This window comes from Pogona vitticeps, chromosome 3, assembly GCF_051106095.1.
Source record: "Pogona vitticeps strain Pit_001003342236 chromosome 3, PviZW2.1, whole genome shotgun sequence".
NCBI classification, from domain to species: Eukaryota; Metazoa; Chordata; class Lepidosauria; order Squamata; family Agamidae; genus Pogona; species Pogona vitticeps.
Window position 1 is genome coordinate 33,087,250 of NC_135785.1, and position 118,309 is coordinate 33,205,558.

Consider the following 118,309-nt stretch of genomic DNA (forward strand, 5'->3'; position numbering starts at 1 on the left):
CTTCCCCAACTTTTCTGTCTTTTGCTATCATGTCCTCTTTCACTTCTCTGGGGAGATGTTATGTAACAGGGGGCATTAGAAATGAGGGTGCCTCTTAGCCATTCTCACAGCATATGGACTACCCAGAGAGTTACTGAATCTCACCTAGTAGTAAGACTGGCCCTATAAACATGTTCTTTGAATTTACCTAACAGAAAAAAATTAGTACCCAATTACCAAAACTGACATGTTTTACAGCCAACATGCCCTGTCTGTAGTACAGTGGACCCTCTACTTACAGAATTAATCCGTATTGGAACGGTGGCTGCAAGTCGAAGTCTGTAGGTCGAATCTCCATTGACCTACAATGCATTGAAAACCGATTAATACCATAACTGGCAGTTTGTTCCATTTTGGTTTTTTTTCTGGTCTGTAAGTCGATTCTCCAGCTGCAAGCTGAATCTAAATTTTGCGGCCAGAGAAGTCTGTAAGTCGAGCCGTCTGTAAGTCGAGGGTCCACTGTAATAGTGAAATCCTTTCTTTCCCAACTTTCAAATTTTCCCAACTCTTTTAAACAGTATAAACAAAGGTTTCTGAAAGTAATTAAGTATAAGGAAATTGAAACATTCCATCTTCCACAGTTAAGACTTTAAACACACACCTAGTGTATTTCAACAGAGGGGGAAAACTGGATCTACAGCAATTTCTGAAAAATATTTCAATGATACAGGTCCAATCCAATTCAGGTTAAACAAAGTATATCCTGCTCAAAGCAGTAAAACTTGAAAGTACTTGACTTTTTGGTAGCAGCCTTATATAGAGACTTCAGAGCAGGGCTGATGGGATGGTAGCTCAGAATCTACTGGTATCATCTGAAGTTAATTCACACTGCTTTCATTTAAGCTCCTAATTTAGATTTTTGCTGAGACTTCTAAGGATTCTGCTGAGTCCAAAAGCAGGAAGGAGCATCTTCAAATCGCACATCTACAAACTAAAAGACTGTATGTGAAATGCACTGGGCAGGGGGTTGGTACCCATCCTCTATCCTATAATACAAATCAGTCTCTCCTATTCTTCTCAAAAATGAGTCTAAAGAGTTAGGCAACCCTCTGACACTGGGAGATGATGTAGTCCAAAGGGAAGCTGTGTGTATGGAAGGATCTTCTCTTTGTACACAAAGTTATCTTGATCATGGCCTGTACGTGAAAATGCAATTAAGCAGCAGGTTAGGCAGATGTTGGATTTTTTTCCCTTCTTGTATGTGTTTCCAGTAGCCTTTAACGGATACATTTTCAATTATATATATATTTACAGAATTTATATATTTATATGTTTATAAATATATATACAATCACAGAAACAAAAAACCTGAAAATTTCAGAGATGAAAAGGTTTAATAGTTGAAGAACTCAAGAAAACATATTAAAAGATTGGTAAATTCAACTGCACATCTTTCCAATGGAATATTGTGGCTAAGTTTTCAAGTATATAATCTTAAAGAAACGAACAACCTGAACATTTCAGAAGTCAAAAACTTTTATATTTCAAGAACTCAAGCATACATTTTTAAAGATCAGTATATTCAACTGAACTTTAAAAGCAAAAAGTAAAAAATCAATACGTTGTCAATTGCTTTTTATTTGTACTAAATATTTCAGTCTTGAGAAACAGTGAGATTTAAAGCTAGAACTGCTTTGAATATTAGGTAACTCTTAGCTTCTACGGCTCCCCAAATTCCAAAGTAAACCTAGGGTCCTTACCCTAAATGTTTTGCTATATTCTTCTGTACTGTGCACACATATTCCTCATGGAACAATCCTTAAGCCTGATTGGACAGGGCAGTAAACATTAAGGTTTCAAATGCAAGTCCATAGAAATCTGTAGGTCTAAATAAATACAAGGGATTTTGCAAACTGATGGCTCCCTTCTTTCATAGGGAAAATATGCCATTTGTTGTATAACTTTCCAAACAAGTTCAACAGAAGAACAGTGACTGATTTTATTTGCCTATTCTTTGAACCACCCAGTCCTGTTGGCAGAGAGGGCAACGGTTGTTCTGTTTCACCCACAGTGACATGCAGCAATTGTGGAAGGAATGATTACACTCTCCCCAGACCACTGAAAGAAAAAGAAAAGTACACTTGAGAGTGTCATTTGAAAACAGTTGACGAGAGAGAAGTAATTACTGTCTATGACTCTTCAGTACAGCACTCCTATCTATGAATCTTCACTACTGCTGTAAAAAAGACTTGTGAGAATTTTATAAACAACTCTAGCAATTATCCAAGTCAAAATGGCATTATGATCCAAGTATCAAAAACCCATTCATTCATAATTTTTAAATCAACAATTAACCCCATTGCATGCAGAATCTCAATCATGTCCTACCCTTACGATTTCCTCTTAGGAGCTGGACAATACACAGGTCCATGTTAAATTAAAAATTGTTAATGAATTCCATAGGAAGATGTTGACTCAGTATCTCTTGTAATTTTTAGTGAAATACACTTAATATGTTTTGGCAATTGATTTGGATTTGTTTGCACATAACGCTAAACCATAGTTTAACATAACATGCACAGCTTCAGTAATCTTTAGAACTCCTTACTTCTTTTTCCACACAGCTGGGAGAAAGAATTAACCTCTTAATTCTGCTTTCTCTTATTCTGAATAATAATTCATAGTTTGTACAGAATAGTAAACCATGATTTGAGAAAGTGAATGATGATATATTTCTCCTCCCAGCTTTATGGGGAGGAGAGGGACGCGTTGTAATCCAAGATTTGATTAATTTCTTTGTTGTTTAGTTGTTAAGTCGTGTCCGACTCTTCATGACCCCATGGACTAGAGCATACCAGGCCCCCTGTCTTCCACTGCCTCCCAGAGTTGGGTCAAATTCACGTTCGTGACACTGTCCAACCATCTTGTCCTCTGTCGCCCCCTTCTCCTCTTGCCTTCACACTTTGCCAACATCAGGTCTTTTCCAGGGAGTTTTCTCTCCTCATGAGATGGCCAAAGTACTGGAGCCTTAACTTCAGGATCTGTCCTTCCAGTGAGCACTCAGGGCTGATTTCCTCCTTGCAGTCGGGGGAGGGGGCTCTCAAGAGTCTCCTCCAGCACCACAATTCAAAAGCATCAATTCTTTTGCAGTCAGCCTTCTTTATGGTCCAGCTCTCACTTCCATGCATCGCTACTGGAAAAACCATAGCTTTGACTATGCGGACTTTTGTCGGCAATGTGATGTCTCTGCTTTTTAAGATGCTGTCATGGTTTGTTATTGCTTTCCTCCCAAGAAGCAGGCGTCTTTTAATTTTGTGGCTGCTCTCACCATCTGCAGTGATCATGGAGGTCAAGAAGGTAAAATCTGTCCCTGCCTCCATCTCTTCCCCTTCTATTTGCCAGGAGGTGATAGGACCAGTGGCCATGATCTTAGTTTTTTGGGTTTTTTTGTGTTTTTGTTTTTATGTTGAGCTTCAGACCATTTTTGGTGCTTTCCTCTTTCACTTAATTCCTCCTCACTTTCTGCCACCAGAGTGGTATCATCTGCATATCTGAGGTTGTTGATATTTCTTCTGGCAATCTTAATTCCGGTTTAGGATTCATCCAGTCAATTTCTTTACATAATTCTAAATCATAATATAGTAGTATATATGACTGCTGCCAAAATCATGAAGGACTAACTGCAGATTTCCATGATTTTAAGCACATAGTATCAATTTCAGTACTTTTCACCTACAATATTTCCAAAGAATCCCAAATGGTTTCAATATATCTACATATCATGTAATATAGCAAAAGTTATGCCCTCCTTCTAAACAATGGCTGAAATTCTGTTACTTTGGTAGGAGCATGATAATGTCACTGGAAGAACATGATTTTCAGTAATTAAAAACTTCCTATTTTTGTTATATGGCTTCTCCATCTCCTATGCAATCCCTTTCATTGTCTGGAAGCCACAGAAGGGCAGGATGGAAGTAATAAGTCTATTATCAAAAATCTCTCCTACTGATAGGGTCATTCAAAGACAGATTTGAACCCACTGGGCTTATTCTAGTTGCAACTTACTACACTAAGCAAGAGGATTTGAGCCAATTTATATTTTTTACATTAGTGAAGCTAATGAAAATAACTGATACATGAATGTAAGAGATATTCATCTGAATCTTTTAAAAGCTCCCTATTAAGAGAAAGCATTTAGTGAATGAAATCAAAACATACCAACACAATCTTCTTGTTTGTTTTCAGCTTGACATCTAAGACAGGCATCTAGATGTAAAGAAGATCAAAACTAAATATGATTATCTGGATGAAGTGCTAATAACTGACTTTTCAACATACCTACAATCACAGAAAAACATTTGCAGAACATATATAGTCAGTTAGTCATTCAGAACCTTTATCCTAATTTATCCCAATACACAATTCTCCACTTATTCAGGCACATTTATACTACAACCGCTTGGTTCTTTCAGTGTAAGTCTTATAATGAAGGGGGGGGCATCCTAGCAGGATATGTCAAGAGAGGATGATTATAATGCAGTCAAACCTGACTTGATACATTACAACTGAGGAAACAGCAGTTCCTACATTATATTAGGCACAGTGGCAGCACAGAGGATTTGTGACTAAGGAAATAATCAGTCATGCACAATGCAGGACAAAAGCTTTAAGATTCATACAGATAAGAAGCAGCTGTTTTTTTTCCTGTGTCTCCAGAAGGATTGTAGATAATAACTCTGTCTATAGGAACACGTAATGCTCCAGCAGTAAATTAACTCACAGTGGAGGAATTCCTGCAATTGTGCTAGCACTGTTCCAGGAATGACAGAGTACTGGAAGAAATACATGTATCTTTGCTACACAAATCACATCTTACAAGGAAGCAATTTGACTGTCTAAATTGACCTTAAAGTAGTATTTCTCAGCCTTGCCCTCTTGATGCTTGTGTTTCCACTACCTGGAAATCATAACAAACATGACTAACAGCCAGGGACTCTCACTGTTGGAGTAAAAGAAATCTGGAGGCAGAGAACCACTGCCTTAAAAGAAATTACAAAGCAATTTTGAGTTCTAGGGTTATGACTAGTAGATGTGAAATACTGTATGTCACAAATGCCCTAATTTCAACTGTCCCAAATAGAGTAGATACACTGATTCAATAGGAAACGACTGCTGGTACCAATGCACTGGATCTGTGTGTGTGTGTGTGTGTGTGTGTACATGCGTCTGTCTGTCTGTCTGTCACCAGAGCTGCAGTTCAGGTCTGCATTGCACTTAAGTTATAATCTCTGATATGTAAAGGCTTGATATAGATTGGCAGTGGTATACTGTAGATCCTACAGATGGAAGGTCTGTGTTCAGTAAATAATTGGTTCTGGCACTGCTCACTGCTGTTTTCCATCTCATTTCAGCGGGCAGACGTCTTTTAACTGTCTTTTAATTGTTGTAAGCTGCCTTTGGTCCTTTTTTTAAGAAGAAAGGCGAGATAAAAACAATTTTAAAAATATAAACGTAAGAGGAGAAGGGGACGACAGAGGACAAGAAACATACATCAAAGTATCTGTTTTTCAGGCAGAAGGTCCCCAGTTAAAACCGTGACATCTTTGGGTAGGGTTAAGAAGCATTTCTGCTTGAAATCCTAGGAAATCACTATCACTCAGTGAACACTAAGAGGCTAATTCAATAAAAGGCAACTTTCCACATTCCCGACCACCCTCGATTTTGTGAAGGGAAATAAAATCAGGGTGTCAGTGGGAAAAGGGCTGAACCTGTCACCCGAAAACAAAGGCGGGCGCTACCTAATCATTTCACTGGTCTAATGAAGGTGAATTTCAACGGTCTAATAAAGGTAGCGCCGGCTACAGGGCTTTTAAAAAAAAACACGACACCAGTATCCAGCTGGTGAAAAAACAGCTCCTTTTAAGGCCCCCGAGAAGCGGGCCAAGGGCACGTTCTCCTCCCCCGCAAGGCGGAGAAAAGCACCCCCGCCTCCGAAAAATCCGTGGCCAGGCAACGGCGGCGACGACAGAGACACTCGAGGGATGATGATGCCCGGAAGAGAGGCGAGGCGGCCCATTTTCGTGCGGCCCAACCCCGCCCCGGGCGAAGAAGGGGAGGGAGCGGGAAGGCCGGCCGGCCGGCCGCGGCCTTTGTTCCCGGCCCGACCGCGCGTCGCGGCTCCCGCTTACCCATGACCTGCACCCGGCAGATGGCGCAGGTGTCGCACTCGACGTCCCAGCTCCACATGGCCACGGCGTTCCACTTCTTCAGCGAGAACATCTTGTCGACGCCGCCCGTCTTCGAGCCGGAGGAGCCCGCGGGAGACGCGGAGACGCCCGCCTCCTCTCCGTCCTCCACGTCGGCCATGGCTGGGGGCGGGAGGAGGAGGAGGAGGCGACCGCGGGCCTACCGCTCCGCCTGGCTCCCTCCTTCCCCAAGCCGCGGGCGGCGACGAAGTGGAACGCCGGCTCCACCCAGCGGCAGGCCGAGGCATGGAGCGAGGAAGCCGAGGCCTACTTCCAGGGGACTGTCTCCGTGGAGGAGCGAAGCCCGCCGGTGGGGGCGGGCAAAGGAACCTTCTGTTTCAAATGGTAGCTCGACGGGTGTTAAAGGCCTGCAGTAGAGCTGCAAGGGGCTTCACGGACCGGGGCTGCAGTTCAGGTCTGCATTGCACTTAAGTTATAATCCCTGATATGTACGGGCTTGATATAGATTGGCAATGGTATACTGTAGATCCTACACAGATGGAAGGTCCGTGTTCAGTAAGTAATTGGTTCTGGCACTGCTCACTGCTGTTTTCCATCTCACTTCAGCGGGTAGATACCAAGTTTTTAGAAAAATAAGTAGATCTTGCAAACCCTCTGAGGTAGTCCACATAGAGTCTCAGGGCGAAGTCTAGAGTAGATAGGATAGCTGAGGGATGATGAAGTGGACATTAGGCCAGACGAGTCTGTGCTGAAGCCCCTGCCCTTCTCCTCCCCTCTTCCACCTTCTTGCTGTACTGTATTCTGTTTTTTCCTCCTTGGCTAATCTCAGCCAGCACAGCAGTTGTACTATCAGATATGAAATCAACCTGCAAGTGTGGGGCTGGCCCAAGGTTAGTTATATCGTGGAAAGGAGAATCTGCCCATTACAAACCCACTATCAACCGGTGCATCTTTGATTTGAACTGCACTGTTAAAGACTTAACAAGTTTTATATAAGATAACTCTCCTCCCAAAGTCACAGACACTTCTGCATCATGTCTCCAAGATGTGCCTTTAGTGTTCCTGTTAACTTACATAATCAATGCCCAAGTTTCCTAAAAAAATAAACAGTCTATGGTTCCTACACAGAATTACTTTTCTGATATGACTGCCTTGTAGTAACAGTTCAAGAGACTTGCTGCACATTTAGCAATAGGGAAAATAGCAAAACCACTTGGGCATTCACTTTTCTTCCCTTTCTTTCCTAACACAAGCATACCCAGCATTTGATACTTGCATTTTTCTTCCCCTGAGAGGAAAGAACACATAGTTAATGTTCCCTTTCCTATTTACATGTAACCGATTGGAAATTAAGAGTCTCCCTTGTAAATGTCTTCTTTATAGACAGTAATACATGTCAATAGTGCACTATCTTCAGAAGGAATGAGAGCAACCCTAAAAAATCCACTTCTGAAGAAACACAGATTCTGTTACTTTGCTTGCAAAACGAACATTAAAACTCATGAGGTTATATCAATTTTGCAATAAACAAACTAATAAAACATGTAACAGATAGACCATACAACTTAAAAAGTATAGAAGAAAGCCACTACAAGTATTAAATGGCAATGCAGCATGTTTATTTTTTTGGCAGAGTTGCATAACTTTAGTTCAATAAATAAAGCTTGTAAGAGCTGTTACAATTGCATCTGTTCATATTTTTAAATTTTCCTGAGGAGAAATTTTGAGAAGATTTTGTATAGACTTTACAAAAGTTAGAACGTGTAAAGAACTGTTGAAGTATATCAAAGGCCTTGAATGTAATAGTATCTTCAGAAAGCTTATACAAATTTCATGATCACTTGGTTTTCTGTAAAATAAAAGAAACCAAATTAAACAGACTTCAGTAAGAAACTACCTAGTCAAACTAATGCATACTAATTGAGTACAGAACAATAAAACACTAGTTTTATAAGAAGAGGAATTTGAAGAAATGGATGCTACATAAATTTTGCTGAGCTGAAAACCCTAACAGATTGGTTAAACAAAAGCTAAATTGATAAGTCAATATATTTTGTTGTATTCAGAAGATACAAACAATGCTGAATTAATGCTACAGATGGATTTTTTGAGCTTGCAGACCTCAGGTCAGAAGCTGGCGTTGCAAGTGCAGTGTTCCACATACAGTGGACCCTCTACTTACGGAATTAATCCGTATTGAAACGGTGGCTGCAGGTCGAAAAGTCTGTAGGTCGAGTCTCCATTGACCTACAATGCATTGAAAACCAATTAATCCCGTAACCGGCCGTTTTTGTTCAATTTTTGTTCCATTTTGTTTTTGTTTTTTTCCTCTGGTCTGTAGGTCGATTCTCCGGCTGCAAGTCGAACCTAAATTTTGCAGCCAGAGAAGTCTGTAACTCGAAAAGTCTGTAAGTCCAGCCGTCTATAAGTCGAGGGTCCACTGTATATGGTCATTAACACCACATATAATCTATTCACAGGAGGACACTTGTCCTGTGTATCTCCAACTCCTGGGTTTAAGTTTTCAGGATGGATATATATATTTTTAAAGTACCAGTTTCTTGGGTTGTGCTATCTCCATAATTTTACCATAGCCATAAAAATATTTTTTTTAATTTTCATTTATAATTAACTCAATGATTAAGACAACAGTTTACCCCTGGTTTTAAATAAAATGCACTCCCAATGTATTGTTTTATTGTTGCAAAAAACCTAAAAATCAAACATTTCTTGCCTTCTTTCTCTTTTTGATTCGACTGGTTTTTGAGCAACTCCTGAAAATTTTCTCAAAGGTTACTGATGAAATCTGGGGAGTTATTTTAATTTTTAAGCGTGGCAGTCCTTCTGCAGAGACAAAATCATTAATTACATTGCTTTCCTACTAATATAGGTAGATAAAATGTTCTATGTCTTAACAATTTCCCAGATATGTTCCTTAAGACAGACAGACAAATAAATAAATAAATAAATAAATAAATAAATAAATAAATAAATAAATAAATAAATAAATAAATAAATAAAGGACTTGTTTATACAGCTTTATTGATTGATTGTCCTTTTGATTGGCAGATTGATTATCCTTTGGATTGGCAAAGCTCAGTTTTGCTCAGGAAACCTAAAAGACATCTAGACATTAAATAGGCTACCATTGCATCACATAATTAACTGTTTTAAACCTGTTTTACTTGGAACTTTACTGATTACAGGGATCAGTGTATGGTTAAACTAAAATGGGTTCCAGATGGGCTAGGTACGGCCAGAGGAGGGATCACAGTACCACCCTGTTTCTCCATTATATTCTGTGCTGCTTGCTGCCAGGTAAGCCTGCACAGGAATGAAATCTTCACAGATATATAAGAAGGCATATTTAAACTATTCATCAGAATCGTCACACCTTTCTTTCGGTCCTGAAGAGCTTCCAGTATCTTGATTGCACACTGTTCACCTATGGCATTGCCATTAATATCAGCTTCCACAAGATGGTGAGAATTCTTGATCAGACTATGAAAAATCATTAGTACTTATAATTACTGCATATAAGATCTTTCTATTATTAAAATGTGTTTTAATACAATTAAATGTTTTTAATTGTTAGGCATGAGAGATTCCAAACAGCTATACAACAGGTTGCATGTATGTAAACATACCCTCCCTCCCTTTTTAGTACTGTATTTTAAATAGATATTAAGTCAACGCAAGTAAAAGAATGAAATGGTAAAATTAATTGCACTTCATCAGGTGGCAGGTGCAAGATTCTGGTTCTTAATCTTCTTCTATAGTAAGAAACAGGCACCCAGAAAATGGAAAAAAAATAACAGCAGGGAGAAATTTCAGGCAAAATCCAAAGAAACAAAACAAAACAAAACAAAAAAGAGGCAAAATCATGTGGCAATTTAAAGACTAACTGTTATATTTTAATGTCAGCTGTCATGGACACATCCACTTTGTCAAACATTTTTGTCTGGTGTACTAGTCCTTTTTGGAGTTTTTTTAAAAAAATGTTACCATAGGAAGGATTCAAGGATGTATGTATCCCTAAGTACATTTCATTGGTTCGAGATCTAATTTTTGTGGAATATTTCAGCTGTTCCACAAAATGCAGAACTTATAATTAAGTAAGATTTTAAAATGTGGGCTTTGGAAAGATGATTCCTAAATAGTTTACTACAGTAATAAATAACCCTCTGAATAAATCTGTGTAGTTCTGGCTGATACATTTAACTACCGTATTTTTCCATTTATAAGACCATCACCCCATTTTTCTCCCCTTCATGGATTGGTGCCTTGTCGTGGCAAAGGGGCTTGAATAATTCAGAGAAGCTGTGGGCTATGCCGTGCAGGGACACCCAAGATGGACAGGTCATAGTGGAGAGTTCTGACTAAACACAATCCACCTGGAGCAGGAACTGGCAAACCACTCCAGTATATTTGCGAAGGCTTTCACGGCCGGGATCTAATGGTTGTTGTGGGTTTTTTGGGCTCTTTGGCCATATTCTGAAGGTTGTTCTTCCTAACGTTTTGCCAGTCTCTGTGGCCAGCATCTTCAGAGGGCAGAGTGCTGTCATCTGAAGATGCCGGCCACAGAGACTGGTGAAACATTAGGAAGAACAACCTTCAGAAGACGGCCAAAGAGCCTGAAAAACCCACAACAACCACTCCAGTATCTTTGCCAGGAAAACTCCATGGGCAGAAACAAAAGGCTAAACGATATGATGCTGGAAGATGAGCCCCTCACGTCGGAAGGTGTCCAAACATGCTACTGAGGAAGAGGGGAGGACAAGGACAAGTGGCTCCAGAACTAATGAAGGACGTTCAGCTGCGGACGTGCCTGGAAGTGAAAGGAAAGTCCGATGCTGCAAATAAAAATACTGCATAGGGACCTGGAATGTAAGATCTATGAACCTTGGTAAGCTGGATGTGGTCAAACAAGAGATGGCAAGAATAAACATTGACATCCTGGGCGTCAGTGAACTAAAATGGATGGAAAAGGGCAAATTCAATTCAGATAATTATCATATCTACTATTGTTGGTAAGAATCCTGTAGAAGAGCCTTCCTAGCAATTACTGTTCAAGATGGCGACCTGGTAGTAGGATGTACTGTATCTGTTGCTCTCCTCTGCCAGTTTGGCTTTTTCTCTTTTCACTTCTCATTCTTTCTAATTTTTTACCTTTATTCTTTTGGATTCGCTTTAACATTATTGTACTTCAGTTCTAGTTATACTGGATTTTAAGTTAGTTTTTGGTTTGAACCCCTCTTGTGTTTCTCTTTTTCGTTTTTTCTTCTTTCTTTTGTGTTTTGTGTTCTGCTTTCGGGTTTTTCACTCCCTCCCTGACCCCTCCCACTTGCCTGGGCTTTGCCTGCTGAAGATAGAAGTCCTTGAACAGACTCAACGTCTTTGCAGCCTGCCTGCTTTGGTCTCGAGGAATGGCGGATGGTCTCCCTGCTCCTGAGTATGGGCATTTTCCCACGGTAGTGAGATACAGCTTGTGCCGCGGAAGTTTGGTTTGTAGCTTGGGAATGTGATAACTCTGGTGGTGATTCGAACATTGACCACCGTGGAACTTCCTGGTGATGCGCTGTAACTGAGGGGAGCTGTGGTTGCTAAGGACACCGAGACAATGCTGCTGGTGGCTGGCCCCGTTGTGAGGGTATTGTGCTTGCCCGGGGTGACTTTTTTCCTCTTGCAGCCATCATCCCTGGGGGTGTGATTGTCGGCGTTCTCTCACAGACGACCCTGGTTTCAGCTGCTGTTACTCCTGCTTCTGTTCCCTGGCTCTCCTGGCCAATAGTCAAATGAACCTGGTCCATCGCCATTAAGAACCTCTTAATGAGGGTGAAAGAGGAGACCACCAAAAATGGTCTGAAGCTCAACGTAAAAAAGAACTAAGATCATGGCCACTGGTCCCATCACCTCCTGGCAAATAGAAGGGGAAGAGATGCAGGCAGTGACAGATTTTACCTTTTTGGGCTCCATGATCACTGCAGATGGTGACAGCAGCCACAAAATTAAAAGTTGCCTGCTTCTTAGGAGGAAAGCGATGACAAACCTAGACAACATCTTAAAAAGCAGGGACATCACCTTGCCAACAAAGGTCTGCATAGTCAAAGCTGTGGTTTTTCCAGTAGCGATGCATGGAAGTGAGAGCTGGACCATAAAGAAGGCTGACCGCCGAAGAATTGATGCTTTTGAATTGTGGTGCTGGAGGAAACTCTTGAGAGTCCCCCGGACTGCAAGGAGAACAAACCTATCCATTTAGAAGGAAATCAACCCTGAGTACTCACTGCAAGGACAGATCCAATACTTTGGCCCTCTCATGAGAAGAGAAAACTCACTGGAAAATACCCTGATGTTAGGAAAGTGTGAAGGCAAGAGGAGAAGGGGACGGCAGAAGATGAGATGGTTGGACAGTGTCATTGAAGCGACCAACATGAATTTGACCCAACTCTGGGAGGCAGTGGAAGACAGGAGGGCCTGGTGTACTCTGGTCTATGGGGTCACAGAGAGTAGGCCATGACTTAACAACTAAACAACAACAACGCCCAGTTTTCTAATCCAAAGATTAAGAAAGCTTAGGTTTGACGATTCAGCGTCTGGGCTCAGAATGCTGAGATGTTAAAGTCCCTGTTGAATCTGAGCCTACAGGCTCCACATCCAATGAAGTGTGTTCCGATTGGTTTGGTCAGCATCTGCTGATGCCGGTTCCATAAGGGTCATGATTAGAGGAAGCTAAGTCTCCTGACTGTAGGAAGGTAGGCCTCCTGATTGGAGGCAGCTAGACCTCATGATTGAAGGAAGCTCGCTTACAGAGGCAAAGTACGGGCCATTTTGTTCTCTCTGTGTTCTCGGTTTACTTATGTTCATAGTGTAATGATCAATTTTTAGTGTAATGATTTCAGGAAAAGTAGCGTCATGTACCCGGAAAAAAACGATAATTATGTGTCTCGTTCTGGAACCCTACTTACTCTATACTGTATAGGTTTTTAAAATTTAAAGTCATATATGCCCATTCAGATATTGCACTGCAGCTCCCAGAATTCCTAGCCAGAATAGATAGTGGTCACAATGGAGCTGCAGTCCAACCGCATCTGGAGGGTCATGTGTTCTACACACCAATGCAAAGAATAGCAAGAATGGGGGCATGAATTGGTCTGGATTGACCAATACTGAAGTTCCTTTCAGCAAACAGTCCCAACAGACTTATCTCAAAAATTTATCTCTGTGTCAGAATGAGAACTCTCTTGGCAAAGCCGTATTTGAGAAGCTGCTGAATACGGGTGGGGGATAATTATTCTTGTTCCTAATTTGAATAGTGGAGCATTCCACTGTGTCACAGATGACAAAAGTAGTACTGTAGTACCTTTAAGTTGTCTTACCAGGTCAAAAGCAGAATGAACTTCCACAGGTTCTTCTCTCCTTGGTTAAACTTTCCATCTATAGCATTATCAGACAAATGCAGTTTTGCTAACCATGGGCCTGGGTCAGGTTTCTTACTTCTTTTTTTAAAGCCTGCAAGTGGTATTGGCACATAAGGATTATTTCTGACACCATTAAAATAGGCAGTTTAGATGGCCAGATGTTTGATGGCCAATGCAACAGGTGATCTTCCTGTTGCACTGAGAAATGCCACAGTGTTATATGAAAGGCATTAAAACTTGCCTTCATATAGGGGAATTCTTTCTGTGAATTGGTCTACTTCCTTTATCACATATTCTTCAGTGGATGCCGTCCAGATGCTGGAGCATTGCCTGGTGGCAGTACTGGAATGGACCAGGGCTAACAGGCTCAAATTGAACCCGGACAAAACAGAGAATTTGCTCCTGGGGGTGTGTGTCCCTAGGCTGGATGGTACTCCCCTCCAGTTTAGGGACCAAGTGCGTAATTTGGATGTTCTTCTGGATATGGCTCTTTCTTGGGAGTCCCAGATTGCAGCCATGTCCTGACCAGCTTTTACCCAGCTTAGGTCCTACCTAAACGAGGACTCCCTCAGGATTTTGGTGCAGGCCCTGGTCATCTCCCAGACTGACTACTGCAGTGCCCTCTATTGAACCTGATATGGAGACTTCAGTAGGTCTAGAATGCGGCAGCCAGACTGGTGGTTGGTGCAAGTAAATTTGACTACATCACTCCAGTTCTGGTCACCTCCACTGGTTGCCTTTAACATCCCAGCTCAAGTTCAAGGTTCTGACACTCACATACAAAGCCCTCCATGGTTTGGGTCCATGTTACTCATCCCAGTTGAAGCTCCTCTGGGTGGCCATCTTGAAGAAGGCCCATAAATCCTCTACAAGAGGTAGGGCCTTCTTTGTGGTGGCTCCACCTTTATGGAACCAGTTTCTCGAAGAGCTCCGCCTAGCCTCCTCCCTGTGGACTTGTAGGAAACAATTAAAGACATTGCTTTTCAAGAGGGCTTTCCACACCGACCCCAGCTGACTGCCTTCCCCCCTTTTTTTCTTTCCCCTCCTCTTATTTCCTCCCCTCTTTTTCTCCATCCACTCTGGGATTAGTCGGTGCCATCTGTTGTTTTTTTTAAGGGTTATTGCTATTGGTTTTAAAACTTCTATTTTATTTTTTATATTTTATGAGTTGTGACCCGCCCAGAGTAGTGCTGTGACACTAATGGGAGCGAGATACAAACTGAATAAATAACTAAATTAATATTTCTGTCTAGTTCTCCTACAACTGAGTCCAACACAATATATGTTTAATCAGCACTTAATTGGTGGAACTCTTCATGTAGCAAACAATCGTTGTATGTATACCTTCTACACAGCTATTTTAATTTGTGTGAATGGTGTGTTTGAGTCAGGGCTGTACCACTTCAGACTCTAGTGACAGGGTGGACTAAGGTTAAGATGTGTGATCTGCCCAAGATTATCTAGTCACCAAAGCAACTGGAGCTCATGTGATTTAGTACAGTCACATACAGAATTGTCTCCACAGAACTAGCTTATCGGGGAAAAGCTTTGAAACTTTGACCGATATGAGCCTCTCCCCTTCTTCAGTCCAAAGTAATACAGCCCAAACTTATACAGTATTCTTGTAGAGCTCTCCACACACTGTTGGTAATAATACAGCATTCAGGAAAACAATGGCAGACATGGTGTTTGTATATCAGCTATATATGACCCTAACTAATCCTGCCTTTGGATAGTTTAACTGTACCTTTTCTTTTCTTTTTCTTTCCATTGCTTTCCATTTCAGTAGAACTATTTCTTTTGGAATTGGTTACCAAACTGACAGCTTTTGAATGAATAGTCGTGGCTTTGTTTACTGTTGAAAATGAAAATGAAAGATTGCATAAATATTATATATATTTGCTCCTAGATGACTCCTGCACCAGAGAGCCTGGGCTGCATGATTTCCACCATTCAATAATCTCATACATTACTTTCAATTTAATCTGATTATTTAATCCATTAATTTAAATTAGTGAATAAGCAAAGGCAGTCTTACCATCTAGATTCTCGTGAGCAGTATCGTTGCTGTATGCCAAAGCATTTGCCTTCTTTTCTTGTCCAAGCTTTTCTGCATACTCTGCTATTGGTTTGAGGAGTTCAATGGCACCCAGACATTGCAAGTGGTTACCATTAAGGAACAGGTTACTGTGACAGACAGTTTTTAAAATATTTCACAGAGACTGGTTAAACAAAAGCTAAACTGATACCATGTTTCCCCGAAAATAAGGCAGGGTCTTATATTAATTTTTGCTCCAAAAAACTCATTAGGGCTTATTTTCAGAGGATGTTTTATTTTAGTCATTTTATCATCTGGTTGCTGCACAATGGTGGAGGGCGGGGTTTCACTTAACTGGGGTTTATTTTTGGAGTAGGGCTTATGTTACGAGCATCCTGAAAAATCATACTAGGGCTTATTTTCAGGTTAGGTCTTATTTTCAGGGAAACAGAGTATGTCAAGATATTTTGCTGTATTCAGAACATACAAACAATGCTGAATTAATGCTACACAAGCATTTTTATGAGCTTGCAGACCTTAGGCCAAAAGCTGGGTTGCATATGCAGAGTTCCAGATGGGTGGTCATCAATACCACAAAAAATCTATCTAAAGAAGGACACTTGTCCTGTGCTTTGGCTTCCCTATGGGGAGAAAGGCAGTATTAACATAATTTAAATAAATAAATATTCCCCACCCCTTCAATTCAACTTTTAGGACTGGATTTTTTTAAAAAAGTGTGCACAATATCTATTTCATGGGCTGCATTATTTCCATAGCCATTCAAAAAATTTTTATTTATTGTTTTCATTTATAATTATACCTATCTAACATACATATCTAAATTGTAATGCACATACTTAACACTGTTTTTAAAGTAATGCAGTGCATATTTGCTGTTCTACTATATCAGCTGGCTTTGATTTGTTTCCAGCAGTGACAAGGAAGTGGAGATTGATTGATTGATTGATTGATTGATTGATTGATTGATTGATTGATTGATTGATTGATTGATTGATTGATTGATTGATTGACTGACTGACTGACTGACTGACTGACTGACTGACTGATTTAACTGCCCATGTGGCCAAATGCCACACAGTGATTTAAAACAGAGTGGACCCTTGGTCCAGATAGGCAGGATAAAAATCAAATAAATAAATAAATAATAAACATGGTGTGTGTCTGGAACAATAAGTCAACATAAGATATAATTAACTACATGACTAAAATGTCAAAATAAAAGTACCATATTGCTAAAAACATTATAAATAAACATTTTAAGTGATGGCAATCAGTTACATTACTGCCCAGTAGTTTCTCTGGGTTCCATTGATAATCAGTTTGAAAGGCCAGCCAGAAGGGGGCAGGTGGATAGCAGGCCGTGGTTGGTTCCAAAGCCAAGGAGTGATTGCCAAGAAGGTCTGGTTCCTTGTTTTGTCCCGCTTGGCCTCTCGGAGTCAGCATCCTCAGCTGTCCTGTCTGGGATGAATGGGTACGATGGGTAGATCTAGTTGGGAGTAGGCATTCTGCCAGGTATTGAGGTCCCAAACTGTTTAGGGCTTTGTAGGTTAAAACCATTGCCTTGAAGCTGGCATGGAAATGGACTGGTAACCAGTGTAAGGCAGCAAGGATTGGGAATATATGTTGGTATTTATTAGCTCCACTGACTAACCGAGCCACCATATTCTGGACTTGCTGGAGTTTCCGTATAAGTCTCATGAGTAGTCCCATGTAGAGAGCATTACAGTAGTCTATTCTTAAGACTACCAGTGTATGGACCAACATGGTGAGGGACCCGGTGTCAAGGTATGGGCACAACTGTGTGATTCACTTGAGATGGAAATAGGCAGCCCAGACTTCTTATTCCCTCCACATGGCCACACCAGATGTGGTAAGACTGATGTGTTTGCTGCTGCTAATTCATACAATGGTCCACTACTACCATCTGTGTATTGGTCACTTGATGTTGTGTATCAATATAGCATTATTATCACTACCTAAAATGACAACAGCAAAACTTACCAAATGGCAGTTTGTGTAACAAGTCTGGCTAGTGTTGTCCCACTTTCAGGTCCTAAATCACAGTAGCACAAACTCAGAGTTAAAAGCTTCCTGTTGCCCTCTAATCCAGAAGTAAGCCTATTGATACCATCATCTCCACATCTGTAAAAAGTTAATACATTAGGCAGGATTAAAATACAGTAAGGATGTACAGTATATTGTGATTCAAAACCATACAATTATCCAGATAGTACTGCGGAATCTTAAATTCAGCTGAGCCAATTTATGCCACCCTGGAAAGAATTAAAATTAGATAATTAGCTAATCAAGTTTAACAATGATGCTTAATCTGCTACTATAAATATGTAGTAATGCTGTCACCACCATTACTTTATATTTATATATAGGCAGGTGGAAGATGGGTGACCTCTGAAAGACAAAGACCTGGACTGACATGAAATGTATGTATTTTTTTCCATATCTAACTTATATGCAGCCACAACACAGGATTAGAACAGGAGGCTGCTAAGCTCATTTGTCTATCTCTAAAAAAAATTAGACTAAATGCCATTTTGGTCCCAACTAGTAGTGTCAAAAGAAAAAGAAAAGCTTTGATGAGTGACTTATAAAACTATCAACACTGTTAATAATAGACTAAAAGCAAAAGTAGGAAGTGACAGAAGCAGAGTCAGAATCCTAAAATCAATAGTAAAGATCATGCTGAGACAGAGAGGCCCACCCTACTAATTACTCAGCTGCACTATACAGGCTTTCCTGGTTTGAGTAAGCTCCAGGAGGGCCAAAAGTGATGGAGAAAATCTTCCTGATTCAGTCACTTTGACTATACAGTACTCCAGGGAGTTATCAAAAAATCCACAAGGTTAAACAGTTTGGTTCTCATGTCAGCCCTGCAAGATAGGAATATGCAAAGTATTTGGTATACCAAATATATACCAGCTGTGACTCAATACTGGCTGTTACTCATTATATTTAGAAGTATTTTTAATTACTAACTGTATTATTTCCTACACAAAAATAATTATATGAACATATATTCATTATTACTAGTGACTTCCAAACCCTTATGTATGCATACATTCTTGAAGAAAAATGTGGAAAGAAAACAGATACAAGTTCTTGCTGGGATGGATGTGGTCCCTTTATATCCTCTAATCCTCAGCCAATTGTGATCAGAGGTGAAATTCTGAGTCAGGAAGAAGGTAGGCCTCCAAAAAATATTAGGCACCCAATGCATTTTATCAAATTGTAGCCCCTCATAGGAGATGAGTCATAAATTCCCAGACCAAGAAGTAAGCCAAAGAAACATATCCAAAATATGTTTTTAGAGTCTGCTCAGTTCTCTTTTTTTGTGAGTATGTATTATGTATGCCAGGGGTGGGCAATTAATTTCTATAGGGGGAGGCCACATGAAAAATCTGAACTGCGTTCGGGGGCCAAACCAACTTTACTTAAAAATAAAATGAAACAGTGATGTTATGATTGTTTTTATTTTAAACTTGTTAATCTTCACAAATACTAAAGAGGTTTTTTGCAGTATGTTAAAGATAAGCAATTGATCAACTTTGGACAAAAAGCTATAAATGGTTTTGATGTTCAAAACTGTCCACAGGACGGACAGGTATGTGGCCCACAGGCCGCAGTTTGCCCAGGTCTGATGTATGCAATGATATTTGGATTAAAACACAATGTTTTCACATACAGGGTTTTTCTTAAATGTCTAATTTTATCTGTTAACACAGGTTAACGATTAAGTGCCAGCAATTTATTGTGAGGGGAAGAAAGCTCTCTGCAGCTGTTAGAACTTTGGTTGGAACTAGCATGCTCTTTTTCTCTTTTTGGCTGGTGGAGTTTTTGCTATGAGGCAGGATACCTTTATGTTGCACTCTTACAATAGCACATGAACCTTTGGGCCACAGCTATAGACGTTTATATACATGTAAAATTACTTCCTTTGGTCCTGTTGTCAAGGGATTCAGGCAAGATTGTAAAGTGTTATGACTGATACAATGCTTCCCTTCACACATCTTTTGGTGGGTATAATACATAATGATATTCTTAAATGTGACTTTCAAACATTGTATTTCTTGCACTGGATTCTAAAATTTTAGCTGGTTGCATTCCTATGTGAACTTGGATGTAGCATGGAAACAAAGTGGTAAGGAAGCAATGGAAAATATTTTTATGATCATGCTCCTAGAATATTTTTCCATTACAGCTCACATTTCTTTAGTCCTACTTATTGAAGGATCAAAAAATATGTTCATTCTTACTTTGAATAATCCAATACAAGAGAATTCAGATTGCTGTAAGGCAAAGCTACTCCAAGTCTGTCCGTGCTCCAGAGATCTAACACTTGATGAGTTATTTCTAATTTTGAAAATGGATAGATAGTACGTCCATCTAGCTCAAGTAAGATTGCCTAAAGAAATGGATAAAAAGAAGAGAAACCTAGATTTAGCAGGGAGATTAACATGTCTGAAATTAACTGTTCCTGCTTGTTAATTTGACTACACAAAAAGCAACACATTTCATATATCCAGAGACCAAAAGAGCAGGAAAAATAAATATCCCCCAAAATATTATTTTCTCTTAATACAAAGAAATCCCATCTTACTCTTTTCCATTTTTTAAAATATTAATACACAATCTGCAGTATAATATACAAACAGGAAAACAACTAAAAAGAAAAAAAATTAGTTTTTGCTTTGCATCCTAATCAGCCAGTGCCTTCCAGTCAACTCTTTGAGTGAAAAAGCAATCCATGAACTCCCAGTTCAAAAGAATACAGTAGTTCACACATTGCAAAATTCCTGCAGTTCTCTATGGAAGGCAAGTGCAGTCTCAAAGATTTGATAGAAGGAGTGATCTTGCTGTTCAGAGACATGTATGTTTACCTGGATCTGGTGCTCACCATGGAAACCCAGGTAGCATCAGTGGTCCACACCGCCTATTTCCATTTTTGGCGGGTTGCCCAGCTGCAATCTTTATGTCCCTATCTTGATGTTGGTCCGTGCACTTGTAGTCTCAAGATTAGACTACTATAATGCGCTCTTTGTGGGGCTACCTTTGAGATGATGCGGAAGCTTCAAATGGTTCAGAACACAGCGGCCAGACTTCTCACTGGAGTGAGAAAACATCAGCGTATCTCCCCCACTCTGGCTACCGTGCATTGGCTGCCCATTCATTTCCACATTGATTTCAAAGTATTAATGATGACATATAAAGCCCTTAACGGTTTAGGCCCTCAATATATAATAGGATGCCTTCTCCCACCTAGATCTACCTGAATAACTCATTCTAGCCAGGATGGGCGGCTGATGGCCTAATGCCGAGTGAGGTCCGGAGAGAAATAACAAGAAACCGGGCCTTCTTGGCAGTGGCCCCTCGCCTCTAGAATTGTGTGCGTTCAGAAATTTGTCTGGCTCCCTCGCTGGGTGCTTTTAAGAGCAAACTTAAGACTTGGCTCCTTAGGCAGGCCTTCCCTCCCATAATCACCTAATCTATTTCTTGCCATCTTGGATTATATTAATATTGTTGTTTTATTTTATATTGTTATTATTTTATGGATTATTGTTAGGCACCCAGAGTAGACTTTGGTCTAGATGGGCAGGGTATTAAGTAGATTGATTGATTGATTGATCGATAGATAGATAAATAATATATCACATGCGAGGTGGTAAATGTGCCTAAAGGTTTTGTACCACATTGGTGATTGATGGATTGGTCCTATCTGCATACAGCATCTATTTTTCACTCCAGTCTACCTGCACTTTTTCTAAGGAAGTCCTGAAGACAAAAATGGCTTTGGTTTCTCTGAGATCCAGACACTGGATTCATGTTGGTTTGCTTCTTCATGTGTCCTTTAATTTACCTGCTATTGGTTCCAAAACTGTTGGTTCCAAAACTACTGATGAATGAACACTCCTTGGTTTTATTCAAGGGAGATTCAGATGGAATAAGTTATTTTCCAGTACCAGCTTTCACAAGTGTAATTAGTCCTGCAACATATAGTTTCCAGAGTATATGTCATTCATATCAGGAGCTCAGATACACTGGAAAACTCAGTTTCCCATTACTTCTGATAGCTGGGATGTTGCTATCCCAATCTTCAAGGAACGAAGGGTAGAGAAAAGCTTTGCAGGGATACAGTTCTAAAGTTATTGGTAGGTTTTGAAACCATGAAATCATGGTTTCAAGCTTCAGGGCATTTGCTATGCCAGTTATTGCTCAAGCTGTCCTTTCCTCTTATTTATCTACACAGATTTATATCTCACATTTCTTTGTGAGAGTTACTTTGGTGTTTGCTACTTGAATGTCACTGGGATAAAATAAAGTGTAAAGTTAGAATATCTTTGGCCTAGAAAGAAGTGCTGTATGTTGCATCAAATGCTAGCGATCTATTTTAACTACTGTACTATGTATCACATTCACATGGTGATTGTTCTACATTCAACTGACTTCATAAACTTACAAGATTTGCGATATCTTGAGGACTTGTCTTAATTCCCTGAACACACAGTTCTTTTCCCAACTGATATCGTTCATCTCGAATTGTCCTTAGTAAAGGCGTAAGGGAAACTGGATGCAGGTTTCCTGATAAGGTTTCCACATTGGTAAGCAAAAACTAAGGAATAAGAACACATAAAACATAGTAACAAGTACAGCTATACTGTCAAAACACTCCCCATGTGCCATTAATATAAAGTCCACCCAAAGAGTTGGGATTTACTCTTGTTATTCATGTTCATCATGGGCTTAGGCCAAGCAACAAAGTAATAAGAATACACACAAATATATTTTATAATCAAAAAGTCAAGTAGCTGGCTGAATAGTTCTGGAGTAAGGTATCCAGCTGCAGGTCCGTAGGTTGGGAGTTTGATTCTCCATTATGCATTCCAGAAGAAGAGCCAGCCTGTGTCACCTTGGGCAAGCTGCACAGTCCCAGAGCACCAGCAGAATAAGAAAATGGCAAATCCCTTCTCACAAATCTCTGGAAATAGTCTTAATTCCCCAGACACACAGATTTCCAGAAATCTCTGAAAATACGTAGTTATCTGGAAATAATTCCTGAAACACACAGATTTTCAGAAATCTCTGGAAATAGTCTTAATTGCCCAGACACACAGATAGTACGTCCATCTACTATCAAAATAAACTTGATGATACATTATTATTTTGATATTTTAAAAAAATCAAATTACCAACTAACAAACTTAATTCCCTTCAAGCTAGGGAATCTCACAACTATGTACATAATATACCATATATAGAACAGATGCACATTAACTGTCATCGAATCAGTGTGGGTTTGGTGCTTCTTCACTTCATCATCATCATCATAATTACAAAAACTGGGGTGGGGAACATGTACCCTGCAACTTGCATGTAGCTGCACTTGGTCTTGTGGCTTCTGCAGACCCTAGCACTACCTCCCCCCCCCCCATTTTAAAAAGGGAAATTGAGCTGAGAAAGCCTCCAGGAAGATCATCTCTTTTAAAAAGAAGCAACACCTGAGCACCTTGTTTTGACTGCTCCACTCACGCATTTCAGAAAACAAGCAGACCACCTTGTCAAGCGGCACACCTTTGGCTTCAAGGCTGGGGCTACCCATAGCAAGTCCTGGGAGTGGGAAGTTAGTCCACAAAACCTGCCTGCTCTGATATAAATGTACACCCTGGCTTTCCACTATAAAGAGTGCTGAGGCCGACTAAAAGTAAAATGAAAGATAAATTGGAAAATGTTAATGAAAATATAAAAACAACTCAGTGAAAGAGTCATCAGTCAAATTAAGAAATAAAGAGTCTGCATTGTTAAGCAAGTCAGCCTAAAAACCAAACATTTGTTTTGGTAAAAACTACATTTGCCAGGTGTAGGAAAAACCCCAAAGATAAAGCTAGTCTGGCCTTCCTTGGCATAATGAAGGAATTGTCAGAACAGCAAATCTCAAGTTAATATGGATTTTTTGGCAAGAGGCACAATATACAGTACACTATATCAAGAAAACAACACCACACTATTCCAAACTAGAGAAAAGTCAGTAAAGTTAGTAATCAGATATTTATTTATTTATTAAATAAATTTATGGGCCACCTTTGTCTAAATGGTACAGATAGACCCATGCTGCCCGTCTCCCAAGACAGTATGGTAGACCCCTGCTGCCCCCTACAGAATTTATTGAGGGTCAAATCACATATTAAGAGGAAAGCATATTTCTTCCTGTTATAATGTTATTCTTTTGGCACGCAAATCTTTCAGTGCCAACATGCAAGCAAAGACAGTGCCTCTATCAAACTGGTTAATTACAAAACCGAAGCAAAATAATTTGTCCAAAGTGAACTGAGGCAAGTGCATGTTAGAATAACCAGATAGTCTTTTCCTCTTAAGGGCACACTGCTTTTTGTTATGGAATCAGTGTCTTATCTAGTGAGACCCTTCAAAATAGTTACAGTTCGGATGCAGCCTTCTTACTAGTCTATCTTTATTCCCAAATTACAGGCAAAAAGATGGGTTACTTACCTGTAACCATGGTTCTTCAAGTGGTCCTCTCGGAACATTCTCGAGCTTTAAGAGAAAGGTAACAAAGTTTAAGGCTGCCTATACTGTGCATTCTCCGCCTGCCCTAGCCTCAGTTCCATTTATCCGCCACAGGTACCTGAGCATGAGCTAGATACAACCAGTGACAGATAAGAGAGGAGGTCGGGCGGGATTGTGTAAATTCACAGATGACCACTTGAAGAACCATGGTTACAGGTAAGTAACCCGTCTTTCTTCATTGTGGTCTTCTGTGAATGCACACAAAAGGGTGATTAGCACACTTACTCACCGGATGGTGGGCTGTCACTGGAGGACAGACGGCAACACCGCTCTCCCGAAACTTGTCTCCTTCTTGGCCCTCAGGTCTAGTTTAATGAGTGATGAAGGTGGAGACATTAGAGCAAGTGGCAGTCCTGCAGATATCAGGCACATCAACGCCACGTAGTAGGGCAGTAGAAGAAGCTATGGCTCTGGTGGAATGAGCCCGAAGTCCTTCAGGTGGAGTCCTACGCTGAAGCTCATAAGCAAGCAAAATTGTGGAGACAAGCCATCTGGAGAGCGTTGAAGACGATGCTGGGAGACCCTTCTTTTTCCCAATGCAAAGGAAAAGTCTATTTGATGACCTAAAGTCTTTGGTTCTAGAAACATAGAAGGCCAGAGCCCTCCTAACATCCAACATGTGGAGCATGCGCTCAGTGTCATTTATAGGTTCAGAGAACAGAGTGGAAAGCAGCAAAGGCTGGTTGAGGTGAAAATCCGAAACAACTTTTGGGATAAAAGAGACATCGGGGTGCAACAGCACCTTATCTTTAAAAAGCTGTAGAAAAGGTTGATCGGAACGAAGGGCAGCAAGTTAACTCGCTCGTCTGGCAGAAGTGATGGCCACAAGAAATAACGACTTCAAAGACAACATCTTAAGGTCACACGTAGCCATAGGCTCAAAAGGAGGATGCAACACTAACTGAAGAGACCACTTCGGAACCGGTGGTCGAACTGGAGGCCTCAGATTAGTAGGTAAGAAAGGCTTTAACTGTAGGATGGGAGAACAGGCAGGATGAAGGTGAGTCCTTAGGCTGGAAGGAGATAATCGCAGCTTGGTAAACTTTAGTAGTGGAAAGAGACAACTTGAAATCAAACAGGTAACGCAAGTACTGTAACAAAGTAGAAAGAGATACAGGGGATAGTACAAGACCCCTGGCTTCGGTAAATTTTAGGAAACTTTTCCATTTATAACTGTACAGTAGTGAAGTAGATGGCTTTATGGCCCAGTCTAAGACTTCCTTGATCTCGGGGTGGAACACTCTGCCTGCATCCTGTGTCAAAAGATCGGGTAATGTTGGCAGTCTCTTGAACTCTGAGGACATCTTCAACAAAGTTGGAAACCATACTTGCCGAGGCCAGTATGGTGCTATGAAGATCGCCCCCACAGGTGAGTAATGAAGCGTCACTAGAGATCTCTGTATTAAAGGGAGAGGAGGAAACATGTAGAGGAGTCCTTGATTCCACGGAATCATGAATGCATCCCCTAAGAAGTCCTTGCCTAGGCCGGCTCTGGATGCATACTTGGTGCACTTCGTATTGCGATGAGAGGCGAAGATGTCTACAGTTGGGGTCCCCCATAGGTGGCAGAACTCGTGGAACACCTTGATGTTCAGTTCCCACTCGTGTGTTTGACATGTGAGACGACTCAGCTGGTCTGCCAACATATTCTCTGTCGTGGACACATGTATCGCTACAGGAAAGACATGGTGCTGGTAGCACCACTCCCAAAGGTGAATCGCAAGGTAGAGAAGTGATCCTGAGCAAGTCCCCCCTTGTTTGTTGATATAGTACATGGTTGTGGTGTTGTCTGTCACTAATTGAACACCACGACCCTGCACCATGGGAAGGAAAGCTCTGAAGGCTTTGATGACCACTTTGATCTCCAGATGGTTTATGTGGAGGTTTCGTTCTTTTGCAGACCAGAGAGCATGAACCTTGTGCTGTCCGCAGTGTGCTCCCCATCCTGTCAGACTGGCGTCCATTGTCACTTGCACGGTGAGCCAAAGGGGTCAAAATGGTCTGCTTATCTGCAAGTGTGGGGGATAATTCCACCACTGGAGTTGTGTTGCAAGCTCTGGAGTTACACGAAGGCGTTTCCTTTGGCTGTCTCTCATGGGATTGAAGAGTGCCAGGAACCATGACTGCAGGGACCACAGCTTGAGATGCGCATGGGCCAAAGCTGGAGTGGTTGAGGCCATAAGGCCTAACAGGTGTTGAACATGTTTCGCTCTCACACGGGCCCTTGGCCAAAACCTCTTGAGAGCCTTGCGAATTTTCAGAATCCGATCTTTGGGCAGAAAAATCCGCCCTCTGGTAGCATCTAGCCGTACTCCGATGTAATGCACTACCTTGGAAGGTTTGTGATGTGACTTTTTCATGTTGATGGTGAGGCCTAATTTTGGAAGCAACCGCAGAATGAATTTTATGTCTTTCAGAGCCTTGGACGGGGAGACTACCAACCAATCGTCTATGTAAGAGTAGACGTGGATGCTGTTGAGGCGTAGGTATGACCTTTGTGAATGTCCTGGGAGCTGTTGAAAGTCCGAAAGGCAAAGCCAGGAATTGATAAATGGTTCCCTGGAAGATGAACTGCAGGTACTTGCAATGATCTGGATGGATGGTCACATGGAAGTATGCATCCTTCAGATCCACCACCACAAACCAATTGTTTCTCTTTAACAGGGGCATGATGGATTCCAAGGTCACCATCCAGAAGCGCCTTGGATGTAGGTAAGTGCTTAGGATTCTTAAGTCGAGGATAGGTCTTATTCCTCCATCTCTCTTTGGCATGGCGAAGTACCAGGAGTAGAATCCATTTCTTAGATCTGTGATTGGGACAGGTTGAATGGCGTCCTTTTCTAGAAGAGATAGAACCTCCTCTTCTAGAGCTGGGTCGAAAGATGTATGAGTTACGTACCCTAAGGGAGGAAATTCTATAAATTCCAGTCGGTAGCTGAATTGGATGATTTTTAATGCCCATGAGTCGTTTGTGATGGTAGTCCAGTTTGCCAGAAATGGTTGAAGTTGTGTGATGATGTGATTTCCTTTTATATCTGTGACAGAGTCAAAGATACTGTTTGGATTTTTTGGCAGGTGGCTTATAGGATTGCCTATGCTGAGACTGCTGAGGACGATAGCTGGGAGCGGAGGAAGAAGCTTGAGAAGATCTTTGCTGAGATAGGTTCTTATATGGTCTGTATTGCTGTGAAGATTGCTGATATTGTGAATAAGACTTTCTCCACTGAAATTTATTATATCTAGGCTGAGGTTGGATCGAGTAGGATTTTGCAGTCTTTTTTGCCTTATGTAGTTCCTCCAAATGATTATCAGTTTTGTCATTGAATAGTCCGGTGGCATCAAAGGCAAGATTTTCCACTTTGGTTTTGACATCCTCCAGGATGTTGGCAGATCTCAGCCAAACATGCCTTCGCAGAGTGGTTGCAGACACGAGAACTCTGGCAGTGGTTTCTGCTGCATGCCGAGTCGACAACCTTTGATGCTTCGATACGGTTTGTGCTTCTTCATAAGAATTTAAGAAACCTTGTCTTACATCTTCTGGGATCATTTTGAGACCAGGTAAAATTTTGCACCAGAATTGTTTCTGGTATGCTCCCAAAGCAGTTTGATAGTTTATGATCCTCAGGGGGAAAGAAATTAAAGAGTAATTTTTTCTTCCAATAATCTCCAACTTTTTACCCTCCTTGTTTGTGGGGGTAACATGTGGTTTTCCAGTGGGCTTAGTGCAACTGGTTTCTACGATGAGCGAGTTCGGTATAGGGTGCTTAAGAAGAAATTTCGTGACATTACCGTGGACACGATACAGGTTCTCAGTGCGGCGAGAAATAGAGGGAGAAGTAGAAGGTTGCTTCCAAAACTCTTTAATAATATCCATTATAACCGGTACAAAGGTAAGGCTTGGAGGTGGAGACCTCTCCTGGTTGATGTCCCCAAAAATAAGGTCTTCAGCAGGAGGTGTAACTTTAATGCCCATGCTAGGCGTGACAACATTTGCGAATATGAAGAAAAGTCCTCTGAAGGGGAGGAAGCATGGGGGTCCCCGGTATCAGAAGGCACCACGTCACCCTCAGGAAGATCCCCTTGACAGGGCTGAGCTGGAAGGTCAGGATCAGAGTCCGAGGAATGATTAGAAGAAACTTCATCAGGGTCAGAGGAAAAGACATCTCTGTTCCTTTTACGTGACCTGCGTTTGATGTCGTGCCTGTCCTTCAATGCCGAAGACTGAGTCTGTTGAGAAGTCGAGGGGATATTCAAGTCAGGAGGCACAAGCACTGGTGAAGCCTTAGGAACCTCGAGATCGACCTGTCGGTGTTGACAATGATCACGGGGTCGAGGAGAATCTGAAGAAGATGACACATAAATGTATTTAACTTTCCTGTGTTTTCGACCTCGATCAGTCGAGGTTGAGGAGGAATTGGAGGAGCTCGAATCTCGTCAACATCGATGGTGTTTCTGTGATCGAACTCTTCCCGAGTAATCAGAGGTGGAGGAATGGGCTCGACGTCGATGTTTTGATCGACGTCGAGTGGAAGAATGGTGCTTTCTTTTTGAAGAGCACTTCTTACGAGGGGATCTTGACCTTGAGGGCGCTGAGGAGATCGGAAGAGCCGAAGACCCCTGCCCATGAGAAAATAGGCTATGTGGGGCAGAAGTCAAGCCTGCGGTGGCTCCTTCAAGCTGACTCAGCGTCGGAGAAGAGACTCCCTCCGGGATAACTGGCTCAGATTGTCGAGGAGGCAGAGACTCCTCCAATACAGGCGATGGTAATGATTCGGATATAGGAGAAAGTGGAATGGAAGGCTCCTTAGGTTTAACCAAAGCCTTTGCTTTTGTTCGCTTTGCAGGTTTGAGAGCTGGAGCAGCAGAAGCATTCGACATTGTAGCAGATTTTTTAGAGGAAAGGACTTCTTTGCGGCTTTGCCAGTCTTAGAAGCAGCCGGTTGAGGGGAAGCTGCAGATTCGGAACGAGGAGTAGCTGATGGAGAGGCAAGTTCCATGTCCGAGGGCTTGGTGAAAGACAGTGTAGATTCCCACAGATGGTATTTTAGACGTTGTTGCCTGGCTTTCAAAGCCGCCTTGGTAAAGACTTTACAGTGCTTGCAGGATTTTGCCTTTAAAAGGTGGGCTTCTCTCAGGCAAAAAAGGCAACGATCATGCCCGTCTTGGTGGGGAATCTTCCAAGAACAAACCACACAATGGTTGAAAGTCCTGAGGGGGACATAAAAGCTAAGAAAAGTCTTACAGGGAGCCGTTTGCGAGGCGGGGAAAAAGGCGGGAAATCCGAAGCAGCCAAGTTTGAGGGGAAACACTAAAGCAGATTCCGTGAAAAGAGAGGTCCACATCAAGGGATATGACAGTTCTCGTAGTCAGTACAGTCCGGTCCAAAAACACGAAAAAATTCTCAAAAAAAAAATTAGTTTGAAAACAGAGCTCGAAGCGAAAGGTTCCAAGTCGCTAGGCGGAAAAATGGAACTGAGGTTAGGGCAGGCGGAGCATGCGCGGTATAGGCAGCCTTAAACTTTGTTACTTTTCTCTTAAAGCTCGAGAATGTTCCGAGAGGACCAATGCTGGCACTGGGTTAACCCTTTTGTGTGCATTCACAGAAGACCACGATGAAGAACTATTCTTTTTCATTCATTACCTTAGTGATTAATGTCTCATTTGATATACATTTCTGTAAACCTTGTTTTATAGTTGGACTGATACAAGTTTGGGAGAGCATACAATGCTTTTCATATGTCTGCAGGAACTTTTCAAGAATGTAGAGATCTGAATTGGATTTTGATTTTGGTTTTCCTTTTAGTTTTGGCATAACGTTTTTCCCTTAAAGCTTTTGTTTCTCACAGAAGGCTGAATCTGAAAAGTAAAAAAATGAAAGATAATTAAACCTATTGTTTAGAAAGTTTGTTGCAGCTATCATCTTGGAGGATCAGTAGCAGCTGAATAGTTGACAGGACCAATATGCAAAAACTATGGACACCATATGAATCTTGTAAGCTTTCCTGGAATATAAAGTCTGCTCTAACGTCAATTAAGTTTCTGTACTAAAATTAGAGATAAGTAGAGTGCAAGAAAAGCAAAGTAGAAAAATAATCTCAATGTTAGATCCTTATCTTTCTAATCCATCTAGAATGGTAATTTGTCCTCTTTTTCAAGGAACAGCCTCTGTATAAAGTAGGGGTGTTTAAAGTCTCCGGGCTTCATGCAACCTTCAGAGACCCACTTGTGTTTCCCAGCATCCCTGATCCTTCCATCCCCCCATTAAACTCAAAATTAGCTGCCATCATCACCACCATCATCATAATTAAAAAGTCTCCTTTTAGGGTCATGGGGGACATTTTATTTATTTATTTATTTAACTTATATGCTACCCACACTACCCAAAGGTGTCTGGGCGGCTTACAACAATTAAAATACAATAAAAATATAAAAATTAAAATACAATTAAAATATATACAGTGGTGCCTTGCATAACGGGCGCCCCATTTAACGACGAATCCGCATAGCAACGATGTTTTTGCGATCGCATAACGATGTTTTCTATGGGGGGAAATCCCTTTTTTCGATGATCGGTAAGCTGTTTCAATGCATTCCTATGGGCTTTTTAAATCCACATAGCAACGAATCCGTATAGCGACAATTTTTGCTGCACTGATTATCGTCGCTATGCGGGGCACCACTGTACTCTAAAAATTGCCATCAGGACCCACAGCTGATATTATTTCAATTAAAAGCCTTTTGGAACAGGAAGGTTTTGACCTGATGCTGAAATATCATCAGCATCAGTACCAGACAAATCTCAATTGGGATGGCATTCCATAGTCTGGGGGCAGCTGCCAAAAAGGCCCTTTGTCTACAAGCCATCCCTCTTACTTCCTTGAGGGATGGCTCTTTCAAAAGGGCCCCCTGGCTAGATCTTAACTGCAGGGTAGGATTCATATGGAAGGAGACAGTCCTTCAGGTATCCAGGGCCCAAGCCGTTTAGGGCTTTATATATCAAAACAAGTACTTTGAATTGGGCCCGGGCAGCAACTGGTAACCAATGTAATTTAAACAGAATTGGCTTGATGTGTTACCTAGTGGCCCCACCACTCACCAGCAATGCAGCTCGATTGTGGACCAGTTGCAGTCTCTGGACCATCTTCAAAGGCAGCCCCATATAGAGCGCTTTGCAATAATCTATACGAGATGTTACCAGTGGGTGTATAACTGTCATGAGACTCCGCTTGTCCAGGTAGGGCTGCAGCTGGTACAGTTTCCGCAGTTGAAGGAAAGCACCCCTGGCCACCAAGTCCACCTGGGCTTCCACAGTTAGACTGGGGTTCAGGAGCACCCCCAGGCTGCGGGCCCTGTCCCTTAGGGGAAGTGTAGCCCCATTCAGGGCAGGGAAATAGCCCTCCAGCCTGTCTGGCGAAGCACCCACTAACAGCACTTCCGACTTGTCTGGATTGAGATTCAATTTATTAACCCTCATCCTGTCCATTATCAGGTCCAGACACAGGTTCAGCACAGAAACTGCCTCACCTAGATTGGTGGAAAACAAGATGTAGAGCTGAGTATCATCAGCATATTGCTGACTCCTCAGCCCAAACCTCCTGATGACCTCTCCCAGCAGTTTCATGTAGATGTTAAACAGCATGGGGGGCAGTATCGAGCCCTGAGGAACCTTATGACATAAACACCATGGGACAAAGCAACTGTCCCCCAGCACCACCCCAGCCAGGAAGGAGCAAAACCACCGTAAACCAGTGCCCCCAACTCCCAACCCAGCCAGCCTATCCAAAAGGACACCATGGTTGATGGTGCTGAAAGCCGCTGAGAGGTCCAGGAGTATCAACAGGGTCACACTCCCCCTGTCTCTCTCCCAGCAAAGGTCACCGTACAGGGCAACCAAGGCTGTCTCCGTACCAAAATCCAGCCTGAAACCTGATTGAAATGGATCCTGAAAATCTGTTTCATCCAGGAGCGCCTGGAGTTGCCCGGCCACAACCCGCTCCAACATTTTGCCCAAGTAAGGGAGGTTTGCCACTGGTCGGTAGTTAACCACCAGTCTTGGGTCCAGGTTAGGCTTTTTTAGGAGTGGCTGAATTACTGCCTCTTTCAAGGGGGGACCACTCCCTCTCTCAAAGTGGCTTTCACGGCTTCTGGACCCAGGTATGAACCCCCCTGGCAGATCTTCCAATTAGCCAAGATGGGCAAGGGTCGAGTGGCGTGGTGGTAGAATAGACAGATCCAAGCACCCTGTCCACATCCTCAGGTCTCAACAATTGAAACTCATCCATTAATACTTGACCTAAGCACGGCACACTGGACACATCCTCTGATTCTGCAGTAACAGTGGAGTCCAACCCCCTGCGAATCTGAGCGATTTCCCCCTCAAAATGAACAGCAAACATCACAGTGAGCTGATGAGCAGTCTGGGACCTTCACCGGATTTCCCGGTTGAAGAAGACCCCGGACCACCTGAAACAGCTCTGCTGGATGACATTCTGAGGAAGCAATACAGCTGGAGACATATACAGTATTGCCGTTTCACCCGCCGTATTGCCACGAAATATGCCCAATAATGGGCTCTAAGTCGTGTTTGATTGGACTCCCAGCGGGATTTCCTCCACCTGCGCTCCAGCTGTCTCCCTTCTCGCTTCATTGCCTGTACTTCAGAAGTATACCAAGGAACTGTCTGGGCTCTGTGTACAGGGAGAGGGCACTTAGGTGAAATCGTGTCAACTGCCTGGTTTTCATCTGTTTGGAACACCCTAGTACCCTACTCATCAAAAAGTCATCAAAATGTAAGAAAATATTGGGATAGTCAGTGTGGAATTGAGGCCTATCAAGATCTAGGGGTGGATATGAATGACACTCTGAAGGCAAAATAGCCCAATTGTACTGCTGCTCCCCAGCAAATGGTATGAATCAGCAGCATAGGTTCCATATAGCCACTTCCCTTAAGGACATTTCTAATTTATCTACACACCTTTGTACATTCGCACAAACATTTCCTCAGAGCCATAACTAGAATGAGGCAGCACAGGCTTTGCCCTGGGATACCAAATTTAGACAATGCACTCCTTCCCAACTTGGCCGGATCTAGTGCCATATGAAAATACAAGGTAGACCAGATCTCCAGAGCAGATGAGAATTTCAGCAGGCTGTTTAGGAATGCAGACAACAGATAGTTAATAGACCAGGCCTTGCTGAGACAGTGGAGAGCAGGTCTACAGTGGGGTCTTGACTTGAGAACTTAATCCATATCGGAAGGCGGTTCTCAAGTCAAAAAGTTCTCAGGTCAAATCTGCATTTCCCATAGGAATGCATTGAAAACCATTTGATCCGTATCTGCTCTTTTCTGTCCATAGAAACTAATGGGAAGCTGCTATTCTGCCTTCGACCACTAGAGGGGGATATTTTGTTTCTTTTTTTCTTAGGTCAAGAAAGGTTCAGGGAAGGCAGGGAAAATACAGTCCAGGCAGTACAGTACCAGGCAGTCCGAAGACTGTCTCCCAATCCACTCTCTAAACGCTGGGAGGAGTGAGGAAGCAGACAGGCACCCTTTTCACTGGCCAACAGTTAACTGAAAGTTCACATTTTGCACTTTCCCTGCCTCCCACGTGGTTTTTTTTCAGTTCTTAACTCAAATCTAAGTATGTAAGTCAATTCAATATTTTCCTATGAGAGTGGTTCTTAAGTCAAAATGTTCTTAACTCGAGCCGTTCTTAAGTCAAGACCCCACTGTATCTGAGTCTTGACCTGGATAGTGGCAGCAGCAGCAGCAGCCTCCGGATGGCAACTAGTCTACATGGATCATGACTAGACCAAGCCTTCTCTGCTGGAGGGCCTATTTACCTGAAGCTTAGGAGACGAGGCGTCTGGCCCAGACAACAGGAGGTGGATGCATCTAGGCAGATGGCTGGACTGTGTGTAGACTAGGCCTTCCTTGTCAGAGGTCTGCTGGAGTTCAGAGGACAGGGCCTCTGGGCTAGGCAGCATATTAATATATGGAATGCTAAATAATATTTGTTGATGTGCATGTATTGTTTTTGTGGCTTCATAGTGCTGCTAATAGAATGATGCTCAGTGTTGTAATTACATGTTATTTCACAATGTGAACTAGGAAGTTGATCAGGGGCACATTTTATGCTGTTTGCCATGGGTGTTGGAAGTGCTAGTTATGGGTCTTCATTTCCTCTTTACCTGAGTCATATTATAAAAAGGAAATTGAAGCACTGCTACCTGTGGAACATCATAGTTCCCATCAACTACACATCCAAGAGATCAACTGCACACAAGAATTCTACGAACATGTAATAATTTGGAGACTACAGAATAATAAAACATATCCTCTGTTGCAGCTGAATGCACCCCTTGTATATGGATATTATTGCATACTCTGTGTTCTCAACTAGAATATACTTTTCAAAGAATGTTCAAAAAGGTGAAGAAAAAGCACCTCTCCAGCATTTCAGTCTCCAGCTGGAATTATTAGTGCCACATGCCAAGGAAGGGCAGATAGATTTATTCTGTGCCATCAGCACTGGTTCTTATACCAATATCAGTTAACCAGGTTGGAAGCAGAGTTTACCCAAGCATATCTTATAATTGTGACTTACAAAGTGCCACAGAATTATACTAAAGACTTTTAACAACTATGGTTGGTGCAAATACCCCCTATTTAGTACAACATAAATGATCAATAGAATGCAATCTCTAAGAAGTCTTGTGTTGGCTGAAAAACTACCTCCCAACTCTTGAACTTCATGCTAATAACAACCAGGAATGTTTAAATATTTTCAGTAGGCAAGATAGTTAACAAGGCATCACTGGCTAGAGTGCTTGCCCACCATGCGAGACTCAACTCTTACTGGGATACAAACATCCTTACCTCCCTTCAGACCCTCTCTCTCATCTGAGACTTATGAAGATGGCTGTTAGTCTCCACGTCACACACTCTCATTGTGGGTGATGTTACCTCCCAGAGCCTCAACTCTTATCAAAGGACTGTGAAACACCATTGTTCTGAGAATTACCAAAAGAGAGATGTCTCACCCATGTTTTTCCAAAGGGGTAGCTCCCTTTCAGATTAACCCATTTCTGGTATCCAGTTGCCAGAGGCTACCATAGTTATACCTTATATACTGAAAATCATGGAGCAAACTGGTTGTAATTTCTGCATACATCTCATAGTCTGTGTGCCAGTCAACACTGGCTGATAACAGAAGACCACATACCTTAGCTCAGTTTGCCAAACTGGAGAAAACAGCACTACTTGTCTGCTTTGCTTAATTCAATGTAAAATCTGCACCTTAATGTATCATAAAATTGTCTGGTGCAGTACTAAGATAGTTTGTCCTAATTCACAGAAGGCTTAAGTGCTCCTCCTCTCAGCCTCTGGAATTTCTTACTGAACTTCTGTTCTTCATACAAATGGAGTGTGTTCTGGTCACTTAGCAACCATGTAATAGGACTGATAGTTTTTTTTTAAAGTGACAGGAACCACATCTTTCATAATACATGTTAACATCTAAATAATTCAAGAAGAAATCAACCATACACTGTAAAGGAAAGGACAAATTTGATACTGTATGTTTAATATGAAAAATAATCCAAGGTTTTTGTACTTCACTGAAGACCACACATTAAATTCATGGTTGAGTTATCTCTTCTCTCTTTTACTTGGATGTCAGACTAGAATATTATCATGGCGGGAGACACTCTTTAGCAGTTTTAGACTTGCATGCAAACCACCATCCCTCTTGGGTACTCCTGGTTTGTTGTTGTTGTTTAGTCGTGTCCGACTCTTCTTGACCCCATGGACCAGAGCACGCCAGGCCCTCCTGTCTTCCACTGCCTCCAGGAGTTGGGTCAAATTCATGTTGGTAGCTTCCATGACACTGTCCAACCATCTCGACCTCTGTTGTCCCCTTCTCCTCTTGCCCTCACACTTTCCCAACATCAGGGTCTTTTCCAGGGAGTTTTCTCTTCTCATGAGATGGCCAAAAGTATTGGAGCCTCAGCTTCAGGATCTGTCCTTCCAGTGAGCACTCAGGGTTGATTTCCTTTAGAATGGATAGGTTTGTTCTCCTTGCAGTCCAGGGGACTCTCAAGAGTCTCCTCCAGCACCACAATTCAAAAGCATCAATTCTTTGGCGGTCAGCCTTCTTTATGGTCCAGCTTTATGGTACTTCTGGTACCTTCATTTTATCAGCATGTTTTTCTAATACAGTCGCTAGTTCTTCCTTGAGAGTATTTGATGGTTTGTTGACTGGGACATGCCCTGTAGGAAGAAGTTTGTCAAATTCTGTGTGTAACCATGGGTTTATACAGTTAAAACCCACAAATTGAAGGCTATGGGGTGTCAGGGTTTTATATATGCGCCAGCATTGTGTTGTAAGTCTTTGAAAAAGTTGTAATTGCAGAAGTAATTGAACAGTATTGTTGGTCTCGGTATAAATTGAGTAGAAGATGCTGTTTAGTTTTTTTTAAATCAGATTTCTTTAACAATGTTAACTGTGTTTATTGTTATTAATCTGTGGATTATAACTATTGTATTGTAGAGTGTTCAGAACTCTTAGATCTGTCAGATGATTTATTTCTTTGATATTGATAACTCCTTTGCCAATATGGTCTGCACTGCTGTCTTTTATCCAACTCCATCCTTTTCACTGTTGTTTTAATTTTATGGTGATCTTTAATTTTATAATGATCAAAATCTTGTGGCTAAATAACCATACTGGCATGGTCTGCATAGACTGACATCTAATGGATAATTGGTGTAGATACACACATTAGTCGCTTACAAGTAAAGTAGTGACAATAAAGATGAGGTGCCTCTCAATTTCACAGAAAATTTTAACAGAAAAGACAAAAAGGGTTGCATCGAATTTATAAACAGATCTAGCAGTTATTCCTGGTGGACTTACAGGTCAGCTACAGCCACTATATATCTCAACCAACAAGCCATTTAAAGTCCTGATGAGAGAAGAATGGAATAGATGGATTTAAAAAGCAGTAACTTGACACTGACAGGAAGAGTGAAAAAACCAACCATTACTGAGGTTAGCAATTTGGTTCTAAACTCATGGTATGGCATCAAAAAAGAGGTGATTGTGAACTCCTTCAAGAAATGTGAAATCAGCAATGCCATGGACAGAACAGAGAATGATCTCATATACGTAGGCAGTGACTCAGAAGACAGCAGTGATGTAATAAAAGTTGAAATAACTGGTATGTTTGAAACTACTAATAGACATGAAGAAGAAAGCAGTGGTGCAAATAGAGACAGAATGAAGTGATTTGCTCAGCTAAGGGTGATGCATAATATAGTTGTTCTTGTTGTTTAGTCATTAAATCGTGTCCGACTCTTTGTGACCCCATGGACCAGAGCATGCCAGGCCCTCCTGTCTTCCACTGCCTCCCGGAGTTTGGTGAAATTCATGGTAGCTTCGATGACACTGTCCAACCATCTCATCCTCTGTCGTCCTCTTCTCCTCTTGCCCTCACAGTACTGGCTTGTAAATGTTGCCTAATTACTAAATAAAAGTGTTTCTTTCTAATGTTTAAAATATTGATATCTGAATTTTTGGGTTAGAAAATTGGGGGGTATCTTATACATAGGGGTGTCTTATACATGGAAAAATATGGTATATTCCTGGTTTGGAATTAAGAATGGCTTTTCATTGTCTCATTGGACCTTAATAAAGTTGGCAGAATTGTCATTTTGTTAATTCTGGAATGGGTCAATGACAAACCTCACAATGTGTTGACCTTGTCTGGCCCTCTTTCTTTGTTGCTCTCCAAGAAGACCTGGGTGTAAGAATGCAATAGTTAATGAGATCTAGCCTCTGTACTCAGGGCATAGTTTAATAGGTATCCAGACCATGCTGGGATTAAGGACAAATTAGTTGACCTACATACAAGCAGGCTTTTCTGCATCTATTAATATCTCTTTACCTGTATCTCAAAGGCAAGTAAAGTCATGAGGAAATTATGTGTACATACCAAGTCCAATGAACATCTAGGGGTACTATAGTTTTTCTATTTTGTTCCAAATTAACAGATTCAAAAATATTCAATCTCTATGGTCAAGCTTGACGCATTTATTTCAGATGATTTCTTATGGCTCTACTGCTTGGAGCAATCATTTTGCCACTGGTTGTATGAATATAGATCTTTGTGGGGTGCAGACTAGATCATTTTATCTGGGATTATGTTTGGTACTTTCAGCACAAACAACATTTTTTGTATGTTTTGAGTAGTAAGAAGCTTGTAGCTGAAAATTTGGGATATATTCTTTTCAACTGAGCCTTGTGGAATCCAGTGTTCTATGGTTTGTAGCATTTTTTTTTGCAGGACTGTGATGTAATCGGTCAATTGTGATATTGAGGGGTTTTGTTTGTCTGTTTATTCCTTCTAATATTGTTTTGCCAAATCATCATCATCAGATGATGATGTAGAATTTTGTATAGATAGATTATTGTTATGTTAATTATTGCTATTTCTTTAAATCAAAAAGCTTAATCAAAAGGGAGATATGTACACCGTATGCCAATTGCGGACGAGTAGTCCAGATAGGTGGGGTATAAATCAAATAAATGAATGAATGAATGAATGAATGAATTGCATTTTCAGCCACTTTGGAGAGGTGAATCACAATGAAATTGATCAGATTTTTAGCATCTATTGTATAAATAAACTGTACATATTTTTAAAGTATTTTAAAATGATGAAACTCCATGTTAACATTGACTGCCATGTTCAGATTTCAAGTACTTCTACTGAACTTCAGTATTTCTCTTATGAAATTAAACTTTAAACAAAATACTTCTTCCTAACAAATTAAAAATAAGAGAAGTTACTTACCTGTAGCTCTGGTTCTTTGAGTGGCCCTCTGTGAATTCACATTAATGAGTTAAGTCTGTGCATGCACAGAAGCCTCAGAATATTTTACAGCTGAAAAGATCACTAGGACTGCCCCCCCCCACACCCACGTGATCTGCCCGTCCTAGCGATTAGATTGTGAAGACGATTCCGAGGAGTTTGAAGAATAGTCAACTCGGCAGCATTTAGATGGCTTAGAAATTTTTTGTAATACTAGCAAAGTGTCTGCCTTTCTTTTTTGATGCTTCGGTACAGAAGGTGTACTGGAGGATGAAGCCTTGCTATCAGAGCCAGCAACATTGGCCTATTCTTGCAGTGGGTTGATCACGGTCCTGCGGAGAAGTTGAAGCCTTCAGAGGTTTGGACGCAGTCTTGGACGAAACCTTTTCTTTGGATGCCCTCGGTACAGAGTGCTTTGCCCTTTTTTTCTTCTTTGGTACATGGTCTGAAGACTTTGATGTAGAAGGACACTTAGTCAGTATGGAAGGAGTCATGGTGTTGGTATCGGAAGTGTCGGTACTGTCTGATGATACAGATGAATCAGACGGGTATCCTTATGGGCACTGCAGCCATGGGTCACAATATGGATTCATTTCAAATTGCCAGTACTGACGATGGTGGCGATACAGAACCATGTGCGGGTAATAAAACATAGAAAGCTCGAACTTTTTAGCATGTTTGTGTCGATGTTTCTGAGCCTTCGAAATCTTTGATACCTGAAGCCCCAACTCATGCGGAGGCTTGCCAGAGGTGGTATCATGCCAGCAAGTACAGGGGCTTTGGTGTTTAGTCTTGCCTTTTTTCTTAATGCCTTTCCACCATCAATCTGGATTCATTTTCAGAAACTGAGCCAGCCAACAAATTGGGGCTCAAGCCACCAACAGACTGTATCATTGTAATGCCAGGAGGTGAACCTGCTTATGAGGGTGACTCCACAAGAAGCAGAGAAGGTGCTTGCCCCGTAATAGAAGGCAGAGAGTCCTCGTCGGTATCAGTCCGTAATGGTGAAGCCCATACCGTAAGTTTTGATTTGGTGGACTGTGTTGATGCAGAAGATTTAGTTTTGGTCTGTTTAACATGATCTTTCAGTGACTTAACTGGTGAACCAGACGCGGGAAGTACCGGTGAAGCAGTGGGCACGGTAGGTGCTTGAGAGACCTGGGAAGTCTCCGTTTTGCCCCGGGGAAGGAAATGACTTCCCAGAGGAAGGACCACAGCCTCTGGTCATGAGTCTAATTGCTTGCTTTGTAAAGTTTTTACAATAGTGACAGGCAGATGGTAAATGCCCTTCTCCCAAGCAAAATAAACAGTACTTATGGCAGTCTGAGTTTTCTAATTAATGGCACTTATGTAGCTAAAATGCTATCTTCCATAAACAAGGGGGAAGGAATAGCAGCTTAGGCTTGCATTTTCAGGAAAAAACTCCTGAAAGGGGTTGGGGACAGACACCAGCAGAAACAAGCTAATAGGAACTGAAGGTATTTGTTACCATTAAATGCACCACCTGTTGGCTGGGGAAGGAAAGACAGAAAACTAGAGAGGTGTTTCCTGGAAGAAAACATGGCTACCTGACACCTTGAACACTCAGTTTGTTTAAAATAACTTGTTCATACACTTTATTTAAAACATTTTAACCCACCTTCCTCCTTGAAAGGACCCAGGGCGGTTCTTTAACGTCAAAATGCCTGCCTCACCCATATAACTATAAATACTGTTGTTGAAATTGGCCTGGAAATATAGTTTCATTAGAATCAAAGCAACTATGAGTCATGAACCATTAGTCGCTGTTTGTAAGACACATACAAGAGCTTAACAAATATTTTAATGTTTATTGTACCTATTGACAAAGTGGCACAAAAACCGCAGCAAAATTATAGTTGCCTAGCTGCTCAGAGTGTCATTGAAAGTTACTTCACCCATTACAATTTTTAAATCTATATTTAACCATATGAATGCAAGAAACATGTTTGTAAACACACAGTCACACTTGTCAGAGAGCTACATTTAGCTGTGACTCCCTATACAAGGAATGGTCTGTAGAAAACAAGGATTCAGCTTCACACAGTACCTGAAACAACCCTGTCCTAGCAGAAACACAGGTGAATTGTAACGGTTATGATACAGAACTGGTATATCAACCTGAATATTCTTGCTGTTTCAAATGTGGCTTAGTAAAATGTTGGAAGAGCACTGAGAAATACAATGTTCTTACAGGAAAAAACATGGACATTCTAGCCCTTCATTTACTTTACAAAACTGAACACTCAACATGTACATGCTCTACAAAACAGTATCCATATTGGTCCAATTGCAGCTATGACATTCTTCTGCTGCTTTAAGTTAAGGGGGAAAGACAAATAAGGCTATGGGATGATGTTTAAATCCAGGCCCTTGTGAACACATTGCTTGAGGAGTTCAGCTGCAATTTTTGCTCTGGGGTGCCTTTTCTACTGAAAGATGCTCCCTGCATGATTTAGAATCTCAACAGTCCGTTATTCCAAAGTCTGTGGTGAGCTCATGGCCTTATCTTTTCAATGTAGGCATTACAGGTAAAGTATAAACAGCTGGGATGAACATCACAAATATGGGGATGATGCTAAAATTGTTAAAGGTACGTATAAAATATGGAGCAGTCCAGGCATATGAAAGCTGTCAGCCATTCTGCATTGTCAAGTAGGGACACTAAATGTATTCAAAGACTTGGGAATGATTGTCTTTGTTTTTTTGAATATGCCAGTTAAACATTTAAAATTTTGTAAGTCAGGCAATGGCAATAAAGGTGTCTTGACAGAAAACATTTGATGCTGGATAAGACTTCCATCAATGCTAGTCATCTTGTCCAGTACTATTCTACTACATGGAAAAGTACGTTTTCTGATATGGATAATCATTCTGATACTTTTGATTCACCTACATATTATGCAGTCCAGCTGGATCCCACATATAATATGAACTTTATATCTACAAGTTGCACTTCAATTGCAATTATTTAGACTTATTAATAACTTAAGTGTTCTTATTACACAGGTTGCAGCATTCAATCTCTTATTAATTCATTTGGATATCTAGTTACGTTCTACACAAAGCCACTGCACACCATGAACTTTAGTTCCCCTTCCCTAACATGCTTTATGACATCAAAACTAGTCAGTGAGGAGGCAATTTAAAAAAAGCCTCACTGGATGCACGATTTATTGCTTAAAGCTCTGGGAGCTGACTGTTTACTCCTGTTGCACACTATTATGGTTGATATAATATTTCAAGCAGCCTGTATTTTTAAATATCCTTATTTCAAATTTCTATCAAACGATACAACTTTATCTACAATTGTGAAAATAACATTTAAAAGATATGCTGAAAAAGTAAATTATAAGGGCAAAGTACATATACTCTGGTTGTGACTTCTGTGGAAATACATCCATTTTCATAGTGCTCCACAAATTGCTCCCAAGATGAGGCTTTTTAGTACCACATCCAAAAATACTGACTGAATGAAGCTTATCCTTTTCTTCTCCCAAGTGATAAGAAGTTTCTGTTCATTATGTACAGATACTTTTATCAGCCTATGCCAAGAAAAATAGCAACAAGGCAAGATTAACAGTTTCTAAAGGCAAAGCTGAGACCAAAACTTTACCTCGCAAGTAAAAAAAAACTAGATATAAAAATGTTCACAAAAGCATTTTTAAGCCACAATACTGATCATTAAACTGATCATAACATTTAGATACTACAAAGTATCTGGAATTATAATCTGGGGCTATCCAGATATCTAAAGTGCTTGGAGTGATTTCCAAAACCATCTCATTGCAATTGGATTTGACACGTCCAGTGTGTATCTCCTATCATTTGCCATATTTTTTTACTTGTTGATAGGTAGATATTACCTGATGCTCCACCAAATTATTTCCTGAACAGCATGAAATTGTACTACTAAAAGTCCTGACTACTAAAGAAAATGCTAGTAACTGATTATTTAAGAAGACAAAATACAGACAAGTGGTCCCATGTTGCTTCTTTCACTACCTGCTCCAACTGTAAACAAAGTGTAGAGTCCCTGGCTTGTCCTGCTTCAGTAACATCACTTAAATAATACATCACTAATTGTCAATGCAGATTTAAAAAGTACCACCTTTTCTTTACAAAATAGCTACTGTAGATTAAAAAATGACAATATACAAAGTGGCTGTGCACTGAAAGTAAAGCTTCAAATTCTTTTGTCACCTTTTGGGATTATTTTCACCAAGATTTATTGTCCATAGAATATATACTAATGATTCTTCAAATGAAAACGATGATTATCTTGGCAGACACAAAATTCCACCAGTGGTGAGGGTTATCTTCATCCCTTGGAAAGCTTATTCCTTTTTCCTTAAAGCTCTAGAAAATTAGTTGCATCTTCTGGAACTTTTAGGTTTTTAAAGCAATACACAAAATGATTTCTGTACTCCCAGAAGAAACCAAATTCCTTGGCTGGTCTTTTCCCTATTAAATATTAAATAGATTGATTGTGAATACAACTAATTTCCAGGCAATGTACATTCTTAAATACTCTGGGTCCACAAAAAACCAGAGTAAAAATGACTCCAGTTTCTTCAGAAACAATCTATGTTGCAAATTAGGACATTTTCCCAATAATTGGATTTTCTCTGAAAAAAAGAGAGAGAGATCCAGTTATTATACATTGTTTGATAGCAACGGTGATTTTGGAAAAATATTTGCTTTTTTAAACTTACAACAGTAGTACTTCCTGATTATAATGGTTTTCAGAATGTCTTCCTGCATTACTGTTATAACCTTAACCATATATCACCTGATCAATGTAAGTTCATAGTACTGGTAATCAAGGTTCCTTAAAATAAGTTATACAGTGCTGCCTCACTTAGCGATGTTAATCCGTTCCAGAAAAAACATCGCTAAGTGATTTAATCGCTAAGCGATTTTAAAAAGCCCATAGGAACGTATTAAAACGCATTTAATACATTCCTATGGGCTAAAACCTTACCTTAAAGCGAAATTCCTCCATAGCGGTGGCCATTTTGGGTGCCTCTACAGCGAGGCAAAACAGCGGCGGCCATTTTGGAACAGCTGATCAGTTGTTTTAAAAAGTTCACTTTGCCACGATCGCTTCCCCGCGATCATCGCAAAGCAAATTTTAGCCATAGAGGACATCGCTAAGCGATCACTCCAGCGATGGCCAAAAGTCCATCGCAAAGCGATTTCATCGCTCAATGGAGTGATCACTAAGCAAGGCACCACTGTACTTAGAAGTAGCTGGGTAAGAGTGGTAATTTTGTTTCCCTGAAGTAATGAACATGCTTGTTACTGATCAACAAATTTGCTACAGCAGTGTCTCCCATCAAAATTTAATATGTTTAACAATTATACCAGCTCACCTAGCCTAACAACCAAATGTTGTAGATGTACAGTAATACTTATTTCATATGTCAAACCTATACCAAGTGGAAATTTGGTACATGGTGTAACCTGTGCTAATACATAATGCAATGTGTTCCAAGAGCTGGAGGAAGTATGAACAGCCGACTTAATACAATCATCTATGTTAATTATTCAGGTGTATGAAAGTAACTTGTTTAATTCAAATAATTTTCACAAACACACTCACTTGCATTTTCTAATATGACAGAAGTCTGTGGCTGGCACTTTAGACCAAACTACGTAAATCACCTGCAGACCAGATTACACTGACATGCATTCTTAATGTGTTGGGAAACATACTTTGAGATATTTGATTTTAGATTATGTATCCTTCATTCTCGAGAGACTATGGTAACATGCCCTGTATGAAGACTTGGAACAGCGTCTAGTGTGGCTGAGAAGGCCAATTCGAGAGTGACAATCCTTTCCACACTGAAGACAAATGCAATCTGTCCCTTGTCCAGCTCCCTGATTTTGCTGCTTTTGTGACTGCCTCTTTGCCTCAGCCTGCTGGACAAGGGTCTCTTCAATTTGGGAGAGGCCGCTGAACGTTCAGATGTGAGGGTTTCCCATCTGTTGAGGTCCATTCCTAAGACGTTCAGAACCGACTTTGAGAGACACATCTGCAATACTTACTCACTGCCATATTTAGCATTAGATGACCTTTTCTTCTGGTATCTGTCATGATGTTCATTCAACTGTTCTACAACAGATATTATTTGCTGAAGAGTTTGAAAAGTGGCTACTGAGTCCTCAATTTTGAAATTGGAATAATCATCTGGTTCCTTCCGTGGACCTTGATAAACTGCTATACTTCCACAAGCCTCTGAAAATATGTAGCATAGTATGAGGGAATAGAGCATTGGTTACTTAATGTAAAAATCCTTTTTGACATGCAAGAAATTAATGCTCAGTATACAGGAAGAGATGACATGGTAACTTATCTTTACTGTATATTGAGACCACTAGCTGCATCTACCAGTTCCTTCCACAATAAAGCTAGTAAGAGTGAAGAGAGGAGGCTAGACAAGTAAAATTGGGTAGCTCTTCCCACCCAAAGGCACAATAGACTCTTGTGGTATGGCACTGCCTGATGACTACTAGAATACCTTCTTGCTGGAACTTTATTTTCCTGGGCCCAGGATCAGTCTCTTAAGAAGCTGAATGTGAAACAAATCAAGCTTCCATTTGATGTGCTGGGTCATAATTAAAAAAGGATTATTCCACTTATTGTATGAGATGTATTGCTTCTTCATGCAGAAAATAGACCTCCCAGCTCCACTACCTGGCGGTTTACAAGATCTCAGCAAATGCTAACTACTTAGATTTTGTGTGATGTGGAACAGGATGAGACAGGTTGTAGCAGCTCTAATTTATGCTGCAGTTGACTTCAGCAAAGAAGATACCCACTGTGGCACCTACCCTTTCTAATGCAATATTCCAGTGTAAGAGTCTCACAGCCATAGTGAGGAATACCTGGCAATGAGGGGACCTCAGAAGGACTTCTCCATGCAGGCTGTCCAATTGTATCCATCACATGAAGATTACACAGATGTTGAAAGGAGTTGGACTAGACAGTGACATTTGACAGCAACACCCCATTGATACTGGAGAAGAAACTATTCTAGGGGGCAGGAATGTAACCTTCCTTATGAATGAGCATGCAGTTAAGAAACAGTTAGCTTCAGAAAGCAAATCAAAAGCATAAGGTCTGCCGACCTCATACTTTGAAGTTCTGTAATACAGTGGTGCTTCGCTTGACGACGTTAATCCGTTCCAGTGAAATCGCTATAGAACGAAATCGTCGTCAAGCAAAAGTAAAAAGCCCATTGAAACGCATTGAAAACCACTCAATGCGTTCCAATGGGCGAAATACCTCAGCGTCCAGTGAAGATCCTCCATAGGGCGGCCATTTTCTGGTGCCTGTAATGTGAGGAATTCATCCTAAGCACAGCAGGGAGCCATTTTGAAACCCGACGATCAGCTGTTTTCTGATCGTCGTAAAGCAAAAAACTTTCCCAAAGCAAGGAACTGGTCGTTGGGAAGTGAAAAAGGCCCTTTGAAACATTGTTTTGCGATCGCAATAGTGATTTCAAAAACATTGTGAAGCGATTTCGTCATTAAACGGGGTAATCATTATGCAGGACACCACTGTATCTAGAATCAACTTTCATATTCTCTTCCACGAAAAAGTGGTTAGCTCTTTGTTAATATCTGTACAGGTCCCTACGTGAATGATCTTCCTGGTAGAATAGAGGTGCCTTTTCTTGGCATTTACTAGAAAACTGTGTGCTGCTCAGCATGAAAAGCTGTCAGAGTATAAAATTTACAGGCCTGAGCAGAACAAATGTCCTAATGAGCAGCCATGATTTTCAGGTGTATCAAAATGCTGAGTCATTGTGACTCAGGAGGGCTGGCTCAAAGATGATGCAACATCTGTGCTGATTGGACACAGCCAGATGCATAAGTGTATATATGTGCAGAGAAGATGCATTCTTGCTCTTCTGATCAATTCATGGTGTCATGCTGTCACTCTGTATACTTGTAAATATCCTGTAAATATACGTCTGGTGGTGGAAGAAGCTGATCGTGTCTGTGTGAGTCATTTTGCCACAAGGACCTTGAAGTTACTCTGCTGAAACTTTTCTGCGTATTCTGCACTAACAAAAGCAACCTGAAGATCCCTCCAGATCTTGGAGGGAAATGAAGAATGGAACTAGTCAAAATAAACTGTATCTCAGGATTGGACAGCATCTGAGGATCTAGAGGTTGTTTTTGTTCTCCATTCACCCTTTGATCCTCCCCCACACTGGCTGCCTAAATGTCATCACATACCCCAAAAATCTCTGTGAGCACAATATATTGGTGTGTTTTTTTTTAATTTACTGCCTTTAAAGCTCAGAATGAGTTCAGATTTACAAAGAAGATTTTGAAAAATGAAATGGGCTTTTCCAGCTATGTCATAACAAGAGAAAGAACAAGGAATGTATTGTACAGCTCTCCTACACTGAAAGGATGGAGAAATGCTCCAGAAAACAGAAAATGCAAGACTGTTGAAGATCTACTTTCCCTTTGTTTTTTCCCTAAAGGAAAACAATGCTCAGTAGAGTATAGAAGGAAAGCAAAAGTCCGTTGTCTAAAATAGGCAAAGAGATAGTAAAGTGATATCCAGCTACTTTAAATGAATTCAAGCCTCATGGGCCAGGTAAAGTGCATATCAGTGTATTAAAGGAACTTGCAGATGTGATATCAGAAGTGCAGTCTACAATCTTAATGAATTCCTAGAGAACAGGAGAGGTTCCTAAAGACGAAGTAGACAAATGTCACCACCTTCAAAAAGAAGAAACAAAATCAGAGCAATTGAAATGGTCAGCTTGACACTGAAACTAGAAAGGATCTTAATTAGATCACTAAAGTAAGGTAAGACTGTGGCTATTTAGAAAAGAATCTGGCAATTTCCAAGACCCAGGATGGTTCAAACCAAACTCTTATCTGTCCCCCTCCCCCCACAATGGAGCAATAAACTTGGTAGATGAAGAGAATGCTGTAGATATAGTATATTTTGATTTTAGTAAGGCTTATGACAAGAGTACCTGATTAGATTTTACTAATGTAACATTGAAAGAAGTTGTGTCTACAATGTATTAGGCTCAGAAAAAAGAGCTATAGCTTCACACTGTTTCAACTTAGGAGGACTGTATTCTCCTACCTGAAAAATGCTCCACAAAGGCTCTTGATACCATGTGGTGCAGGGGAGCTAATAAGGTTTGGAAAGACAGATCGGCTTTTACAAGCTTTATTATGTGCACTTGTGTCTGGCTCAAACTCACATTTTAAAATAAAGTGATTACAGGAAAGTGATATAAGTTTCCATTACATGATCCTCCCAAAATCACCCTATCTTGTTATTTACAACAAGCAAGTGCTACTTGAATAAACAGGTATTCTAATACCTTCCATCTTCTGCAGCTTTGGCATATTGACAGCAAAAAGTGAGTAGATCCTCTCTGTTTCTCGATCCCCATCAATCTCTATTTGAATGTCAGCAGGTACACCCCTGCAATTAAAATTTATAAATTGTAGATATCTAGTTAGGATGCCTTTTCTTCTGTATACCATTATTTGTTTACAAATAAAATAGCACTAATCCCCTCAAATGACAATCAAGTTTTTCCCTTCCTCTCACGCTGCAATTCTACTGCTGACAGAGAAATGTACAGTGTGATAGTATGTGGAGACATGATTAGCTGAAGTGCATGTTAGCAAAGACTATGCAGGGAGGTGGAAATCTGCCATTCCCACATGGTAATCCAAGACCAAATCATACCATCATTCTATGGTAATCAGTGCTAATAGGTATTTATAAGAACACAGTTCAAGAGATAATGATTTTATATATAAATGGAACTGACAAGTGGACCATATGAACTCACACCATTCTGATATGGGACACCATTAGACATTGGTGTGTCCATGAATATCATACATAGTGAAACAAGTGAAATATAACCTTACTTCTATTTCTTTCTCTATGTGTGTGTGTATTTGTACACCTTTCCTTAAAGAAGTTACTTACGCAGTACATGGAGTACAGCCCACTGAATTCTCTGATGAGGCTTTACAGCAAAGCCAGTTCCCATTCAAAAAAGCAGAAGGATGATAAACATTCAGTCGTTTTTGATTACATCTGCTGACTCTACAGAGAGCTTCTATCCACTCACTAGCCTCCACACAGTTATTTGCTTGCACATAGAGTGGCTTTTCAACATGTATCACTTGAAACATCTGAAAAAAAAATCACTCAGTAACCAATGAAATTCATTTAGAAGACATTAAACTATAAGAGCACATGATTTTCTTCACTGGCTGTGGCATTCAACAATTTAAAGAATTTTCTATCACGAACAATAACATATTGATCTGATGAACTGCTCTAGTCAATATCTAGCTACAAAGTTACCGTATTTTTTGCACCATAAGACGCACTTTTTCCCCACAAAACAGGGGGGTGGAAAGTCTGTGTGTCTTATGGAGCGAAGAAAACAGGTTATATTTTCCTGTTTTCCTCTCCTAAAAAATTGGTGCGTCTTATGGAAAGGTGCGTCTTATGGAGCGAAAAATACGGTAGTTACTTGTCACTTTATCCTTGTCTACACTGCCTTTTATCTTAGGCTAGAAAACACCTACTCAGTATAGTCAACCATGCATTATTCTGCCATTTAAAGCAGAACTATTTTACAAGAAGCATTACACCACCATTCTTCACTGAAAATCATTACACACACCCCCAAAGGTGAGGCATGAAAAAACTGATCTCCCATGTGAATTAATGTATTTTTCTGATGCTTTTTTCCATTATCTTAGGGCACATGTGTCAAACTCAAGGCCCGCAAGCTGAATCCTGCTACTGTGCAGCATATAATATGCAGGCACTTACTCAGTCCCCATAATGCTTCGCAAGGATGCTAGGAATCCACCCAGCGGGACTTCTAATCCCAGCATTCCAAGCAGCAAATAGTCAGAAAGTGCAGCTGCTTGGGTGGCGTACAGCACCATGAGAAATGTAGTCCTTGTTATTGCCCACTCCAATTCTTATGGCTCCCAGTGAGGACCATTTGATGGTGTTGCCCAGCAGTGGCCATGTCTGCCTCCTCTCCCGCATCGGCTATGAGGAGCCAGGTGATAACAAGGGCCGAAGGCTGTGGCAAGCATGAGGGAAAGGTGGAAGACTTCTGTGCATAATTAACAAAACAAACATGGGTGGGGCCGTGGAGTGGGCCTCAACGGGTATTATTAAAACTCACTTTTCAATAAATTGTACAATAGTAGTACACTTGAATATCTGCTTGCCATTATTTCTAGACTTTGATCTTAGACTTTTACTTTCAGAGCTAATTATTACTTACGTTATTACTAAAGCCAGTAATAATCGAATGAAGAGGATTATATTTAATATGATAAAGAGAAAATACCATATTTTTCTGTATATAACACGATACATATGTCTAAAACTTTTAAATTAAAAATTGAGAGTTGTTTTATACATGGAGGTAAGGAGAGGGAAGGGAATAAAAATGCTTTGATCCCTGCTTTCCCCTTCCACTTTCTTTGGAAGAAAGTGGAGGGGGAAAGCAGGAATCATCAAAGTGCTTTGATCCCTCCTTCCCCCTCCACTTTCTAAACCCTGCTTAGATTTCTTAATTTTGGGTTGGAAAATTGGGGGGGGTCTTATACATGGGGGTGCCTTATAAATGGAAAAATACAGTACATTTATCTAGTCTTACAGATACAACCAGCCCTTTGAGGGCAACCATAATGCAAATGTGGCCCAATGTGAAATTGATTATGACACCTCTATCTTAGGGTATACTATCTCATCTAAAGCCACAAGGGTTTTTACACTAGCCAGACTTAATGCATTACCTTCTAAGCTTCTGGAGGGAAGATTCCGAACTTTGCCTCCATCAGATTGTATCTGCCATTTTAATAGTAACAAAGTTGAAACAGTTGGACATGTTCTTTTATATTGTACTTGCTATTGGAATTTACGTATGGACCTTTTACTTCCTATTATCTGTAAATCTCCTGGGAGATCAGAGGAGTATTATGTATAGTTGCTACTCTCTGACAATACCCCTTATATTACAAGAGAAGTGGCCAAACTCTTGCGCTGCAGTGATAGTTATTTGTGACCAGATATTTGGGTTGCAATCTAAAACGCAATATAATGCTTTTATAACATAACACTGGCCGAGGTTTCACCTATTTTAAAGATATAGAGTCAGTTTAGCTGATTATGATACTATGAATTTGAAAGAAGGGGTTGATTTATCATGTTTTTAATGGAAGAATGTGTAATTCTGCTTAGTTTTATAAAATTGCAATTGCATGTTCTGGTCTTGCTGGTCTTCAACCATAATAAAGTTATCCATCCATCCATTATCTGGCGGGCAGTGAATTCAGAGAGATCCCTTCTGAACGAAGTACCAGCTGAACATTTCAAATATCATTAGCTAAGAAACCAGAATCTACACACCATTACCCGGAATCATAACAAAAAGCTCACTCTGTACATTAGAGTATATATGGAAAGCTTTCTATATGGAACAGAAGTATGCTTAGCTCAAATCATGTAACAAGGAATTTTAGAAAGATTAATTTTATCCCATACTTATGGAAATGTCCTCCTCATGAAACGTTCCCAAAACAGCCAAGCATCTTTTTAGTATATACAGCCAGTCTTTCATGTGACATTTCCTTGCTGGAATTAAAGCTTCTTTTTAGTTTTTTTTAAATAATTTTTGGAATTGTACAACTCTTTATGCTTGGCCACTAGAAGCCCATAAAAATAAAGCTGTAATAGTCACTTACATTCTTCTTGTTAAATGCACTCTCATCAAGTTTTTCCACAGCAAGGATGTTTCTGATGGGAATGGTATAGATAGGTTCTTTATCTGCATAAATAAAAGTAAATGAATTGGTATAAATGGGGTAAAGATAGTAGAGATCAGTATGCAGGAGACAACTCCTTCATAAAATATACCTTTCATCATACAGAAGTGAATTTATAATTCCCACAGTGTCTTTTTTCATTTCTCAGGAAGTTATGGGAAAATGTAATAAAATATATATACTTGCCTGCTCTTTAACAGTTAATTCACATATATATTAGGACAGCCTCTTCTACTGGGAAAGTAGGAAGCAGATTTGCAAACAAAATACTATTTTAAAGTTGACCCTGTTTTATGAAACTGTCAAAATATGAAAAAGTACTTTTAATTTTTGTTGTTTTAATTAAACATGAATAGGACTATGGTCTACTAAACCTCAGATATGCAGATGATACCACTCTGACGGCAGAAAGAGAGGAGGAATTAAAGAACCTCTTAATGAGGGTGAAAGAGGAAAGCACCAAAAATGGTCTGAAGCTCAATATCAAAAAAACTAAGATCACAGACACTGGTCCCATCACCTCCTGGCAAATAGAAGGGGAAGAGATGGAGGCAGTGATAGATTTTCTTTCTTGAGCTCCATGGTCACTGCAGATGGTGACAGCAGCCATGAAATTAAAAGACACCTGCTACTTGGGTGGAAAGTGATGACGACAAACCATGACAGCATCTTAAATGCAGGGACATCACTTTGCTGACAAAGGTCCGCATAGTCACAACTATGTTTTTTCCAGTAGTGATGTATGGAAGTGAGAGCTGGACTATAAAGAAGGCTGACCGCCGAAGAATTGATGCTTTTGAATTGTGGTGCTGGAGGAGACTTGAGAGCCCCCTGGACTGTAACAAATCTATCCATTCTGAAGGAAATCAACCCTGAGTGCATACTGGAAGGACAGATCCTGAAGCTGAGGCTCCAATACATTTGGCCATCTAATGAGAAGAGAAGACTCCCTGGAAAAGACCCTGATGTTGGGAAAGTGTGAAGGCAAGAGGAGAAGGGGACGACAGAGGACAAGATGGTTGGACAGTGTCATGGAACATGAATTTGACCCAACTCTGGAATGCATTGAAAACCCTGTAATCCATAGCGGGCCCAAGAAAAAAACACCCCCCACACAAAAAAATTGAAAATAAATAGACCTTACCTATCCAAAGCCTTCCAGGGGTCCCCCGCCACCGCCACCACCCGAGGCCTCCCCCACCACTGCTGCAGGCCTCTCGGAAGTCCCTTGCGGCCGCCATTGCTGCTGCCTGAGGGCTTCCCTGCCGTTGCTGGAGGCCTCTTGGAGGGCCCCCGCCCCCACCAACACAGGCTTTCCCAGGGTGGACCAGGCCTACCAGGGGAGGGCTTCCCCCGATAGGCCTGGTCTACTGCCTGGGAAAGCCTGGTAGACATCTCAGAGGTCCCGCTGCCGCCAATTGTGCTTCGGAGGCACAATCAGTGGTTAGGGGGACCTCCGGATGCCTTCCACGGCTTCTCCGCCACCATGGGAGGCATCTCGGAGGTCCCTCCCACTGCTGATTGTGCCTCCAAAGCATGATTGGCCGCGGGGGGGACCTCCAAGATGCCTCCCATGGCAGCGGAGTAGCCCCAGAAGCACGATTGGTGGCCTACGGACTGGAAGACAGAGGCGGGGAAAGTGCCAAATTTGAATTTGGCGCTTTCCCCGCTTCCCCCTTCTGGTCCGTAGGTCGATTCTCTGGCCGTAGGTCAATGGGAAATTTTGCGGCCGGAGACATCCGTAGGTAAAAAATTTCGTAAGTGGAGCCCTGTGTAAGTCGAGGGTCCACTGTACTACTAAACTCATATAATTAATTAAATATTAGTACACTTTGCATACAGGCATTACTGAGTACAATCAAGTACTAAAGTCACAAAGAAGCACCACTGGTACCTTGTTGCTTATGGTAAGTCAGTTCTCTACTTGTAAGGCAGAACCAACGCTTCTTGAAATTCTTTTTCCCAATGCGAGTTCTTCCTTGTGCTCTTTTGTACATTTCCCTGTAAAAAGATGAATATTATATACACATACTTTATAATTTATTTGTTCAATTTAAACCCTGCCTTTCTCCCATGAAGGGACTCTGTCAGAACCTGATACCTGACTCAGGGAGATAAGAAACTTCACAACTCAAGTATTCCTTATGCTGAATTAATGAATTCAGCTCCTGATTTTGAGCTGAATCATTTATGTTCAGAACAGAATATGAAGTATCCAAGCTTAAGAGGTTAAAATTTACAAGAAAGCAAAGAACAACATCCAGGAATATTAACTAAAAACTTGTGTAGCTGGGGATGCTACATTTAAAAAGTACCCCTGACTCATAGTTTTACCATTCCTTATTGTAAGATGAGACCATAGGATGCACAGCTATCAAACTGATTTAATTTCTAACATTTTCTCTACAATGTTTCATTCTCAATACAAACTGTTCATACAGTTCTGGATCAATAATTTGGAAAGGAAAAAGCAGAACTGTTACCAGTCTTTAGGTTTGGAGTTTTCTCATTTCATGTACTTTGCAATAAAATGATTAACAGTTGTGACAATCGTCACAACTCTTAATGAGTTGTGAGAGGCGGAGCCAGCAGCTACATGAGGTTTGGTGGGAGAAGGAGGAGTCAGAGATAAGGGCTGGTTAGTCAGAGAGAGAGGGAACAAATACTGAGAGAGATAAAGCTTGTCAAGAAAATAGGTAGAAAAGGTGGTATATAGCAAGAGAAAAGATGTACTGAGAGAGCTGTTAATGATTTGCTTGTGTATAATGTGTATGTGAAGGACTTCTGTTATTATTCAATCTGCTTCACTTCAATAAATAAGTTCTGTTTGTGTTCACAAGACAAGTGTCCTGAAAAATGTCATTTATATTGTGGATTGAGGTAATCCACTGGTGGCAGCGAGAGGAAAACGCGACGTGAGCCTTTGTGACAGAAGGACAAGCAAGGGTCACAAGGTTGAACGCCACAAGAGGCAAGTAATGCCACTAAGCAAGCCTCTTCTTCCACTGGATAGAAAAAGGCAATATGTGTACAATAGTAATGTCTGACATCCATCGTTCTAACTGAGACGCAGGTGAAGAGAAGAATGTAGGTAAAATAATTGGTTGATTTAGGTGAAAAAGAGAAACCACCTTAGGTAGGAAGGCAAGGTCAGTGTGACATTGTCAGGGTGAAATTGGAGGAAAAGTGGATCAAAACGAAGACCCAAGAGTAGAGTTCACTAGCTCTATGAGCTGATGTGACTGAGACAAGGAAGGTAAAGGTAAAGGTTCCCCTTGACAATTTTTGTCCAGTCGTGTTCGACTCTAGGGGGCGGTGCTCATCCCCGTTTCCAAGCCATAGAGCCAACGTTTTTGTCCGAAGACAATCTTCCGTGGTCACACGGCCAGTGTGACTTAGACACAGAATGCTGTTACCTTCCCACCGAGGTGGTCCCTATTTATCTACTTGCATTTCTATGCTTTCGAACGGCTAGGTTGGCGGGAGCTGGGACAAGCGACGGGCCCTCACTCCGTCACGAGGATTCGATCTTACGATTGCTTGGTCTTCTGACCCTGTAGAACAGGCTTCTGCCCTTTATCCTGCAGCGCCACCATGCCCCGACAAGACAAGGAAAGCAATATTTAAAGTCAGTAGTTTTTCTGATAACATAGCCAAGGCCTCAGAGGCATCAGATGGTTGAGCACAAGCTGCGGTGACCATTGAGGAGTCAGAGACCTGTATACCGGGTGTACAGTATGTTCTTTATTTATTTATTTATTTATTCAATTTATATGCCGCCCAAACTACCCAGAGGTCTCTGGGCGGCTTACAATAATTAAAATTCAATACAGCAAAAGATAAAATAATTAAAATACAATTAAAATACAATTAAAATTGCCATCAGACCCACAGCTAATATTATTTCAATTAAAAGCCTTCTGGAACAGGAAGGTTTTGACCTGGCGCCGAAATGTCATCAGTGTCGGCGCCAGACGAATCTCAGTCGGGAGGGCATTCCATAGTCTGGGGGCAGCTGCCGAAAAGGCCCTTTGTCTACAAGCCGTCCCTCTTACCTCCTTAAGGGACGGCTCTTTCAAAAGGGCCCCCTGGCTAGATCTTAACTGCCGGGTAGGTTCATATGGAAGGAGGCGGTCCTTCAGGTATCCAGGGCCCAAGCCGTTTAGGGCTTTATATGTCAAAACAAGCACTTTGAATTGGGCCCGGGCAGCAACTGGTAGCCAATGTAACTTATACAGAATCGGCTTGATATGTTCCGTGGCAGCTGCACCACTCACCAACCGCGCAGCTCGATTCTGGACCAGTTGCAATCGCCGGACCGTCTTCAAAGGCAGCCCCACGTAAAGCGCATTGCAGTAATCTATGCGGGATGTTACCAGTGCATGTGTGACTGTCATGAGACTCCGCTCGTCCAGGTAGGGCCGTAGCTGGTATAATTTCCGCAGCTGAAGGAAGGCGCCCTGGCCACCGAGTCCACCTGGGCTTCCAGTGTTAGACTGGGGTCCAGGAGCACCCCCAAGCTGCGGACCCTGTCCCTTAGGGGGAGTGTAACCCCATTAAGGGCGGGGAAATGGCCCTCCAGCCTGTCCGGTGAAGCACCCACTAACAGCACTTCCGTCTTGTCTGGATTGAGTTTCAATTTATTAACCCTCATCCAGTCCATTATCAGGTCCAGACACGAGTTCAGCACAGAAACTGCCTCACCTGGATTGGTGGAAAACGAGAGGTAGAGCTGAGTATTGTCAGCATATTGCTGACTCCTCAGCCCAAACCTCCTGATGACCTCTCCCAGCAGTTTCATGTAGATGTTGAACAGCATGGGGGACAGTATTGAGCCCTGAGGAACCCCATGACATAACTGCCATGGGGCAGAGCAACTGTCCCCCAGCACCACCCTCTGGACACGGTCAGCCAGGAAGGAGCGGAACCACTGTAAAACAGTGCCCCCAACTCCCAACCCAGCCAGCCTATCCAGAAGGACACCATGGTCGATGGTGTTGAAAGCCGCTGAGAGGTCCAGGAGTATCAACAGGGTCACACTCCCCCTGTCTCTCTCCCGGCAAAGGTCATCGTACAGGGCGACCAAGGCAGTCTCTGTACCAAAACCCGGCCTGAAATGGATCCAGAAAATCCGTTTCATCCAGCAGCGCCTGGAGTTGCCCGGCCACAACCCGCTCCAACACCTTGCCCAAATAAGGGAGGTTCGCCACTGGTCGGTAGTTGACCACCAGCCTTGGGTCCAGGTTAGGCTTTTTAAGGAGTGGTCGAATTACCGCCTCTTTCAAGGCGGTAGGGACCACTCCCTCTCTCAGAGAGGCATTCACGGCCTCCTGGACCCAGGTGCGAACCCCCCTGGCTGATCTTCCAATTAGCCAGGATGGGCAAGGGTCGAGCGGAGTAGTGGTAGAACGGACAGATCCAAGCACCCTGTCCACATCATCAGGTCTCAACAATTGAAACTCATCCATTAATACTGGACCTAAGCACGGCGCACTGGACACATCCTCTGATTCTGCAGTAACTGTGGAGTCCAACCCACTGCGAATCTGAGCGATTTTTCCCTCAAAATGTATGGCAAACTCATCACAGCCAGCTGATGAGCGGTCCGGGACCTCCACCGGATTTCCCGGTTGAAGAAGATCCCGGACCACCCAAAACAGCTCTGCTGGACGACATTCTGAGGAAGTAATACGGCTGGAGAAATATTGCCGTTTCGCCAGCCGTATTGCCACGAAATAGGCCCGATAATGGGCTCTAAGTCGTGTTCGATCGGACTCCCAGCGGGATTTCCTCCACCTGCGCTCCAGCCGTCTCCCCTCTCGCTTCATCGCCCGCAGTTCAGAAGTATACCAAGGAGCTGTCTGGGCTCGGCGAGCAGGGAGAGGACGCTTAGGCGCAATCGTGTCAACCGCCCGGGTCATCTCCCTATTCCATAGGGTGTCCTGAGCTTCGACAGGAGCGCCGACCATATCAGACGGATAATCCCCCAGATCATTCAGGAATCCATCTGGATCCATTAGTCTCCGAGGGCGGATCATCTTAATAGATCCCCCACCCTTGCAGAGGGAAGAAGACGCTAATAGACTGAACTTGACCAGGAAGTGGTCTGACCATGACAATGGGGTCACGACCAGCCCCTTCACATCCAAACCACCATCTTCCAGTCCCGTTGAGAAAACCAGGTCCAAGGTGTGGCCCTTCTCATGCGTCGGACCGATGACACATTGAGACAGCCCCATGGTTGTCATGGTGGCCATGAAGTCCTGAGCCGCCCCAGTCAAGGCAGCCTCGGCATGGATGTTGAAGTCCCCCAGCACCAACAGCCTGGGAGTCCTCAACATCAGGTCCGAGACTACCTCTGTCAGCTCAGGCAGGGAGACTGTTGGTACGCAGCAGGGTGGGCGGTACACCAACAGAATCCCTAACCTGTCTCGCGAGCCCAACACACAATACAGGCCCTCGAGACCGCCTCTCAAAGGGACAGGAAGCCTGGTCAAGGAGATAGAACTCCTATAGACTATAGCAACTCCCCCTCCCCGACCCTCCGAGTGACCCTGGTGCTGGACTGAGTACCCAGGTGGACATAGCTGGGAGAGGGGAACACCACCCTCCTCTCCCACCCAGGTCTCAGTAATGCACGCCAGGTCAGACCCCTCATCCAGAATTACGTCATGGATGAGGGCAGTTTTATTTTGTATTGACCTGGCGTTCATCAACAGCACCGTGTGGCTCGAGGGTTTGCTGATATGGTCGCCTGATACCATCTGGTTGGGGGTAGAACTAGAAGAGGGGATAGATGTAAGATATCTAACCTCTCTTCTCCTACGCGGGCATGTCCTACCCCCACCGCCATTCCTTCCCCTACCCAGCACCACCTCAATGGCTGCCCCCTCCAACACCCTCCCCCCTTCCTGTTCCATTAGATCCACTGTGGGTCTCTTCTTCATTGATGGCAATTAATAACAATTTAAAAACATTTAAAACATATATAAAATAAAACTTTTCTAAAGCCCCTTCTCTCCCTCCCAGCCATGTAGCTCATGTTGAGAGGGGGATGAGGCAGCCGGGAGCAGCAGGGCCGGATCCTGCAGGCACAGGGGAAGGTTGAGCCAGCTCCCTTGAGAAAGAGCTGGCATCCAACAGGGGCCCGACCACAGTTCCACTGCCTCTCACCCAGTGGGCTGTGGCCGGCAGATGGTCTCTTGTTCCCTCTGTCAGCAGGCACGCTCGACCGGTCAGGTCCCAAAGGAAGCTCCGGTTAAAACCTTTCTCTCCCCCTGGGCCAGGTGGCCGGTGTTGGTAGGGGATGAGGCAGCCGGGAGCAGCAGGGCCGGATCCCAGTGGGCTGTGGCCGGCAGATGGTCTCTTGTTCCCTCTGTCAGCAGGCACGCTCGACCGGTCAGGTCCCAAAGGAAGCTCCGGTTAAAACCTTTCTCTCCCCCTGGGCCAGGTGGCCGGTGTTGGTAGGGGATGAGGCAGCCGGGAGCAGCAGGGCCGGATCCTGCAGGCACAGGGGAAGGTTGAGCCAGCTCCCTTGAGAAAGAGCTGGCATCCAACAGGGGCCCGACCACAGTTCCACTGCCTCTCACCCAGTGGGCTTTGGCCGGCAGATGGTCTCTTGTTCCCTCTGTCAGCAGAGTAGACCTTTAGACCACGCAGGAATTGTTTACCCATAGGATGGCAGAAAAGAGACATGGCTTCTGAGCCATGAGGTTGATGAGCCGTATTGCTGCAATATAGACTTTCAAAGTGGAGTGTGAGAGACCACGACAGAAGAGATGGAGGAAGAATTGAAGTACAGCATCCAGCAAGGTAGGGAGAACAGGTAAGTGACAGAGAGAGGCAAATGTGGAGAAGACTTTCCATTTGTAGCAGTACAATAATGTTGTGAAATGCTTGTGAGCCTGGCTCAAGACTTCAGCTACTGTGGGAGTACCCACCATGCTGTCAGGTGTAACTTGTCTAGGTCTGGATGGAACATCTTGCTCTGGTTGAGCGAAAGTAGGTGAGGAACCTGTGGGAGGCGGAAAAAGTCTGTGGCCATGGTCCAAAGGGTTGAAAACCCTTTGGTTGGTGAGGCCAGTACGGGGTGATCAAGATGGCATTCAAGTTGTCCGATCGTCCTTTGTATGAGTGGAATGGGTGGGAACAGATATAGGAGGCTGACTGTCCAGTTGGTTATGAAGGCATCTCCTATTGATTGATGACCTATCCCTGCTCTTAAGCAGTACTGGTAGCATTTCTTGTTGACAGCGGATGCAAAAACATCCACACGTGGTGTGCTCCAACAAGGGCATAGAAGACGAAATACGCTGTCGTTGAGGGACCACTTGTGGCTGCAGGAGTGTAATCTGCTGAGGTGGTCTGCCACTGTGTTTCTCTCTGTTGAGATGTGAACTGGACAGGGTAAATGTAACGGATGTAACACCACCCCCATAGGTGTACTGTCAGGTACAGCAGTGAAATGAAGAGTGTCCCTCCTTGCTTGTTGATGTAGAAGAGTGTCGTCATATTGTCAGTCGCAACCTGAACTGCATGACATGTGATCAGACCTTTGAAGGCTTCAATTTCTGCAAGAAGCTCCAAGGGGTTGATGTGGAGGTTCGCCTCGGAAGGGGTCCATAAGCCGTGTATGGTCTCATCGTTGCAATGGGTGCCCCAGTTGGATGGACTTGTATCTGTGGTGACTTGTACTGACAAGGTGAGTTGGCTGAATGATCTGCCGATAATGGGGTTGGAATTGTTTCCCCACCATGTCAGTTGAGATACAAGCTCATCCAACACCTTGCTGCCCAGAGTAGACCTTTGGTCTAGATGGGCGGGGTAGAAATCCAATAAAACAAACAAACAAAGTATCTTGGATGGAGGGTGAACTAGAAATCCAATAAAACAAACAAACAAAGTATCTTGGATGGAGGGTGAACTAAGTGGTCAAAGAAAGTCAGGTACTACACTTGGAGGGACTGCATATTTAGGCGAGCATGCTGGATGACAGCCGTCATAGAAGCCATGAAGTCTAAGAGATGCTGGGTCAGGTGGGCATAGATGAGTCCACCTGGTAGGAAGAACTAAAGCATAAAACAAAGATTTGTTATTCTGTTCTCTGGCAGAAAAGCACAGCCACGAGTGGAGTCAAGAATTGCTCCTATATAAGTGATCCGCTGAGTTGGCTGGAGAATAGATTTTGAGAAATTTACCCTGGAGCCCCAGGTTGGATAATAGGGACAGAGTGCACTCGGTATCTCTTTCTGATTTAGTTTGAGATGAAAATAGCAGAAGCCAATCGTCCAGGTATGGAAAGATGGTGATGCCTTGGAGGCGGAGATATGCAGCTACAGGTGCAAGATATTTGGTAAACACCTGTGGGGTGGTTGACAATCCAAATGCAAGACCTTTGAATTTGTATGTCACCCCTCTGACTGAGAACCTGAGGAATTTGTGATGGTCTGGATGTATGTTTATATGAAAGTATGTGTCCTTTAGATCTGTAACAGTGAACCAATCATCGTGTTGGAGCATCTGGATAGTGTTGTCCAAGGTAATCATGTGGAATCGCCAAGGTGTGATGGATGAATTAAGATGGCAGGGATTCAAGATAGGACAAAGACCACCGGCCTTCTTTGGGACTGCAAAGTATCAGGAATAGAACCCGGGGGTGACATCTGTGTGATGTACTTCTGAGATGGCATCCTTTTGTAGTAAAGGTCATGTCTTCTTCTCCAATGCAGGGGAAGGGGTCATAATCTTGACAAACCCAGTTGGTGGGATGGAATTGAACATGATGACATAGCCCCTGGCAATGATGGTAAGGACCCATGAGTCTGAGATGATGCATTGCCAAGTATTGAAAAATAGGGCTAGGCGGGTTGAGTAGTTGTCCACAGCTGATATGTGGAGCAAGTCAAAGGTTCTGCCTTGTTTTCCGGTCAGGCTGATGGGTGGATTGGCATGGACATTGTCGTGCTGCTTGTTGTTGGAAGGAGACAGGTGGCATAGCAGAAGTCTGTGGCCATTGACAGTCTTGAGGAGACCTATACTGCTGGTAGGTATAGGGATGATGCCAGGCGTTGTGAGGCTGGAATTGCTGGTTATTGTATGATTGAACTGTTCTCCTCAATTTCCATAGGTTATCCAGGATCTCATCAGTCTTTTCATCAAAGAGACCTACATCATCAAAAGGTAAGTCCTCAATCCTGGATCTAGCATAATCGAATATGCCTGCAGATCGTAACCTGGCATGACAACTTAAGTGTCATGGTTGTTGCTATTTATTTGAACAACGTGGCATGCTGCAATTCATTCCTGCCATGCCAGAGCCATGGCCTCCTGATTGCAAGAGAGGCCCCGGGTCCGGACATCATCTGATTCTGTTTCAAGTGCAGGCAGTGCCTTCTTCCACAGGTAGTGGTGGTATGCACCCATGGCTATAGTGTAATCTGCCACTCTTAAAATGAAGGAAGCAAGGGAGTAAACCTGGCAACCGATCACATCTAACTTCCCTTCCTTCTTTGTTGTTTGCGGTGGACGTGCAGTGATTTCTGGCTCTGTTCTGAGTGGCACTGACTATGAGTTAGGCAGGGGGTGTTTGGAGAAGAAGGCAGCATTGTCACCATGAATTTTGTACAGATTTTTGACCCTTCGAGGGATCTGGAGGGTCAAAGACTGCTTGTTCCAAGACTCCTTGATAAGTTTAAGGAGGGATGATATGAACGCGAGACAAAGAAGAGGATTCTGGTCCTGGGTGATGTATTAATAGACCATGTCCACCTCTTCTAACACTGGTTGGTCTACAGCCAGATCCAAGACCTTTGCTATCCTCAGTATTAGCTGAGAATAGGAAGAAAAATCCTCAGAGAAAGAGGATGGTTCTCCACAACATCAGAATCCGCGGTAGGGATGTTTGGTGAAGAGTCTCATACAGTTTTGACATCGGAATCCTTGGTATCTGTGTTGAAGGAGATAGGGATCTGATCTGGTGATGGAGACAGACCTCTTCTAGTAGAGACAGAACACAAGGGCTCAACTTGTGTTCATTGAGAGACTTTTCCCTTTGACTTTATAGGTTTTTGTGGAGGTGGTTCTGATGAGGATTAACGCTGTGGTACCATCTGAACTCGGGATAGACGAATCGGAATCGAAGGTACCTGGTGTGGATGTTTGGATTCGATGTGAGTTGCCCATTGATCAAGAGGTAAGGGTCTCTTGCGGTACCAATGTGGTGGTAAACTCTGACATTCATCAGCAGAGGAAGGATATCACTCGGTATGAAGTTGATATCAAGGGGGTGACAGCGACGGAGAAAGTGAGTCAGTTTCATGGATCTGTCTCATACGACCTTGGATAGTAGTAGAGGTCGGGCTCATAGTAAACTATGTGGTTGTACAGGTGCATCCTCTTGTAGCCACAGTGTCGGTACAAAGGTTCCAGAGATACAGCCCTGAGACGTGAGGCACAGTATTTGTAACTTTCAGTGTCTCTTGAAGGCTTGTTGTGATGAGTCTTCTTCGTCCTTTTTCTAGGAGGATCAGCATGGATCGACTCCAGTGCCAACATCGATGTATGGCCTGAGATCGAGCCGAGAGGTGATTGTGGGCTCATTTGTGCAATTGCGATAACCTCAGCTGAGGTATTCCCTCAGTCAGGAGAGAGACTGATTTGCGGGGATGGCGCGGTGTCAGGAAGGGGGAGAGCTGTAGCCTCATCCCCAGATACCAGGTCGAGGCAGAATGCCTCTTGACAAAGTCGTTCCGTAGTCAAAGCCGATGATCCAGTCTTATCTGCAGGCTGCTTAGCTGACGGCTTCTTCTTCTTCTTCAGTTTTGATACCAAGATGGACTTTTGTGTCAATACTGACGAGTGAGTGGGAGTCGTTTTCTGTCCTGGTGTCAAGGGATGAGATTTAGCAGATGTTTTGGAATTTTTTGAAGGTTGTGGTCTTCTGATCGGTGAATGACTCTGGGAGCTTGGAGAAGACTCTGAGGTGCAAGATTGGGAAGTTTCCATGGTGGTCCCTTGGGATGGTTGAAGACAGTTTTCCCAAAGAAAGGATCTCAATCATTGGAATCATAATTTAAGGGCTGGTTTGGTTAGATTTTTGCAGGCCTGACATGAAGATGGTTGATGTTCCTCTCCCAAACAGAAAAGACAGTATGAATGCCAGTTGGAAACAGTAATCTTATTTGGGCAGGATTTACACCTTTTAAAGAGGCCTGAAGAGGCCATAAAAGAGGGCAGGGCCGATGGAAAAAAGGATGGGAAAAACTGTTAACGATTTTCCTAACTCTCTATCAATCTTTTTTTTTTAACTCACAGAGGAAGGTCCGGTAATGTTGTGATTGCGACCCAAGGTTGTAAGCTGAAAAGTTGAAGTATAATTTCCAGAAGGAAAAACAGAAGGTCCAAAGCTGAGATGCTGCTTCAATGGCAGCAAAAAAGGAACTTAGGCACTCGGTGTCGTGGGTGGAGCTAACCATGATGAAGGTCCTAACAACATGGTTTTAAGCTCTAGAATATTCTGAGGTTCCCTGCGCAAGCGCGCTAAAACCCATTAATGTGCATTCACAGAGACCACAAAGAAGAATGCTGTATTATACACTTTTTTTGCAGAAGCATTCCTCTATATAGTCTAGATATTAAAAATCAAAGCTTCTGCTTCATAGACAGTTGGCACTTCAGTAGCCAGGGAAGCAATGTTTCTGAACTAGGATTAATTGAAAGAGAGGCATGGTAGAAGATACACGTTTCAAGAAAAAAACACTTTCCTACGTTAAAAAATGTAAATCACTTACCCTTCTTTTAGATGCACTGGCTCACTCATCACACTTGGCTCTTTACTTTCACTAGACGATACCTCATCTAAAAACTGAAGATAGAGACATTATTAGAAAAACTGTACTCCAAACTTAATTGTAGAAGGTTAAAGATATGCATTCATGAGCAATTTGGTTTTAACCTGTCAAAGTCGATTTACAAATAAATGTGCAGTTTCAAAACCCTTTAAATGCATATTTCTTTATTTATGCCATCAAAAAGTGATATAAAATATTGCCAACACCTAAATATGTATTTCAATAAAACAAGTAAAAAGTAAAGGATAACATGGTATCAGGATTGGATCTTGTTAAAAATTCCATATAAGCTATTAAATTAATTGGTTGATATTTTTAACCATTTCCAAGAATAACCTACTTCACAGAATTACTCTGAGAATCAAATAAGATAACACTTCCTAAGCTCTTTACAGGGACCACAGCTTTTTTAATACCCAAGTATCATGAATATACAAAAGGAATACCTTTTTGACAGCTTCAATATATTCCTCTTCCTGAAACATTTTGAAAAATTCACACATAAATGTCTCCTTGAGGCTTGACTGAAGAGAGAGAAGTGATATAAGTCAACTTTAACAGAAAGATACCAAAATTAGAGAGTGGATTAGCCACTCCTGGGAGGAGGTGGGATGATGAGCCTCTCTGCCAGGCCGAAGAGTGGCTAATCCCCCACGCCCTCTGGAGAAATAGGGAGCATGGAGCCCGCAGCAGCAGCGGAACGGTAAGTGGACAGTCTGGCCCCAAGGGGCCAGACCCTTCTTATCTCCACCTGTGAGGGGTATTCATATATGAATACCCCCATCTCTAACCAAAATTATTTGAATAAATCATTAGAATACATACCAGTTTGCTTCTGGACAAACTTCCCCAGCTTCCTAGTGTCTGAATGGCTTTTGAGATAAGTGTTAATGTTCTAGACGTCTGTGCATCCTAAAAGAGATATTTAGAAACAGAGTAAATGTTGTTTTACATGATTGAAGAACAAAGGCAGAAAATACATCATAACTGTTGTTAAAGTATTACAGGGAAAGAACCTGATGCAGAAGAACTCTGCTACACAACTGCTTCATGACACAGAATTACAGAGGCCACTTGTATAAGCTTCAGTGAGATGTGATGACACAATACATGGGTGTGGAGATTACAATGGAAAATATTCAAAAGTGCCTAGTGGGAGTTCAAGGGCCTGTAATCTTTCACCAAAGGCACAGTGGACCTCATCCTGCAATCCCTTGCACAACTCGTATGTTATTTGAGACTGTACCCTGGCTCTTCAGAATATATATTTGGGGTGCAGGATTTATAAGCACAATGTACTGTATTTCCTTGATTAGTCACCACAGGTAACATCCTTCAAATCAGGGAAATTCTCCTCAAAGTAGGTATGGCTCCATCCCTTAATAAAGAGTCACCAGGCTCTACAGACTCTCGTTTTGCAATTTTCATTTGATATTTCCCAGCATGGAAGTAATTGTGCTTTGTTTCAAAAGGTACTAAGTTTTTACAGAACAGTCCCAAATATATACTAGTTAAAGAAATATTAAGTATTAAATTATTGGTTACTGAACACTTGCTAGTCTTTCAAAGATCAGAAAGCTGAACAGGTATGAGAGCCATGGGTGAGAAGAGATAGTGGAACAGAAAGCTGAAAATTTGCTAGGCAAATTATACATATAGTGTATTGATGAGGAGTAAAAACTACTAAAAGGTCACACTGTCAAGAATTTGCAATCAAGAACTCCACAAAAATATCTAGTCAATGCTATTTAGTATTCTGTAATTAGGGCAGAAGTTCACTGCCCTAATGAGTGCATCAGCTCACAAAACATTGCATCAAAAGGTTTACTCCACTATGAGAAATTCTTGTGTAAAGAAATTATACTAACTACAAATAAATGCAAAATAATAATCCAAGAAGAAGAAAAATGCATTATCCTAACACATGTTTTTAATTTGACCAGAAACTCTATTTGCACTGAAATGGTTCTAAATTTGCAACAGTTTGGCAGACAAGTGTCCATGACAAAAAAAAAAAAACCCAGCAATGCAGAAAAATTAGCTAATAAGGCCAGCTAGTGCTTTCCCTACACAGTAAACATTTTTGGGTCAGAAAAGATATGAAACCAGCATACTGAATGAGGTATGTGGAAGTATGTTGTAACAGTCGCATTTGATACTCTGTGTTCTGCTGGCCCAGAACAGACATCACAACAAGCCTAGTGTCCGTGGAAGCTAGGTACCATGCTGAGAACACTGGTTTGTTTCTCCTGACAATCTGGAGTCATAAACATTAATGAAGACCGAACAAAACCATGCATTATTTTGATGGCTTGCCAAAGAGAGAAAAACCAAAATGCCAGGTCCCTTCAGTTTCAGGCATCATAACAAACACATATATACAAAAGCCCCAGGATTTGCTTAACTGCTCTCACATGCAGCAGTAGTCACTGGCCAGTGTGCATCAGCTTCCTGGCACATTTTTAAAAAGAATTCTTGATCTGAAAATGCCCATCCTCTGAAAATTCATTCCCAAAAATATCAGCTATGCAATTCTCCATATTTGTCTTTGGTATGACCTGAGCTGTTCTTTTAGGACTGTCAAATGTTCTGAAATTAACTTGAAGTTAAAAGGAAATAAACCCGCCCAGAGTAGACTTCGGTCTAGATAGGAGGGGAGTCAATCAATCAATCCAAACAATGTATCAAATTGTCAGAATACTGTTACCTATATCCCTGATTCTTTTCAGTCATGTGGGTTGTCTAACTCGAAGTGTTTTCAAACATGCAAAAAGCTCAGAATATTTTGTGATTTAGAGACTACGTAGATAACTAGAGTTGAATTCTTAGAAACATCCAGGGTGCATCCAAGCTTTCTATTCAACTCTTTTTGCTTTACAAATGCCAAATTTATTTCTGCATACATCCTCATAACTAAACCGGCATACAGAGGTTGAACATAGTGTTAGCAAAACTTACTGGATGGTGAGGTCGTAAATGGAAAGTATGAGGCGATACTACAGCTACAGCAAAGAAACGAAGAAACACAAAGCTGCTCACTGCAGAATACTGTACATGAGGGTCATCTGCAGAGAAAAACCATGATATGTAAAATGTATGAAAACGTAGTAGGAAATGAAGACAGTGAAAAACTTTAGCAGAACAGTCAGTAGGAAAAGAGATACTCTTCTGCAGAATAGAGAACTAGCAAGTAGCATGATATGGAAGTGTGGTTATGATGTAAGATGCTTTGCTATGAGTTATGAAACCACAAATCAATAATCACACATCTGGCTTGGATACAATACTACAATATGATTTAAGATTATGAGCACAAACCTTAGGGTTACAAACTCCCTTCACCCTCTCTGGTGTTCCAGAAGAACATTGGAAATGTTTGTTTCTGTTTGCATCCACCATGGTTTATAGCTATGTCTAAATCCCAAACCATAGTTAACTTTATTTATTTATTTATTTATTGGACTTATATACCGCCCCATAGCGCTACAAGCACTCTCCGGGCGGTTTTATTTATTATGGTTTGGGGGGGAAGGAACATGAACTGTACTTTCATTTTGGCTTATTTCCCTAAACTATAGTTAAAGATAACAACAGTTTATTTAGATTTTGCAAGTTTAAAATTGAAACAAGAACATTCATTCTTCTCACACTAGAAGAGAAGTGGAGCTCAAAGACTGGAGACTTGTTCACGTAATCTTAAGCCATGTTTTAGCATCCTATCCTAAAAGGTCATGTATATTTTACATTAAACACACTACAGATTGAAATACTTTTCAGAGTATAGCCGTTTTACTTTCTGCAGCAAGCACAATTCCATATATTTTTGGAGAGAGATGTTTTATAATATAAGTATATTGTACACAGAAAACAGAATGCCTTGATATTTACAATTGCACATTCTGTATTGAGTGAATAGATGTATTTCAAAAAATACATATCATATTGGTACTCTAGAGTAAGAAGTATATAGCTATTGATACCTAATAATATTCACTAGTACATGTGATATGAGCACAATAAAGTAATTATTTTTCAAATTTTAGGAAATAATATTAGTTGCTAATTCAGCTTTTTGGATTCTTCATGTATTCTACCAAACCTATTAAACATCAAATAAACTTATTAAACCATGATTCTAACAAAGACAAAACAATATTGACACACTTACTAGGAAATCTTTTAGCAGCTAAGTGCCTCAGGGAACAAAACATGTCACACATTAAAGTAGGGCAACTTATACTTGACTGTACAATTGTTCTGAATACTTTGTCAACATAGTAGCGCAAATTTTCCTGTTAGGACAAACAAATAATTTCAGGCAGCCATATAACCACTTATCAGTTTATTACACTACCACAGAGAAAAGTATCATCTACAAATACATATGCATGGTGTCAATTTGACCATAAAAGGACTACCTCTGCACATATCATAAGTTTAAATCAAGAACTTTAAAAGCCAACAGAAATTAATATAAAATCATATTAAAATATTCTTCAAATCACTGGCAATGGTCAACAGTATCTTCTTTTACTATCCTCAGTGATATCAGCCACCCAGAAAATAGTTTTTGTGTCACCATTATACATGAGCTATTTGTATTCACGAAGGTACCACAAAGCCTCATTCCCTCCTCAAGAACTGGACAGTCCACTCACCATTCACTGCATGGCGCTTGACTCTGTCGTTGTTGTGTCAACTGCAGAAGGAGCCGGACCGGCTTTTGCCTGCCTCCCTGCACAGCTGACCACTCATCAACTGAGCAGGGAGACTTCCTGTCTCACCTCCGCACCAAAAGTGATCAGACAGGGGAGAGCTGGCCAGGCTCCTGCAACTGGCATGATGACAATGGAGCTGAGTGCTACAAAGTGAATGGTGAATGGACTGGCCAGTTCTGGGGGAGGCAATGAGCCTCCATGACACCTGTGGTGCCACGATTTGCATTCGTATCCCCAGGGACACAAATATGAATAGCTCATGTCTAGCCGCTACTGACAGAGGCATGCAGTTCAATTTCTTTATTGCTTTTAGGATATATCTGATTCATGATATATATGACCCCAATATTTCCATGTTATCAAAAAAATCCCTGAAACCTAAGCAGTAGAAACTTTGAAGACTGTATATCACTGACTCAGCATTTTAAGATATAGAAGAAACATACTCAGTATCACATACTGCTGTAGAATAGCATAAATTACTGTTCTCTGCATAATGAAGTTAAAAAATGGAGCACATTGATAATTTGAAGGTGATTCAGATAATGAAACAAGTCATGACGAGGTTTCTCAGCGTTTTTCCTTCTTATAGAGACAAGCATCAGTTAACTGTTACTAGTTATATGAAGAGCCAATGATGTAAACATATTGATGCTTGCCTCTCAACTACATAAAAAACAAAATCACAGAAACATACCTTGTGTACTTCTACATTATCTGCTTCTTTCAATTTCAGAGTATCAATTTCACAAGGTTTAGGATTCTCACATATCTGAAGTAAAAATAAAGAATAACATGCATCTATACTTGGAAATCAGTTGCGCTGAGGCTTCCCAACTGCATACAGAACTGCAGTTTTAGTCAGTTATTGTAATTACACATTCTTCTTTCATTAATATGTTGAGAAGGTACATTCCAGAAGGAATATCTTTAGTTATAAATGTTGTGCATAGGCGACTCCCCACTCCCGCCTTTCTACTGGCCATATAAGTATTGGAACGTTTCCAAGTATTTTATAAATCCTTATTCTATTAGTGATATTATGACTGTAATTGACATTAATAATGTTGCTTATTAATAAAGGTCTCTAAATGGCTTGTTGTTATTCATTCCCCAAACTTTCATAACTTCATAACACAAAAGCCAAAGAAAACCCAAGTAAACTTCCCCCTTTTTTTCTTTCTCTTTACCACAACATGTTAACAGAGTTCTCATTTTAAAAGATGGTACAGCAACTGGCATTCTTATGCAAAAGTACTCAAAAGTTGCATACACCCATGTATATGGATCTAAAGAAATACTACAGGCCTTCAGGTAGTTAATGCAGACATTTGAAGTGTAGCATATTAGGATGTGAGACCGGAGGCAGTACAAAGTTTACTGAATTGATTTACTAATCTTCTCAGTCCTGTGAAAACTATGGAGATTCTATAAAATGTAGTCATATTGCAATAGGTTGTATATATGGAATTTTACTGTTATTCTATGTAGCACTTTTTTAAAAATTGTATTTTCATGTAATACTACTATTTGAATAGATCTGCTGGTCAGTGACCATAATAAAGATAAATGAATCACATTTGTGGCACAAAGCTAGAAACAGTTTCAAATTTTATAGCATTAATCTTTAAGCATGTGGAATATTTTTTGCAGCACTCATCAACATATCCTGGAAGTTTTTATGCACAACTTTATTATACCTCATCCAGAATTGGTTTTAAGGTAACTTTGAGGTAGTAGTTTCCCACTATTTTCATCATCTCGTCTAGGCATCGAGTAGCTAAAGAGTTTCCTCGGAAGATTGTATTTGCTTCTCTGTAATACAATATGAATAAATGAAAAATTAAGACAAAGGAATGGTTTGTTGTTAGTTATTCATCCCCTAAATATCCATTACTTCACAAAAGAAAAACAAAAGTAAACCCAAGTAAACTTCCCCTTTTTTCTTTCTTTATACTAAAACATTTTAACATAAAATGGATCTTAACAAATGTTATCTGAAAACTCAAACTAAATTCAATTAAGATGGAGATTCTACAGTTGAGAGGGATATTTGCCTAGGGTCTATGGGGTTATATTCCCCCTTAAGGACTAGGTTTGCAGTCTGGGGCTATTTTTGGACTGAGCTCTCTCTATGAAGGTGCTAATATCTGCTGTGGTGAAAAGTGCCTTGTATCAACTTTGGTTGATTGCCCAGCTTCACCTCTACCTGGAAAAGAAATGCCTAATAATGGTTCATGGATTGGTAATGTCTGAAATAAACTCCCATAGTAGTCTCTATGTGGGGCTGTCACGTGAAGTCCATACAGAAACTTCAACAGATCCAAAATTTGGCTGCCACTCTGATTAAGCAGACATGAACACAAACTACCAATCTTGGCATACCTTCATCAGCTCCCTGTTGGTTTCTGTGCTCAGTTTAACATGTTGTTCATGACCTCTAAAATCCTTTACAGTTTAGGATTTCAATACCTGGTGGAACATCTCTTTCACAAAATAGCTACTACCCATCCACCTGCTCCTTGCAGTCCTTGATGTTAAAAATTGTGACAATCAAGGAAGCCAAAAGAGGTAGCACCAGAAACTGAGCTTTCAGTTGTGGCCCCTTCCCTCAATTATTAGGAAGCTAACTGAGATGGAATTATATAAAATTGTCTTCTATTACTGTTTAACTACTGACCTGAGATGTTTAAATGCATTTTAATTTGTGTAATTCTATTTAAAGGTAGGTTTATTGGTTTCTTATATATTTATTTATTGTATACTATGGGTTTTTATTGTATGATTTTATTGTATGTTGTGAACTACCCATGGCATCTAGCGTCTAAAATGGCATCAAGTCATCTATATATTGAGATTAAGTGTAAGGAAATATCTGTCCTAAGCAGCCATCTATATTATTCACAATTAAAAGAAATCAGGGCCAGAAAGACCATTTAATTCTTTAAGTCTTAAATGCTTTACCACAACAAATCTATTATTTGTAGATAACTGTACCAACACTGAAACAGTAGTAGGATTGCTTGCCGATACACAGTTGCACATTACATATGCTGTAGCATAATTTGCAGTAGCAGCTAAGAAGCTGAGGCTTCGATTTGTCAAGGATCATAATGCCACATAAATGCTGAATACAGTGGACTGACATTATAAGTTATAACAATATTTTTAGATGGGGTTTTGTTGGTTTTAAGGTAATTACCTTTTTAAATTGGATTTTATATGCTACAGTAGTAACTACATTGTAAAGGTCTATGGCCAGAAACAATAGTTTATATGTATGTATTGCAGATGTGTCAAGTATGTATTTTGCATCCAATAGCAAGCACTAATTAAAAGGATGCTGAACAACCAATTATATATCTTTTGAAAAGGTACATATGTAGGCTGAAGCATGCTACCTAAAAAGACCATGTCTACTGCTTGAATTGACTACACAGAAAAATGAAGGAAAGAAATTTTACATACATATCATCTGCATGGACGCGGGGTGGGATTTGGTAAGAGAGAGAAAACAAGCACTTACTGTGTATCCTTCAATTCTAATTCTGCCACTGCAGTGACAAACTGTACTAGTGTATGATGATGTAGTAACAATCTTACAAGAGGCAAAATAGCATCATATTTATCACGACACACTTCAGCCAAAATGTAAGCAGCCGAAGCAGAGATTGGCTACAAAAAAGGGGAAGATACAACTAAAATAAGTACTAGTAATACTAAAAGTAAACCATGAAATCAGGATTTAAACAAGTTCTAAAACATAGGATGTTCTAAAGTGCTACTAGACAATATATGATAGATAAATTACAAACTTCCTCAACAGAAGATTCACTTCAAGTTGAAATTTGCACATTTATTAGCTGTTCACTATATTCTCAATTTTAACATTAAAGTCCCAATACAAGATGGACTGACTCCCAAAAGGAAGCCACCGGCTTCAGTTTACAAGAGCTAAGCAGAACTGTTGAGGACAGGACATTGGAGACCACTCATTCATAGGGTCTCCATAAGTCAGAGGCAATTTGATGGCACATAAGAACAACAAGCATGATTCACTTTCTTTTCCTAACAAAATAGTTGTCATGCTTGCGACACTATTGGCACAAAACTGTGTTTAAATCAGACATCCTTTTCATTTAATGACAAACTATAGTAGCCAGCTGCTGTTCTCTTCTCATGCCTAAGGCTGAAACAGTGCTAGATGCAATCCTAACTCATAATTCAGGAGACTCCAATAGCAAGTAGAGCTAGAAAAAAATTGGGGTTGCCCTCCTCTCAAGACGGACATCAAGTTTGCAAGGTCTGCTTTCTCTTGGTACAATGCTAACTCTGCTGAATGACACAGCAGTTGCTTCTTAACAAGCAGAGTGTGTATTACATATTTGAACACAAGAGTGCAAAGCTAACATTCAGAATTCATTGAGAGTATATTACATTAAGGTGGAAGGTTTTGCTCTTCCAAATGTTTCAAATTGTAATTCCCACAACTTCGCAGAATGGCAATGATAGGAAGAACTTAGGGAGCTGCACATTTAAAGTCAATCAGTCAAAGGTTCCCCACCCTTGTACTAATGATTTCTCAAGAAGTACAACAAAACTAATCAATTATGTGATTCTTATTATGCAGATAGCTACTTTAGATCTTAGTAAAGGACCATAGCAGATTTTCTTTGAACTTTAACTTTCACACTAGCCATGTCAAAGCACTTTACAAAGGCTTTTCCCCCATGAAGCATGTAGGGCTATTACTCTGGGTTGTGGCCCTTGCTAAAAATCTGGTTATCCTTTAGAAGACCTTAAAAGTAATGAAGCCACTTATGCTGCTGTCCAACATACAAATGTGATATGGGAGTTACTGATTCTGCCTATACTTCGTCTTAAAATGTTAAGATTCCAACCCAGTACCTCCACTTCTGATGATTTTAGCAGCAACTCTCTGAGGGAAACATAATACTCTGATGGAAGTACATAGTCTTCAGTATAATATATATTTAATCTTAGTGATCCATGATCATCCATTTTAGTAGGCTTATTTCCATTATCTCTTGGTTGCAGAAGGTACCTTTTTTTAAAAAGAGAAAGTTATTGCAAGGCTTGAGACATATTCAAGTGGTACAGCATACTACATTCAAGATGCAAATATACTGACAAATGAAGCTTATTGATATACATGTGCTTCTGATATACTTTATGGTATTAGCCCAAGAAAAGCTGCAGAACAAGAAACTATATGCACTCAGATTGTTGGCTAGCCAGGTTCTGGTGGATTTTTCAGCATTTACTGCTTACAAGAATTCATACTGGAAGATTTATCACTTCCCAAGCCCTACAAGATCAATATGGCCAGAATGGATAGGAAAAAAGGGTTTTCCCCCCTCAATTACTATTCCTTTCCCAACTCATAAATTAGTTTAGGGATAGGCAAAATGTAACCAGGGACCACATCTGGCCCTCCAATGCTGTTTTAGTCTTCCTAGATGCCCCAACTCTGCCCCTGCCCCAACATTTGCTATTCTTTAAGACTGCAGGAGTGGTGGATTTGCAATAAAATGGGTGCACAACACCTCTACCACAAAAACCCATAGCCACAAAATTGAAACTAGAAATGAGTTTTTAATACTTGGTTTTGCTCTTCACAACTTTCATTCATTTTAGTGCTGGTGAGGCCACCACTGGATCCTGAGAGTAGAGAATTAATCCTACAGTCCTCAAAAATAATAAAAATACCCATATTGACTCCAGATCTGAAAGGTGAGGTCTTTAGATCTAGCACACCTAACGAGCAAACAAGAGGACTCTAGATAAAATGGTGCCATGAATACCCTTGTACATGCGATGCAATATTTGGGTCCCTACCAAATATGGAACCAGTGCTAGCAATTCAGTTATGCTTGCAAGGACATCTTTGGTTCTACTGATCTGGCTTTTGATGGGATAAAAATCCTACTCAAAGCAAAGGGATTTATCAGTTATTGGCATCAATTTTGTAATAACGTTCAATGAAATCCATAGCCAAGATTTAAACAATATTGAAGTCAATAAGTAGGACAAAATGAGTAATCAAGCTGTCTATTTTACAGTATACTTTTGTAAGAAACAACTGGTAATATGTCTCAATTTCCAGATGAAAATTCTGACATCATAAAACACAGTACAAATCCTGTTTTTATTTTAGCAATAGGACAGTTACCTTTTGCTTCATTTCTTACCATGCTTGGAAGGAAACATTTCCTAACATTTTGACAGGAATCTTAATTCCTCCTAGGAAGAGGTCTGGCACCAAGTTGCCATTGTTCCATAAATCAACTCTGAAAGTTAAGTTGTAGTTAATTATTACTATCATAATTACCATAAACAATTAAAAAAATTTAAGAAGAGTCACCTGATATAAAAATTTCACACAGAGTGTCATATCAACTCAGCATGCATACAAACAAGGTTATGATTTCACACTTAACATTCTTTTAAGTTAAAGTAAGAAAATATCTTATTTCAACAGGATTCAATCAGGAGAATACCAGCACAGTGGTTAGATATTAAGCTTTATCAATAAGATAAAAGCAAATATTGAAAAGCATTGTGGTACTCAAAGAAAAGACAAGTGAAAATGCAATTTTCTTTCCAGGCACTTTCAGTTCACTTTTGCTTTTATTTCTTTATTAATACTCCTATGTTACTGCTTATTCTTCCTAAACTGAAACACTTCAATTAAACATGCACTGACTTCTACTTTTAACCAAAAGAGCTCAAGTTCTCATAACCCAAAAAGCTACAGAAGACCAAAGGCATGCACTCTATTTGGGTTATTGTATCTTACCTCACTGATATTTCTGTTAAGACAGCACATATATTAAGAAGAAGAAAAATAAAATCCATTGTGTTGCAGCATGGTCATGTTCCTTTTGCTGCCCTAAAAGATATATCTATTCTGATGTTCCAAACTAAAGTTCAATTGAAGGCAAATTAAGTAATACGCTATTCCTTATTTTCAACTACTAAAATCAGTGTTGCTTCTCCTCATGATTCTAGTACAGTGAGAAGTGAGTTTGCCCAATCTTCCCGAGCCTAGATAAAGGCACTTTTCTCAGGCTGTCTATGCATACTGTATAAAGACTATGTGTGTGAGCCTTAGGTTAGCAATGACATTTAAACTGCAGTCCTATGCACACAGTACTATTGAATGCAATAGCACTGACTTCTGAGTAGAAGTATACTGTTAGTCTTAAATGAATATAGAAGACAATACTTTTTTAGTCAAGTAGTTTTGAATATGGTACACTAACTATTTAAAATAAATTAATTAATTTTCTGCTAAGAGAACCATTCAACGTTTGAAGTGTCTTTCAAAGTCAATTTAACGTAAGAGGAAGTCCTCTCACCATGTTACACTCTTGATAGTTTTCAGCAGTCACTGAGTAACTTCTTAAACAACAACACCGAACTGTTTTGTATGAAATTAGCAAAATTAAGACATGTGAAAGAATATACCTGACTTCCAGCTTCTCAATATCTTCTTCTTCGACCTGAAACTGTGACTTTTTGGTGTAACTACTGGACCTGGTTACCTGTAAGGAAAATTCACTAAGTGATTTTTTTTCTTATTCCATTTCCCATTCAATCATCATTTTAACATCTGCGGCTTTCTAATATATCTCAAATACTTTTTCCCCTCCATGTTCTTTGTCACAAGGAGACCATGCACAAGCAAAATATTCTCTCTTCCAATACAGTCGTGCCTTGCAAAACGATTTTAATTCATTCCGCGAAAATCGTTGTCTTGTGACAAAATATCTTGCGAGGTTTCCTATGCATCAGTCTAAAAAAAAAACCCTTCTTGCGAAGCAACGGTCTAAAAAAAAGTCTTGCGAAGCACAGTCATAGAAAAAACATCTTGCGAGGCACCACAGTGATCACAAAAAACAATCATCTTGCGGGTTTTTCGTACCACGAGGCAATCGTCTAGCAAGGTACCACTGTATATATCACTTCTACATAAGAAGAACAATGATGGAGAAGGTGGGGCTAGCTTGTTCTTTTCACCTTGTGTTCAAACATCATACTTTGCTCACACCTGAGTAGGGCCAATCAATCTCAGAATCTGATATGCACAGTGTTTTCTCTATTCCTGCTAGAGAGCCACACAAAGAAAAACAAATTCAGCTATTTTAAATCTTGACAGCTGTACAGTTCCAAATTAGCTCTGAACAAGAAGAGGGAATCCTTCTTTTAATGCTAATCATTTCTCTTGTTGGCAGTTTTAAAGGACAAGAGGAAATAAAGATAACAATTTTCCTAGAAAGTTCTCTGGGTCATAACTGGGCTCAGAATGTGCATACCGGCTTACTACTGAAGCCAAAACTCATTTCCTGAATACTTTTCTTGAATGAAGGGCTCCATGTGGCTGCTGTCAAAAGAAATTAGGGCAAATAACTTCAAGCCCTTCTGCATTCTCCCAACCAACACAATTTTAAAGGTTTCTCTCCTATGTGAAGTAAATAAAAATCACACAAGTACCACAACATATCACTTACAGAAGAAAAACATAAAACAGAAGCCACTGGCAATGGTGCGGCTAAAAAATATTGTAAATAAATAAATAAATAAAATGAAAATGATTATGGGTAATTTTATAGGTTATTGGTTTGGGTTTAATTCGTAAGTACTGAATGACTAATTATTAAATCCGTCCAAAATTATGACTAACTGTGGTTCCAGCCCAATATTTTAAAGTGCTTATGACAAAGTACTGTAAAGATATCAGTCTTTGTTGCAGGACAGCCTATATAGCTAAACCAAATAAAAACTTGATTTTATCCCAGCTGAAAGTTACTAATGTTGATCACCAGATTTCAGGTACAAACATAATTCAATATTTGCATAATTATACTATTTGTTTTCCTAAACATATGATTTTGTTGATTGGTTTACACTGCAATATCTATTATTAGGTCAAATTTGAGAGATTTTTTTTATAATGTGAGTATTTATTTTATTAATATTAACCAAAGAATCCTGACAAAGCGAAGCCACAAAGCTACTCTGTGCAAACTATTGACATATATGCCAAATATGTTATACATGCATGAACGTCCAATTAATATTCAGCAAGTGCTGAACCAAGCTTTATGAAAGCAAACACATGATAAGTAACTAAAAGGAAAAAAAACAGTGCCTATTTCTGAGTAGTTAGGTATGGGACTATTTTCAAAACTGGCTATTTATATTTTAGAAGACTGGTGTTGCACTCAATTCCCAGTCATATTAGAGGGTCGCTTCTTTTGATTACTTTGAACCTTCTGAAGCAGCAAAATTATCAGTCCAATGGTATCTGCTTTTGCTCCATAACATTCGATTCAATTAATTATCAACTTGCTGAATCTCACTGTGATTAAAGTTTCTTTAACTAATCTCTAATTATTCTTTGTTTAGCTGTCAAATCACATACACAATGATTTCAAAGAGAAATTTCTCCTCATCCATCACCCTTTCTTTTATGGGGACCATGGGCTTCTGTTCTTACCCCTTGCGAGTCTTCATGTCTCCCTTTCTCATCAAATCCTCTGCTTTCAGTAACTCATCTGATGCAAAACACAGATGTATTTTGAAACCTCAAATCTCTCCTCACTTGAATCTTTCACCTCTGCTCATCCTATATGAAATATGCATATGGACATGTACCATTTTTTTTAACTTACCATGTCTAAGGTCAGACTATTTATTCATGTAGTACAGGGTATGCAGCATCATCTAAAGCCTTCATTGCTTTCCCGCTTTGGTTAAAGAGATACACACACTGTATGTGTTATCTTTTCTGAAAACTACCAACTCAAATCTCTTATTTTCCATGAAATGTTTAATTTAACCTACTCTCGTTTATATCTTTTATTACTCGCTGAAATTGACTGTCCTGCTCTCATTTTCTCCATTAACTTCTTTAGACAACAAATACTTTACAAATGTAATTTTATCTAACTCTACAAGCACCATACGCCCTTATGCAGATTTTTTAAAAAAATCTCTATTTTTTGTTCATGAACAAAGAGAATTTGCAGATGGTTTTTTTACTATTTATTAGAAGATCAAAAGTATCCACCCACTTTTGATCTTCTACGAGTGGTAGAATATACCAGATGGGCGGGATATAAACAAACAAACAAACAAACAAACAAAATAATAGATAATTTTGACTGAATCTCAGGATACACAATTGGTCAAAACCTGAGCTAATGCCAGTAACTATCAAACATTTACATATAGTAAATGGTGATCTTGTTGGTGTCCAGATATATTAACATATTTAGATATTTTGATCCAAAAATCTTTCAAACGGTTAAATTAAATGTAAATAAGTTGACTAAACATTTACAATTACCTAGAAAGATGGGCATCACTTAAACTTAGTAATTGAAGTAAGGTTAATACACTAAAAATGGATATATTGCCATAAATGATATATGTTCCTTGTGATATTTCATAGTATATCCCCCAAATGTAGTTTTTAAAGATCAATGGAATATTTCAGAAGTGTATTTGGAATAACTGCCCAGCTCATTTCTCACTTAAGAAAATGAAGCTGCCAATATCAGGTGGTGGTTTTAATCTACCAGATATATTTTAGCACATGTAAATGGTTGGCAAGTCTCTAGTTCTGTGAATATCCCAGCTTGGGTGATTTTAGAGATGGCCTGCCTAGCAGCCCTTTATGGATAGTTTGTTTTTGGGTTCAAAACACAGTAAAAAGAAGGAAACTATACCTCCTTCAGTTTTAGCAACTAGAGTGAAATTGGTTATATTGGCTTAACTACAGTTTGATCCATATGTCCATGCCAAAATAACTTTATGGGGGAATTCAGATCTGTAGATAGAGAAGAAATCCTTTTTTTTTGGGGGGGGGGGAAGTAGTAGACAAAATATAGTATGATTGTTGTGCATTTTTCGGGCTCTTTGGCCATGTTCTGAAGGTTGTTCTTCCTGACGTTTTGCCAGTCTCTGTGGCCAGCATCTTCTGAGAACAGGAGCAGGAACTCTGTCCCTGCTCTGTTGCAGTTTGTTGGATAGTTGAGTATTTATAGTTGTGGGAACAGCTTTTGTCCTTTTCAGGAGATTGGGTGATTATGGTGATCAGCGTGTTTTTGTTGTGGATGTATTGTTGTCACAAGGGGAAGAGATTATCTGTCACTGTGATTGATGGGTGTCGTTAGCTGGTCTTTTGTGTGCAATGATCACTGGTCCTTGTGACCACAGAGACTGGTGAAACATCAGGAGGAAGAAGCTTCAGAACATGGCCAAAGAGCCCAAAAAACCTACCACAACCATTAGATCCCGGCCATGAAAGCCTTCGAGAATACAGAATATGGTATATTTACTTTGAACCAGTTTATAAGCTTGGACAAACATTCTCTGTTTTACAGGTTAAATGTCATCTATCTGACAGTGCAGAATAGCAGCATCTACAACCTTAGCATTTGCTGGTGTTTATCTTTAGTCTATTTGCACCAAGTGCTTCAGAATTTCCTAAATAACTGGAAGGAATTATTGGATCTGTTCAGAAGCCTAAACCCATAATTGTGGTTTATAAATGTTTAAAGGATCTTTATAAGATAGACATTCAAGAGTTTAGAGACATATGGAATAGAGAATTAGAAAGTAACAAAACAATGGAAACTTTTATTAGAATCTATATGGGATGGTTCCTTAGGCTTGAAATTGAGATTGATTAAAAAATTTATTCAGAGTATACTGGACTCCACAATGGTTGTTTACAGACTGCCAACCTCTGACAAATTGTTGGAGATGTAATATTGGAAATGTATCCTTGATATATATAATCTGGGCTGATCTAGCAATTTATTCATTTAGGTCTGATGTTGTCCCTTGTATTAATGCAACATTGGGGAACTCCTTGGTATTTGCAGGTACAGTGGTGCATTGCAAGACGATGTTAATTCGTTCTGCGAAAAAAGTCATCTTGTGAAAACATCGTATTGCAAAATGCGGTTCCCCACTGGAATGCATTGAAATCTAATTAATGCGTTCCAATGGGAAAATAACTGTCTTGCGAAAATCATCCATAGAAAGCATCGTCTTGCGAAACGCGGTTCCCCATTGGAATGCACTGAAATCTATTTAATGTGTTCCAATGGGGAAAAATCATCTTGCGAAAATCATCCAAAAGACAATCGTATTGCAGATTAATCGTCCTGCGAGGAAATCGTCTTGCGAGGCACCACTGTATTCATGTTCTCATAAATGATATCCTTGTCCTATGGGATCTGAAAAATGGGCAATGAAACTGGACTTTATGAGCCCTTATGGTAGCTAATACACTCCGAGCCTGGAAAGATAAAACACTCACTATCTGCTACATAGTGCTTGAAGGATTTGTTACCACTAGCTATATTTAAATATGTATCATATAAATATCAGTTTCATTAGGACATTTCCTTGGACATTGGGAACGTCTATACTAATTTATATGCATAATTCCAGATGTATGTGTTGACTGTTACGACGATATTCATATTGCAAATTTATAATGGTGACCCACAGAGCATACTAACATTACTATGTTTATGGTTCTTATTTTCGTTTATTTATCTTTTTCTTTTCTTTGTCAGTTCAATTTATATTGTTAAAATTCTGCACAAATAAAAAGTTTTAAAAAGTCCATCATTAGCACAGACAGCTAACAAAAAAAGGAACTTAAAACACCACAAGTCAACAAACACATCAACAGGTGATTTTAACAGGAAATAAATTACCTCAAAATAAAATGTTTCATTAAATTGTGGATTACTTGTTTTCTTCTTTACTTTTGTCTTCTTTTGGTCATTCCTGTAGCAATATAGTACAGTTTTACCACCCAGCACTTAGAGGATATGATTACATAAACAATGTGTTGCTATGAACAATCCATGTAGCTAAACAATTTTTGTGGAAAACCTAGCTTCCAATAGGGAGGTAAAACTAAGCAAGCACTGATCACTTGCATTTGAGGAACCCCACTAAAGTCAATATGTGTGTTAAGTATCCAGAACAGTTAGGAAGACATGTAAGACAAAACAAAACCTTTCTATGCATGCGTTTTTAAATTTCCACATTTTATACCAATAAATATATGCAATATAATGACTTCTTACAATAGGTATTATATCTAGAGCACTTTAGTATCTGTGACCAAACTCTTACTGCAAAATACTGTAGATACAAGGGAGAGCACATAAGCAGTTTATACAACTGTTTCACTTTCTGAACAAAGGAGCATGCAATTCAATTATGTCTGAGCACACAACAGCTAGCAAGCACAATCACACACATGTTACACAATTTCTTGTTTGAATTCCACAAATCCAATACCATCTTAGCATTTTCGTAACCATGCATAAAAGAACTGTTGCATATTGTAGTCTAAGTGGCTCAAAATTGGCAGCACAAGATACAGTTATCTGCATTTGCTTCTCATATAAATTGCTAATTTACAAACTGCCAATCCTCTGATGCAATACACCAATGTATGAGTGCTTCTCCCTCTGGCATATGGCAGAGTGGTTTGTTTTCCACATATACAGACATGTATGTTGACTTCTAAACAAGTTGGAGCTATAAAAAAATCAGAGGTCCAGGATAATTTGGAAGTATTTGAAGGCACAATAGTATGACAAAAATACCCTCGTTGCAGACATTATCTGTGAATGAAATGACAGGAAAAGAACTAGTTGATACATGCAATGTGAAGTGGGAGCATTGACCATTCAGCCATCACTTGGACTTAAATGTAAGAACATCTATAGAGAGTATACTGCAAGAATCAGAGTCAGATTAGAGACTTCACTGAGCAATTAAGATAATGGAGGGACAAAGTAGACAATCTTGTATACCACTTGAACCCTTCAGAATAAAGATCATATTAATGTACAAATTAATATGTACAGTGTAAGAAATCTGACACTGAATGTATCATAGTAAGTAGAGCCATGATTAAGTTGGTGTTTGTCATGGAAATATATCATATTCCTTCCGAACTGTGTTAATATCTTATTTCATCTCCTAAGAGAAGTATATACTAATAAATGGAATACTAGATCATTTACTTTTCAATAATGCTAAATTCATCTTTGGTTCAAAAGTGGGAAAGAAGTACGACAAGACTGTATGTTGTCTCCCTGCTTATTTAACTTATATGCACAGTACCAACCCGCAATTAAGATTTCTGGAAGAAATATCAACAACCTCAGATATGGAGATGATACCATTCTGCTGGCAGAAAGAGAGGAGAAATTAAAGAACCTCTTAATGAGGGTGAAAGAGGAGAGTGCCAAAATTGTCTGAAGCTCAACATCAAAAAAACGAAGATCATGGCCACTGGTCCCATCACCTCCTGGCAAATAGAAGGCGAAGATATGGAGGCAGTGACAGATTTTACTTTCTTGGGCTCCAGGATCACTGCAGATGGTGACAGCAACCACAAAATTAAAAGACGCCTCCTTCTTGGGAGGAAAGCAATGACAAACCTAGACAGCATCTTAAAAAGCAGAGACATCACCTTGTCGACAAAGTCCACATAGTCAAAGCTATGATTTTTCCAGTAGCGATGTATGGAAGTGAGAGCTGGACCATAAAGAAGGCTGACCGCCAAAGAATTGATGCTTTTGAATTGTGGTGCTGGAGGAGACTCTTGAGAGTCCTCTGGACTGCAAGGAGAACAAGCTTATCCATTTTGAAGGAAATCAACCCTGAGTGCTCACTGGAGGGACAGATCCTAAAGCCGAGGCTCCAATACTTTGGCCATCTCATGAGAAGAGAAGACTCCCTGGAAAAGACCGTGATGTTGGGAAAGTGTGAAGGCAATAGGACAAGGGGACATCAGAGGACGAGATGGCTGGGCAGTATCACTGAAGCAACCAGCATGAATTTACCAAACTCCAGGAGGCAGTGGAAAACAGGAGGTCCTGGCGTGCTCTGGTCCATGGGGTCACGAAGAGTTGGACACAACTTAATGACTAAACAACAACAAAATTCATCTTCTGTTTACTGCATTAAACCCAGACTGTTTCAATACATTTTTAACCATTACCTTGAAGGGCCCACAACAGATACTGTAGCAAAAGGATCACAGTTTTGCCCATTGATAAGAGGCAGCCCATGACATTCTTTCAAGCTAGAAATGAAAGAAGAAAAGTGCAAATTAATGTTACTCTTTTTTGCTTTAAATAATCTAAGTTGAATAAATCAATACATGCTATGTTATTTTTTGTTGGCAAAAGAAAAAAGGCCAAAATAGCAAAACATTGTAGCACTTTAAAGTATTTATTTCAATGTGAGCTTTCACAGCTCAAAAAGGAAAGCAAATACTATGTCCTTATATTTATACATATCCACACGACAAGGTAGGGACACATGACCTCAACTAACGGCATGATGTAAGTTCTCTTCTAAAAGTGGCACACCTGTAAGGTTTTCCCCCCAATTTATACTTTGACTTAAATTATGCTAATTTACTTCCTTTCTGCAAGTGATCTATGGATGTTTAACAGAATGTCTAAAATCCTTCTGGAGAGGTGGAATAACACAGCACTTTACAAAAGCTAAATTATTTTCTCCATCTGAATGGTCATCTGTCACTAGTTTATCAAAGCTTTTACACCTGCTAGTTATCTAGTGGGAACTGGCTCATATCCACATCCACCTTTTTCCTGTTAAATTGACTGTATTAACTAAAAGGCATAGCAAGTTACTTCAAATGGATATATAAGATAGGGTACCAAAAAAGGACAAATCTTTGAGTGTGCACAAACCACTTATCTTCTACATTACATTTCCTTTATTCTCAGAGAGGAAACATGTGCCTGTAGCTATCATGTTTTATGATGGGAAGATTTAGGATTCTTCCCTGCAACAAAAACCGTACCCTACCATTTTGATTTATTAAATGTATATCCTACTTAACTGGCAAAGGCTCTCACAGCAATTTACAAACAAAATCACAAAATAATTCACAAAATCATAATCAAAACAAATGTCAACTGAGTCAGCAATAGTACGTTAAAAACATTGAGCCAGCAAAAATGTTGAGAGCTGGAAATAAAAATAGTAAAAGCCAGAAGTTAAGGATTGCATGCCTTTCAAAAGAAAAAACACCTTAGCATTGCCTCTAAATTTACTTGATAATACTAGGCAGATCTCCTTAAGCAGAGCGTTCCATTGATGAAGGACAATACTGAGAAAGTTCTTTTCCTAGTAGCTACCCTGTACATTGTGGGCAGCAGCAGTGTACAGAAAAAACCCTTTGAAAAGTATCTTAATTGTATACAATTTATGGAAGACACTCCTTTATATAGACTGGGTTTCTGCTGTTTATGGTATTAAAAGCTGAACACCTTGAACCGGATTCAGAAACACATAGCAAGTACAATTGATGCAGCAGGAAATACAGTTGATGCAGCCTTCAAGTAAATACACCAAACGCGCGCACGCACGCACGCACACACGCACGCACAGAGAGAGAGAGAGAGAGAGAGAGAGAGAGAGAGAGAGAGAGAGAGAGAGAGAGAGCTCTAGCCTGCACTGTATCAAAGTTTCTGGATTGTCTTCAGATATATACCAACATAAAACACATTTTAATAACCCAGGGAGGAGGTTAGCAATAAGGAAAAGTCAAAGCCAGACTATTTCTATTCAGATAAGATCACTGCTAGTGTGTCAGTCAAAGCTTATAAAAGGTAATCTGTGTCACTGAGGGCACTTGGACCTTAAATGACAAAACTGAATCAACACACAGATCAAAATGGGACACTTGGTACATAATGGATAGACATACTATATATTTATGTAAGAGACAGAATCACAGCATTAGTTGGTAAAATGAAGACAATTGGTAAGATGACAGTAGCAAACATCTGACCTGCCTCAGTAACCCAATTATTAAGCGGATGAATAAAACTTAAATGTCAAGTCTAATTAAACTATCTGATTAGGGTTGTCATGAGTAAAATATTGGTTCAAAGAAATTTCCATTTGAGAAATTTTGGGCACAATTCTGTTGCTTAGCACAATAAAGCAGGCCCAATCAATCCATGGGGATTTACAGTAGTTAAGTCAACTCCTCCATAGGTTCAAATGGGCTCTCTCTGACTGCAACTTACTACGTACATTAAACTTAGTTAAAGCAGGCCCATTTGGATCAGTGGAATTACAGAGGAATTGACTCACCAAATTCCCACTTATTCAAGAACTGCTGGATAGCTCAGTAGTTTAGCTCTCTGGCTGTGAAGAAAGAGGTTGGGAGTTCAATTCCCCACTGTGCCTCCTTGAGAGAGGCTGGACTTGATGATCGAGAGGGTCCCTTCTAGCTCTGCTGTTCTAAAGTTGTTAAGTTGTTGTAATAAGCCTACTCTAGTGTGACTTAGTATCCTAAATTGTTAAGTTGCAGTAATAAGTCTACTCTAGTGTGATTTAGTATCCTGAGCAAGAAGATTCTGGCATTATTATTATTCAGACTGGGAAGGTTGCAAACTACATAGCTTTAGCTCACATGCAAATAAGTGGTAACAGCTGTGCTTTATAGTTATGTCTTTTTTCTTTACAATATAAGCTTGAAATTTTAGTATTAAAGCTTAATTTGAACATAACCCCCCCAAAAACCTAGAGAAGTAGTCTTGAGAAGTAATCAAACAATACAACTTTGCTCCACTTTTATTTTGGTGATTTCTGTATTGTGAAAGGCCTCTGTACACAATACATGACAACACAGAGGGAACAAGTATATGAAGTAGTAAAAGCAATCACAACTGTCACATAGTCACTGATAATTAAATCAAGCAACTGCACATTGAATGTCTATCAACCTGCAAGCCAACATTCTCCCATCCTCTTGTATGCCATTCAGCAAGCTATCAGTGGCTGAAATCCTGTCTGCATAGTTCCACCTGCAGAAGGGTGAAACCATCAGCAGCAAGGGAAGATTTTCAGTAATGAAATACTTCTCCGTTCTTTCCCACAGCTTTTGACTTGCATATAATCTCACTCAATGTGTGGGTGTTCTGGGATAGGAAGACAAAGTCTTTAATTCCTGAAAATTGTTGCTGTCAGATGTTACCAGCAGAAATTTTCAGAAATGAAATACTTCCTTCTTCTATACTGTGGCTGCCATGGGATGAAAATGATAATCGTAAGTCAGAAAAGCTGCAGGAGAGAATGGGAAAGTCTCTCATTACAAAAAATTTCCCCCTGCTAGTGAAATCATTTATTCAATAAAATTTCATCTACTATTAGCTGATATCCATTAATGTTCACCAGGTATATCACTCTGTCAGACGTGCATGCTTGCTTCTTTCACTTCATCATAATAATAATTTTAAAAAGGTAAAGAATTTAAGTACCATTCAGTGGTACTCCTGAGAAAATACATCTAATCGGTCTCAGATGATAATACCTACTAGTTTCTCTAGAAGCCCAGCTTTAGAAGATAATGGAAACTGTCAGACCAACTTCATATTCCAGTAGCCTTCAAAAAAAAAACCAGGTTGGTCATCGCTCCTGCACAATACCTCCAAATTATATTTCATTTACTGGTCTTGTAGACCATGAAAAAAGAAAAGGCAAACATAAATAAAATCGTTGGGCTAGGTAGTAGGACAGCATGTTTATTTTCTTCCTCTGTCTTATATAATTTGTGTCTCAGCCAGTGGAAGTCCACTAATACATACTGTGACATATTATCAGGTTTTACCATCAGTCGCACATACTACCAAACCTACATACTTCCTGAACCTTGCAACACCTATGATACAGTTAGGTCTATAAAAATCACCCACTGGTTTGGTTGCTACACACACTCGGATATTACCAAAAAAGATACAGAATTGTCTTTTCCACATGTCTAGAATCTGGCAGACATATTTAGCAGGAATGCAAACAGGAAATAAAATCTTGTTCAGCGGTATCCAGGCTATATGCTTACCCCCTATGTCATTCAGTTCCATCAGAAATACTTTCAGATTCAAGTCGTTTGTTTGTTTATATGCTGCCTATCTCCCCACAGGGGATCAAGGGTTGCTCACAATCACAACTACACAATAATCACAGTTAAACACAATAAAGAACTGTACTGAAACAATCAAACCTCTATCTATATTAAAACTGCCAAAACATTTTAAAAAAACATTTATTAAAAACACTTTAAAATCTCTAAATTCAATGAAGACAGCATTCCTAAAATCCCCACTTACTGCTTAAAAGCCTGCCTGATAAGGAAGATCTTCACATGATGACAGAAGGACAAAAGGGAGCAACCTAGTTTCATGGGGCAGTACACTGTAAAGCCTGGAAGCAGCCACTTCCAGGTGAAGACTCTCTGTCCCCACCAAACAAGCCTAGGAAACTGGTGGAGCTGAGAGAAAGGCCTCCCAAGAAGATCTCAAAAGCTGAAAAGGCTCATAATGGATAATAGAGATAGCCTGGCCCGAGCCAGAAATCTAATCATAATATGCTGAAGAAAAGAGCCCAGCAAATTATTTTTATAAAGCATAAATTTGTATTTAGTCATTCATTCAGATATGACACTAGATCCATATAATGCACAGTTGGATAAATAATTTTTTGGCAAATTAACTGAAAAATGTGGACACTGAATCTCCATCCTGTTACTTGAACTTCTTACATGCTGCCTTCATCACATCTGAAGTAGCTACATATAAGCTGGACTGTAAGTATTAATCTCTAGAGGTGAATGTAAGCAAACACTGGGAACCAGGAGCTGGTGGCTTCCTTTCTTCAGCTAGTCCTTCTCTCTCTGGCTAAATTATTTTCAGGGCTTTAGAAAACAAAGGAACAGGTACAGCTAAACCCTAAAAGGGATAAGCAGACAACTAATGAACTGCAAAGTGCTCCATTTCTTTGTGATTTTTCCTGTAATGCATTTGCTCTCCAGGAACCACAGACTTTTATGGGCTACTTCTGATATGGTGAACATAACATCTAACCTACTTTTAGTCAAGACAGTATAACTTCCTGCCTTGGTCACGCTGGCCATGTGGCAACGGAAACTGTCTTCGGACAAGCACTGGCTCTACGGCTTGAAAACGGGATGAGCACCACCCCCTAGAGTCAGACACGACTGGACTAAAAATGTCAAAGGGGGGGGGGGGAAGCTCCTGAAGGCTGTGTACAACTATGATAAAAATATTAGTATGAGTTTTTTAAAAAGGTCCATTCACCAAACTGCAAGAAGACAGAAACACAGTAGATGTGTGTGGCTCCTGGAGACTTGAAATATTTAAGATGAGGGACAAATACATCCTTATTGATTTGAAGTTAATTGTTTGGAAAGATGGGAAATGTAAAGCTATACTGTTAGCTCCGTTATTTATTTATTTAATTTATACCCCGCCTATCTGGCCCACCGGACCACTCTAGGCGGCTGGTAAATCAAACAAGACTAAATGGCATGCACTTGAATGACATTCTAATGAGCTGCACAAGTCAAGTAATGATTTGAAATATATTTGAGATTCCACAATGACTTGTGATCTACGATTTAACACAAGAGTAGACATGAGGACAAATTCAAATTGTGTAACTTTGTAACTGAAGTCCTACAGTTCAGAAACGTATCCTCATCCTGTATCACAAGCCTGCTCTGAAGTTCAGGCTGAGCTTAACTCTGCCTTGGGAGGCTACAGCAAATTAACTAAGGAAGACAAGCTGCACAAATTACAGGAGGTTTTAGATGTCAATTTTTAAAGGTCTTAATATTGAATATCCTTACAGAGTGCATTCCCCTCAAATTAAATAAATAAGAATCCCAGTAAGTACAAAATCCCACATTCACTGGCAAGAAATAGCGATCTCCAGCATGCTCAAAAATTCAAACTTCAAGGATTGGGCTCCGAGGTGCCCTCTCTTTGCTACATTCCTTCCCTTCTGTACATCTACAAATTTCCTAAGGAAAAGCACAGGAAAGCTCTCAATTGAATGTGTGGCAACCCCTTTTTCAGAGTTCTCAAAAAACTAATCAAACTAATAAAAAATCAAAATCAAAGACCATAATTTCCCCCTAGGAAACAATTTGGGAAAAACTAAATCAAAAGGTTTCCTAAGGGAGACATGACTAAACAAAAAATTGAAGGACTTCTTACAGAAAAATAACCTGGGGAAATATTCTTAGAAAAAATTCACAAGGCTGAAGAGAGGTTGGGGTTTAATTCCCCACTATGCCTCCTGGGTGAAGAGACAGCCTGTATAGTCATGGGCAAGCTGCACAGTACCAGGATGACCCAAGAAGAAGGGAATAGTAAACCACTTCTTAGTACTCTCTACCCAGAACATCCTGAAAAGAGTCAGAATTGTCTTGACAATTATTATTATTTGCAGATAATGTCTCTAGTTTCAGTCACAACAGTTTAAATAATATGCTTTAATTTTCACTAGCAACCAAATATAGAATAAGGATTCATAAATGTTCTTACTGTACTACTAGCTGCTGGCACACTGATCCATTATCTGTAATCAGTTCATTCAGCTTTAATTCCAGGTGAACTTTCCCCTGTCAACAAAAAAAAGTTTCAGTTGAAAGAACTTTTGTCAAATCATCCCACGGAATACAATAACAAATAATGTTCTAAATGTTTCTAGAATGTTTCCTGGTCATTGTCAGGTTAATGAATTTTTAGCAAAAACCATTCCATAAAGTTGCCACCATCTGGATACTCCTACTAAATGCAGAACAGAATTTGACACCATTGGTCAAAAAGCTTCAACTACGTATACAATAAATGCACTTACTCTTTCCAATTCAGGTCTGCTACTGCAGCTAACACAGTCCTTCCACTCAATGACAAAACCCACAAAGTGATACTAAGGGTGTCAAGAGGCATGTGAACAGGAGTGACTCAATAATTTGTATTTTCAAGAAGTCTTCGACATTTACTTTCAATTTTTTTAAAAGACTGTATCTACATGATAGTCTCTCATGAGAAGAGAAGACTCCATGGAAAAGTCTCTGATGTTGGGAAACTGTCAAGGCAAGAGGAGAAGGGGACGTCGGAGGACAAGATGGTTGGACAGTGTCTTCAAAGCTACCAACATGAATTTGACCAAACTCTGGGAGGCAGTGGAAGACAGAAGGGCCTGACGTGCTCTGGTCCATGGGATCATGAAGAGTCAGACACGACTTAATGACTAAACAACAACATGATAGCCATAGCATAACTGTTAATAGTATGTTGATACAACTCTAATTGCAACAGCTGCATCAAAAAAAAGTGTGCTGCTTATATTCTGCTCCATTAACACTTAAAGCACTCTTTGGACAGTTTACAATTTAAATATGCAAGCTACAGATTGTCCCCCATGATCACATTGTCCAGTGATTTATAGTTTGGTGATATACTTAAGAATTCTCTCCTCTAGAACCATTGCCGTCAAAATGGTATCGAAGTACTGTAACTGTGTAGTATACCTTAAGACTAAGTATGGCATAAAGCAAGAGTGGAGCACCTTTGGTGCGCCAAATATTTTGGACTTCATAAAGAGTAGAGATGAGCATGAACTGCCAATTTGGTACAATTTATTTACTGGCCAAACATCTAATCTGAAGTTTGGCACCCTGTCCCTTCTGGGGGGCAACCACTCAGCAGCAGTGCCTCATCCTACCTCTTCCAGGCACTGCCTTCAAGTAAGCAGCTGCTGAAGGGGGTGGGGCACCAAACTCCAGATCAGCTGTTCAGCTGGTAAATGAACCATGCCAAACCACTGAACCAGTGGTTCATACCCGTGTCTATTCAGGAGCCCTAGTAAATAGGGAACTGACAACACATCTGGGTCTCCAGCCTTGTGTGAAACCTATGAAGCTAAAAGCAGGGCAGAGTATTTGAAATGGAAGTCAAAACTTAACGACACTCCAAGGATATATAAGGACTGGTGATTAACCTATAAATTATATAGAATTCAAAGAACAAGAATACAACTAAGCTGTTACCACTACAAATATGAAAGTGAAACCACTACTGGAAAGTATAAAGAGAGAGACCAATGCATAATTGCTAATTGCTATCATGATCAGATGCTGCTTGTAACCTTCCCTGACCATGTGGCTAATATTTAATGCCAACAGTTTGATCAGATGGCTCTGAATCTGATCAAGCAAGGAAACAGTGTCATTTTCAATATGCAGAAATACAGCATTCTCAGAAGGAACTCTGCATATTAGATCAGTGATGCAAGCTTTCACTTACTAAAACAGTTAGTATGCTTCAAACTGTTGAATACTGTTCATTCAATGGGAGCAGAAATGTAAAGGTTCTAATAAACAAATTTTATTTATTTAATTTATTTAAATTGAACTCAATTATTACACTGCTCAGGGTAAAAACTAAGCAGAAAAGCTGATGCTATCACAACTATATTCCCCTTCCCCTCCCTTCATATAGAAGTCTGCTAGTGAAATATTTACTACAAAGGAAGTAAAAAAATGACTGCCTTGCCACAGTTATAGCTATAATGTACCTTTCAACCAGCTACGAAGTTTCTAGTCATTTTATTTCACCAACCAAGTAAGCATAGTAGCCATCAGGTCACACTTTTGCCCTAGCCTAACAATGACAGAATTAACCCAATATAGCAACTGCTTCATAAAAATTGGACAGGAAATAACTAGAATTAAGTCTAATATCGACTAGCCAGTTTTATGTGTATCACATTGGTGACACTTACAATGGTAAGACAATAGCTATTCATGCATTATTTTGCTATCTTATATCAAAAGGCTGGTACTTAGATATTATTCATACCTCAGACTAAATTGATAAGATTAATGTTTGTTTACCACACTTTCTGCTATATTTTCCAATTCATTTTTACATTATCAGGATTTTATAATTATGATTGCCTCCATATGCTAGCAAGTTTTTCTTAAACAAGATGAGCATGTGAACACTATTTTTACAAGAGTAATTCCTGTGACTCTTCAAGAGCAACCTCATGCTTTTACATCAACACATTCTGTAGAGATAATAATCTTAAAAACCTCAGAATAGCTTCAGGCAAGAAAGGCTAGCCTACTATGCAACACCTTTGTAATTCTAACCTTTGCAAAATGATATTGTATGCAGAGTCAATCATGGAAATGAACTAGTAGCAGCACCATACTTTAGCATGTAAAAATCTGAAGCAAGACAGGCTTGTTCCTTAGGAAGCAATGAACAAGACATTGACAGAAAATGTCTGGGCACAAACACTGAGCATCTATACTTCACTTGTATTAATACAACTGGCTGGAGATATGGACACTTTCAAAGAGGCTTTAGGTATTTAGCCTGCTAAGCAAACCAAATGAAAGTAGTTTGAAACGATGCCAACTCTAAAGGCTTATGAAAAGCGCCATCTTCTAAAACCAAAATACAAGAGGATGTTTGATTAGGGATTTCATGGCTTTGTATTTGCCTCCAAAAATATTCGTCTCAAACCTACCAAAACTGACAATGGGATGAAGTCCATGTTGCCTAAGATCTCTAATTTCTGGTGACTTATGACAAAGTTGATGGAGTAAATGGAAACAAAACAATACTTACCTTTGAAAGATATGCATATTTGTACAAATGCATACATTTGGGGAAAAACTGATAGCTTTTGCCATTAAGAAAGAACACAGAGTGAATGTTAAGATCGCAATTCCTCAAACAAACAGTTTGTAAGAGCCTAAATGGCTGGACCTTGTCTGTTTTTTCCAATCTGGGCTGTATTCGTAAAGCCCTATAAAGAATTCTACTTTGATTCACTACATATTACTTTATACACCATTGTGTTGTATGAAAAGTGAATAAAGCTGCTAAAAAACTTCATTCTGTAGACTAACAGCATAAGGTTAGGATTTGACATTTTAAGCATCTCAGCTTTTACAAGCAAGCCTCCAGTTTAAAAAAAAAACTGCAAGGAAAAGCTGTTTGGAAGTATGTCTGGAGAAAACAAGAGGCATTGGCCAAACCCCTGTTGCATGTTTGCATCAGCATAAAGCAAGTCATATAAATCTCAACAGCAAATTGTTAGAGGTGAATATTTGTTGTGGTTCACCAAGTTGTGCAAATATGCTAACTTCTTATAGCAATTTACCAAGATTTAAGTGAACTGTGTTATATTGGTGGGCATAATGAAAAGGTTATTGGTCAATTTATTTTCAGGACATCTCCCAGATCTATACTGTAATCATTACCCTTATTGTCCAAGTACCTGCCCATGAATCAGACTCTTCTATTAATCTAATTATTACTTACATAATTTTGTAAATATTGTAACAATCAAATAGGCTGAAGAAAATGCCAAAAAGCTCAAGAAATGATAAGCTATATCTTTATTTCAATTCTATGCTATGCAAAATAAATTAAACAATGTTTGCTTTGCTCGTAACCAAGCCGAAAATATTTATGTGAAGTTGCAACAAAAGACTACATGTTTGTCATTCTTATTATAGCACTTACTGCATGATTCACAAATACCAGCACTATTTTAGGGACTATAAAAATGTTGCTTAATCAGGCTGTTGCTTGTTTTTTTATTGCAAGTGCTTTATAGGATATTTCTAAAATATGTCGTTAGAATTGTACCACTCAGATATATCAAAAATCCTGGAAGAGAAACAACACCAACTACATAAAGAGATGTGGCATCACACATACTCTTAGCAGTACATATTCAGTAATTGCTTATAGCCTCAATACTCTAGGTACAATATATTCTATCAAGGAGCATGCTTTGGCAGTATTTTGCCTCGAGTCTTAGTGTATGCATTCTAGTTTTATTCTTGGAGAAAAATGGTCTTTATTTAGAAAAAGCAAAGCAAAGCAGAATGTGAGGAGAGGTTACACAATTTCCCATAATTAGCTTATATATGAAGCAAGATTTTTATATAAACAATATGCAAATTAGTAAATACCCATCACTTCCTACAATATCCTCCCTTTAGTCAGTTAAGGCAAGATGGTTAGCAAATAATTATTTGCTAATACAGTGGTACCCCGCTTGACGCTGAAATCACTTAACGATGCCTTTTTTGCAATTGCTATAGCGATAGCAAAACAATGATTCAATGGGTTTTTTGTTTGTTTGTTGGCGGTCGGTTCCTGCTTTGGGAACAATTGCTTTGCAAGACGATGATTAGAAACAGCTGATCGGCGGGTCGCAAAATAGCTCGCCGCTGTTTTCAGGACCGATTCTTTGCTATACAGGCATTGCAAAATGGCCACCGTATGGAGGATTTTTGCTGCACAAACAGGTATTTTCCCCCATTGGAACTCATTGAACTGGTTTTCAAAGCATTTCAATTGTTTTTTTGTTTTTTGCTTGACGACAATTTCACTTAACAGCGATTTGAACGGAACGGATTATTGTCGTCAAGCGAGGCACCACTCTATATATTGGTTGAAACCTCTTTGTATAACTTATTCCATATAAGGCTAAGTTTCACAAACAGGATTTCAAGCATTACTTTGTTATAATATCATAACAACAGGCCTCAGAAATGTTCTGGTTTCCAGAGCTTCCTTTCAACTTCTAGACATGTGAGTAGTTTACTTTTGCTGGAGATCTCTTGGAAGTGGTCTTAAAGCAACTGTAATACATACTATTTCTGGATAGCTCAGTGGTTTAAGGTTTCCGGCTGCAGAGCCAGACACTGGGATTTTGATTCCCCACTGTACTTCCTTGAAAGGAGCTGGACTCAATGATCCATAGGGTTGCTTTCAGCTCTGCAGTTCTAAGATGATTATGATTATGGTTATTATGCTCCTTGTTGTTTCTTGGAATAAAGGGCCGAGATGCAAAGAAACAGGACCATCTATTGTTCTTGGATAAAGAAACAGGACACTAACGTTACCAATTTATAAGCTATTCTGTGTTTCAGGATCTGTAGGGAAGTCAGTAAGATTCATTTCACTAAGTTTAAGAATTTCACATAAGCTTACTATGGGGAATGGAGGAAGGAGACTCAACTTACAGAACATAACATTCATCTTTAAATTTAGTTGATCTTACCTGAACCTCTGAATTTGAATCAACAGGCTGAAGCGTAAACCATGTTTCTCTGCCAGAATATAAGCTCAAGTCTTCTTTTTTTATAGCTACTTTACCTAATGAGGTGGGGGTGGGAAACAAATTAGATGTGGATATAATCATTGCTTTGATTCTAACAGTAAGTGCAAATATTACTTGGGTGTTGGACTTAATATGAGATCAATTTAAAGACAAATACTATTTGCTTCTTTCACACAGCTCTAGAGAAGATTTCAAGAGAATCAATATACTGATGCCCTAAGTTATTTCCTTTAAATGCAATGCAGTAACAGCTGATATATGGGAGGTGGAATTACTATTACTGCTTTAAACTGGAGAATATCAAAGCATCAGAAGTTCACCTGGGAATATCTGATGCAGGAAGACTGATGACTGTCAAGAACGGGATGATGGTGGTTCTAGTCAGTTATCTCTGCATGGAAGACCATATGCAACAGAAGTATGATTTATATATGTTTAAAGTAGTGAAATGTCTACCTATGGTTTAATCTTTACATTTCACTACACCTGTATGTACACATTTACACTGAAGAGTTAATTATGTGCATTCTCACCTATACGCAGATCCCTCTGTAGAACATTTTTGTCATAAACGTAGAATGATAAACACTGGAATATCCTTGGTACTTCAAAGTAGAACTCTTCTCCAAAAAATGGGCTGGGGGAGGAAAAAGTCAGAGCTTCTCAGCAAAATAACTGACATTATAATAAAATGTATCATTATCATATGTGCAACTCAGATGAGAAGACTAATGTATAAAATAAAATTTCTAAAGAGAATGTTCTTATAAATATGCAGCTCTCTCCATCCTAATTACATATTAGACTCTACTACGGAAAACTATGAACAATGAATATCCTTTTTTAAGGTCTTACACTGCCCATCTCTTATTCACTAGCTCATCCTCCCACAAGTTGCTGCCCTCCAGATGTGTTGTGCTACCACTTCCATGACTCCAACATGCTCAGGGATGGCTGAGAGGTTGTGGAAGGCTGTTAGCTGGCACCTTACCGATCTAGATGAGGACTTCATACTGGAATTTAGAAAATCCATGATCTACACTTGCATGTTCAGCAAATATAACTGGACATAACTGGTTAAGTCTAATATGATGAACACCTACAGCACTAAATAGTAAATAGTATTTTAAGGAATTAGTGGAGGTTGAAATCCTAGGTTTAAAACCCCCCAAAAAGCTTGTTGTTCTATTGTTTTCACTCTTACTTGCCACAATTTAATTTTACCACATGGAATATTCCTGTTTAGTTATATACAGTATACACTGCATCCTAGGATAATGTAGGAACTGCCTGAAGAGATCTCAGAACCACTCTCTGTTATTTTCTTGAAATCATGGAGGATGGACAAAGCACCAGATGATTGGAGGAGAGCTAACATTGTCCCTATTTTCAAAAAGGGCAAAAAGCAGCAACTGGGGGAGTACAGACCAGTCAGCCTGATATCAATCTCAGGGAAAATTCTGAAGCAGATTATAAAGTAGTCATTCTGCAAGCACACTGAAAACAATGCAGTAATAACTAGAAGCCAACATGGATTTGTCAAACACAAATGCTGCCAGATTAATCTTATCTCATTTTTTGATCAAGTAACCTCCCTGGTAGACAGCAGGAATGCTATAGACATCATATAACTTGACTTCAGCAAAGCCTTTGACGAAGCACCCCATGATATTCTGATTAGCAAACTAACTAGGTGGGCTGGAGAGAAACCAACAGTCTGATGGATACACAGGTGGTTACAGAATTGTACTCAGAGAGTGCTTCTCAATGGCTTCTTCTGAAACTGGGAGGAAGTAACAAGTGGGGTACCAGAAGGCTGAGTTCTGGACTCAGTGCTTTCCAACATTTTTATTAATAATTTGGATGAGTGGGCGCAGAGAATACCTATCAAAATTTGTGGATGACACAAAATTAGGTGGAATAGCTAATACCTCAGAAGGCAGGAACAAAATTCATAAAGAACTTGATAGGTTTGAGTACTAGAGTGAAAATAACAGAATGAAATTTACCAGGGATAAATGCAAAGTTCTACACCTGGAGGAAAAAAACAAATGCACAGTTACAAGATGGAGGATACTATAATACTATGAGTGAGGATCTTGGAAATATTGTAGATCACAAGCTGAATATGAGCCAACAGTGCAATGTGGCTGCAAAAAAAAAGGCAAATGTGATATTAGGATGTATTAACACAAGTGTAACCTCCAAATCCGGTGAGGTACTAATTCCCCTTTATTTGGCACTGGTTAGGCCTCATCTAGAATACTATATCCAGTTCTGGACACTGTACTTTAAGAAGTATGTCAATAAACTGGAGCAAGTTCAGAGGGGGGCAACAAGGATGATCAGGGGACTGGAAACCAAACCCTAATAATTAAAAGTGAAATAACTGGGCATGTTTAGCCTTAAGAAAAGAAGACTGATGGATGATATTATAGCATTTTTCATACAGAGATCTGTTCTCAATCATCCCAGACTAAATATCAGGAAAAACTTAATTGTTACAGCAGTACAACAATTGAACCAATTATCTGGGGAGGTGGTGAGCACTCCAATGCTAGAGGTATTCAGGAGAAAATTGGACAACCATCTGGCAGATCTACTTTTATTTGGATTCCTTTACTAAGCAGGAGATTGGACTCGATCACCTTGTAGGCACCTTCCAACTCAATGATTTTATATTTATTATTTTAAAATATACATTGCTAGGCAGTGAAATGAACCTGAACCTAATAAATGAACCCGAAGGGAAAAAAGAACAAGTTCAGAGCACTTTAGGATACAGCGGTTAATTTAGGCACACCTGATGCTGCAGTATGGTTTAAAATAAGCAGGTGTGGTCCTGGTCAGTGTCTTGAATGTTGCATGACAAGCCCTATGCAAGAATAGGAAATGAGTTTATAACATAAGATTTTAATCCTATGTTCCCTTGCCATACATTTAAAGACCTTTTGTAGGATAACTCTCTTTTCATGAACTGCAGCTCCTTCAGGGCTCATATCATGGGGATCACGTTCCTTTTAGTCTCTAATGGACTTAGGCCACTAAACAAAAAGAAAAAAAATGAAAAGGACAACCACAGGCTCTTGTGCTCTCTCCTTTCATACGGTCAGGGAACAGTTTAGAATCCTTGTCTTTTGTTTTAGATTTATCACTGCTTTTTCCATTGCCTGAACATAGCTAACTGATCAGTGTTAGCTCTAGTTTGCTGGAACGAGCAAAATGAAGTTTCAATAATTGGTTTATTTCAAAAATCCCATGGTCTTGTATTTGAATCACACACTACATCTGAGATGAATTGAAGAGAGAATAGAAGCTTCTGATTTCCTCCTCACAGTCATGCCAGGAGGAAAGAGGAGGCAGTACACAAGCCTAAAAGTCATTCTTAAAAATCAGTACTTTACTACAATGATTCCCAACCTTGAGTAACCCAGGTGTTCTTGGAATGCAGCTCCCAGAAGACTTCAGCACCAGATGTGCTTGCCAGGGTTTCTAGTAGTTCAAGAACACCTGGTTACCCAAGATTGTGAACCACTGTCTACTACATTGCTAATGCTTACATTATTGTTTCTTAAGTTACACCATCAATTTCAAAAGCTGAACTAAAATAAACTAGGAAACCAGCAACAAAACATCACTTCAGCTGATATTTATATTTTTAAAAAGACTTTTAATTGTTAAAGAGAAATGTATAAGTCCACCATAGTGATAAAGAGCTCACCTTAAGGATTTCTCCACTACCTGAGTGCGATAAACTTCTTCTTGATCCAAATTGATTGTGCAAAAGCAGTCTCTCATTTTGTTTGGCCCTGAGTATGGCACTAAATTTTTGGCTTGACCTAGCAACAAAAGGAAAATTATAATGGCATCAATTTACAACATTGTGTACAACCACAGAACAGCATTTTATTTCAGAAATAAAAAACAGAAAATCTAAAGGAGTCCAATGCATTCTTGCCTAATAGGGGTGGTGGTGGTGAGCTGGATTTTATCAGATAATACAGAAAGCTTCTGTACTCCAGAAAGTTACAAGTTCAGGTATATAAGAGATCTGCTATGAAATCCTTTGCAACAGAAGAAGCAATCACATACATCAGTTAGGAACTCCACTTCATTCTTTGCAAGGTAGAAACAGACCACATGACAAAAACAAGTTACTGACCTGAAGGGAAGGGTTCCACCCACAGTCTCTTTAACATCACTTCCTGCAACACCTGCACTTTTCTTAAAGAGGAATTCCACTCAGCAACCGGTTTAGCTTGACACAGCATGTTAAATCAGACATGCTTGCAGTGGAATATGATATGGTTACAAATTGCAACACAGTATCTTACTGAAGTGTTAACCATCTCCTAGTATTCCCCCCTCCCCCAAAAAATGCAACTATTGAAGAGAAAACCTCCTGTTTTGAAGTTTTTCAAAGTGGATTCGCCTTAGTTACTGCTGATGAAATCACCATAGCCATCAACACCAATATAATCAATTATCCTGTGGCAGAAGTCCACACTGCTCTACTCACTTGCTTCTCTGTTCTCACCAGCATTTACTCTCTTCCATTTCTCTTATTTGCATTTAAAAGTAAAAATCACAATCTACGTTACAAAGACAAGGAGAATCTCTCCTCTGATTTGAGAGAGATGTAAGAAGAAATACAGTGAGGAAAAGAGCAATCCATGTTAAGATTGACAATTTCCAGAGAAAACACCCCTTCCCTTCATTCTCCTTTTCCTCCTGAAATTACATAGCACTTATTTAACATAGCACTAACACTGACAAGCAGAATAAAAAGAAAAATTGTTTGGAGAAGGGAGACAACAGGTACTCAGTTGAGGGAACTGCTTTAATAGTGCACCCTACACTACAAAACCACCCTTTGCATCAGGATTAATACACACATCAAAATGCCAGCTGAACTGGAGTAAAACAGGAAAAAAGACCAGGCTTCTCTACAGTTAGTTTTACATGTAGTTGCTGCTTTTTAATTCAATTTTAACCATGCCAAATCCATCTGTGGGTTAAACTGCTCATGCATTTGCACAATAAATTGGTATGTTCACATTCATGTAATTTCTATTTCCAGTGACAACACCACTAACTGAATAATAATTTAAAGTTATGTACACATCAGTGGTGATTAGTGACTTCTGAAAACTGTAAACATTGCTTAAACCTGCTATCAACAAAATATGCCAAAAAAAACTTCTAAATTAAATAGGTTAACTCCATTACTATAAACCCTTCGCAGGAACTGCTCTAATTCCTTCAAATAAATGAAGTACTGCAATTTAAAAGCAGAGGCATCAGTTTTCTTCAGGCTGGATGCAAATACTGTGTGTCACTTGTCTTACTGATTCTCTAGGGAAATCATCCTGCTTAGCCAAGAGACCAGTACAGAAAATCATTTTACTGTCTTTTAATAGCAAAATAAAGTACTTAAAGTACTTAAAATCGTGAGCAAAAGTAAGCAATCACTGTGAAATCCTAACACCAGTTAGTTACTACTACACAACAGTGGCCTTTGGCCTATTTGATCAAAGATCTTTCAGCAGAATGAAAACATCTTTGTCAAAAATGTTAATTAACTCAGTATGATAAGGCCTTGTCCTGCTCCAGGAGTGAAATGATTATTATTGCGCTTTTCCAAGGGATTGAAAGAAATACTGTATGTTTACTGTGATAGATCATATCAATGAATTTTCAACTAGAGCTTCTTCAAAAGCTCACCTAGCATTTCACACAGTGTTAGTAAAAATGAACAAATGGCACCAGGAAAGCTAGCATACTGTTGTTGATCTTGTTCTGCAGCACAGAGCTGGAGGACAGGAGTATTTGAGGTCACATTCTCCATTCAGTTCAAGTGGGGCAACAGGGAAGCCCAATAGGCCCAGCTTGACTAGTGCCCTACATAAGTTACATGGCAGACAAGCTGTGTAGAAAGAGTTTCCTGAAGGAAAGAAGTATAAAAATGTATATGTGACATATTTTTAACTGTAAGTATAAACATCTAACTCTAACAATCTTAACATCAACACATGGGTAAAACAGGATTGTGGCATCAAGCTCCTCCTCTATGTGTGAAAATCGAAGTTTCCAGCTATATAGCACTTCAGACATTTTACCGATTCACAAATGAATTGACATAACAAGCAGGAGTAAAATCGTGAGCAAAACCTCTTTCCAACAAATGAACCAATTCCTCTTTTTGGGCCAAAATGGCATTAGAGTTACTGTGCTTCATTCATTAAAGCAACAAGTCATATGCACTAAGCAGATGTGTTAACAGGTACTCATGAACAGGTATTAGCACAGTATTTCTTAAACATCTGCACAGATCATTTTGAAACTGCTAGCAGCCTCAGATGAAATCTTTGTTCTGAAAATCAACAACAAACCAAACAAATAACTTTTCTTCATAACCATCACCAAAACCAGTTCTGATATTACAAAATCATGGGTATTAGTTGAAAGTGCAAAGAAGAGCTCCTTTAATTGATGCCAGTAGAGAGAAGACATAGCTCAGTATTTGAATGCTAAGGGACCCAGGCATTGCCAGGATCGGTAGGAAAAACTATTTGAAACTAAGGAGAGCCTTCTGAAGTCAGTATTAGTAGTAATCTAACTTGGGATCAGATCCACGCAACGGAATGAGCCCATCGCCTGTCCCAGCTCCCGCCAACCTAGTGCTTCGAAAGCATACAAAATGCAAAAATGGGGCTAGATAAATAGGTACCACCTCGGTGGGAAGGTAAACGGCGTTCCATGTCCAGTCACGCTGGCCACGTGACCACGAAGGATTGTCTGTGGACAAGCGCTAGCTCTATGGGTTAGAAATGGATATGAGCACTGCTGCCTAGAGTCAAGGTAGAGGGGAACCTTTACCTTTCACTCAATAGAAGGCAATTTTTCATGTCCCCATAAAAGAATCTGAGGGGGGAAAATATGCAGGTGTACCAGGACACCATTACAGGCCTCAAGCTAAAAGTCTTAACATGACCCTGGCCAATACCACCTTCATCTCTATCATTAAAAAAATTAATGCAGTACTAACTATATTGCATTTTGGATTGTTCTATAACATGGACAGAAAGAAATCCAATGACCCACACAATATGATTTGAGAGCATTTGATTTAGAACTATTCATTTTCTTGGACCTTTGTGAGCATACTCTAGCCTTGTTGGCACACTGGAAATAAATCCTCAAGATTTTCCAGCACAAACCAGTTTTTCCAAATGCAGGCAGATTCTAGGAAGACCTAATAAAATAAAATAATATAAACAAAACCCATGCTGACTTACTAAGCACAATATCCTACAAGAATTTACTTATATATTCTTATAATCTACCCATGCATGTTATAAAAATAACAGTCATGTATACAGTATGAAAATTTATAATATCTGAACCACACTGAGATATATACAGCCACAGGGAAGCCAGGAAAATTTATCAAAGCTAATATATGTTTTTAATATATACATTTCCTATATTGATAATATAGTCCCTATACAGTCCCTATATTAATACATATCCACTGGGAAGTCTAGAAAATTGTTCATGAAAAACGCTAAATACATTCATAAAGGTAAAGGTTCCCCTTGACAAGTTGTCCAGTCATGTCCAACTCTAGAGGACGGTGCTCATCTCCGTTTCCAACCAATAGAGCTAGCGCGACTAGACACGGAATGCTGTTATCTTCCCACCATGGTGGTACCTATTTATCTACTCGCATTTTTCCATGCTTTCGAACCGCTAGGTTGGAGGGAACTGGGACAAGCGACGGGGTCAGCCTGTCATGTGGATTCAATCTTACGGCTGCCGGTCTTCTGACCTCGCAGCACAGAGGCTTCTGAGGTTTAACTCCCAGTGCCACCACATCCCTATTAAAAATACATTCATAGAGGTGCTTAATTAATATAGTCCATATCTTGTTATGCTTGAAGTTTCTTTGAGAGTTTTTCTTAATTTTTGCCACTTTTCTATCTAGTTTCACTTTGGTAACAAACTGTCCATTGATGCTGACCAAGAAGCTTGCATATAAACTTGGTTTCCATCTTCTTTATCAAAGGGCTAGGACTCAGTATTACCAACAAGGAATCTGAAGTATAGAAAATACATATCCACATTCCATGCACCTTCAATAAAATATTTAATTCAAATCATTATTATTATTTCACACTCACAAATTTCAGTCCAAGTAAGCTTCCCAGGGAGAAACAACTCACTGGTAATCAGTTTGCACCTGTCTTTAAATGTTTTCAAGGTACAACCACATAGCTGCCAAACTTCTTTTCATAGTCACTCTTAAAGTATTAGTAGTCAACTAGTATGAAATACAAACAAGCCCACATGATGCATAAAAAACATGTAAAGTCCATTGTTAGCATTTAGGCCATTAGGCATGAGTAATTCTAACCTAAAACTCCATGCCATTTGCTGCTGTAGGCTTTCAGTGCCCCGTGTTTCTCTTGTTTTTGCATAATTAGATTCTAGAAGAAGGCAAAGCATAATCAACATGTCCAAAGTACATAATTATGCCAATCTCTGGTATATATAATAATCCAAAATACCAGCAACAGATGCAAGACAAAACCATTTTCTCTTAAAAGGCAGAGAAATTGAATTGTGTGCAAAAGAAAGTTATCCATTTAAACTAATTGGGCACCAGTTAAACTATGGCATGATTTACTAGTTAAGAAAATGAACAATAATCTAGAAAGTTGCTGGATGAAATTCCAGTTTGGCCATAAACTTACCAGGTGTTTTAAAGTATGGAGTTCTATTTACTATAAGAATTACTGTGAGACAGTTTTTTGCTACATTATAATGAATGGGTCCTGAAGGGTAGAATTTGCCACATTATTTAACACTGAATATAGTCTTTAACTGTATAAGATTTCTCTTTTACAACCAGCACTGTTCAACTGAATGATTATGAAATCTAGTTCTACATCAAAATGGAAGTTATACATGCTGCAAGTCATTCTCTAGAAGATTAAATAGAGGCGTGAGAAAGGAAGTGGGTTACGTTTGACTTACATGAATGTACTTTGATCCCTCCCACCTTAGGAAAACCACTACATCCTGTTTGCTGTAGCTGTCCTAAAATCTACGTCAGTCCCTCAAACATAATCATTTCCTTGCCCCTTACAATACTTTAAAATAATTATTTTTGAGGGGGGGTCCTTTCAAACATGTTTGTTTTTGTTTTTGCCAAACATGAGCCAGCTAACATGGTATCAACTACCCTTACCAATCCATTAAAATGTCTGGTCAAAGCAGTAAGATCGCTTTAAACACATGCTGTACTAGGCTTCCTGCTACATCATGGTTTGGGGCATTGCATTTTTGTCAATTGGTGAATGGGCAAAACAACATATACTGTCTCTGAAGGACTACATTTGTGTTCCAAGAAATGGCTGTTTTCTCTCAAAATCAAAGATGTGAAGGCAAATCATTACCCATTTGAAATTCACCAGCTGTAAATCTACTAGTTGTAGCCTTCCATAACTGTTTAGAATGTATCTACCTTGCCCCGATAGCTACTGACCACTTTCCATCAGGCTATATACATTTTCAAGCCTCTCCTATAATTGCTATTTCTACCCTATCATAAGATGGAAGTGACAATTAATTCATCAACAATGCCAGTAATACTATACAAACAGATTATAGGTTTCTAATACTATTATGACACGACATGACCCACAGATATTCATACACGTAGGAATAACCAATTTTTAAATATCTGGCATGAATTGTACATAGGTTTCATATTATCAAGGTGCTGCATAATTTCCATGGCTGCTCTTCTGTTTCCTTTGAGATACTTTGATCACTCCACATTTCCAATTCACTGGCAAGTAACGAGGTATGATGCCACTTCTCTTCTGTCACCTTCTTTATAGGAAATATGTTGGAAGCTCCACCTTCAGTGAACAATCTTTAAGATGTTACAATACCTTCAGTCCCAATTCCCCATTTTAAAATATTTTATGCCTTTCTGACACATCTGTTCTAAAGGATCACACATATGAAAGCATCCAGCATTTTAAAAAAGTTTTTAAGGTGCAGCAATATTATTTTTGTAGTAACAACTTCTGTCTTCCACATAACTAAAGCTTTTTTTTAATCAAAGGTATCAGAAATGGGGCACCTTGTAGCAAGTTCAGATACTTATCAAAGCAGTTTTGTTGTATTGTTTATAAAATGGCAAATGGCTTCACCCATCAACTTTATGTCAAAAGCACCACAGTACAACCAACAAATATATCAGACAACTTTCACCCAAGAGCAGACAATATCAAGAACATCTGAGGCACTGAAACAGTCCATGGATACATGTTGAAGAGCACAGATAACAATTACATAGGTGTGAAGGTGCCTCCTTTTCTCTGTACTAGCAAAGGACTGTGTTGGTGCAAAAAGTCTTATTTTTTTAAAAGTTTACCTTGATTCTGCCAACTCCAGTCCATAGCCTTTTAAGTAACCCCATTCTTTGTGCAGCCAGGGCCTAGACTCTCTTGGGGTTCCATCTGTTTTAAGAGTTCCTTCCACATTACACTGCCGGTATTATCTGTTGTTTCTCAAATAACCATTAACTAAGAGATATGCCATAGATAGTAGCATCACACACAACTCTTGACACCTCTGCTCACTCTTGTGTACTTGACAACTGCATACAGTGCACGTGTTTGGAAATGCTTACTTGTTGTGGGCTCAAATACTTGAATCGCCTTAAAGGCTAAGAAGTTTCATCTGTTCTAAACGTTTGTGGACCACAGTCCACAACAAGTACAGTAAGCATTTCCAAACACATGCACTGTAAGCAACTGTCGGATTGGGCAGGGGCTCTCTGTCAAGTGTTATATGCAGGACCATCCTTCAGTTAACAGTCAGGAAAAGGCAACAGGCTTCACCCGACACAAAAAAGAAAAGAAGTCCCTTGTTAGACATATGAAATCTTGTATCATCGCTACAACTCAAAAGAGTCACAATTCACACGACTCGGTGCTTTCCTTTCAACAGTCCCTCTCCACCTCACCACTCCGGGAGCCACTGGCGCTTCTTCCTCCCAACTAAAACACCCTCACCAACATTCCCTCGACCCTGCCTTATTCCACTTTACCCCGCGGCCAAAGTGGGCTCTCCACATGACTCACTCACCACCTACCTATATCATCAAGACCACCATCCCCAAGCTGCCCGAGGCCCTTTATTCCGAGGCAAACCCCGTCGTTCCCCTCACCCCCCCCCCCGCGGGCTAGAAAGGAAACGCCTCAGCAGCATCTCCGAGGGGCTCGGTTACAGCGTCCGAGTCAGGGAGGCCAGCCCTGAGGCAAAAAGCCCTTTCTTCCGGCTCTGTCTTCACCGTCCTGTTCCAGACCGCGGCTGTCTCCCCCCCCACCCCGCCCTTTCCCTCGCTTTTCAGTCCCTCACGGACAGACGCACATTCACAGACACACGGACTCGGCTTCCTTCGACCCCTCCCAATGACTCACAAATCTTTCCGCGGAGAGTCTGCAGCACTCGGACCTCTTCGTCTCCTCCCTCGCCAGCGGCCATGGCCGGAGGGGGGGGAAGAGAGGCCCTCCCGCTGCGTAGCGCGCGGCCAAGGAGAAAGGCCAAACGGCTCCCGCACGCGCCACCCGTAATTCGCCCAACTGTACACAGACCGCGGAGGCTCACAAGCCCCGGCGACAACAGGAAAAGGACTCGCAATCTCAGCCACGCCCACTCATCCTCTTCATTTCCCACTTGTCTTCTGTCATTGGCCAAGAAACCTCGGGGCGGGGAGAAGAGCGAGGAGGAGGAGGAGGTAGAATGCGCCTGCGCATTGGCTACCTTTTTTTTCTCCCCTTGGACGGGAAGTTTTTCTACTTGAAGCGCTTTCGTTCGGTGGTTGCCCGTGGCCCCGCCCGCCGAGGAGCCGGGGAATGGGGGGGGGGGGGAATTGAGAAAAGCCTCCTTGTACGTTTCATGAAATTTCGTTTCGGGGGCAAAAATGTAGTCGAAATGTGTACAGTTAAGATTAGGAGGTAAATCGTTTGTAGCTTTGTAGGCTGCAATTTGAAGTTTAACTTGCTGGAGTGAAGGCTGCTTTTAATACACATGGATAAAGAGTGTAGGGTTGCGTATCTATAAGTGGAGGAGAGATAAGATGTCAGTAACTGGGAGCAATCTTTCCATTTGGGAAACGCACTTGGTGGGGGGGGGGAAACTTTGAATTAAGATTAGAGATTATCTTGTAAAATAATTGACTGGTGAAACTGGTGATATTTTGGGACAAGAGCTGGGTACAGTGGTGTAGGTTTAAAAATTGGGGCTAGAAACAGAGCTTGGATTGTTACTTTTTCAAAGGAACAGGTTGCAGTTATTGTTGCCCAGAAATATCTAGTTACAAGTAGCTACTTTATTTTTAATTTGTGACTCTAATTAATATTTAGATTCTTTGAGAAGTTGATTTTTAGCCTCACCAATTTGCCTGTCTGAGAAATGGGCTATTGTGCTATGGTGCCTGGGACACTTCCTCATATGCCTGTTAGTTGCCAAAAGTTGGGGGAGGGTGTAGTAGGTGTCATTTCTAATTAACCACACTTAGAACTGAGCAGTTAAGCAACAAGTCCCTAGAATTTATTTCAGAAATTTTAGCTTGGGCCTATCCTATCTTGACCAATAACTGGAAGTTGCAGCTTTCCAAGTACGGTATGCTGTAGCAAAAACCAATGCAAAGACGCAACCGAGCAATATAGAATTAAGCTTTCCAGTGGCTCACAGTAATCTGTTCCTAATATGCATTAATGAAAAATCAATGCAGAGAGGTATTAGAAGTGATAAGATCTTTAATGGCTGCTTTTAGTGAGCTGCAAGTGTAACATATGAATTCAAATTAATAGTGTTTTTTTAAAAATCCACATGTTTGAGGAAGATGTATTTTTAGCAGGATAGGAGTAGGAGGATATAAGCAGAAGGTTTCAGAACACTGAGTGCAGATGAATATATAACTGTTGTATGCAGCCTCACTAGAGAAATGGAACATTAACAAGAACAATTCCTTTTAATGGGATAGAAGTGAAGCTGGGGAAAATATTAAGCCAGCAAATCTTAGCTAGCAATGAACAGTTAGCAGAATTTCTTTCCTATTGTTAATTTTTAAAGGCAGTCTCCAAGCATTCATATTTTACACTGCAAAACACCACAGCTACCATCTGTGGGAGCAGAATAAAGGTCATATGCTGTGGTTATGGAGGTAATTTTCATCAGTCCCACACAGTACTATCCCATGTACAGACAATTTGCCTTGGAAGTTGAGGACCTCTTTGGAAAAGCATCTATCTAAATGTCCCTTGTTTCCAGTTGTGAAAGAATCTTATTATTGTCTTACGATCAGTAATAACAACAATTAAACACTTGACTGTACAAGAACGGTACACTTCTCTCTGAGATGGTGTCCTCTTCCACCACATGCAGATTCAGGAAGGATGCACATAGACTGATGAGGGAGGAAAAGGACACCTGCCTAGCCAGCCAGATCAGCTGCATCAACACTGGTGATCCATGAAGTGACGGATGTTGCAGCCAGATCACCCTCACATCCAATATCTAGAATAGGGATGGGCACAAAATGGCAGCTCATGCCTGTTTGGATGACATCTGAACAGGTTTTGTGCAGTTCAGTGCTGTGCCCCCTATGGCAGGTACCCACTCAGAGGCAGCGCCTGGAGGAGGCAGGGCAGAGAAGCTGGGGTGTTTTGGATTAGGTGCCCACTGGAGAGGGGAGGGGCCTGAACCATGGAGCACCTGTTCAGCTGTCATCCCGGGACCAGCATGAACCACTGAACCAGCAGTTTGTGTCCATCTTTAATCTAGGATACAGGAAGAATAAAGAGGCAATAGAAAATAAAATCATTTTAAAAATCTATATTCTAGAATACAGGAAGAATAAAATCTCTTATCTAGAATGTAGGAAGAATAAAAAGGCAGTAGAAAATAAAATAAAAAATGTAAGAGTTGTATTGTTACTTAGAAGCTGGGAAATTATTCAAAGAATAGAGATGCAGTGTATTCGCGAAGGCTTTCACGGCCGGGATCTAATGGTTGTTGTGGGTTTTTGGGGCTCTTTGGTCATGTTCTGAAGGTTGTTCTTCCTAACGTTTCGCCAGTCTCTGTGGCCGGCATCTTCAGAGGACACAGTGTGCTGTCCTCTGAAGATGCCGGCCACAGAGACTGGCAAAACGTTAGGAAGAACAACGTTCATAACACGACCAAAGAGCCCCAAAAACCCACAACAACCAATAGATATGCAGCCTGTGCCGGATGGGGTTACATTCCCCTTGAAAACACAGGTGCACATCTTGGATGCCCAGGTTTGCACAATTAAAACTAGTGCACCAGCTGTGAGCATTTTTTGAGAAATCTGATCTGGCCATGGGGACACATGCCTTAGTTACATTCCAGCTGCATTATTGCAATTTGCTCTATGTGAGGCTGGCAATGGGAAGTGTTAGGAAAAAATGCAAGAGCCAGATTGGTGACTGGGGCTGGTTACATGGATCACATACTGTAACCCCAGTATTAGAGCAGCTCCACTGGTTGCCAGTCTGTTTCTGGGCACAATTCAAAGTGCTGGTTTTAACCTATAAAGCCCTAAACAGCTTGGGTCCAAGCTATTTCAAAGACTGGTTCTCCTATTATGATCCTGGTTGGGTATTAAGATCATCAGGAGAGGCCTCTCTCTCAGTCCCACAACCTTTCCAGGTGTGTTTGATGGGGACACAGTAGAGGGTCTTCTCTGTCACTGCTCCCAGACTTTGGAACTCCCTCCCACAGGAGAACACACTGGCCCCATCTTTGCTGTCCTTCCACAAGCAGGCAAATACCTTTCTCTTCAGGAAAGCTTTCCCTCAGTAACTGGATGGCTGAGTGGGTGGACCACAGCAAACTATGGCAAGTTCTTAAAGAAATGGGAGTGCCTGACTACCATTATCTATCTCCTGAGAAACCTATACATGAGACAGGAAGCAACAGTTAGAACTGGATATGGAACAACTGATTGGTTCAAAATTGGGAAAGGAGTACAATAAGGCTGTATATTGTCTCCCTGCTTATTTAACTTATATGCAGAATACATCATGCAAAAGGCCGGACTGGAGGAATCCCAAACCGGAATTAAGATTGCCAGAAGAAATATCAACAACCTCAGATATGCAGATGATACCACTTTGATGGCAGAAAGTGAGGAGGAATTAAAGAACCTCTTAATGAGGGTGAAAGAGGAGAGCACCAAAAATGGTCTGAAACTCAACATCAAAAACATTAAGATCATGGCCACTCGTCCCATCACCTCCTGGCAAATAAAAGGGGAAGAGATGGAGGTAGTGACAGATTTTACTTTCTTGGGCTCCATGATCACTGCAGATGGTGACAGCAGCCACGAAATTAAAAGATACCTGCTACTTGGGTGGAAAGCGATGACGACAAACCATGACAGCATCTTAAAAAGCAGGGACATCACTTTGCTGACAAAAGTCCCCATAGTCACAACTATGGTTTTTCCAGTAGTGATGTATGGAAGTGAGAGCTGGACCATAAAGAAGGCTGACCGCCAAAGAATTGATGCTTTTGAATTGTGGTGCTGGAGGAGACTATTGAGAGTCCCCTGGACTGCAAGGAGAACAAACCTATCCATTCGAAAGGTAATCAAGCCTGAGTGCTCACTGGTTAAGGACAGATCCTGAACCTGAAGCTCCAATACTTTGGTCATCTCATGAGAAGAGAAGACTCCCTGGAAAAGACACTGATGTTAGGAAAGTGTGAAGATAGGAAGAGAAGGGGACGACAGTGGCTGAGATGGTTGGACAGTGTCATTGAAGCTACCAACATGAATTTGACCCAACTCTGGGAGGCAGTGGAAGACAGGAGGGCCTGGCGTGCTCTGGTCCATGGGGTCACGAAGAGTTGGACATGACTAAATGACTAAACAACAACAAAGTTAAACACTACTGCTTTGACAGTCTTTTTTGTATTGTGTGTGTTTACCATTTCTCAGAGTAGCATTTGTTCCCTTTAAAACATTTGTATATTTATTGTTTTAGCTCTAAATTTTGTCTTTTAATGATATAAGCCACCCTGGGTCCTTTTTAAGGAGAAAAGTAGATTATAATCAATCAAACAAATCTAGAGTCTCCGTTTCTGGTGACAACAGTCTTGAGGATTTAAGGAACAATTCTAGTTAGGGAATAATGCTGACAGCATCTGCAAATTGAGGCAGTTGAACTCTTTCTATATTGATGAAATATGACACTACATCAGGTTCTAGTAAGCAGTCTTGTTGCTGTGTTTTGAATCTGTGGAAATAATAACTTTTCAAGGGATCTGCATTCATGATGTTAGCAAAAATTTAACATTAAATCCTCTCTCTTTCTTTCTCTCTCTCGGAAAGGGGAAAAGTTGACGAACTACTTAAAATGGTAACAGATGCTTGTTGTTTATGCTACATAAGCAATATGAATTTCCACAGGCAAAATGGATCCAGAAACACACTGTGTTGAGGATATAATCTTTTAGGGGGGAACACAGTCCCTCCCATATGTGCCTGAATAGGAAAATCAGAGGTGGGAAAGTGAGGCCCCAAGGCCACATGCCATCCCTGAGGCTCACCTGACAAAACAAATTTTCTGAAGCACACGAAGGTGAGTTGTTGGATTCAGAAGCCTGCAGGAATGGTGATCCATGTTTTTAAAAGGTTGTGACTCTCCCTTGCCAACATACATTTCACTTCATTCATTCATTCATTCATTCATTCATTCATTCATTCATTCATTCATTCATTCATTCATTCATTCATTTAACTTGTATATCACTCCATAGTGTGAACACTCTCTTGATGGTTCACAGTATACCAAATTACCATTAAAATTGACATCACAAAATACAGTATCAGTCCTAAATACAGTAGATCCACTGAATCAACAAAATTGGTAAGTCAACACCTATCTCAGTTCTACTGGTTCTATTGTCTCATTCTATTTACTGTTAACGACTGGATTTAGGCCTACGTCAGGCCTAAGTACCTTGCTTGCAAGAAATTTGAAATTTATGTATTAGACATAACATATTATCTTGTTTTTAGCACCCAATAATTTCAGTTCCCAAAAATGTCATCTTCTTTTTTTCAAAATCAAGTTTGGACCACTGATAAATCTGAGAACAGAAAAATCATCCCAGGCCTGCCAAAATTATTCATTTCTGACTAAAACTCATCTGTAATACCCCGTTTAGCTGAACCTGAGTTTCTTAGACTTCATGAAATGCATTACTTACTTTCAGTAACTGGCTATCGTAGACAAAACTATACATTGTAGATAATCCATCATTAGAGTTGTTTCAAACATGTGATTTAGGCAGACCTTCCTGTCTCACAAAGTGTACTTGAAAAAAGACTGTGCTTATGCCTAGAAGACAAACAGCAAACTGATTTGCAATATAAGACTTAAAAAAAAAAGAAGAAGCTTCCAATGTTAATATGAATGATACATTTCTTCAGTTAAGGGCTCCTTCTTCTAATTATATGTTATCTACAGTTGGATCTTTATTATTTATAGTTTAGTATAGCATTTTTACAGAGATCACAGTAGTCCTATTATTCTCAAGAGTCTAAAAAAACTAAACAAACAAAAGAATAATCATCCATCTCTAAGTCAGTGGGAGGCACAACATAATTCTAAATCATATCATACTAAGGATGTGCACAGTGAATTCTTTTTGTTTCTTTCACTTTGGTTTTTTTATAGGTCCTTTCATTTTACACAAAAATGAAAGCCTCTTTTGAGTTTCCCATTCATTTCACACTTTGTTTTCTTGCACCCCAGATCCCTAATTAACCTTTAAAAAACAGAGGCAGAGCAACAGAGAATTAATCTACTGCAAAAAGCAGGCAACAGTACACAAGAAAGGAGAAAACAACAATATTGTGCCATCCACCACAATGGACCTTCTGGGCCTAAGCAGCGCACCTGAGGAAAGACAAGCAGATATTGTCTACCTCTTATATAGAGGCACACACTCACCAAAGCAATCAAGAACAGATTCAAAATATCTCCTCTCCTGTATGATCCGATTGGCTGCTGATGCTTACAGCGCCCATGATCTTATTATATGAAAAAATTATTAGGCAATTTGACAGCCGAAAGGAAAAAGGATGCCAAAAATTTACACGAAAGAGGGAACATGAATGACGCAACAAACTTGTGTGTACCCACCTTTTATAAACATGAATCATTCATGTTTCAGAGGCTCTTTTCTGGCAAAGGCTCTCTGCATCAAAAGAACATGAAATACATGCACAGAGCATCCTTTGTGGATTTTGTCTTTTGCTTATACACAAAAGGCCCATCCGCATCACACACCTCTCCCATCTTTTTCAAAGGAAATGTTTGGAGAAAAACCATATAAAAGTGGTCTTTCAAGCACAATTTTGTTAAAGTGATGGTGCAACCTATGGTTGTCAGCAACAAAATTGTTCCCCAAACCTTCCAAAGTTGTTCAGCCTTGCTATAAAGAATGGAGAAGGTGATAAGAGCCAGGAAGTAGAGTGTTAGAAGAGGGATTAAGAATGATTCAAAATTCCAAGAATGGTTGCAAAAACACTCATTATATAAAGAGACGTCTTGTTAAACAATGTTCAAAAAGGAAAGAAAGTTTAGACTTTGATATTAGAAGATTATAATTTTCTTTGGGAGGATACAGTAACCTGTAGCACTAGCTGTTAAAAGAGATGGGGAAGTCAACAGAATTACACTTCAGTCCTGAGTCAGAGAGGTCAATGGCAGAAGAAAACACATTGTCATTTATATTATGTACCAAGAACAAAACTTAGCTTGTATGAAAACATTTGTGTCATCTGTTATGTATGGAAGTGACTAAGGAAGACAGATGAAACAACATTGGCAGTTCACTCCTGCATAGGTCTACTTAGAGATAAGTCTCACTGAATTAAATGGGATTTACATTTGAGTTGTAGCTCAGTATGAATTCTGGGTAATTTCACGATTTAGTTTGTAATAACAAAGACTTGAAACAAACAAAGAATATATTGTTGACATAATTTGGACAATATACTATTTTACTGAATCTGTTATATTTTACAATTACAAAACATCTAAATGTCTTCTTTATGAAAAGACAGCTCTTCTCTAATAAGAACCAGTGATGGCTTGATTCCAGCATTATTATTATTATTATTATTATTATTATTATTATTATTATTATTATTATTATTATTATTATTATTATTATTATTATTATTATTATTATTATTATTATTATTATTATTATTATTATTATTATTATTATTATTATCTATTCTTACTATAATACTAGTATATTTTTACACTGAGCTACAAGATTTCAACCCTGTGATAAAGCTGCAAATAACCTCTATATTAAATAATTTGTATGACAGAGATTTCCAGAGATGAGCATCACAGCACGATCATCTACATGTTTACTCAAAATAATGCCGAGCTGAATTCAGTGAAATGTCCTCTGAAATAAAAAACATAGCCCAATGTTCCGCCAATTTTAGTGAAATATATTTCTGTCTAGCTACAAAAGAAAATATGTAAACCTTAGGATATTCTAAGTAGAAAGGGCAAAACATTTATTGGAATGAAGCAAATAATGCTCCTAGCTGGGTTCCAGGCCATTTTACATATTTGTTTCTGCCATTTAAGTTCAGCACCAAAATTATCTAACCGCCTTTAACTGCCACTAAATAGTTGTGTAACCATTTTCTTGGAGATCAACATTTTTTTAAAAAAAATTGCCAACTGTCAAAGGATCAGAAACAGCTGGTGTGCCATGACATTATGTACCACACCTCCTCTGCAGTATCTGTCCTGTTCTTCAAAATGTCACATGTCTTTTACGTTTCTAGCTTTCATGAGAACAGAGGACATTTCAGTAGCATCAGTTTGTGTACCCAGTGTAATTTCTGTTAAAATCATTGCTCCTATGCACAAATACGTAATTTGTCTCATATCTGTTAAGCACGTGTGTATGCTTAAGGTAAATGAACACTGCTATAGCAGGCTCCCTAGTATTCCCAGATGAAACTGTAGCCATGACACAGAGACAATATGTTAATCGAAAATGGAGGAGGTGAGGCAAAGTAACACATCAGAGTATTTTGATGATCCGTAATTGCCTTGCTATGTTACATTGACTTATCAATTTTTAGACAAATGTGGGAATTTATGCCTAAATTACATTTTTCTTGCAAAAAATATTATGTTCCTATACAAAGACAAAATAGTGTGATATCCACTCCAAATGAAATAGATTCTCAAAAAGACCACTGTACTATAGTCAAGGAATTTGCTTCACCTAAGAATAAAATAAATATGTTCTGAAGAATTGGACAGAAGGAGTACAGAGGCTTCAAGAATTAAAAAAAAGAAAGAAAGGCTAACATTCTCGAAATGTTATCATGGGGGTGAAGATAACCTTGCTGGAATCTGCCTCCTAGAAAACAAACAAGTCTGAGTAATTTCTCCCATTCAGGGAAATATTCAGCATCTAAAGCTTTTTTATAACTCCTGCATGCTCAGGTGATAGGAGTGGTGAAGGGTCACACCAGACTTGCTGCTGTTTATGATAATACTCCAGCAGTGTACTTTTGGATTCCAGGTCAATAGGACAGGAAATTTCCCCCCCACCCCTCCTTTTGCAGTTCTGTATAATACTTTTTAAAAAACCTTGCTTGAATGCTGGATAGCTCTGTGTGTTAGATATCTGGCACAGAGCCGGAGGTCAGGAGTTGGATTTTCTAGTGTACTTCCTAGGAAAAGATCCTGCCTGTATAGCTTTAGACAAGCTGCACAATCCCAAGGCACCTCCAGAAGAGACCTAGTGAACCACTTTTTTGTACCCAATACTTAGAAAACGCTGGGAAGGGTTGCCATGAGTTGAGCAGCTTTAAGAAGAATAGATTTATTATAGCACAAGCTTTCAAGGATTATAATCTCCTTACATGGAGAACACTTTTAGCTATCAAGGTATAAACTGCATAATATTGAGGATATAGTGTGAGCACTGAGTAGCATTCAGTACAGAAGATATTACAATGAAAACTCATAAGTCTGAGGGTCAGGAAGTCTTAAAGATGCCATTAAATGCTTTGTTATTTGAAGGTCAAACTATAGTTAATGGAGAGCACATTGTTAACAGCTGAAGTCATATTATTATTCTGTACCTTCTGTCTAAACAATAATAATTGCAAATAACACCTGTGTTTACCTTCCTCCTGCCCAATGACCAATAATAAAACAAAGCAAGGTAATTTGCAAATATCCAATGGTGTGAAAAAACTCATACTATGGACCTTATATGTTTCAGCACTCAAAGAATTCCATCTTCAAATGTATCATATAGTTTGACCCTTACTTTTTAGAAAGTGCTCCTGTGAGCAGACAAAGACAGCACTAGCCACTCTACCTCATACTGTAGTGGAATTAATTTTTCCTTAGAAACCCAGGTAGATTTAATACAAATTACTCCCTGGTAAGTGAGAGTAGGACTGCAGCTTAATGACTTTGAATTCTGCTACTGCTGAAGCTCTCTATTATCCATCAACTCACCT

General features: G+C 40.1%; 3 protein-coding genes across 9 annotated transcripts; 1 reads left to right on the forward strand and 2 right to left on the reverse strand.

The window, feature by feature from the left end:
* Positions 1-1,354: 1,354 nt before the first annotated feature.
* Positions 1,355-6,451, reverse strand: RNF7 (ring finger protein 7). 2 transcript variants are annotated; one of them, XM_020792638.3, is made up of 3 exons: positions 6,175-6,451; positions 4,198-4,245; positions 1,355-2,097 (listed from the first exon to the last, which is right to left on the reverse strand). In XM_020792638.3, exons 1-3 carry the CDS (start codon positions 6,343-6,345, stop codon positions 2,041-2,043), a joined length of 276 nt encoding a protein of 91 aa, XP_020648297.1. In that variant the 5' UTR covers positions 6,346-6,451; the 3' UTR covers positions 1,355-2,040. The 2 variants fall into 2 exon arrangements, with proteins under 2 accessions (XP_020648297.1, XP_020648295.1); XM_020792636.3 differs by having other exon boundaries at positions 6,168-6,434.
* A 34,489-nt stretch (positions 6,452-40,940) lies between these two features.
* Positions 40,941-108,415, reverse strand: RASA2 (RAS p21 protein activator 2). Of its 5 annotated transcripts, XM_020792648.3 has the most exons (24): positions 108,171-108,414; positions 100,391-100,508; positions 97,203-97,306; positions 96,610-96,704; positions 91,053-91,129; positions 84,662-84,745; positions 82,350-82,422; positions 77,077-77,153; positions 75,798-75,896; positions 74,494-74,650; positions 73,112-73,260; positions 71,286-71,400; positions 70,283-70,357; positions 69,036-69,159; positions 67,826-67,932; positions 65,693-65,779; positions 65,314-65,391; positions 64,808-64,881; positions 53,914-54,020; positions 51,939-52,021; positions 49,144-49,352; positions 48,521-48,624; positions 45,204-45,393; positions 40,941-43,777 (listed from the first exon to the last, which is right to left on the reverse strand). In XM_020792648.3, exons 1-24 carry the CDS (start codon positions 108,232-108,234, stop codon positions 43,747-43,749), a joined length of 2,481 nt encoding a protein of 826 aa, XP_020648307.3. In that variant the 5' UTR covers positions 108,235-108,414; the 3' UTR covers positions 40,941-43,746. The 5 variants fall into 5 exon arrangements, 4 of the variants coding, with proteins under 4 accessions (XP_020648307.3, XP_020648308.1, XP_078245293.1 ...); XR_013542972.1 differs by lacking the exon at positions 48,521-48,624 and having other exon boundaries at positions 108,171-108,415; XM_020792649.3 differs by lacking the exons at positions 96,610-96,704; positions 97,203-97,306; positions 100,391-100,508; positions 108,171-108,414 and having other exon boundaries at positions 75,779-75,896.
* Positions 62,079-66,752, forward strand: LOC144587811 (uncharacterized). Of its 2 annotated transcripts, XM_078389170.1 has the most exons (4): positions 62,079-62,198; positions 63,082-63,210; positions 63,539-63,601; positions 64,332-65,050. In XM_078389170.1, the coding sequence occupies exons 1-4, from the start codon at positions 62,115-62,117 to the stop codon at positions 64,344-64,346; spliced, it is 291 nt and encodes a 96-aa protein (XP_078245296.1). In that variant the 5' UTR covers positions 62,079-62,114; the 3' UTR covers positions 64,347-65,050. The 2 variants fall into 2 exon arrangements, with proteins under 2 accessions (XP_078245296.1, XP_078245295.1); XM_078389169.1 differs by having other exon boundaries at positions 63,539-66,752.
* Positions 108,416-118,309: the final 9,894 nt, after the last annotated feature.

Bases quoted from the DNA above. Each gene is read 5' to 3' on its own strand.
- LOC144587811 (XM_078389169.1), top strand. From the start codon at position 62,115: ATGATTGAACTGTTCTCCTCAATTTCCATAGGTTATCCAGGATCTCAT. The intron at 62,199-63,081 runs GTAAGTCCTCAA...TTGACTTTATAG, and splicing joins GAGACCTACATCATCAAAAG to GTTTTTGTGGAGGTGGTTCT. The intron at 63,211-63,538 runs GTAAGGGTCTCT...TCCTTTTTCTAG, and splicing joins AGTTGCCCATTGATCAAGAG to GAGGATCAGCATGGATCGAC.
- RASA2 (XM_020792648.3), bottom strand. From the start codon at position 108,234: ATGGCCGCTGGCGAGGGAGGAGACGAAGAGGTCCGAGTGCTGCAGACT. The intron at 84,746-91,052 runs GTAAGAACATTT...TTTCATTTCTAG, and splicing joins TGCCAGCAGCTAGTAGTACA to CTTGAAAGAATGTCATGGGC. The intron at 73,261-74,493 runs GTACTGGGTTGG...CCTTTTTTGTAG, and splicing joins TAAAATCATCAGAAGTGGAG to CCAATCTCTGCTTCGGCTGC.
- RNF7 (XM_020792636.3), bottom strand. From the start codon at position 6,345: ATGGCCGACGTGGAGGACGGAGAGGAGGCGGGCGTCTCCGCGTCTCCC. The intron at 4,246-6,167 runs GTAAGCGGGAGC...CTTTACATCTAG, and splicing joins CTGCCGGGTGCAGGTCATGG to ATGCCTGTCTTAGATGTCAA. The intron at 2,098-4,197 runs GTATGTTTTGAT...TTTTTCTTTCAG, and splicing joins CAAACAAGAAGATTGTGTTG to TGGTCTGGGGAGAGTGTAAT.